The sequence below is a fragment of the Coregonus lavaretus genome (assembly GCF_964263955.1).
Source record: "Coregonus lavaretus genome assembly, chromosome: 18".
In the NCBI taxonomy this organism is placed as follows: Eukaryota; Metazoa; Chordata; class Actinopteri; order Salmoniformes; family Salmonidae; genus Coregonus; species Coregonus lavaretus.
In genome coordinates this window covers 25572286-25716464 of record NC_140005.1, presented here as the reverse complement: position 1 = coordinate 25716464, position 144179 = coordinate 25572286, and the positions used below count along the sequence as shown (strand labels likewise).

The following is a 144179-nucleotide window of genomic DNA, read 5'->3' as shown; positions in this document are numbered from 1 at the left end:
AGGGGTCTGAATACTTTCCGAATGCACTGTATTATATATACATACACTACCAGTCAAAAGTTTGGACACACCTACTCATTCAAAGGCTTTTCTTTATTTGTACTATTTTCTACATTGTAGAATTATAGTGAAGACATCAAAACGATTAAATAAAAGATACAGAATCATGTAGTAACCAAGAAAGTGGTAAAACAAATCAAAATAAATGTTATATTTGAGATTCTTCAAAGTAGCCACCCTTTGCCTTGATGACAGCTTTGCACACTCTTGGCATTCTCTCAACCAGAATGCCAAGGGGGGGGGGGGGGGGGGGGGTATACAGAATATGGCCCTATTTGGTAAAAGACCAAGTCCATATTATGGCAAGAACAGCTCAAATAAGCAAGGATAAACGACAGTCCATCATTACTTTAAGACACGAAGGTCAGTCAATACGGAACATTTCAAGAACTTTGAAAGTTTCTTCAAGTGCAGTCGCAAAAACCATCGAGCACTATGATGAAACGGGCTCTCATGAGGACCGCCACAGGAATGGAAGACCCAGATTTACCTCTGCTGCAGAGGATAAGTTCATTAGAGTTAACCAGCCTCAGAAATTGCAGCACAAATAAATGCTTCAGAGTTCAAGTCACAGACACATCTTAACATTAACTGTTCAGAGGAGACTGCGTGAATCAGGCCTTCATGGTCGAATTGCTGCAAAGAAACCACTACTAAAGGACACCAATAAGAAGAAGAGACCTGCTTGGGCTAAGAAACACGAGCAATGGACATTAGATCGGTGGAAATCTGTCCTTTGGTCTGGAGTCCAAATTGGAGATTTTTGGTTCCAACTGCCGTGTCTTTGTGAGACGCGGTGTGGGTGAACGGATGATCTCCTCATGTGTATTTCCCACCATAAAGCATGGAGGAGGAGGTGTTATGGTGTGAGGGTACTTTACTGGTGACACTGTCTGATTTTTTTTAGAATTTAAGGCACACTTAACCAGCATGGCTACCACAGCATTCTGCAGCGTTACGCCATCCCATCTGGTTTGGCTTAGTGGGACTATCATTTGTATTTCAACAGGACAATGACCCAACACACCTCCAGGCTGTGTAAGGGCTATTTTACCAAGAAGGAGAGTGATGGAGTGTTGCATCAGATGACCTGGCCTCCACAATCCCCCGACTTCAACACAATTGAGATGGTTTGGGATGAGTCGGACGGCAGAGTGAAGGAAAAGCAGCCAACAAGTGCTCAGCTTATGTGGGAACTCCTTCAAGACAGTTGGAAAAGAATTCCAGGTGAAGCTGGTGAAGAAAATGCCAAGAGTGTGCAAAGCTGTCATCAAGGCAAATGGTGGCTATTTGAAGAATCTCAAATATAAAATATATTTTGATTTGTTTAACACTTTTTTGGTTACTACATGATTCCATATGTGTTACTTCATAGTTTCGATGTCTTCACTATTATTCTACAATGTAGAAAACAGTCAAAATAAAGAAAAACCCTTGAATGAGTAGGTGTTCTAAAACCTTTGACTGGTACTGTACACACACACACACACATTTGAATACACTACCGTTCAAAAGTTTGGGGTCACATAGAAATGTCCTTGTTTTTGAAAGAAAATACATTTTTTGGTCCATTAAAATAACATAAAATTGATCAGAAACACAGTATAGACATTATTTATGTTGTAAATGGCTATTGTAGCTGTTTATTTTTTATTTTTATGGAATATCTACATAGGCGTACAGAGGCCCATTTTCAGCAACCATCAATCCTGTGTTCCAATGGCACGTTGTGTTTGCTAATCCAAGTTCTTCATTTTAAAAGGCTAACTAACCATTAGAAAACCCTTTTGCAATTATGTTAGCACAGCTGAAAACTGTTATGCTGATTAAAGAAGCAATACAACTGGCCTTCTTGAGACTATTTAAGTATCTGGGGCATCAGCAATTGTGGGTTCGATTACAGGCTCAAAATGGCCAGAAACAAATAACTTTCTTCTGAAACTCGTCAGTCTATTCTTGTTCTGAGAAATGAAGGCTATTCCATGCGAGAAATTGCCAAGAAACTGAAGATCTCGTACAACGCTGTGTACTACCGTGTGGTGCCAGGACAACAACCTCTCCCTCAACGTGACCAAGACAAAGGAGATGATTGTGGACTACAGGAAAAAAAAGAGGACTGAGCACGCCCCCATTCTCATCGACGGGGCTGTAGTGGAACAGGTTGAGAGCTTCAAGTTCCTTGGTGTCCACATCACCAACGAACTATCATGGTCCAAACACACCAAGACAGTCGTGAAGAGGGCACGACAAAGCCTATTCCCCCTCAGGAGACTAAAAAGATTTGGCATGGGTCCTCAGATCCTCAAAAAATTCTACAGCTGCACCATCGAGAGCATCCTGACTGGTTGCATCACCGCCTGGTATGGCAACTGCTTGGCCTCTGACCGCAAGGCACTACAGAGGGTAGTGCGTACGGCCCAGTACATCACTGGGGCAAAGCTCCCTGCCATCCAGGACCTCTATACCAGGCGGTGTCAGAGGAAGGCCCTCAAAATTGTCAAAGACTCCAGCCACCCTAGTCATAGACTGTTCTCTCTGCTACCGCACGGCAAGCGGTACCGGAGTGCCAAGTCTAGGTCCAAAAGACTTCTCAACAGCTTCTACCCCCAAGCCATAAGACTCCTGAACAGCTAATCATGGCTACCCGGACTATTTGCACTGCCCCCCCACCCCATCCTTTTTACGCTGCTGCTACTCTGTTAAGTATTTATGCATAGTCACTTTAACTCTACCCACATGTACATATTACCTCAACTACCTCAACTAGCCGGTGCCCCCGCACATTGACTATGCAACGGTACCCCCCTGTATATATAGCCTCCCTACTGTCACTTTATTTTACTGTATATATAGCCTCCCTACTGTCACTTTATTTTACTTCTGCTCTTTTTTTCTCAACACTTTTTTGTTGTTGTTTTATTCTTACTTTTTTGTTTAAAATAAATGCACTGTTGGTTAAGGGCTGTAAGTAAGCATTTCACTGTAATGTCTGCACCTGTTGTATTCGGCGCATGTGACCAATACAATTTGATTTGATTTGATTTGACTACTCCCTTCACAGAACAGCGCAAACTGGCTTTAATCAGAATAGAAAGAGTGGGAGGCCCCGATGGACAATTGAGCAAGAGGCCAAATACATTAGTTTGAGAAACAGATGCCTCACAGGTCCTCAACTCGCAGCTTCATTAAATAGTACCCGCAAAACACCAGTCTCAACGTCAACAGTGAAGAGGCGACTCCGGGATGCTGACCTTCTAGGCAGAGTTGCAAAGAAAAAGCCATATCTCAGACTGGCCAATAAAAATAAAATATTAAGATGGGCAGTCTGCGATATGGATTTTTTTTGCAACTCTGCCAAGAAGGTCAGCATCCCGGAGTCACCTCTTCACTGTTGACGTTGAGACTGGTGTTTTGCGGGTACTACTTAATGAAGCTGCCAGTATATACAGTGGGTAGAACAAGTATTTGATACACTGCCGATTTTGCAGGTTTTCCTACTTACAAAGCATGTAGAGCTCTGTAATTTTTTATCATAGGTACACTTCAACTGTGAGAGAAAAAAATCCTGAAAATCACATTGTCCAGAAAATCACATTGTATGATTTTTAAGTAATTCATTTGCATTTCATTGCATGACATACAGTGGGGAAAAAAAGTATTTAGTCAGCCACCAATTGTGCAAGTTCTCCCACTTAAAAAGATGAGAGGCCTGTAATTTTCATCTTCAATGCCCTTGCTGATGGAAGGAGGTTTTCACTCAAAATCTCACGATACATGGCCCCATTCATTCTTTCCTTTACACGGATCAGTCGTCCTGGTCCATTTGCAGAAAAACAGCCCCAAAGCATGATGTTTCCACCCCCCATGCTTCACAGTAGGTATGGTGTTCTTTGGATGCAACTCAGCATTCTTTGTCCTCCAAACACGACGAGTTGAGTTTTTACCAAAAAGTTCAATTTTGGTTTCATCTGACCATATGACATTCTCCCAATCCTCTTCTGGATCATCCAAATGCACTCTAGCAAACTTCAGACGGGCCTGGACATGTACTGGCTTAAGCAGGGGGACACGTCTGGCACTGCAGGATTTGAGTCCCTGGCGGCGTAGTGTGTTACTGATGGTAGGCTTTGTTACTTTGGTCCCAGCTCTCTGCAGGTCATTCACTAGGTCCCCCCGTGTGGTTCTGGGATTTTTGCTCACCGTTCTTGTTATCATTTTGACCCCACGGGGTGAGATCTTGCGTGGAGCCCCAGATCGAGGGAGATTATCAGTGGTCTTGTATGTCTTCCATTTCCTAATAATTGCTCCCACAGTTGATTTCTTCAAACCAAGCTGCTTACCTATTGCAGATTCAGTCTTCCCAGCCTGGTGCAGGTCTACAATTTTGTTTCTGGTGTCCTTTGACAGCTCTTTGGTCTTGGCCATAGTGGAGTTTGGAGTGTGACTGTTTGAGGTTGTGGACAGGTGCCTTTTATACTGATAACAAGTTCAAACAGGTGCCATTAATACAGGTAACGAGTGGAGGACAGAGGAGCCTCTTAAAGAAGAAGTTACAGGTCTGTGAGAGCCAGAAATCTTGCTTGTTTGTAGGTGACCAAATACTTATTTTCCACCATAATTTGCAAATAAATTCATTAAAAATCCTACAATATGATTTTCTGGAGAAAAAAAATCTCATTTTGTCTGTCATAGTTGACGTGTACCTATGATGAAAATTACAGGCCTCTCTCATCTTTTTAAGTGGGAGAACTTGCACAATTGGTGGCTGACTAAATACTTTTTCCCCCCACTGTACATATACACACAGAGACACAGACAGACAAACAGACAGACATGCATATATTATATACACACACACACACACACATATATGAATGACTTGGCTTTGCTGTACCGCAGCCAAAGCCTGCCAGCAGCCTACATACCATGTCCATTACAATGTAGAAAAACGCATATCAGCTATCTTTCAATACTCATCCATATTACCGGAGCTTCATCTTATTCTTTCTAACTATATCTATGGCGGATTTGCGGCTGCAATTTATTGAAGATGCCAAAACTTTTGAGATAACAATAGAAGTAAAAGATAGGCCAGTGGTTTCCATCTTTGGCAAAGTTTCCCCTAAATCAATACTTATGACAAATCCAGCTCCAGAACCAGCCATAATCTTTCAAATATGTTGTAGCGAAAAGGAACACAAAAAAACACCAACAACAGATAACATTAGCTAGCTAGATAAGGTTAGCAAGATAGCTTGCTAGATAAGGTTAGCATGCTAGCTAGCTACACTGACAGCTGTCAGTGCCCTATTTGTTGATGTTTATCAACTCCATGTGGAAATTCCCATACCCAATTTGTGAATATGTATACGTAGCCTTCGAGGTGGAACCTAAACGTGCATTTTCTCTCCAGGACAGGAAATTACATCGAAATAGTGGCGGCAACATCCTCTGGGGGGGTCCTTTAATGATAAGAATTGCCAGCAATTACAAAATACAGGGTTAAGGAGCACCAGAAAATGTATTTATAAGATTGAGATGTAGCCTACATTGAGCCTATATGAATCCTAGGTACTTTTGAAGCTTATCTCCTGAAGAAGCTCTCTATTTCCCTTTCTGTGCCACCAAATGTTTGCATACTACTGGTAGAGTTACCACAAAGATTTTGATAACGTTCATCTGTGGCTACCAGGTTATTAACTAGCTAGCTAATGCCGTAACATGACTGAACAAGGTTAGCGGCTGGTGAGTAGTTTTAGAACGGCCCGCAACATGGTTCATTAATGTAAAATGCTGTCCCGCCAATACAAAATAATAAATAAAAAAACGGTGCGCCGGTAATATGGGTCATAACGTTTGAACAGTTTGGGCTAGAAAAAAGCAATTTCCCCTGTAGTAATGGTGCAAGCATGACAGTCACGAATCTATGCCCAGTATGGCACCCAGAGGCAGCGGTACACCATTACAACAATTATTATCTGGGTGCTTTTTTTCTTCTAGGGGCACTGGTGCTCTCAAATTATAATTCTAGGTAGCACAGAAAAATATTTAGAAGACTAAAATGGTAGCACGGTAGAAACCTGGCTCTGTCAGTAGGCTTTGAGAAGGGCCCATTGACTTACTGTAGGCAGTACATAAATCACTACAGACATAACCCGAAGGCTCCAAAATAGACCACAACTGACTGCATTTTACTCTGGGATACCAAGATAAATGAGGCTGCAAAGGGGAAATGCTTTTTAATATAAATCAAATGTATTATTTAGCGTTTAATGTGCTTCAATAAGTGTGTTAACGTCCCAAAGCCACTCATTAACAGCACTGTTTTGTTTCCCTCAGCACAGGCCATAATTAGAATGGCAAAACTGATATCACGTTGTATCGCTCTGATTCTGGGGAACATGTGCGAGAGATTTGGGGCGAGGGAGCGCCTCTAATACAAAACAGCTGTAAGGGGAAGAGTCAGATGTTGACGGATTGGGCCGAGAGACCAGCCACAACTCTCGCTCAGCTCAGTGTGGCTGATAATAAAGTGATAGAAGTTACATTTTTGGCCTTGACTTCTCTGTGGGCTGTTTTCAGAGGGTAGGGAGGGGGAAGGGGTACACTTAAGCAGGCAACCAGGCCCAAATGAAGGACAGGACACTGGGTGCTGATTGGGTCTGATGAATGGTTCTCTCTCAGTCAGAGGTACATTTCCTCCACTGCTGCTCCACGTTATCCAACCCCACACTGAGGCTTTTCTCCAAGCCCTGCTAGCTAGTGTATCAGTGTATTGTGGTGTCGTGACGTGACTTTTATTAATACGCTGACTGTTATTTATCGAATCAACTAACTATGTTTAATTGTCACTCGATTAAATTCATCATGTAACAATTAACTCATTAGGAATTTGGGGCACCATGGAAGAAGTTGTTTAACGAGTTACCATCTCCCGAATTAAACTCTTAGAAGATATATATGTTATATATCGATAACAGTCACTTATCAAATAATTACCTCTTATCAGTCTCATTCTGAACGTTGTATAATCCTTGAACCTGCAATAACCCTAACCTTATTGATGAATCAGCAATACACAAATTGGCTTAATGATTTATTTACTAACTAACTAAATAATAACACAGAATACAAAACACACACTCATAGGTTATTGATTACTAACGTAATACAATGAGAACAGGTCCCTAGTGGACTGGACGAACAATAGCATGAATGCTTGGGTAGAAGGAGGGTCAGAGTGGAAGGGAGAGACAGATTCAAACTATCGTGGTTACTTTGGAAACTACGCTCACGTAAATACAAATGCTTAAAACCCCACTAAACGCTCATTTGGATTAGAAATGCAACATGTATTTACGTGTAGCTGTCCTCGATTGTTGAGTTGATGATGTAGGAATGTCCTTGGTAGAGTTTCTGGTCGTAGTGGTGGTTAGAATGGATACTTCAGTGTACCCTGTAGTTCGTAGAGTTGATTTGTTCGATAGATACTTCAGATGTACCAGCGGTTGTCTGAGAGGGATTGTCCTTCCCAACTAGTGTCTTTAGTGAAAGTTCTCTAGACGACTATACATGCCAGCTGCAGACTGAGATGATAAGGTCTAGTGCATTGTCTTCTTCTTCACCTCGTGTAGAGGTTGAGAGTTTCAGAGTTTCTCCATTTCAAACATGTGGACTAACATCTCATGTTTTGTGGTCTTTCTGGTCTAACCATTTTGTAACGTGTAGCTTCAGCTTTACGCTTCTTGGTCTTGTAGAAATTGAACCATTTGCAACACCCGGCTTATACCGTAGTATGCTTGGTCTTCCTTTAGTAATGGAGTTGTAGTTTTAAACCATTTTGTAACGTTTAGCTCACGCTTCACGTCTGCTAGTCTAATGTTAATTTGTTTTTCAAGGCTTTTTATGCACTCGGGGTAGAAGGGGCGATACATCATGTTTGTGCTCATCTGGGCGTGGCCACTGACTGAGAACAAATCAATATGGAAAACAATCATCTCATCTAGAATGCTAAAAATCACATTGTTATCTTCACAAAAGTATTATTATAATACTTAATCATTCATTTTATACAACAATTAGATGCAAACCTCATAACTGGGAAGTGTACACCCCCAGAGATTCAGTTATGTTGTTCCACTGTCTTTAATGACATCACAACATAGTAACGAATTTGACATGATTATTCTTTAAGTCCCCACTGACCATTTTTTAAGTAGGAATATTGTTTCATTATCCACTTTTGGATGTTGGAGTCTTGGCGGGAAGACTTCCTTTGTCTCACAGGGAAATTCCCTCTCCCAATACTGCATGGCACAGAAAATAACGTTTCTGCAAGGAATTTACGACCGGTCATAAAACTGGCCCCCAGGAAAGGGGATGTTCAAACCTTTGCCTAGCCACCATCTTTGATCCTCAGCCCATGAGGGCAAGTCATGACAGTGGTTTGGTGACATATTTCCTCCACATTCTTCATGTGATCTTAGCGTTATCTCTGATGGCTGGCTAGGTATGGGTAGTTGATTCCAGGTTTTGTAGCCTTGTGGTTAGAATTCTATTGATCTTATATCTGTTATTTGATCAAAATCTGCTCTAATGGCGTTGTACCTGTCAGTCAGATCATGTGATTAATGCACCATAGGGACAGAATGGCTTGATAACTAGGCTCTTATGTTTGTTTCAATAAAGGTCTACTTATTTGAATTGATAATGCTGGAACCGTATGCATACCTAGAGGTCTCTGGGCTCAGGAAGCTGGCAATGGCTGCAGGAAGCTCAGTTTTCAAGATGAACATGTATGACGACATGGCTGGAGAGGAATATCAACAGAGAAAATCATTAAAGAGCGTGAGTTACTGGAGTGCAAACACATTATTCACACACAAGAGCAAACACAGTCAAATATGCTGTTCAAACCACAGGTCAGACACAGACAGTCAGACACAGGTTTAGAATATTAGTCCTTGTCTCTCCCAAGCTGACAGAGGTGGGGCAGCAGACTCTGGGGATCACCCAGCTAAGCCTGCTGTGCTGAGTTGCAGACACTATGCAGATGTTCCCACTACATAAGCCCCGTCAGGGTGGCCAGAATGGAAAGGGAAGGAATGCTAACTATAATGATCCCTGACGCTAATCCAGGTATTTCTCCCCCTCACTTTCCCCCAAACTCTTCTGACAGCCAATCAGAGGCCCGGGCTTTAGGTCACTTCCTGTGGGTCAGATTGCCCACCCCTAATATGACAGAGCAGGAGAGAGAGGGGCAAAGGGACAGAGGGAGCAAATCAAGTGAGGGGAGAAGTGTTTGGATCAGGGTAAGTGAGAGAGAGAGTTAGTCAGTGGCTATGGTAAAGGGAAACAGTGTTAGGGGATTAGGTTGGGGAAAGAGGGAGGGTCAGGGCTAGCTGCCTGCGACCAGAACCAGACTGTCCTGGGGCTGGTTTTCCTGTCTCCTTTAAACTAACCTGGACCCTAATCCCTACTGATCCACTAATTGTTTTCTTTAGAAAATTATTCCAATAACACTACTTCCCACACAGACACACACACAGAGATACCCACTAGGCCCCTATCATGGACTCACACAGATACACATGAGGATAAAATGAAGACTGTGCTTTAAAAATGTGGTTTTTCTCACAAGATGTGTGAGAGAACCCCAGCATCACATGCCAACGAGTTGTTCAATGTCATTTCAGCAAGCTATGACACCTACCATCTCAGATTGTTCTGAAATTGTTTCTGTAGTTAGAAACAGATAAGATAAGCATTCCTGAAACATTTTTATTTTTTCATTTTTGAGAAATTAAGATAACTGATTGCACCCAAATTGCCCATTTTTAATTAATAGGATTCATATAATATTCAATAAATATAATACCCAACATCAGATTTGGATCAACCATCTTCATAACAATGATTAAGATGTGAGGAATCCAAATAAATGGTCAAAAGCCACCCAGGGACCACCCATACAGCCAGTATACACTATCAGTTCACTTTGTTAAACAATACTCCAAGCCACAGCTTCATACTATTTGTCAAACATAGAGAACTGATGTGTGCCATCAATTAGCTTAATTTCTCAGTGATCAAATTATATTTCAACAAAATAATGTTTTTTGTCCTCTTCACTGAGCTCTTTTGAGGTGGAACGACCCCAACTGCTGTCTCTGCCCTGGCCTTGATTAACTGCAGTTACAGTTTTGGCCCGCTTTATTTAGAGCAGTTACTATGGGGGTGCCAGTAATCTCCCTTCCTCAGATATAATAGCCCAGTGGTATGGCTACAGTGTGATATTCCTGGCTCACACATTCTCTTAGAGCTCAGTTCAGCTCACATACACTATGGTAAATACAGTACATGACAACACCTTTCCTGGAGTTTAATGTGAAGTCTGTCATGTGGACCAGAGACCAGGGGCTGTATCGACAAAGCGTCTCAGAAAAGGTTTTAGGAATCCTGTTCAAACTTGTTTAACACAAAAAAAGCTCCCAGCTCAGAGTAGGTTTAAGGATGATGTTAAAATACTGCTCAGACAAACTCTGAGCCAGCAGTAAAATCAACTCATAAAAGTTTCTCAGCTGGTAATCACGACAGACAGCTTGAGGTACCGCAAAGGAAAGATAGTCATGACCCTCATTGACATTGTTGCAAATGATGGGGAATTACCAATCGCGATGAGGCATCACCAGCTGTGAACTCAATAGCAAGCTTCAGACAACAGTGATGTTGCAATGTTGCAATGGTAAAACTTGACAGGATCACTTTGACAGGATCACTTTGCCTACTCTTAATTCTTGCCTAATACAGCCTAATACAGTGACAATTTTGTTGTTATTTTGGCTCTGTAATCCAGCACTTTGGATTTGAAATTATACAATAACTATGAGGTTAACGTGCAAACTGTCAGCTTTAAATTAAGGATATTTTCATCCATATCGGGTGAACTGTTTAAAATTACAGCACTTTTTGTACATACAGTGCCTTGCAAAAGTATTCATCCCCCTTGGCGTTTTTCCTATTTTGTTGCATTACAACCTGTCATTTAAATTGATTTTTATTTGGATTTCATGTAATGGACATACACAAAATAGTCCAAATTGGTGAAGTGAAATTAAAAAAAAAACTTGTTTCAACAAATTCAAAAAAATAAATAACAGAAAAGTGGTGCATGCATATGTATTCACCCCCTTTGCTATGAAGCCCCTAAATAAGATCTTGTGCAACCAAATACCTTCAGAAGTCACATAATTAGTTAAATAAACATGTTCTCAGTACATATACACACCTGTTCTGAAAGGCCCCAGAGTCTGCAACACCACTAAGCAAGGGGCACCACCAAGCAAGTGGCACCATGAAGACCAAGGAGCTCTCCAAACAGGTCAGGGTCAAAGTTGTGGAGAAGTACAGATCAGGGTTGGGATAAAAAAAGATCAGAAACTTTGAACATCCCACGGAGCACCATTAAATCCATTATAAAAAAATTGAAAGAATATGACACCACAACAAACCTGCCAAGAGAGGGCCGCCCACCAAAACTCACTGACCAGGCAAGGAGGGCATTAATCATAGAGGCAACAAAGAGACCAAAGATAACACTGAAGGAGCTGCAAAGCTCCACAGCGGAGATTGGAGTATCTGTCCATAGGACCACTTTAAGCCGTACACTCCACAGAGCTTGGCTTTACGGAAGAGTGGCCAAAAAAAAGCCATTGCTTAAAGAAGAAAATAAGCAAACACGTTTGAGGTTCGCCAAAAGGCATGTGGGAGACACCCCAAACATATGGAAGAAGGTACTCTGGTCAGATGAGACAAAAATTAAGCTTTTTGGCCATCAAGGAAAACGCTATGTCTGGTGCAATCCAAACACCTCTCATTACATTTTACATTTTAGTCATTTAGCAGACGCTCTTATCCAGAGCGACTTACAGTTAGTGAACACATATATATATATATATATATATATATATATTTTTCATACTGGTCCCCCGTGGGAATTGAACCCACAACCCTGGCGTTGCAAACGCCATGCTCTATCAACTGAGCTACATCCCTGCCGGCCATTCCCTCCCCTACCCTGGACAACGCTAGGCCAATTGTGCGCTGCCCATGAGTCTCCCGGTCGCGGCCGGCTGCGACAGAGCCTGGATATCACCCCGAGAACACCATCCCCACAGTGAAGCATGGGTGGCAGCATCATGCTGTGGGGAAGTTTTTCATCGGCGGGGACTGGGAAACTGGTCAGAATTGAAGGAATGATGGATAGCACTAAATACAGGGAAATTCTTGAGGGAAACCTGTTTCAGTCTTCCACCAGCGGAACCCATCCAATTTGAAGGAGCTGGAGCAGTTTTGCCTTGAAGAATGGGCAAAAAAAAGAGACTTGCAGCTGTAATAGCTGCAAAAGGTGGCTCTACAAAGTATTGACTTTGGGGGGGGGGGGGGGGGGGGGGGTGAATAGTTATGCACGCTCAAGTTTTCTGTTTTTTAGTCTTATTTCTTGTTTGTTTCACAAGATAAAATATTTTGCATCTTCAAAGTGGTAGGCATGTTGTGTAAATCAAATGATACAAACCCCCCAAAAAATCCATTTTAATTCCAGGTTGTAAGGCAACAAAATAGGAAAAATAATATAATATATAATAATATATGCCATTTAGCAGACGCTTTTATCCAAAGCGACTTACAGTCATGCGTGCATACATCTTTTTTGTTGTTGTGTATGGGTGGTCCCGGGGATCGAACCCACTACCTTGGCGTTACAAGCGCCGTGCTCTACCAGCTGAGCTACAGAGGACCACATGCCAAGGGGGGTGAATCCTTTCGCAAGCCACTGTAGTCCCCCCATTTTAGGGGACCAAAAGTATTGAGACAAATTCACTAGAAATGAATTACCCAATAGAAATGAATGGTAAATAATGTATTGTGTCATTTTGGAGTAACTTTTATTATAAATACAAATTATAATATGTTTCTAAACACTTCTAAATGAATGTGAATGCTACCATGATAACAGATAATCCTGAATGAATCATGAATGATGATGAGTGAGAAGGTTAGAGGCATAAATATAATAGCCCCCCAAAAATGCTAACCTCCCGTTATTGTAATGGTGAGAGGTTAGCATGTCTTGGGACGTATGATATAAAAAGCTAACCTCCCGTTATTGTAATGGTGAGAGGTTAGCATGTCTTGGGACGTATGATATTTTTTAACCAATTCTGATGGTTGTTAAAAGCAGAATTTTGATAATATTACATCAACACACTCATCACTACCGTTTAACAACTCTATCGCTTTGGTACAGTAGTCACTTTCCCATAATGTTGCATAAAACGTTTGAAAGGTCTATCATTTTCATTGAACACAATCAAATGCCTTAATTGCCCAATTCTTATAAGCATTCCCAATTTTGGCTTTTTTTTTTACATAGTGATATTGTGCTCCAAAGGGATAACTTCAAATAACATGTAGGTTAATTAAATAATTGAAAGAAAAATGTGATTATTTATTAGCCTAGTGGTTGTAATTATTTGAGATATCATGTGAAATAGGCCACATGTAAAATAAATTGTCAAAAGCGGAAGAGATACTGTTGCAGTTAGGGCTAAATTATTTATGGATTGATCAAATAGAAATATCAATAGATTATTTTAACAACTTTTAAAAAGCAATTGCGCAATAATTTTCTGCAGGAACCACTGACTCGTTGCCTTTTTCTATTATCAAGACATCTGCTGGTAACTCTTAACTGGATAGAACAGCTCATGTCTCCTAAATATCTGTCAACAAGGTGGGACTCATGACTAAAAGAGGCTTCGTGCATAGCTTTTATTTGTACCCATTAGAGTAGAAGTAAAATATTCTCAGCACGCAAGACCAATTTTCTACTCCGACGCTTTGTGGATACAGGCCCTGACCTGAGCCTACTTTTAGACCATGCATAAAATAGATTCACATGTCCATACAGACTTTGCCATGAGCCACATTATGAAACATGATGGAATCGCTTAGGTTGCGTTTACACAGGCAGCCCAATTCTGATCTTATGGGCAAAAGAGCTGATCTGACTGGTCAAAAGAACAATTAGTGGAAAAAATCAGAATTGGGCTGTCTGTGTAAAAGCAGCCTTTGAGTCATGCAGTCGTTTACTGTAAGTGTACAACATCTTCCACAAGCACCACAATGCAGACACATTGGTAGTGGGGAAATACTTACATTTCAAAACATAACGCCTTGAGCATAAAAATAAGATACAAATCAATCAAATCAAAAGTTGTTGAAATAAGGACATTATCAACAAAACAGGAGAATTGGTGTACTGTATATTGTGAATGTGTGTACCCTGTGGACACAGTGGGAGGGTGTATTTAACACAACACAGAGGCACTTTCATCTCATCAAGAGAGAGGGGGCCGGGGTCTGTGAGAGCCCTAGGCCATGCATTAATTAAGGTAAATTGGCCCATCAGCCTTTGGCAGGGTAGATAAGTGTTTACCCAGAGTCGGGCTAAATGCACCCCTTATAAAAGGGGGACAGGGGTGTGGACAGACGCAGGGGGGCATGGCAGTGCGTAGGCCCTCTCTCACACACTGCTCCATGCTGGGACAACCACAAACATTCCACAGGGCATGGCAATAATAATCCACTCAGCCCTGCTGCTAATGACTGGGCAAGAGAGATCACCTCGGCTCCCATCTGTGTGAGAAGTAGGGCTGAGGAATGGAGGGGGAGGGAGGGAGGGAAAGGGGAGGGAGTGAGGTTGGATGGGCACTCCCATTAGGTCTCTCATCACTGTGAGAGGTGGGACTGGGAGGGTCACCATCAGATCAATTAGTGTGTTCCAGTCCCATATGGAAGGAGCCAGAGGGGACAGTGGCTTGGGGTTAAAGGTTATCAGGGACTCAAGCCAATGGCCACACAGGGAAGCAGTAGTGGTGCAGGGCCCTTTGTTTTCCAGCAGGAGGCCCAGTATGACCGCAGTAAACACAAGTCAAACGAGCAGTTACAGGAAATGTGCCCAGGCTTAGCCCATCCCACTCCCCGCCCTAGACCCATCTGATACTCCGAGGCTGTGACATCACTGAGACTGTAAACAGGCACACCCACATCACAGTGATCTGAGGCATGTTACTTTTTAATGGTGCTACTTAATTTCAAATGTGACAGTGGATCTACAGCCAGGGATGCAACATTGAGAAAAAATTTACGAGCAAAGAAACAAAGCTGACCTTCCCTTCAAAGTTTTGGATGTGAATTTCGACACCAACAAGAATAAACAAATAATTGAAAGGGGTTTACTTGTATGATAGATTATTTCCTATGCAGATTCGAAATAGATTCCATACAATTCCATAACAGTGTTCTGTGTTGTACTGTACTAGGTATAAAAACAGATCCACAATTTTACTAATATTATCAAAATCAATAAATCATAGCATGTTTTTGGGCTCGTTCTTACCTGATTAAGTAGAAATTATGTAAAAAGTACTCTTATATTACTAAAACATAAGTTGAAAATGACACTTTTGCTGCTTCCTGTTGTCATGTATTTTGTATTATAGCTGAGTGTCAAAACACTGGTTTTAAATGTCAAAATTCATAATCAATATGCTGAAATAAATTGTGATATGTTGAAGACCTAGCTGAGGAACGCTCAACTCCGTTCTCGTATATCGAGGAGGAGTTGAGTTTTGATAACTGGTCATGGGATTTGCTAGCAACAACATTGAATCACCATCAGTTGATTATTGTAAAAAGGTCAATTCTGAAAACGCTTAACTGTACCTATGTTTGTCCTGTACAGCTGTGGTCGTTCCGCGGGGTGCTGAAATTCATAATTTAATAAAAACTTTTAGCGAATACAACCAACTTTTTCCTTGTTGCTCGTAAGCTGAGATTCAATTGGGCCCGTGCTATCCGGAATCCTTGGGACGTCCCTCAGCTATTGAAGACCAAGACATAAAAACATGTACTATGACATACAGTGAGGGAAAAAAGTTTTTGATCCCCTGCTGATTTTGTATGTTTGCCCACTGACAAAGAAATGATCAGTCTATAATTTTAATGGTAGGTTTATTTGAACAGTGAGAGACAGAATAACAACAAAAAAAATCCAGAAAAACGCATGTAAAAAATGTTATAAATTTATTTGCATTTTAATGAGGGAAATAAGTATTTGACTCCCTCTCAATCAGAAAGATTTCTGGCTCCCAGGTGTCTTTCATACAGGTAACGAGCTGAGATTAGGAGCACACTCTTAAAGGGAGTGCTCCTAATCTCATCTTGTTACCTGTATAAAAGACACCTGTCCACAGAAGCAATCAATCAATCAGATTCCAAACTCTCCACCATGGCCAAGACCAAAGAGCTCTCCAAGGATGCCAGGTACAAGATTGTAGACCTACACAAGGCTGGAATGGGCTACAAGACCATCGCCAAGCAGCTTGGTGAGAAGGTGACAACAGTTGGTGTGATTATTCACAAATGGAAGAAACACAAAATAACTGTCAATCTCCCTCGGCCTGGGGCTCCATGCAAGATCTCACTTCGTGGAGTTGCAATGATCATAAGAACGGTGAGGAATCAGCCCAGAACTACACGGGAGGATCTTGTCAATGATCTCAAGGCAGCTGGGACCATAGTCACCAAGAAAACAATTGGTAACACACTACGCCGTGAAGGACTGAAATCCTGCAGCGCCCGCAAGGTCCCCCTGCTCAAGAAAGCACATATACAGGCCCGTCTGAAGTTTGCCAATGAACATCTGAATGATTCAGAGGAGAACTGGGTGAAAGTGGTGGTCAGATGAGACCAAAATCAAGCTCTTTGGCATCAACTCAACTCGCTGTGTTTGGAGGAGGAGGAATGCTGCCTATGACCCAAAGAACACCATCCCCACCATCAAACATGGAGGTGGAAACAGTATGCTTTGGGGGTGTTTTTCTGCTAAGGGGACAGGACAACTTCACTGCATCAAAGGGACGATGGACGGGGCCATGTACCGTCAAATTTTGGGTGAGAACCTCCTTCCCTCAGCCAGGGCATTGAAAATGGGTCGTGGATGGGTATTCCAGCATGACAATGACCCAAAACACACTGCCAAGGCAACAAAGGAGTGGCTCAAGAAGAAGCACATTAAGGTCCTGGAGTGGCCTAGCCAGTCTCCAGACCTTAATCCCATAGAAAATCTGTGGAGGGAGATGAAGGTTCGAGTTGCCAAACGTCAGCCTCGAAACCTTAATGACTTGGAGAAGATCTGCAAAGAGGAGTGGAACAAAATCCCTCCTGAGATGTGTGCAAACCTGGTGGCCAACTACAAGAAACGTCTGACCTCTGTGATAAATAAAAAATAAAATTGCCAACAAGGGTTTTGCCACCAAGTACTAAGTCATGTTTTGCAGAGTGGTCAAATACTTATTTCCCTCATTAAAATGCAAATCAATTTATAACATTTTTGACATGTGTTTTTCTGGATTTTGTTGTTGTTATTCTGTCTCACTGTTCAAATAAACCTACCATTAAAATTATAGACTGATCATGTCTGTCAGTGGGCAAACGTACAAAATCAGCAGGGGATCAAATACTTTTTTCCCCTCACTGTATACTGTTTGCGCTCTTTTAAAAGACAAACCACTAAAATGGGAAACGCAACACTTTGACTGGATAATAGCAACGAATCATCTCTCCACAGGTTGTTCTAAATAGTGACTGGGGTTGGCTTTAGTTTGAGCCATACCTTGACTGTCAAATCCATGTATTATAATGTGGCCAGCTACTTTTATACAGAGAGCACCGCAAATTTTCCATTCCATTTGAGTTTGAAAATGACAACGGCGTTAAGTCCTGCGATAGACAGGTGCATATGACAAAATCAAAAGGTACCAAACCAAATATATTAATCTGATTCAGGCAATCGATTTAGTGAGAGTGATGACTATACACTTTCATAATAACATCTCCGATCTGAGGTAAAAAGGATGTATAATTCCACTAAATTTTATGTGGTTAAAATGTAAGCTTTTGTAATGTAGTAACATGTTTTGTCCACAAAAGGGGAAAATTGCTCCTCAAGTGCAAAGACGTACTTTGCTTAGTTTTTCTTGTTTTTTGTTAAATGTCTGCTCAGCCCACATGCTCTATATATGTAATGTATACAATCACTATGTATTTATACTATGATCCTCCCATTCTATGGAATGCCCACCACCCTCATTTAATGTCTGCTAAAATGTTTTAGTTGGTTCTTCAATGATAGACGGAAGAGATAAGGTTAACTTTGATTCTATACAAGTGAAGGCCAACAAAATCCAATTTATCACATGGAATGTGCACTGGCACCATGATGGGGAAAAAAGCATATGGTTATCGAACACTTAAAGAGATTGTCAGCAGATGTGGTTTTCTTGAAGAAACTGAACATTTAAAGAGGAGCAGGGTTGGAGAGGCCTATGCTGCCACCCACTGTAGTAACAGCAGAGGTGTAGGCATCCTGATAAATAAGAATACACCATTTTCCTTTATATCCCAGCACACGGACCAAGAAGGCCGTTTTCTAAATGTTGAATTGTACCTTACATGGTGATAAATACACACTGATTTCATTGTATATCCCACCAGGGGTAAATCTGGTGTTTTTAGACAGAATTCAAGCTATAGTAGATCAAATCCAGACAGGAACTATTATTTTAGCAGGAGACCTAAATCATACAATCGATAAGATTGACAGACGAAAGGCTAATTTAGGAGCCTGTAATCTCAAAAAAATAATTTACAGGACACTTGGGGATTACTATTCCCAACTACAAAATACTTCTTTTTTTCTCAAAGTAAGAAAAGCTATTCAAGAATTGACTACATTTCTATTTCCAAAAATGCACTCAACAATTTACTGGTTAAAAAAATTCATGATATAGTGATATTGGATCATTCTCCGGTATCATGCTTAATTACACAAATAGAAAATACTCTTAGTGACAGAACTTGGAGAACGAACAGAGTGCATCTTTTGGACACGAACTGTATTAAAATACATGAACTAAAAAATTAAAACCATTACAAAGGTAGACATAGAGGACAGAGAAAAGCCGACCCCCAAAATGCACCGGTCAAAAGTTTTAGAACACCTACTCATTCAAGGATTTTTCTTTATTTGTCCTATTTTCTACATTGTAGAATAATAGTGAAGACATCAAAACTATGAAATAACACATATGGAATCATGTAGTAACCAAAAAAGTGTTAAACAAATCAAAATATATTTATATTTGAGATCCTTCAAAATACCCACCCTTTGCCTAGATGACAGCTTTGCACACTCTTGGCATTCTCTCAACCAGCTTCACCTGGAATGCTTTTCCAACAGTCTTGAAGGAGTTCCCACATCTACTGAGCACTTGTTGGCTGCTTTTCCTTCACTCTGCCGTCCGACTTATCCAAACCATCTCAATTTGGTTGAGGTTGGGGGATTGTGGAGGCCAGGTCATCTGATGCAGCACTCCATCACTCTCCTTCTTGGTAAAATAGCCCTTACACAGCCTGAAGGTGTGTTGGGTCATTATCCTGTTGAAAAACAAATGATAGTCCCACTAAGCCAAACCAGATGGGATGGCGTAACGCTGCAGAATGCTGTGGTAGCCATGCTGGTTAAGTGTGCCTTAAATTCTAAATAAATCACAGACAGTGTCACCAGCAAAGTACCCCCACACCATAACACCTCCTCCTCCCTGCTTTACGGTGGGAAATACACATGAGGAGATCATCCGTTCACCCACACTGCGTCTCACAATGACGCGGCAGTTGGAACCAAAAATCTCAAATTTGGACTCCAGACCAAAGGACAAATTTCCACCGGTCTAATGTCCATTACTCGTGTTTCTTGGCCCAAGCAAGTCTCTTCTTATTATTGGTGTCCTTTAGTAGTGGTTTCTTTGCAGCAATTCGACCATGAAGGCCTGATTCACACAGTCTCCTCTGAACAGTTGATGTTGAGATGTGTCTGTGACTTGAACTCTGTGAAGCATTTATTTGGGCTGCAATTTCTGAGGCTGGTAACTTTAATGAACTTATCCTCTGCAGCAGAGGTAACTCTGGGTCTTCCTTTCCTGTGGCGGTCCTCATTAGAGCCAGTTTCATCATAGCCCTTGATGGTTTTTGCGACTGCACTTGAAGAAACTTTCAAAGTTCTTGACATTTTCCGGATTGACTGACTTTCATGTCTTAAAGTAATGATGGAGTGTCGTTTCTCTTTGCTTATTTGAGCTGTTCTTGCCATAATATGGACTTGGTCTTTTATCAGATAGGGCTATCTTCTGTATACCCCCGCCACCTTGTCACAACACAACTGATTGGCTCAAACGCATTAAGGAAGGAAATTCAACAAATTAACTTTTAAGAAGGCACACCTGTTAATTGAAATGCATTCCAGGTGACTACCTCATGAAGCTGGTTGAGATAATGCCAAGAGTGTGCAAAGCTGTCATCAAGGTAAAGGGTGGCTATTTGAAGAAACTCAAATATAACATATATTTTGATTTGTTTAACACTTTTTTGGTTACTACATGACTGCATATGTGTTATTTCATCATTATGACGTCGTCATGATTATTCTACAATGTAGAAAATAGTAAAAATAAAGAAAAACCCTTGAATGAGTAAGTGTTCTAAAACTTTTGACCGTTAGTGTAATTTGGGATGCTTTTAAGGCGTACATTATGGGAATGATAATCTCATACTCTGCAAAAGTTAAATCTGATTTAGAAATGTAAGACAAATCACTATCTTTGAAAATGCCCATAAAAAAATATTTACAAGGTAAAGAAGAAAATAAGATTTCTGAACCTAAGCAGCAATATGATATTTTACTTTTGAAGTGAGCCAACTACAGGTTAAACTCAAAGCATACTACTTAATGGCAAATAAATCAGGTAAATATCTCGCAGCTCTCTCAAAATGAATAAAGCAGTTATAATTTTAAAAGATACAAAAGCGGTAATTAGAAACAACAGCGCTTAATTACCATTTTAAAAGCTTCTATGATGTATATAAATCAGAATTAAAAAACAGTTGGACGGATCCTATAGCCTTCTTAGACTCAACAACTCTCAACAACTCTGAAGCAATTATCAGCAGACAAAAAATAAATCACTAAAAACAGAGATAACCCAAGAAGAAATATTAGATCACATTTAAACATTCGCACAGAGAAAATCACGAGAAATGGATGGCTTTCCCATATAATTCTATTCAACATTTTGGGACAAAGTAGACCCCCTATTTACAGAAATGACAACACTCATGTCACTCAATTCAGTACATCCTAATTCCATGTTTTAAACAGTTATTTCAGTTATATTAAAACCATAAAAATCTGTAGAGTCCCCTGCTGATTATAGTCCCATACGTTTAATAAATTGTGACAATAAAATAATAACAAAGCTTATAAGCAATAGCATGGCAAAATAATAAAATTGATTAAAATTGGGGGGGGATTCTCAATCTACACACAGTACCCCATAATGACAAAGCAAAAACAGGTTTTGAGAAATGTTTGCAAATAAAAAATAATACATTTACATAAGTATTCAGACCCTTTACGCAGTGCTTTGTTAAAGCACCTTTAGCAGCAATTACAGCCTTGTGTCTTCTTGGGTATGACGCTACAAGCTTGGTACACCTGTATTTGTGGAGTTTCTCCCATTCTTTTCTGCAGATCCTCTCAATCTCTGTCAGGTTGGATGGGGGGTGTCGCTGTACAGATATTTTCAGGTCTCTAGAGATGTTCGATCGGGTTCAAGTCCGGGCTCTGGCTGGGCCACTCAAGGACATTCAGAAACTTGTCCCAAAGCCATTCCTGCTTGTCTTGGCTGTGTGCTTATGGTTGTTGTCCTGTTGGAAGGTGAACCTTCGCCCCAGTCTGAGGTCCTGAGCACTCTGGAGCAGGTTTTAATCAAGGATCTCTCTACTTTGCTCCGTTCATCTTTCCCTCGATCCTGACCAGTCTCCCAGTCTCTGCCACTGAAAAATATCCCCACAGCATGATGCTGCCACCACCATGCTTCACCGTAGGGATGGTGCCAGGTTTCCTCCAGACGTGACGCTTGGCATTCAGGCCAAATAGTTCAATCTTGGTTTCATCAGACCAGAGAATCTTGTTTCTCATGGTCAGAGTCCTTTAGGTGCCTTTTGGCAAACTCCAAGCGGGCTGTCATGTGCCTTTTACTGAGGAGTGGCTTCTGTCTGGCCACCTATCATAAATGCCTGATTGGTGGAGTGCTGCAGAGATGGTTGTCCTTCTGGAAGGTTCTCCCATCTCCATAGAGGAACTCTGGAGCGCTGTCAGAGTGACCATCGGGTTCTTGGTCACCTCCCTGACCAAGGCCCTTCTCCCTCGATTGCTCAGTTTGGCCGGACGGCCAGCTCTAGGAAGTGTCTTGGTGGTTCCAAATTTCTTCCATTTAAGAATGATGGAGGCCACTGTGTTCTTGGGGACCTTTATTGCTGCAGAAATGTTTTGGTACCCTTCCCCAAATCTGTGCCTCGACACAATCCTGTCTCGGAGCTCTACGGACAATTCCTTCAACCTCATGACTTGGTTTTTGCTCTGACATGCACGGTCAACTCTGGGACCTTATATAGACAGGTGTGTGCCTTTCCAAATCATGTCCAATCAATAGAATTTACCACAGGTGGACTCCAATTAAGTTGCAGAAACAGGTCTGCCTTGCATTAAAGAACATAATTGGTTAAGGAAAACTGTGATAAATAAAAAAGTATATCAGTTTCATTTAAGGACCAAAGGATTGACAGCCGTCCCATATAGATTGAAAAATAGTTGGGAAGAGATTTTTGACGTACCGATCCCATGGCATAGTGTTTATGAACTGATACGCAAAACGACACCGGATTCAAAACTTAGAATCTTTCAATTTAAATTATTATATAAAATTCTTGCTACCAATATAATGTTATTTATATGGGGGATACAATCTTCCCAGCTCTGCAGATTTTGCTGCGAAGAGACAGAATCATTAGATCATTTGTTTTGGTACTGTCCATTTGTAGCTTGTTTTTGGACACAGGTCCAGGAATGGCTAAAGGATTGCAATATTTACCTGGAGCTAACCCTGCAGATAGCACTACTGGGTGATCTGAAATGTCATAGTCAATCGATCAATAACATAATAATACTATTAGCAAAAATGTTTATTTTCAATTCACAATCTGTAGAAACAATGAGAATAGAAAGTTTCAGAACTTTTGTAAGACATCACAGTACAGTTGAAATATATATGGCAAATAGAAATCCTATATGGATGGTGTTAAAATATAGATGGGAGGTGTTGAATGGAATTGAAGGATGGGACTAATAACAACGAACAACAAACAATAACAAGATAACTAATGTAAAGCATACTGTGTCCATAATAAGTGTATAGGTTATAGGTTGGGAGCTTTTGTGAAGGAGCACAGTTAGAAAGATATGGCATATAGAAGCAAACCGGATGGACATCATGAAAATGATCGGAGAGGTTGAGAGTAGAAGAAGTTCAGGAGAAAAAACAAACAAAATATAATTATTGTAAAATTGACTGTGTCCATAAAATGTAGATAGTAAGTATAAGATGGAAGTAGAGGCCTAAGCATTGTTGTTCACTAGTTTACTCCAAGTAGGGAAAGGGTGGCGGGGTTGGAAAGTAATAAAGGGGAATATATATTTTTAAAGGATATATATACAGTGAGGGAAAAAAGTATTTGATCCCCTGCTGATTTTGTACGTTTGCCCACTGACAAAGACATGATCAGTCTATAATTTTAATGGTAGGTTTATTTGAACAGTGAGAGACAGAATAACAACAACAAAATCCAGAAAAACGCATGTCAAAAATGTTATAAATTTATTTGCATTTTAATGAGGGAAATAAGTATTTGACCCCTCTGCAAAACATGACTTAGTACTTGGTGGCAAAACCCTTGTTGGCAATCACAGAGGTCAGACGTTTCTTGTAGTTGGCCACCAGGTTTGCACACATTTCAGGAGGGATTTTGTCCCACTCCTCTTTGCAGATCTTCTCCAAGTCATTAAGGTTTCGAGCCTGACGTTTGGCAACTCGAACCTTCATCTCCCTCCACATATTTTCTATGGGATTAAAGTCTGGAGACTGGCTAGGCCACTCCCGGACCTTAATGTGCTTCTTCTTGAGCCACTCCTTTGTTGCCTTGGCCGTGTGTTTTGGGTCATTGTCATGCTGGAATACCCATCTTCAATGCCCTGGCTGAGGGAAGGAGGTTCTCACCCAAGATTTGACAGTACATGGTGCCGTCCATCGTCCCTTTGATGCAGTGAAGTTGTCCTGTCCCCTTAGCAGAAAAACACCTCCAAAGCATAATGTTTCCACCTCCATGTTTGACGGTGGGGATGGTGTTCTTGGGGTCATAGGCAGCATTCCTCCTCCAAACACGGCGAGTTGAGTTGATGCCAAACAGCTCAATTCTGGTCTCATCTGACCACAACACTTTCACCCAGTTCTCCTCTGAATCATTCAGATGTTCATTGGCAAACTTCAGACGGGCCTGTATGTGCTTTCTTGAGCAGGGGGACCTTGCGGGCGCTGCAGGATTTCAGTCCTTCACGGCGTAGTGTGTTACCAATTGTTTTCTTGGTGACTATGGTCCCAGCTGCCTTGAGATCATTGACAAGATCCTCCCGTGTAGTTCTGGGCTGATTCCTCACCGTTCTCATGATCATTGCAACTCCACGAGGTGAGATCTTGCATGGAGCCCCAGGCCGAGGGATATTGACAGTGCTTTTGTGTTTCTTCCATTTGCGAATAATCGCACCAACTGTTGTCACCTTCTCCCCAAGCTGCTTGGCGATGGTCTTGTAGCTCATTCCAGCCTTGTGTAGGTCTACAATTTGTCCCTGACATCATTGGAGAGCTCTTTGGTCTTGGCCATGGTGGAGAGTTTGGAATCTGATTGATTGATTGCTTCTGTGGACAGGTGTCTTTTATACAGGTAACAAGCTGAGATTAGGAGCATTCCCTTTAAGAGTGTGCTCCTAATCTCAGCTCGTTACCTGTATAAAAGACACCTGGGAGCCAGAAATCTTTCTGATTGAGAGGGGGTCAAATACTTATTTCCCTCATTAAAATGCAAATCAATTTATAACATTTTTGACATGCGTTTTTCTCAATTTTGTTGTTGTTATTCTGTCTCTCACTGTTCAAATAAACCTACCATTAAAATAAGACTGATCATTTCTTTGTCAGTGGGCAAACGTACAAAATCAGCAGGGGATCAAATACTTTTTTCCCTCACTGTATATATAAATAAATAAAAACATGGGGGATTGGAAGTGATGCAGACAATTACATCGATGGAAGTTACAATCTGCAATATTAAGCTGATTTACCCCCCCCCCCCCCCAAAAAAAAAACTATGTTCAATGGAAACAGGATGCACCTGAGCTCAATTTTGAGTCTCATAACAAAGGGTCCATTTTTTTTTTTTTTTTTTTTTTCCAAAACTTTCTAAAAACCTGTTTTCGCTTTGTCATTATGGAGTATTGTGTGTAGATTGATGAGTGACATTTTTTTTATTTTAGAATAAGGCTGTAACGTAACAAAATGTGGAAAAAGTCAAGGGGTGTGAATACTTTCCGAATGCACTGTATCAAACAGGGTTTATTAAAAATAGACACTTACAAACAAATACAAGAACATGTTTCAGTTTAATACAATACGCAAAAAAACAAGAAATAGACTTATCAATAAAAGGCTGTAGATGCCGAAAAGGCTTTCGACCATCTTGAATGACCTTTTCTATTCAAAACTTTGGAAGCTTTAAAAACTTTCCAGCTGAAATAATACATTTTATAAAAATATTGTATAAATGTCCTAAACCAAAAATACACAAATAATATATTATCTAATTAAATTGCTTTAGAAAGGGGTACATCCCCTCTCCCCCTCCTGTTTGCACTGGCAATTGAACTGCTTGCAAAAATAATTAAACAGGACCCAAATGTAACAGGTATCAGTATTGGTAAAAATGAATATAAACCAAACTTATTTGCAGATGATCTCCTGATATACCTGACCAATATTGAAAACGTAATGCCCCCTTTGCTAAAAAATATTTTCATAATACAAAACAATCTCAGGATATAAAATTAACGTGAAAAAAACCAAAATAACGGCAATAAGAAAAATTATAACTCACGATTTACAGCAATCCTTTAAGTGGACCACAAAAAATAAATACTTAGGATGCTTAATAAGTGACAATAAACAACAAACTCTCACTGTCAACTGCGTTTGTTTTCAGCACACTTAACGTGTGTAAATATTTGTATGAACATAACAAGATTCAACAACAGACATAAACTGAACAAGTTCCACAGACATGTGACTAACAGAAATTGAATAATGTGTCCCTGAACAAAGGGGGGGTCAAAATCAAAAGTAACAGTCAGTGTCTGGTGTGGCCACCAGCTGCATTAAGTACTGCAGTGCATCTCCTCCTCATGGACTGCACCAGATTTGCCAGTTCTTGCTGTGAGATGTTACCCCACTCTTCCAGCAAGGCACCTGCAAGTTCCCGGACATTTCTGGGGGGGAATGGCCCTAGCCCTCACCCTCCGATCCAACAGGTCCAAGACGTGCTCAATGGGATTGAGATCCGGGCTCTTCGCTGGCCATGGCAGAACACTGACATTCCTGTCTTGCAGGAAATCACGCACAGAACGAGCAGTGTGGCTGGTGGCATTGTCATGCTGGAGGGTCATGTCAGGATGAGCCTGCAGGAAGGGTACCACATGAGGGAGGAGGATGTCTTCCCTGTAACGCACAGCGTTGAGATTGCCTGCAATGACAACAAGCTCAGTCCGATGATGCTGTGACACACCGCCCCAGACCATGACGGACCCTCCACCTCCAAATCGATTCCGCTCCAGAGTACAGGCCTCGGTGTAACGCTCATTCCTTCAACGATAAATGTGAATCCGACCATCACCCCTGGTGAGACAAAACCGCGACTCATCAGTGACGAGCACGTTTTGCCAGTCCTGTCTGGTCCAGCGACGGTGGGTTTGTGCCCATAGGCGACGTTGTTGCCAGTGATGTCTGGTGAGGACCTGCCTTACAACAGGCACACAAGCCCTCAGTCCAGCCTCTCTCAGCCTAGTGTGGACAGTCTGAGCACTGATGGAGGGATTGTGCGTTCCTGGTGTAACTCGGGCAGTTGTTCTTGCCATCCTGTACCTGTCCCGCAGGTCTGATGTTTGGATGTACCGATCCTGTGCAGGTGTTGTTACACGTGGTCTGCCACTGCGAGGACGATCAGCTGTCCGTCCTGTCTCCCTGTAGTGCTGTCTTAGGCGTCTCACAGTACGGACATTGCAATTAATTGCCACATCTGCAGTCCTCATGCTTCCTTGCAGCATGCCTAAGGCACGTTCACACAGATGAGCAGGGACCCTGGGCATCTTTCTTTTGGTGTTTTTCAGTCAGTAGAAAGGCCTCTTTAGTGTCCTAAGTTTTCATAACTGTGACCTTAATTGCCTACCGTCTGTAAGCTGTTAGTGTCTTAACGACCGTTCCACAGGTGCATGTTCATTAATTGTTTATGGTTCATTGAACAGCATTGGAAACAGTGTTTAAACCCTTTATAATGAAGATCTGTGAAGTTATTTGGATTTTTACAAATTATCTTTGAAAGACAGGGTCCTGAAAAAGGGACGTTTCTTTTTTTGCTGAGTTTATAAAGAACTTTATTCCATTACTCAACAATATGAAAGCAGATCTAATTAAATTGAAAAATCTTCACATAAATCTTACAGGAAGAACAAACCTCTTTAGAATGGCATGGTTTTTGTATTTATTTTCAGTAATACCAATTACCCCACCAAAGACATTCTTTAAAAAAGTATACTCGGTCATAACAGACTTTATATGGGCAAATCAAATTCATAGAATAAAAAGGAAAGTTTTACATCTTCCTAAGTCTGAGGGTGGTTTTAACCTTCCAGACTTGGAATTGTATCAACTCGCTACTAAAGGCTTTTACTTGCGACATATAGTTAAATGCACTAAATGGGAACATATTGAAGATCTGCATGCTCATCCCCAGAATCTGTTTACGTGTCTATTTTCAAAGGATAAAGCAAAAAACATTAACAACTTTATAGTTAAGAACACTAAGAATATGGAAGAAAATGACACGTATTCTACAAGAACCAATATCACTCCTAAAAACACAACCTTATGGAACAATCCTTAAATAGCTTTTCAGAATTCAACAATAAATTGGTCTACATGGAAAACTAAAGGCATAGAAACTGTAAATGACTTGGTAACAGGAAATACATTTATTTTGATGACAGAATTCAAAAGTAATTTTGGACTGACCAATGTAGATAGTTTCAAATACATGCAACTTAAAAAGTTACATTTCACGAAATTTCGATTTGAAATCTTTTGGACATCAAAGCAACCTTGATGGAATCTTATTTGAGTCCGAAAAGTATGTTCATATGATAGGGAAGACATACAAAATCTTGCAGAGAGCCTACCCAACTGACAATCTCTTAGAAAAAAATATAAACTATTGGAACCAAGACTTAAAAAGAACTGATTGGAGCATAACTAACGAAATGACAGTATAAACTAATGTATTGAATGCATTATACAAGAGACAAAACTCATAAATTCTACAGCACAACGGCAGAGTCATGTCCTAAGTGTAAAACGAAAAATGACTCAATAATCCATGCTTTTTAGGAATGCTATAAATTCCGGAAGTTGTGGGCAGAGCTAGAAAGTTGGGTGTCTTCTCATCACTCATCTTGAAAAAACGTATACTAAAAACCATCATTAACACAATGGAAAAATCTAATTATTTAGTATTGAAATAATGAAATAGCATGGGCGATCGAGAAAAACAAATTGGTACAATTTAAGGCCAAGTGGCAAACAATAATGCAGGCAATAGGGATGGAGTTGTGAGCATGCAGGTTTGGGCACATGAGATGTAGTCATTGTTTGTGTGCGTCTATAAGTTATTGTTCGTATATAGAGTTTTAAAAAAAGAAAGAAAAAAAAAGAAAGAAAGAGCTAAATTGACATTACACTGTGGCAGCCTAATCAAATTCAACTGATGTTTGAGTGGAGATCTGAATGGCAGCTCACACAGCATCAGTAAGAGGTGTATAGAGTAAGCTGCCAGACTGGACACTAGCAGCAGCTGCAGAGACCGAGTGGACAGGAGTCAGTATTCACCACATTCACATCAAAGTGACACACTGTGGTGAATACTGACTCCTGTCCACTCGGTCTCTGCAGCTCAAATGATTACATCTAGAACAATCTACAGTTATCATTTCACTGCTAAAGGAGATGGGTGTAGAGGCGTGGAGCTTCTAGAGAAAGAGCTGAGTAGTGAGCACAAAACCAAGGAGTTAGGGGGCAGCTCTAGATTTCAACTTTTAAATATGCTTGCATCTGTTCTACTCACCAGAAGTCCACTATACCGGTGTTGGCCATTGCGTAGGCAAGGTCCAGGATGCCACTGCCCATGATGGCATTCATCAGGTTGAAGACAGAGGAGGTGAAGGAGGCCACTTTAGTCCTTGCCTCCTCTGGAGAGATAAGAGAGTAAGAAAGAGAGACAGAAGAAAGAGAAAAGGGGGGGGGGGGGGAGTAAACATATGGAGAGCTCAGTCAATCACAAATCAAACAGCTCACTATAAATTAACATACTATTACTTGAAAGAACAATTTCAAATTCTTAACATAATCAAGGAAGTTAATCAACTTAGAGGAAAGCTTTCTGAGACCCACTGTGCTACTGTGATGAGAACACTGCAGTGGAATGTAGTGTAGGATCTGTGAATGGAATAGGAGATGAGGAGAGTGGATTTGAGCCCTAGCCTGCAGGACAGCTGCCAGAGCTGGGTATATTAAGGATGATGCCTGGCTCGGTTTGGCCTCTATAATAGGGGATATCCTGGAGAGATCCAGCCACAACCCTGGTGTCAATGTCACAGCAAACCGGAGTATGAGAGTCTGGATTAACCTATGAGTTGTTGGATCTGATATAGCCAGGGTTCCAGCAGTGGTGGATAGGAAGTGCACTATTATTACATCAAGAGGGCTAAATATACATCAGACTAATATGCAGGGGAAGTGTGGGGATATCAGAGCATGCAGTAGTGGACCTGTAGTGCTTTCTAAGAGTGATCTGCATTTTGACATAGGCCTTCACCACAGATCTTTATGACAGAGTTCCCTTAGCCTTGACTACAAGAGGAGATATGTGAACTAGCTAGAAAAGAGAGGCTCCCTCTGTGCTGCACTGAAATGTCTGAGGTGCTCCACTTCCCTTGTAGGCCTGTTTGTTTAGCTGTAATCAGTCATCATAACGAGTAACCATCAATCATTCTAAAGACTTGTGTTGCAATGCTTGACCTCATATTAGGGGTCATTATTTGTCTTGTCAATAACTCTAAGGTTCACTTTGGCGTCACTTTACAGCGGGATGCGTGAGAAAAAGTCTTTCTTTTTGGAAAATTAAGGCATAGATACATTTTTCAAACATTTTCCATCTTAAAAATTAGGCATAAGTAATGGCTTTGATTTCTGGTCAAACAGATGGAAAAGGAGCCGACAAAGAGTCTTAACAGTTTAAGAAACATTTCCTTGTAACAAAACCCAACATATCTTTAAAATATTTTCTTATTTCTCTACCTCATGAGGGAGGATAATGAAAGTTCACAGAAGTAACAAGTAAAAGGTAGACCTACAAATTAGTTCGTGTTTTACTAATATCCATTTTTGTTTATGAATTATTAAGTGATTGAAAACTTGTAATTCTGTTACCAAACTGGTAACAGAATTACTGGAAAATCAGTAACGGAATTACTACAATTGAATTGGCTACAATGGGAAATCATAGTAGTCACAAACCACAGTTTGGTCACCTGCTACTGTTCTCCCTTCCACTGGCATACTGTTATGTTCAGCTCACAACTGTTTTCTTTCTCTTTCCGTCGTCTAGCGGTCAAAGCGAGTGTGAAAACAGCATGGACAACCCTCTCTCTCTCCAGTTAATGTTACCTCTCCCGGCTCTTACTGACACCTACTCATGATACCCCCCTCTTTCCTTTTACTGCATCCGCACCCACAGAGCACCAACCGACACTGGACGTCCACAGACTTGAAAAGTATTTTAAATTTGGTCAGTCTGCCCTGGCCTTGATTTCAATGTCCACAGACATCGATTTTGGGCTGGTCCGGACCGGCCTTGATTTGGCCCAAATATAGACGTCCATGTTTGTTGACCGGACCAAATCTGAACCAATCATAGACGTCTATGTTTCACATGTTTGGACACCACAGTATAGTAAAGTGAAGAACAGTAGAGTACAGTTAAGAAAAGTAAAGTAGAGTACAGTATAATGTACTGTACTATACTGTGCTGAACTCTACTCTGATGTGCTGTACTCTAATATGCTGGACTGTGATGTCCAAACTTGTGATACATACAGTACCAGTCAAAAGTTTGGACACACCTACTCATTCCAGGGTTTTTCTTTATTTGTACCATTTTCTACATTGTAGAATAATAATGAAGACATCAAAACTATGAAATAACACATATGGAATAATATAGTAACCCAAAAAGTGTTAAACAAATCAAAATATATTTTATATTTGAGATTCTTCAAAGTAGCCACCCTTTGCCTTGATGACAGCTTTGCACACTCTTGGCATTCTCTAAACCAGCTTCATGAGGTAGTCACCTGGAATGCATTTCAATGTACAGGTGTGCCTTGTTAGATGTTAATTTGTGGTATTTCTTTCTTTCTTAATGCGTTTGAGCCAATCAGTTGTGTTGTGACAAGGTAGGGCTGGTATACAGAAGATAGCCCTATTTGGTAAAAGACCAAGTCCATATTATGGCAAGAACAGCTCAAATAAGCAAAGATAAACGACAGTTCATCATTACTTTAAGACATGAAGGTCAGTCAATACGGAACATTTCAAGAACAACCAAAATAAATGTTTTCAAACTCAAGGTGTCATGTCTTAGCCTCTTTTAGAATCCGATAAATAAATACTTACACTCTCGTCTCTAACATGTAGGCTTAGCATTCCCGAACAGACCCAATACAAGTCAGAATGTTGGACAAAAGTCATTTCAACTTATTGTCCGGCGGTAATCTGAGACAAAATAACCACTGTGAAGCGTTATCAACCCGACCTTCAGTACGCTGGTCTGTATATCGATTTGTATTTCCGGTTTTCTATTTTTAATACTGACACACGTGATAAACACTTGCACAATATAGATGAGCCTAACCGAACCACAGATCAAACACTTCCAGCTGATTGCGAGGAAACGTGTGTCGGTTCGACTACGTTCGGCTATTGTTTACATATTGTGTATCACGTGTAACGCGTCAGGAGATTGAAAATACAAACTGCAGAACCCATCGGCGCCACAAAATGTTGGGTAAACAACACTTTCCTGGGGATACCCTATCTCCACCTCCTACCATCAAAAAGACCAACAGCACGGACAACCGGTAAAGTAAGTGTAAATATAATTTTACTCAACATGCTGGCTTGTAGAGACTCTTGCGTCTTTTTTAGGCAGACTTCTTTTAAACGGAATATCCACGGGGTAACCTTGGTAACAGTCTGATGTTTAGGTAAGTCATAGCTGACACCCCATTCTTTCTGCAGACATCTTTGAATCTTAATTCAGATCAGATATTTAAGAGTTTTTGGAAAATATGGTCGCATAAAAAAAACTGTGGGAGATTTTACTGTAATTCTGTTACCAAACATTGCATCTGCACAGTTCTTTCAGTAAATGTGTTTTTGTAAGATTTTCTGTGTAAATTATTCAAAGTTGGTTTGTTAAACTTCGAAAGTCTCAGCCTAATTCCGTTATTGTGGAATTGCCCCACATCGAAAACGCCAAAGAAATATGTAGCCTAACAGTCTCAAGAATAAAGAAAAACATGAATTCTAGTGGGTTGTGTACTGTCCCTCCCTGGGGCCAAACCACTGTAAGATGTGGACTTGCAATGACAAACAGTCTGAGATGAGAATGTGCATGATTTCCAAAGTGCTGAAAGAGACAATGCAAGTGGAACTAAAGTTGTCATGTGAAATAGAATTGCACAGATTGAGCATGCGATTCATGTTCACTACCTGGGCCATTCCTCCTTTTTGACTATTTTACTTTACAGCTGGAGATCGAATTTCAATATTGAAACAACGTTACAAATGTCAGAGAGACAGACCGCAAGTTTTATATAAATCTACGCTATTGAAAACTAATTTCTAATAAAAAAATAATGGGAGATAGTAAAATAGTCATTTCAATGTCACAGCTTTAGCTAGTGGTAACTTGTGGAATAGACACCAGCTGGAATGCGGTTTTAACCAATCAGCGTCCAGGATTAGACCCACCTGTTGTATAATTAAGCAATAAGGCCAGAGGGGGTGAGGTATATGGCCAATATACCACGGCTAAGGGATGTTCTTATGCACGACGCAACGCGGAGTGGTATATTGGGCATATATCACAAATCCCTGAGGTGCCTTATTGCTATTATAAACTGGTTACCAACGCAATTAGAGCAGTGAAAATAAATGTTGTCACACCCGTGGTATACAGTATGATTTACCACGGCTTTCAACCAATCAGAATTCAGGGCTCGAACCACCCAGTTTATAATATAATATAGACCACATAGCTACTAGAGATCAATTGTTGTGGGCTAGATGTGAGAGTGGAACATACAAGGGATCCTAAACCTGTTGCAGAAAGTAACGTTAATGAAACCCTGGCTGCCAATGAGTGAGCACAAAGTTATTAAATTGATGCCTCTTAATTCCTGGCTAAAGGCTGAGTGCTCACTTACATTTCCCAGGAGAGGGTGGTTTCGTTGCCCATGTCCTCCTCAACCGCACCATGATCAGTGTGAACGGTTGCGCCTTCTACATTGATTCTTATGTCTCCGGGTGAGAGGTTAGTAGTATGTTACTTACAACAACCAATACAATAGCAACCTCATCTGTGCAGTTTGTGTTGCCTGGTGAAGGCAAAGTTTCCTTTAACCACTATGAGAACCTGTGTGTGCAACTTCTCACAGCTGATTTGAGGTGGTCATATGACTTCTTCTTCGGTGGGGTTTATCGGCGGTTGGCATCCAACGTTATGGTGCATTACCGCCACCTACCGTACTGGAGTGTGGGCCAGAGACAGGGATAAACTAAATTCTACCTGCCAACCCAGTTTCTCTTTAAAAAGACAACAAAATATGTGATACTATATCTAATGACGTTCTACTCAATATACTCTTTAAACTAATTTCCTGTATCTCCTTCTCGCTCATACTTAATCTCATCCTCTATCTTTCCCTCTGATACTGCCCACACTGTAGCAATACATGCTCCACAGTCTCTATTTCGTGCCAATAAACACATTTTCCTGATGGATGCTTTCCTATCACACTTAGTGTCTTATTCAACTGGCTGTGTCCTACCCTTAATATTGTAAATATAGCCTCCTCTCTTTTGTCCCTTCCTGCCGTCCTCCCCGACTTGCCTCTGTACTTGAAATAAATGCCTTCCCTTAATATTTATATTCCACTGCTCCTGCCATCTCTGCACCATCACTGTATATATCAGTCTTTTTGCCTCTGCCTTGCTCATTGACACTTCAACATCAACATCCCCACTACTAAGTGCTTGTTTAGCCAGTTCATCTACTGCCTCGTTCCCCTCCACCCCCACATGGGCTGGAACCCAAGTAAATCTTATCTGAATATCCATCTGTCTAATCCTGCCATGGGTTTGTCGCACCTCATAAAGTAGGTATTGTCTGCTACGTGAGCTAAAGGACTGGAGACTCATTAACACTGCACATGAGTCAGAGCAAATAACTACTCTGTCTGGCTTTACTTCCTCCATCCACTGCAAGGCCGACAGTATGGCCATCAGCTCTGCCGTATATACAGCCAGATGATCTGTAATACGTTTCCTGACTTCCACCCCACATTCCTGCACTACAAATGCTGACCCAGTACGTCCTGTCCTTGGATCTTTTGAACCATCTGTGTAAATGGCCACAAAATCCTGATACACAGTTTCCAGACGTCTCTTAAAGAAATCAGCTGGATCAACCCCCTCCCTATCTTTCTGTAGTCTCTCCAACACTTCTAGATCAACTACTGGAGGCGGGAGTAGCCATGGTGGATTTACAGGAATAACTCCCGTTGGACTAAACTCCCTTCCATACAGTCCCATCTCCTTCGCCTGGGTATTACCCACCCAAAGCTCGTGTTCTGTCTTCGCTCATGTTCCCAGCATGCCTGTAAAATCCCTTTCACAGGATGAGACACCCCATGTCCCTGTAGGTTGACCCAATAATTCATTGCCAGCTGCTGTCTCCTAATTTGCAATGGCATATCCCCCATCTCCACCTGTAATGCAGCCCCTGGGGACGTTCAAAACGCCCCACTACATATTCTGAGTCCTTGCCCCTGTATGACATCTAGCCTTTCCAGTGAGGTCCGGGCTGCCGAACCATACGCTATACTGCCATAGTCTATTACAGATCGGATCAATGCAACATACATGGTCTTCAATGAGGAACGCCCAGCCCCCCACTCCTTCCCCGTCAGACAGCGCATCACATTTAGCACCTTCTTACACTTTCCCACCACTCTCTCAATGTGTTCTGCCCAGGTCAGTCTAGTATCAAAGTATACCCTCTCCAGGTTTCTCCAATATAACCTCAAGGATACCTCATCTCCTACCTTCCTCCTGGTAAAGAACACTGTTTGAGTTCTCTCTACAGAGAACCTGAATCCCCACATTAATGCCCAGCGCTCTACCTCATCAATTGCTTCCTGCACCTTCCTGACTATGTATGGCACATTTCTTCCCATCTTCCATAAGACACCATCATCTGCAAATTACGACCTCCCTATATCCAGCTGTACCTGAGAGTAAACATCATTGATCATGATTGAGAACAACAGAGGACTAATCACGCTCCCCTGCGGTGTACCGTTATCCACCAAGTAGCTGCCTGATAAAGACCCACCCTCACATGGATAGACCTTCCAAACAGGAAATCCTTTATCCAGTTGTACATTCTTCCTCCTACCCCCATAATATTAAGCTTGATTAACAACCTCTCCTTCCACATCATATCATACGCCTTCTCCACATCAGAAAAGACAGCTACAACAGTCTCCTTGTTCACCTGAGCCTTCCTGACCTCTGCTTATAAGTAGAGCACTGGATCCATAGTTCCCCTACCCTTCCTGAACCCACTCTGATGTGGCGTTACTAGCCCTCTGATCTCCAGGAAGTAAGTCAGCCTCTCCGTAATCATACGTTCCATAATCTTACATACATGTGATGTTAAAGCTATTGGCCGATAGCTTGTTGGCTTTGTTGGATCCTTCCCTGGCTTCCGGATTGGTACCACTACTGCCTCCTTCCAACTGCCTGGTAGTTTCCCCTCCTCCCACACTCTGTTGTACAACACCAATACCTTATCCAGTGCCTCATCACTAAGATGGGCCAACATCACATAGCACACCTCATCTTTCCCAGGTGAAGTTAACCCTCCCTTACCTATTGCTCTTTTCACCTCTGCCCTGGTAAATGGTGCACTCAACGCATCATTTACATCCTCCCTCCTTTCCAGCACTCCAGGATGCTCCTCTCTCGTGTTCTCTCTCCCCCTCTGCCCCTCCTTTGACAGATTTGCTGAGCTATGCACTTGGACAAACGCTTTGGCCATCATCTCTGCTTTCTCCTCATCTGTTACTGCCATATCATCCCCACTCGTCAACACTGGATAATCCCACTCCCTTCTGACCCCACTCATCTTCTTAATCATCCCCCACACTTCTCCCACAGGTGTCGCCCTTCCAATGGTGTCACGGAACCGATGCCAACATGACCTCTTTGCCTGACGGATAGTTCTCCTCACCAGGGCCTGGACCTGCTTATATTGAATCAGATGTTGGAAATTATGCATCCTTTTCAGTACTCTAAATGCCCTGTTCCTAATCCTCACCATTTCCCCACACTCCTCCGTCCACCATGGAACTGCTTTCCTCCTCCCTGAACTCTTAGGTATAGCCTCAGTAGCTGCCCCCACTAACGCTGTTCTCACCCAGTTATTCATACTATCTACATCCCCTCTCATATCCACCCGAGCCATCACCTGCTCACTCTGCTCCTGAAACTGATCCCACTTTGCCCTTCCAAACACCCACCTGCCTACTCCATCCACTAACACCTCCTCCTCCCTCCGGCCTACTGTACATACAATGGGGTAATGATCACTCCCTACTTTCGACTCCTCCCATACCTCCCACTCACATATTCCTGCCATCACACTAGATACCAGAGTGAGGTCCAAGGCAGACTCTTTCCCTGTGGCTACATCAATCCTGGTCCCTCAGCCATCATTCAGGCACACCAGATCTTTCATTTCTATCAGATTTTCCATCACTTGGTCATTTCCATCCATCCGTTTCCCCCCCAGAGCGTGTTGTGGGTATTAAAATCCCCACACCACATTACTCTTTCCTGGCCCTCCACCCTCTCCAGCACTTCCAGGTCCAATATCTGACACAGATTATAATAGTTCACTACCACTAGCATCCCTCCTCTCAACCACACCTCCACCACCACATATTCCTGTTCAATACCTTTGCCTAGCATCCTGTAGGGAAGTCCTTGCTTTATGAAGGTGGCACATCCCCCCCCTCCCCCTATATCTCGGTCCCTATGAACCACTACATATCCCTGTATGATAAACTCCACATTCGGTTTGAGCCATGTTTCCTGCACACAAATCACATCCGGCTTAGCTAGCATATCAACAATGAACTGCTTGAATTCCTGCCCATTAGCCAACAGGCTTCGAGCATTCCTTTGTAGTACTACCACCTTAACTAAGATCCAGTAATACATGACTCCACCATTGGCTGATTGAGGTAATCTCGTACCTCTTCCCATGTCAACCCTGTCATATTCAAATGTCTCCCAGCAGCTTTCACTATTAGTTTAATCCTCTCCGTTTTAGACTCTACTTTATCGGTGCTATTGATAGCTCCTGCTATGAACGTCACCAGCTTTCTCTTTTCTATGTATACCATATCACTGCCCACCTGCCCCGTAATCCCCAGTCTAGATGCTCCTATCCTTCTCTCCCTTGAACCTATATCTCCCTGGACCTGGACCACCCTCACTGCCTCAGCATATGACACCCTTCTCTCCTGGACCACCCTCACTGCCTCAGCATACAACACCCTTCTCTCCTGGACCACCCTCACTGCCTCAGCATATGATACCCTTCTCTCCACTTTCACTTGTTGCACCTCCACTGCCTTCTTCATAGCCTCACACCCACTATATGCCACACTATGAGCACCCCCACAGTTGCAGCACTTTGGTTGTCCACCATCTCCACACTTCCCATACTCATGCTCCCCTCCACACCTGGCACACCTCTTTTTCTCTTTACAGACTGTTGCCACATGCCCAAACCTCTGGCATTTATAACATCTTAAAGGTTTCAGTACATAAGCCCTCACATAGTAACTCATATATCCTATTGTTACCTTATTTGGCATTACCGAGTCCTTAAAATTTAACAGAATAGACGCGCTGTCTACCCTATCTCCATCCCTTGTTGCTTGCAATCTTTGTGCATTCACTAAAACGCCCTGATCTCTTTAGTGCTAACACTCACATGCACTCCTGTTATCACCCCTTTACTCCACTGCTTCCCTGCCTGGTCAGACCAGCTGCCCGACACCACCTTACACTTCCCTATTTGCTTCACTCCGATAGCTTTTTCCCCTTGCGCCATGTCCTTACAGAACACCAACAAGCTCCCATCTCGTAACAGTTTAGCATTAACAACTTCCCCAATCAACTATTTTATCACAGCCGTCAACCTTATCGGACTCATCGCCCCAACTCCCCCTTCCTCCCTAAACTTCACAATCACTTTATGCTCCTCCTCACCTCCATGTTCCTCTCGTGTCTCATCTTGCCCTTCCTCTGCACTTTCTGCCTCCGAACTTCCACTATCGTTGGAATCTAGGTTGCTCTCCTCAAACTTCCTTTTCTGCCTCCTCTCTACCTCCATAGAACTCTCGCTCTCCTTCGTACCCCTACTCCCTTTCTCTCCCGCTTTCTTTTCCTCTTTCTTACTCCCTCCTTTATTTGTACCACTATGTTCCATACTTGCTTCCCTCTCCTCTCCTCTCCTCTCATCACTATCTCCTATCATCTCTGACCCATTCGCAGCACCGCAGTGAGCCTCCGCCGTGGTCATATGACATTAGAACGTTTCTGCTTTTATTCGTCGCGTTTTACACGAAGCACAGCATTTCTATCCAATCCGAGATCGATAGTTCCATCTGACGAATCAGGCTGCTGCAAACAAGTCCACTAATGATGACGTACAAACATGCGTGTGCTCTTCAGAGGCGATGTTGAGGTGAGGAATGAGTTTCAATGTTTATGTTTTTACTGAATAAAGTAATGATCTTTCCATGCAATAATATTAACAAAAAGTAAGCATTCCATTTTGTTTGCCAATCATTTGTTTTACATTTGTCATATTATCGATTAGTTTGTCATTTTTCTAAGGTTGATACTTAGGTAATATTTTAAGGAGACCTCTACGATTTGTCATTGCAGGATTGTTCCTAGAATCTTCTCACTACTACAAACTCAAAACTGCGTGAAATCTCGCTATCGATACCGGACCCTGTGTTCAGCGGTCCTGCAGCCGGATCGAGCATCAACTTGTCCTGTGAGTGTTTCGAAGCCGATGCTTGGGCAGCAACAACACAGCGGGATGGATCCCAGCCTATACACAGCTCCTCCTGAGGTCCGAGGTATGACCTGTTTGGATAAAGAAGTCTTCTCCCAGACAGTTATTGTCCCAGCCCTGCGTGTGCCAAAAGAAGTCCTGAATAAATTGGTAAAGAGCCTGAAAAAAGTAGCACTTCAGCGCCCGGGCATACGAAGAGTGGTGGAGGTCGAAGGCAGCGATGACGACAGGCTCTTGTTGCTGGACCCTGCCAGTGTCTCCTCACCCAGCTCATTCAGCGACGCAGAGGCCGAGGTGTTGCGGTCATTTGGAGTACCTCAAGAGCTCCAGCGGTACGAGCTGCGGCTGACCTACGACAACCTAAAGAGTGAGGAAGTTCTGCGTGCTGTGCTGCCAGAAGGACAGGACGTCACCTCTGGGTTTAGTCGAGTGGGTCACATTGCGCACATGAACCTGCGGGAGCACCAGCTGCCCTACAGAAACCTCATAGGTGAGAGCGCCACAAACATAATGTACTGTTCTGCATCACAATAAATGTAGTACAATTTGTCAGAAGACTGACACAGGCATGGGTAACAGTGATGCTGTTGACAGGTCATTATGTATTTTATGCTCTCTTGAATCCCTGACCACACTCCCAGGATTGTATTTCCTGAGTGGTCAATTAGCTACAGATGAAATACGTTAAGTGTGTGTGAGGAAAACGATAGTGCTGATTCATTTTGTTTTACTGACATGATGCAGTCTTGCTGTCTGCTGTTGCAAATCCATTTCCAGGCCAAGTCATAATGGATAAGAACCCTGGGGTGACCTGTGTGGTCAATAAGACCAACACCATCGACTCCGCCTACCGCAACTTCAAGATGGAGGTGATGGCTGGAGAGGAAAACATGGTGGCCAAAGTAAGTCCTATGAGATTGTGCTTTTGATTAAATATATTTTCTAATGAAATCAGAGGCGTGGGCATTGCATTCATCCCTTATATCCTCCCTCTCACTCGCTCTGTTGCAGGTGCGTGAGAACGGCTTGACGTACGAGTTTGATTTCTCCAGTGTGTATTGGAACCCTCGTCTTAGCACGGAGCATGAGCGTGTGGTGGCCCTTCTGAAACGCGGTGACACTGTGCTGGATGTGTTCGCTGGCGTGGGTCCCTTTGCCATCCCCGCTGCCCGCCGTGGCTGCACTGTGCTGGCCAACGACCTCAACCCTGAGTCTCACCGCTGGCTGCAGCACAACTGCAAACTGAACAAGGTGGAGCGTAAGGTCACCACCTTTAACCTGGACGGCAGGGCCTTCATCCACGGGCCACTTAAGCAGGAGCTGCCTGTCATGATGAAGGGGACAGCCAGTGTGCATGTGGTCATGAACCTGCCTGCCTTGGCCCTGGAGTTCCTGGATGCCTTCAGAGGCTTGCTGGACCAGGGACTTTCCTGTGATGTGAATCTGCCGCAGGTGCACTGCTATGGGTTCTCTAAGAAAGACGACCCCCAGAAAGACGTGGTGGAAAGGGCCTCAGCCAGCCTGGGGTTCTCCCTAGAGGGGCTGTGCTCTGTGCATCTAGTGAGGAACGTGGCCCCCAACAAGGAGATGATGTGTGTGAGCTTCACCATCCCCAAAGAGGTTCTCTTCAGCAGTGAGAGCACACAGACAGGTGAGCTTTCATTCACACAGCACCAGTGTTGGGGTTAATTCCACAAATTCAATTCAAATCCCTCTCCCTGTAAATTCCATGTAATTCAATTCAAACTCCAGGTCAGTCTTTGAATTAAATTCCTCTCGATTCCAATCTTCGATATTATCCAACAAATTCCAATTCAATTCCCTCAGGTTTATCATGTCACTGTTCTGACAGCCTAGCTATATTGGAAATATAGAAATACAAGTTGAAATGATTTAAAACAAATCCTGCAGTCTATTTCTGATACTAAGTGCATTAATTCCATTAACTGGGAAATGTAAAAATATTAAATTCCAAAGATTAAATGTTTTTACAATTCAAACAGTCTAATTCCAATACAATAACTTGAAGATTGAATTTAATGTACATTCTCCACTTCATGAGTGAATTCAATCATTGAAATTTCAAATTTAATTGGAATTGGCCCCAACCCTGCACAGTACTCAACACACATGCTTGATTCATTCACTCGCTGAAAGACTGTAGACTGATAATACTAATACCATTTGTCCTCTCCTCAGAAGCCATAGAAGAACCAGCCCCAAAGAGACAGAAGTGTGAGGAGACAGATTGAATATATTTGACCAAGGAGGTCATTCTGAGACATTGAATTGTACATTTTATTTTTGATCTTGAATTCTGTTCATGCTATTTTATAGTAAAGTGTCAATGAGGCTGACATGATCTAAATCATGGTTATGCTTTGACCTAAAAAGAACATCCAAATGAGTATGTGTTGACTGTATTTCAAATACTGGTACCATTATCCAGGTCCAACAATTAGGGATTGTTTCAATAGTTTTCTTATCCAACAACTGGCTTCGTTATTTTTATTTAAAAAACACATAAGATCATACAAAAATGGCAACATATACACTACCGTTCAAACATTTGGGGTCACTTAGAAATGTCCTTGTTTTCGAAAGAAAAGCAATTTTGTCGTCCATTAAAATAACAAAATTGATCAGAAATACAGTATAGACATAGTTAATGTTGCAAATGGCTATTGTAGCTGGAAACGGCTGGTTTTTAATGGAATATCTACATAGGCGTACAGAGGCCCATTATCAGCAACCATCAGTCCTGTGTTCCAATGGCATGTTGTGTTTGCTAATCCAAGTTGATCATTTTAAAAAGGCTAATTGATCATTAGAAAACCCTTTTGAAATTATGTTAGCACAGCTGAAAACTGTTGTGCTGATTAAAGAAGCAATACAACTGGCCTTCTTGAGACTAGTTGAGTATCTGGAGCATCAGCAATTGTGGGTTTGATTTTAGGCTCAAAATGGCCAGAAACAAATAACTTTCTTCTGAAACCCGTCAGTCTATTCTTGTTCTGAGAAATGAAGGCTATTCCATGCGAGAAATTGCCAAGAAACGGAAGATCTCATACAACGCTGTGTACTACTCCCTTCACAGAACAGCGCAAACCGGCTCTAACCAGAATAGAAAGAGGAGTGGGAGGCCCCGGTGCACAACTGAGCAAGAGGACAAATAAATTAGTGTCTAGTTTGAGAAACAGATGCCTCACAGGTCCTCAACTGGCAGCTTCATTAAATAGTACCTGCAAAACACCAGTCTCAACGTCAACAGTGAAGAGGCGACTCCGGGATGCTGACCTTCTAGGCAGAGTTGCAAAGAAAAAGCCATATCTCAGACTGGCCAATAAAAGATTAAGATGGACAGTCTGAGATATGGCTTTTTCTTTGCAACTCTGCCTAGAAGGTCAGCATCCCGGAGTCGCCTCTTCACTGTTGACGTTGAGACTGGTGTTTCGCATGGAATAGCCTTCATTTCTCAGAACAAGAATAGACTGATGAGTTTCAGAAGAAAGTTCTTTGTTTCTGGCCATTTTGAGCCTGTAATCAAACCCACAATTGCTGATACTCCAGATACTCAACTAGTCTCAAGAAGGCCAGTTGTATTGCTTCTTTAAATCAGCACAACAGTTTTCAGCTGTGCTAACATAATTGCAAAAGGGTTTTCTAATGATCAATTAGCCTTTTAAAATGATAAACTTGGATTAGCAAACACAACGTGCCATTGGAACACAGGACTGATGGTTGCTGCAGTTTCCAGCTACAATAGCCATTTACAACATTAACAATGTCTACACTGTATTTCTGATCAATTTTATGTTATTTTAATGGACAAAAACATTGCTTTTCTATCGAAATCAAGGACATTTAAGTGACCCCAAACTTTTGAACGGTAGTGTACATCCTGGTCTGACTTCAGACCATAGTCCACTGTCCACAACAGTCTATGGCTCCCTCCACAATGTAGAGCAGGAGGGTCATTTGAGTCCTGTGATAATTGACAGCCTCATATTTCTGAGCTTCTGTGTCAGCCCAGTGGAGGGAAGAGCCCACTGAAGGCATCCTGGATGGCTTGATGACACGCTAGTCCTGAGTTGTATTCTCCAGCTATGTCCTGGGGTTCAGATACCTGCCAACAGAAAGAGAAAAGAAAAATGTCAGTTAAAATATAATTTTGCTACTAAGTTTACAGTATCGTAATGTCAACACCTATATTAGTCTACTATCCCCTCTCCAACATCCCTATATTAGCATCACTGCTACTAACTACTACTGTATATGTGATGTTAAGATCAATCGACAGTCTTCATAGGTGGTGAGGCCTTTAAAAATCACCCAGGCTACACTGGACCCAATGGCATTGATGCAGTTGATGTGAAGCGTTTGAGCATGGGTTGATTTTTATCCAAACACCCAATGTTTTTCTAGCCCTCCAGAATCCCCTCAGCCCCATATGAAGGCAGGAGTTTTTTATTTATTTTACCCTTATTTTACCAGGCACATTGACTGAGAACATATTCTCATTTACAGTAACGACCTGAGGAATAGTTACAGGGGAGAGGAAGGTAGACACAGTGCACCCCCCCAACCTCTTTCTCAAAGCTAAGGATCTGGATCACGTTCTGCACATGTGTTATTTTACGCACACATTCGTTTTTATAACGTAGCTGCTGCTCACACTCCCCCTCCCTTCACGTTTCACTCTTTACTCACCCTCTTCTGAAACATGATGTAGCCTGTCTCTCTGCCTCATATTTCTGAACAACTGAAATAAAAACCCTGCAGGTTTTATAAAGCGTATAACCTTTTCTGTCAGTCTGTTGTAATGGACATTGCAGTTGCACAAGCAGGATGCATTCCTTACACTTTGGAGTCAATGTTTTGTGTGATGATGTAGGCTAATCTTTAGTTGCTGCCATATCGTAGTTTCTGAAAATAAATCACACTATCTGACTGCCTCCTGTGCAGCTTAGCCAATGTTTGCAATGATGATGAATTGCTAATTAGACTGCGTGGCTGTGTCTTACTGCATTCCACCTCTGGGCAGCCGAACATTCTAGGCAGCCGAGCGTGTATCCGGACCGGTAAAAAGAGTCTGACAATGGGCGAGTTCATTTTGTATCGCCCAGTGCCATAGTTAGCTGCATGTAACTCGAACATGAAATCGCTAGACTGTCTGTGTCTTGCTTATGTTCAATACTGACAAAGTTTGTACGAACATGTCGATAATATATTTGAGTAAAACATGTAAATAGCTGCATGTAGCCTACTACCCTCCTTAAAAAAATAAACATGAAATCGCACTTATGCTTACTGAGACATGGAATGCAATAGTTTGAACAGTTGTGTACAACATTAAGTTTGTAGGCTACACCAGTGACCAGACAAAGGCGATCAAGGAGGGGGGAGCGGCAGCAGAGCACTCAGCACAGCAGCTATGTAGGCAGCAGAGTGGGCACATGGCTAAGTAAAAAAAAGAAATCCTGCACATGTGTAGAAATATCCATATTTTTTGCCTGGGCAAAGTGGGATACAGAAACTCTGTATCCGTAGCCACTCCATAGAGCATTATAGGTGTATTTTATTTAAGTGCTTACAGATGTAGCCCTAGCCCACCAAGGCCCCCTTTCAGCTTTTAAGAAGATGGCGAGTCACTGTTTATTTACACTCTGAGCTGTAGATGGAAAAACAGCCGAGCTGTCGACTACAGACCCTGGTCCGTGGTGACGGGTGCTCTTCCACTAGGGAAGGGAGGTGGGGGGGGCAAGGATGACCTGTAGCCCCACCCTCTCTAATCCTTCCTCCTCACACACACTCAGTCCTGGGCTGTCTGTCAGCTCAGTGGGCACTAGGGGAACGACTCTCCTCCCCTCTCCCCCCCCCCTCTTGGCCTCCTTCACTGGGTTCTACAGTCTCTGGCTACTAAGCTAACATAGTCCTCAAGTGACTAAGGTCCAAAGAAACAAAGACAGCACACACTCACCCCCCTCCTTTCCCACACTCACAGACCCAGCAGAGAGGCTAAAGCCCCCACACGAGTCAGGCTTTGTGCCCCCTGTCCCTGAGAGCCACGGAAACTTCAAAGTGAAATAGGAAGCGAGAGCACAGACAGCCCTCTGTGATTTGTACTCCGGTTCGGTCTGCTTTACAGAGTAACCCAACACCTGTGGGGAGGCTCAGAGAGAGACTGGGACTGGGAGCGGGAGGGAGAAGGAGGTGTGTGTGTGGAATACGTGTGTTGGAGTATGTGTTTATGGAGCATTTATTTTTGGCAGTTTGCATGTGTACCTGTGTGTCTAACATTTTACATTGTTTTTCCTCAGATGAGTTTCCATGATATACAGTATATGGAAAATAGACTAATATCTAAAAATCAACTGCTAAGCATAATGTATACATGGTCATTAATATGGCATTTACTTATGTGCTTTGCATTTACATGAACAGAAAATGAATTCTAGCCATCAGTGGTTAAGTTCCAGACATAAGAAGAGAGGGCGGATTGGGTTTTGTACATAAAGACCACTCTTCACCCACTAGAGAAACAACACACAAGTCCAAAACAGGCGTCCCAGTGATTAATAATAACTTCATTAAGCACGAGCTCCTGTAGCCGGTCCTTCATGGCACACTTGAGGGAGGCCTTCTCCGATGGCTTCCTGCTCCTCTCCCCACAGCAGATGAGTGCAGTCTATTGATTATATTGTACTGGGCCTTTTTAACGGTGAAAAAGTGGTCTATTCCCAGTCCGGCTAAGTCTGCTCTTCCTGCTAATCTAATCCCCAAGCTACACATGTGGTCATTCCTTCCAAGAAAGCTGAGAGCTCTGTAACTTTATACCAGCCTGCCCCTAAGGAAGGAGAGGAGATGAAATAATGGGGGGAGAAGGAGAGAGAGATGGAGAGAGCAGGAGGATGTAGAGTGAAATCACCTTTGGGTATCATCACCAGCCAGTTCTACAGCCGTTAAACTAACAGTCTGTCTGCCCTCTGCTCCCCCCTAACGCCACCCGTTAGTTCAGTTCTGCTCCATTAACTCTGCTCCTGTAAGTGCATCTCCTCCCAAAGCTCTACTTTATACACACACCAGCAACGAATGCACACTAGTGCACACACACACACACTTCAGCAATCCATCACATTACCCTTCTCTTTAGCGAAAACAACACTGACTGTACTTGACACTGAACAAACAGACAGAGGAAGACTACAGACATACAATGAATAGACAAATATTTCACTCAGACTTTTTGTAGAACATTTGCATACAATTAAGTTTGGTACACACAGCGATAGACTGACTACTATACATACTGTGTGAATGAGACACTTAACAGTATAAACGGTGCACTGAACCAACTTTGACAAAGTTAGACTTACACCCCTCTCCCCCTACACCTCTCTCCACCCTCCTTCCCTCCCTCACCCCTCGTTCTTTTTCTCCCAGAGGACTGGCTGCCTTTTGTTCACAGGCCTCTGAAACCCAAGCCGTTTCGGCCGGCAACATCTTTCACTCTCCGGGCCCCACTGGAGCATTAGCTGCAACTCGATCTGGGCTTTTCAAAGCCTCCTGTTATTGGGTAAATATGGGTCACTTTGGACTGGTCCATTACGTCATTTAGGGGGGCGGGAATAGACTAATGCAGACGATAGAGATGACTGAATGACATTTGTCAGCATAGGTGATTTTAGTTGGTTCTTTAGTTCATACAAAAACCCATGATGACACATATGCCCCATGGATCCTATAGACTGCCAAGCTCTTTGTTATTGTACATTTATCTTTGTTATACTACATTATCCTACACTTTTGAATAAACTAAATCAGATGAGGCATGGAAACGGCAAACTGTAAGGAACCTACTGTTAAATCTAAAAACATGAGTGTCTTGGATGAGTGAATTACCACAATGAACAATATTCTTACTGATGGAGTAATCACAATATTATTCTAGAACCCCTGTTTCTCAGTATTCATGCTACCATCCACCCCTTTCTGAGAGCCAAATTACTCAAAACTGCTGGAGCTAACAGCATATTTCCTCTCTGGTTTGGAATGGTGAATACCTGGTTAATTTCTCCTGCTAACGCTAATAATAGTCTTGGATTTCCCGTCGGGACCCCGAAAGTATTCCATGCTCCTGTTGCCTGGAAAACTACATGGAGGCCCATCTCTAATTCAAAGTGAAAAGATAAGTGCCAAAATGTTCCGGAAGATTCCAGCTGAGTGTAACTTTGTGTTCGGTTTCAAGTTTTATTGTCACACATGAACAAATGCACAGGACAGGTTGTGTGAGTGTGTGTGTGGAAGGCAGGGAGGGTGAAAACAGCCTGGTTTGGAGCAGCTACATTATGTGAAGGACTAGCAGGCTGGGTGGATCAGGGCTCCTGTCTAGACTCTATGTGTTGGCTGTGGGGAAACCCAGCCATGATGGAAAGAAAAGGCCAGCTATAATGTTGCCACGCCTGCCTATAGATCATGGCCAACACTTGGTGGTGCCCTCACAAACCACATACAGACATAGCATTCATTTGGACCAGCCTTACACATTGCTGATTGAAACTGTGGGATATGACAGGTTGCATTCCCATATTTAAACATCCCTGTATACCTTAAGCAGGTCTGAGTGGGTTGTGCTCTTGAATACGATAGCATATCAGTATAAATGAACTGCACTGTGAGTGAGTGTATAATAGAGGCTCTTTCCTATCAGAAAAGCCATGAATCACTGAAGCATGGCGTCTAGTATCGATAGCCAGCTGCTGTTACAGTATGTCTCTGTCTCCCTCCCTCTGCTCCTGCACTTTACTTTCACAAAGGTCTGGTCACTGACCCCAGACCAGGCTGCAGCTCAGCACCTGTCTGCTCCCAGACCACACTCTGATCCTGGGACTGCAGTTGTTTTTTGCAGCACAAAGGATGATAGAGACGCGTTACTTCCCATGACTCATGGCAGAGACTGAGCATCATAACCCCTGTCACTACCGCACTATGGAAAAAAACTTGGAGAATTCTACTCTGTGCATGGTCTGAAAAACAATATTTAGCAATGTCGAAACTCAATCAATCAATCAACTTTCACCTATTGGAAACTCCATGGCCTCCTGGTTGAAGACGGTGGAGCTACTGTAAGATATTAGGGCTGAGGTGTAAGGTGAGAGTTAAGGTCAGTGGTTGGGAGGCCCTGGCTGGATCTATCCACAGAGGTCTGTTTCATACTTCTGAAAGGCCAGTCATGATCCACTTGGACAGCAGGCCTCATGTCCGGAAGTCTTCCTTTAGCGCTCCGATCCAGCAGAGGTTGGGAATCCTGGCCTGGGAATGAGGGGGTGGTGGTGCCACACACCTGTCGGATGATTTGTCATTATAGAGGGGTCAGCACTCAGCTGTCACCCCCTAATCACCCTCCTCACCCCGCCCTGCTCCTCCAAAAACACCCCCTGCATTCCTTAGCTAGCTCCAGTTACACACACTCACAGCTCCGCTACCCCTCCCCATCCCCTGCTACCCTAAGAGCAAGAGCACCGCTGTGCAGGACCGAGCCAGAGACTGTGTGTGTGTGTGTGTGTTACAGGGTACAGTGACCTGCGTATCTTTCCCAAAACCGTAATAACAATTCACTTCGTCTGCAAAACCAATACAGCAGAATTTCTAAAAGGTATGCAGGGCTAAAACCCTGGAACACATCCAGCCGGGCCAGGAACAAAAACCCTTGCAGTGGAGCCAAACATAGAGCACTCTCACAGGTATACTATATCTGTCAACAGCAGCCTTTCATCATCGGGGGCCAGAGGCCAGTCTCGTTTCCCTGGGATGGAGTTTCCTCCAGGACATGGTAGTGAGATTATATCCTCCACAACCATTAGGATGATACGACACGGCCCAAAACCCCCTGTTGTACACAGGACACTCAGTCTGAGTGACAAATCTACACACACTCAGTCACTACTAGGCTAGGCCATCGACTCCTTTTCCATTATCATGTATCTTATCGCTAGGGGGTCAACTCCACTGACCGAGAGGGTGTGTCTGTGTCTCTCAGAGAGCCATACGGGGTATCACTAACACTTAGTTAAGAGTGGACCACTTTTAGGGTGTTAACACAAGCATTGTATGACACTTGACATTAACACTTATAGAAATACATACTCATTTTGCAGGGATTGACAACTGGCAAGCAGAACTTGTAAAGCCAGTTTACATTAATCACAGCAAAGGGGTATGAATGATGCAGGTAGTTTTGTGTCTGTGATATGAAGGCATTATAAAAGAACAGAGGCTTACGCAGATGCCTAAAACATGATTTTACTTAGTTTCTTCACAAAGCGTCAACCGTCACTGCTCATCCAGGACTGTGTGTCACAGTCCTGTACTTCCCGTCTGGCCTGATGGGGGCGGCAGAGGCTGCCTGACAGGGCGACAGGACAGAGTTTAATCTCTCTACTACGTCAATGGCATGGAAACTCACCACAAACTAGCCACTTGATACAGAAACCCACATTTCTCCCAGTGAGATGCCTGGCAGGTACTGAGTATCTATCTATCCAGCCATCCCCTGGAGAGCAGGGAGAATACTGTGGGCTGGAGGCCGGGGGAAATTATATGACATCAGTGTCCTCGTTAACCAAATGGGTCCGTAAACAATGGAAGGGCATATGCTCTTCACGGAATGGCTGATAGCGCCAGACACACCCACAAACACACCACACGGGAGTATTGATTGTCATATGTAGCATATTGTAAATAGAACACCGGTACAATGTGGAAGAAAAGCCTTTTCCCAGGTGGGTTCCGAAACACTGGTATCAGTTTCCACAGCACCTCGAGGGAGAAGCAAGAGCATTTCAATTAGTGAAAGAGAGAGGGAGGGAGAGAGAAAGAAAAACACAAAGAGGTGGGGGGATTCATCCATCATACTGGGGAGGTACCTACTACAAGTCCCCACAGCGCAGTCCCAGATGACGGGAGTTTGTTTTCTTTCCCCAGCTCTTAAGAGGGGAAAATGAGCCAGCTAATCCCACTGTACATCACTGAGCCCTGAGGGGGGAGAGGAGACACAGGACTCCACTGTGCCAATATGGTGTGTGTGTGTATATAGCTAGGGTGAGAGTCACCCCATTCAGTTGACATCAAAGCCTACACCCCTGACTGACTGACAGTCCCAGTCCTGCCTACACCCCTGACTGACAGTCCCAGTCCTGCCTACACCCCTGACTGACTGTCCCAGTCCTGCCTTACACACCTCTGCACATATTGGGTTTATGTATAAATAGTTACGAGACGTCGCCTCTCGCTCTCTCTTCTGGGAGTTGACCTTGCAGCCTCCAGCCAGCGCCACAAATAAACAAAGGGGGGAGTAGGCAGGCAAATACCCACTCCTGGTTATCCCTGGCCTGCCCTGGTGGTGTCTCCTTCACTGGGGCTGGGCTTGCCTGTGCGTGTCCCTGTGTGGGAACACCACACGCCCGCTTGGGGAAGGGGCTGGCAAGGGGCCCTCATAAGAAGACTAAAACAGCCCTGTCTCCTTCAGAACCCAGAAAAACCCAGTGGAAGACTGGTGTGGCCATGGCGTCCCATCTCCATCTGCTGTTTTTATGTCCAGACAAACCCATGAAGCTAAAGAGCTTTCTACTGTCAGTCAGAGACGCCTCCTCCAATCCACTGGCCTAATGACTCACTCAAGAATCAATCAATATTTGCACAGATCGCATTAAGAGACAACAATAGATCCGGTTCATACAGAGCTATGCTGTTTTGCTCCTGTTTTCTAGGACAGAGAACATCATCCATGAGTGCAGGTCAGGATAAGGAGTGGATACTGTACTATACAACATTCACACAACACCCTGGTATTAGCCCAACTACCCCAGTAATGGAGAGAAGAACCACCCATACCCTACCCCCTATTTCCAGGCTTCCCAACAAGAGTAGTACAGTGTCTGGCCATGCAAGAGTAGCTATACTATAACATCAGAGATATATAATGAGAGCTGATCATGTGCTGAGAGTGATGCTGGGGAAAACACAGCTCATCCTGTGGGTTTGCAAGTCAAATAACCCTGCTTTAAAGATCTGGCTCCCACATAGCCAAAAGATACTGCAGGAACTATGCAAATGCCAAATCTGTGAGCTACAGCTGTCGTTCATGCTCACTGCTCTGAGAGGGTGTGGATAGAGCATTCAGAGAAGCAGTACCTTGCAATGGTAGGCTTCATCCAGCAAGCTGCTAGCACAACTAGGACACTGCCCAAGTCGACAGCCTGAGCTTTTGAGAAACATAAATATTTGTTACACACAATGATCCTACAGCATACATCTTTATGATTAATTACTGTTATGTTGGACATTTCAAATCACCTCAAAATCTAGAAAAAATTGAGATGGATTATGTAATTGTAGTAAAACCAGATCAAAGACCTTGGGTTCATCTGAGGTCATACTATATGGCGCCTTTCTCGCCTTCATCAAGCCCCATAACTCAACCATCAAAGCTACATATTGTCTGCGTGTGTCTGCGTGCGCACAGTATGTGAGATGCCTTCACTGTGAGGTGCCATCACTCAGCTCCCTCTGTCCCAGGACAGCCCTCCATTTCCCTGTGAAGACCTCTACCCCTCTCTCCCTCCTGCCCTCCCAGGTCCCAGGCCCATCAAATGGCCTTGCTCCCAGCTAGAATCAGACAGCCGGGGCCGTACGGAAAAGCCATTTTAGGCCGTTTTGTGTAGAAAGAGCAAACAGTCCATCTGGAGTGGTCCTCCTCAGCCCAGCACACGCCTGCTGCTCTCCACACACAGAGAGTGGGAGACGCACGGGAGCCACAGTGACTGAGATTTACTGTCTCCTACTACTAGAGAGAGGGAAGGAGAGAGGCGGGTGAGAGAGACATATGAGGACCATTAAGGAGTGAGGATATGACTTAAACCTTGTTTAATGTAGGGGAGAGGTTGGGAAGCCAGAGGTGAGAGGTCATAGCGGGTAGTGAGCCAGGTTTGGTTGACTTTGGAATTCCTACATCCTGCAGAGCAGGGCCAGAGCCGGGGCTAGTGGAAGTGATCAGGACTAGGAGTCAGACCTGGAGTCAAGCCAGCCTGGGACTGAGATCTAGGAGGGATGCCTGCCAGAAAGCCATGATTGTCACAGCTCCTCAGCCAACACTGCCTCTCACACACACATACTTTACTTATGTACACACACATCCATCCGCACATAAACACACACCTGTCTAAGCTAGACAGCTAGGTGGAGAACACAGGCAGGAGTACATCACTCAAAGACCCATCACTCCCTTTCTCCCAGCCAGACCAGGGAGCAGGCCTCAAGTCAGTATACCTTCAACACAGTGTGCGTGTGTGTGTGTGTGTGTGTGTGTGTATGTGTGTGCGTGCTTGTGTGTGTATTATGAAGCAGACAAGAGCTCTATGATCAAGGAAAGACTACGAATGCCACTGTGGTAGCTTGACAACAAAGCTCCTTTCTCTCGATATGTCCCAATCAATCCCCTCCATCCATCCCTCAGAGAGAGCTTGAACCCTTCAGCCAGACTCCAGTGAGTCTGACGAGCCTCCATGGCTGAGGAGCACTACTTCCTGGTCTGCAGCTCAGCTCAGGGTCCCCTGGAGAAGAGCTCCAGACTAAACACCCCGCCCACCCTCCCCGTTCCATCGCTCAGCTGCTCCCCTTCACCCCGACCGCCTGATAACCAACAACCACCCGCCCCCGACAGAAACCTCACTTTTTCCACCAATTAAGGAGAGCTGGGAGAGGAGGAGAAGAGGATGAGGGGGTAAAACTTCAAAATATTATCCACATTGGCATTTAGCGTAGCACATTGAGAAACCCCTGTCACAGTGATGGACTAATTTCAGGGTGACCTGTGCCAATACAAACAACTGCTCTCTCTAGCTTTCATTGTCAGCACTTGAGGTTTTAGTAGAATTTGAGTACGGCGCTGCCAATTTCTCCTTCTCCCTCTTTCCCCACACAGGATTAGTCCTTGTCCAAGATTTACTCCCCCTTCCCTTCTCTCTGGAGCGGCAGAGAACTTGGGTCTTTCATCGCCTACACAGTCAGGACTTAGGAAGTGCACCAGAAAACAAACCCACACAGTAGACATGTGTAAGCACACAAAATGTACTCCATCTTTTCCTCAAAGACTCACGAACGCATGTGCGCATGCTCACACTCACGCACCCGCGAACACACACACGTTACCGGCCTCAGTCTGAGGTGGCCTGTAATAGTAAAAAGAACGGACACAAGTTTAAGTCTGCACAGTTCTGGCACTTTCTATATTCTGAATCATGTTTTAATTTTTTTTCCTCTTGTTCAATTGTCTATTTTCTTGTTCGTACTTTTAAAACATACACATCAAACAAGTGCACACTTTAAATTACACAACATACAGTGGGGAAAAAAAGTATTTAGTCAGCCACCAATTGTGCATGTTCTCCCACTTAAAAAGATGAGAGGCCTGTAATTTTCATCATAGGTACACGTCAACTATGACAGACAAATTGAGGAAAAAAAATCCAGAAAATCACATTGTAGGATTTTTTAATTAATTTAATTAATTAATTAATTATGGTGGAAAATAAGTATTTGGTCACCTACAAACAAGCAAGATTTCTGGCTCTCACAGACCTGTAACTTCTTCTTTAAGAGGCTCCTCTGTCCTCCACTCGTTACCTGTATTAATGGCACCTGTTTGAACTTGTTATCAGTATAAAAGACACCTGTCCACAACCTCAAACAACACTATGGCCAAGACCAAAGAGCTGTCAAAGGACACCAGAAACAAAATTGTAGACCTGCACCAGGCTGGGAAGACTGAATCTGCAATAGGTAAGCAGCTTGGTTTGAAGAAATCAACTGTGGGAGCAATATTTAGGAAATGGAAGACATACAAGACCACTGATAATCTCCCTCGATCTGGGGCTCCACGCAAGATCTCACCCCGTGGGGTCAAAATGATCACAAGAACGGTGAGCAAAAATCCCAGAACCACACGGGGGGACCTAGTGAATGACCTGCAGAGAGCTGGGACCAAAGTAACAAAGCCTACCATCAGTAACACACTACGCCGCCAGGGACTCAAATCCTGCAGTGCAAAACGTGTCTCCCTGCTTAAGCCAGTACATGTCCAGGCCCGTCTGAAGTTTGCTAGAGTGCATTTGGATGATCCAGAAGAGGATTGGGAGAATGTCATATGGTCAGATGAAACCAAAATAGAACTTTTTGGTAAAAACTCAACTCGTCGTGTTTGGAGGACAAAGAATGCTGAGTTGCATCCAAAGAACACCATACCTACTGTGAAGCATGGGGGTGGAAACATCATGCTTTGGGGCTGTTTTTCTGCAAAGGGACCAGGACGACTGATCCGTGTAAAGGAAAGAATGAATGGGGCCATGTATCGTAAGATTTTGAGTGAAAACCTCCTTCCATCAGCAAGGGCATTGAAGATGAAACGTGGCTGGGTCTTTCAGCATGACAATGATCCCAAACACACCGCCCGGGCAACGAAGGAGTGGCTTCGTAAGAAGCATTTCAAGGTCCTGGAGTGGCATAGCCAGTCTCCAGATCTCAACCCCATAGAAAATCTTTGGAGGGAGTTGAAAGTCTGTGTTGCCCAGCGACAGCCCCAAAACATCACTGCTCTAGAGGAGATCTGCATGGAGGAATGGGCCAAAATACCAGCAACAGTGTGTGAAAACCTTGTGAAGACTTACAGAAAACGTTTGACCTGTGTCATTGCCAACAAAGGGTATATAAAAAAGTATTGAGAAGCTTTTGTTATTGACCAAATACTTATTTTCCACCATAATTTGCAAATCAATTCATTAAAAATCCTACAATGTGATTTTCTGGAGAAAAAAAATCTCAATTTGTCTGTCATAGTTGACGTGTACCTATGATGAAAATTACAGGCCTCTCTCATCTTTTTAAGTGGGAGAACTTGCACAATTGGTGGCTGACTAAATACTTTTTTCCCCCCACTGTAAATGCACTTTACCTAAAGCAGAATTCAAAAAAATAATCCACAAATACCGTCTTACTGTATGATTTCACATGAAAACCAAAATGTATTTCACATTCATACAATAGAAACACATATGAAGACAAAAGTAACAATGTTTTTCTATATACCGCTACCAATATAGAAAACTGACAATACATTCAGCTTTAAGATAGTAGCACCTCCGTAAAATCGTCTCTCTCTCATGCATCCGCACTGTCTGTCTGCACTAAAAGTTCATGCTCCAGACTGAGCGTGCGCGGCCAGTTTACCAGCTCGTGAGCACAATTTTACACAAAACCAATAACATGTAAAACGAACTCAGAATCCCTAACAAATGGATTCTTTATAAAATCTCCTAGACAAAATCCAGCACAAGTAAGCTGTTCAGTAAACATAGTCTCTGTGACTTGTAAAAGGTTATTACCTCAGCTAGCATCAAGCTAACATATACTCTCACTCATTGTAAATCACGTTCTTCTCACTCAGTTCGACACAAAACCTTTCCTAACGTGATAATACCTTGACAAAGTTGTTAACTAGCATGTTAATACATATTCTTTCAATATTAGAAAGTTAAGAAGTTCTGTTACATACATGTAATAGTAAAAAGAACGGACACAAGTTTACGTTTGCAAAGTTCTGGCGCTTTCTTTATTCTGAAGAATGGTGTGCGCGCTTGTCCAGAACTTGCTGTTTCTCCTACAGTGCAACACCGTCATCTATTTCCCTGATGGACTACTAATGCTAAAGCATGTAGAATATACAATTTAGATTAATTAAGACAAATACATAAACACATTTTTTGTCTGTCTATAGTCAAGTCAATGTCTAGTCAGTGTCTAGCATGTCCAGACAAGTGGTGTTCCTTCGTGCCAGTAACCTCCTTGTAAAACTGGATAAGTCATCATGTTTCCAGGCGCCATGTAAGAATTGAGCACAACTGCGTTTGCTCCTTGTCTCAATGACTGGTATGACGGTTGTCCCAGACTCTTATAGCTAAACATTGCTCTGGGCCTTCCAGTGCACGTGGACCTTCTCACAGGTAAGTCTTCCTTTCCATTGACCTCTTGCCGCTGTACTAGCACATAATCTTGGAGTTCCTCCTGCACTTCATCCTCCACTCCATGCTGTTGCTGGATCTGTTCTATTTCCTGTGCCACTGTAGGTCTGAACTCCTGAGCAGTAACTTGCAGTCTGGTACGCCACTCTGGTTGACTTGGTTGTGGTCTGACATCGCTCTGATGGACCCGAGGACTGTGCTGGTAAGTATAGTAGCTTTCCTCTTCATCTGAACTGTCAGATTCTTGGTCAATCATGTTACTGTTTGTAGTCTGTTTTTGTCTTGGGGGTGTTCTTTTCACAGGTTTGGTTGGAGTGTCTTGATGCACTGGCAAGTCATTTACAGGTAACAGGAGGTTCTGGTGCAGCACACGAAGAGCTTTGTCTCCACTCTGACTGGATCTTATACACTGGACCCTCTCTAATTCTCTCCACAACTCTGTGTACCATCTTCTCCCAGTAAGCACAGAATTTCCCAGGGCCACCTCTTTCTGATAGGTTCCTAACAAGGACTTGATCATCTGGCTGTAGAGTTGCATCTTTGACACCTTTGTCGTAGTACTTCTTCCCTTTCGCTGAGGACTTTTGACTGTTCTCAGAAGCGATTTTGTATGCGTCTTGCATCTTTGTTGCCCACTTCTCTGTGAATGTTTGTTGGGTTCTTGTCACTGTTTCTGGTTCGAGGTTGAACAGTAGGTCGATAGGAAGGTGTGGGGCTCTGCCATACAGGAGAAAAAATGGTGAGTATCCCGTTGCCTCATGCCTTGTACAGTTATAGGCATGGACAATGTTTGGTAGATGGTCTTTCCACTCTGTCTTCTCTTCTTGCAGAGTGCAGAGCATCTGCAGGAGTGTTCTACTCATCCTTTCCACAGGGTTGCCTTGTGGATGGTATGGGGTAGTTCCCTGCACGCTGCTGGAGTCTCTGGAACAGGTTGTTCTCAAACTCCCCCTTGGTCGTGGTGAAGCGTACTAGGATAGCCAAACCGAGGAATGAAGTCTTGAAATGTATTCTCGGCTGAAGTTTTTCCTGACTTGTTCTTCGTTGGGTAGGCCTGTGCAAAGTGTGTGAAATTATTGACCAGTTCAATAATATATTCATAGCCTCCTTTGCTTGGCTCAAGGTGCATGTAGTCGACGGAGAGAAGCTCAAAGGGTGCACTGGTGGTGATAGAACCCATAGGTGCTTTCTCTGGAACACAGGGAAGTTTCTGCTTGATACATGCACACCGTCTGATCACAATATTCTACTTCACGCTGCATGAATGGCCAGTAAAATCTTTCCCTGACTAGATGGATCACTTTGTCTGCACCGACGTGGCCCATGTCTTCATGTTAGTTCTTCAGCACCACTGATTTCAGCTTGCTGGGTAGTACAAGTTGCTTTCGTTGTCTGTACAGGATTCCATTTTCCATGACCAGCTTGTTCCACTCATGGACTAGTCTCCTTATTTCTGGTCCCATGAGCTTTTTCTTTTTCTCCTTCTCATTTGGATTCCATCTTTTGTTTTTCAGCGAGATGATTTCTCTGATTGCAGCATCCTCATGCTGTGCAGCCTTGATATCCTCTGGTGTGATGGCAGGCATGCCTACAGGTGACACACCACCCTCTCTAGAGTTGACCTGCAGCGCAGCCACCCATGGAACATCCTCATTTTTCACTGCTCTGCTTCCTTGCCATACCGCTGAGATGACTTCTGGTGGCATAGATTCTGGGTATTCACCCACGTGGTTGTGGAGAACGACAGGACAATGAGACAGTGTGTCAGTGTCTGCATTCATTTCCCCAGGCCTGTATTTCAGGTTGAAGTGGAATTCGGCCAATGCCCCGACCCAGCGGTGACCTACTGCGTTGAGTCTAGCTGTGCTCAGAACATAGGTCAAAGGGTTGTTGTCTGTGTATACGGTAAAGGTGGGTGCATAGTATAGATAGTCTCTAAATTTGTCACAGATCGCCCATTTAAGTGCTAAAAACTCAAGTTTGCCATTGTGGAGGTGGTAGTTTTTCTTTGCTGGAGTTAGCGTTCTGGACCCACACCCAATTACACGTAGTCTCCCGTTCTGATGTTGGTAAAGGACAGCCCCTAGACCCTCATTGGAAGCGTCAGTGTGTTGCACAAATGGTAAGTCACAGTTTGGGTATGCTATTATGGGTAGATTTGTTAGCATGTCCGCCAACTTGGCCACGATGGCTCCGTGTACAGCCGTCCACTGGACTGGTGTCTTGGGATGCTGTTGTCCATTGCTAACCTTTTTGGCCTGGGTTTTTCCTCTGGTTGATTTGGGCTTGGCAGTTTTCCCTTTTTCTTCTGATGGACTTTGTAGCAGCTCAAATAGGGGGTTGGCCATCCTGGGGAAATCTTGGATGAATGACCTGTAGTAGCCGAAGAATCCCAGTAGTGTTCTGACCTCTCCAACTGTCTGTGGCTCCCTCTCCTTTAGCTGCAAAACAGCCTCCAAGTCTTTTGGGTCGATTTGTTTTCCCTCACTGGATACGATCCGACCTATGTGCCTCACTTGGCGTCTGAAGACTTCACACTTTTTCGGCCGCAGTTTGATACCGTGCTTCCTCATCCGACTAAGCACTCTTTTTAGGTCTTCCACATGTTCACTGAACGTCTTGGAATAGCAGATAACATCGTCCAGATATGGAGAACAGCAGTCGTCTCTCATGCCCTCTAGAACTCCTTTCATACACCTCTGGAAAGTGGATGGGGCGTTGGTCAAACCAAAGGGGATGCGGACCCACTCATATAGGCCCCAGGGGGTGCTGAACGTGGTGGCTTGTCTTGAGCTTTTATCCACGAAGCCTTGATGGTAAGCGCTGCCTTGGTCGAGTATCGAGAACCCTGTGTATCCCCCTAGGTTATCCAGCAGGTCTTGTATCCGTGGCAACGGATGACAGTCGGGGATGGTTTTGCGATTCAGCTCCCTGAGGTCGACACATAACCGCAGGCTGCTGTCCTTCTTGCACACACAGACCACTGGCGATGTGGATTTCTTGATCCAGCCTCTCTCCAGTAGGTTTTGGTCATATTCTTTCACCTCTTTGTATAGAGGTTTCGGAATGGAGTTGCAACTTTTCTGGACAGGCGTGTGATCCTTCAAGTTGAGTTTCAGCTTAAGGTTCGGAATGCAGCCGATATCTCCATCTTCCTGTGAGAACATATCAGATTCTTCATACAGCATTCTTCTGACTATTTTCTGTTCCTCTTCCTGTAGATGTTCTAAGTCAACAGGTGGGTGCCATTTTTCTCTGGACCCAACTGGTGTGTGACTCTCGTCAGGTAAATGTCATGTGTGGAGTTCTGAATTGGAATCTTTACCACCTTCGAGGCTCCACAGGGCACATCCACGAGGCATGGAAACAGCTCCAAACCTTCCGGGCAATGGCTGTCCATGGCTGGCTCGAACATCATTGTTCCTCCCTCTGGCCAGGCTCTGATTTTACATTTCACCTCAGCTATTTGACCTGTAGGAATGGTAAATCCTTTCTTTCCCACTTTTACCAAACAGCTCAGTGACATTTTTTCATGGGTCATCACTTTAATGGCAGAGACCATGGTTTCAACAGCTTTTTCTTTTACATTCATCACCTCACTCAGCAGTGCACTGAGAGTGACACCATCAGTCTGTTCACTGTTTTCTCTTATGATATCCTGTATTACATTAAAGCCTAGTAGTGGACAGTCTACACAGCTCTGACTAACTAGCATAGGCACATGTTTTGCCATTTTCCCATGTTTACTACTCAGAAGCTCCAGGGACACTTCAAAGGGGACAGTAGTGCAGTTTGATGCAATCACGTGGAGCTGGCCTTCAGTTAACAAAGGGGTTGGATCTCAACACTTGGCAAAGCGTTCTCTACCCAGGCCCTCCCTACAATGCTAACCTGTGCCACAGTGTCTAACAACATCTCAACTTTGACTCCATTACATAGGCATGAGACCATACATCTATTGGCAATAAGCTGTGCACCTTGGGTGTCTTAGGCGGAGTGTGTGTTGATGTTCCTGTGTGTGGACGTGTAGCTGGTTTCTCTGTCTTCACACAGTTGATTTGGAGTAGGGACGTTTTGTTTCCAGCGGTCACCGTCTGTCCCTCGCCAGCGACCTGAATCCTTTTGTCACACCCTGGCTCTGGGACTCTATATGTTGAGCCAGGGTGTGTTCATTCTATGTGTTCTGTTTCTTTGTTTGGGTGTTCTAGGTTGTCAGTTTCGATGTTTGCCTGTGTGACTCCCTATCAGAGGCAACGAGTGTCAGCTGTCGGCTGGTTGTCTCTGATTGGGAGCCATATTTAATCTGTATGTTTTCCCTTGGGTGTTGTGGGTTTTTGTTCCGTGTCGGTATTGTTAACCGTGGACTTCACGAGTCGTGTTTTGTTAGTACTTTAATTAAATAAAGTCATGTTTGTTTCACACGCTGCGCCTTGGTCTACTCACTCCTATGACGATCGTGACAGAAAAACCCACCATAAAAGGACCAAGCAGCGTGTCCAGGAGCAGGCAGACTGGACATGGGAGGAAGCGCCAGGAAAGGAGATGGAGAGGCTGGCGATGGCCCAGGTGGGCAAATCGTGGTCCTGGGAGGACATGCTCGGGGGCAAGGGACCTTGGGGTAGGATTAAGGCCCTGGCGAGAGAGGAGCAGCGGCGTCAGCAGTGCCATCGTCGGACGGACGAGAGGCACCCCCAAGAATTTTTTAGGGGGGGGCACACGGCATGGGCGACTGGGCAGCAGGAGGCTGCCACAGGGCGAAATGGGAGACGAGGAGAGAAGGCCACCGGGTTACGGGAGCCATTGGCGAGAGGAGGGAAGGAAGTTGTAGAGGCACGGCGAGAGGTACTGAGGTGTATTGCCAGTCCGGTCCGGCCCGTTCCTGATCCCCGTTTAAGGCCAGTGGTGTGTGTTCCCAGTACGGTTCGGCCTGTTCCTGCTCCACGCACCAAGCCTACGGTGTGCGTCGCCAGCCCAGCCCGGCCTGTCCCTGCTCCACGCACCAAGCCTACGGTGTGCGTCGCCAGCCCGGTCCGGCCTGTTCCTGCCACCCGCACCAAGTCTACGGTGCGCGTCGCCAGCCCGACCCGGCCTGTTCCTGCCACTCGCACCAAACCTACGGTGCGCGTCGACAGCCCAGCCCGGCCTGTTCCCGCTCCACGCACCAAGCCTACGGTGTGCGTCGACAGCCCAGCCCGGCCTGTTCCTGCTCCACGCACCAAACCTACGGTGTGCGTCGCCAGCCCTGTCCGGCCTGTTCCTGCTCCACGCACCAAGTCTACGGTGCGCGTCGCCAGCCCTGCCCGGCCTGTCCCTGCTTCACGCACCAAACCTACGGTGCGCGTCGACAGCCCAGCCCGGCCTGTTCCCGCTCCACGCACCAAGCCTACGGTGTGCGTCGACAGCCCAGCCCGGCCTGTTCCTGCTCCACGCACCAAACCTACGGTGTGCGTCGCCAGCCCTGTCCGGCCTGTTCCTGCTCCACGCACCAAGTCTACGGTGCGCGTCGCCAGCCCTGCCCGGCCTGTTCCTGCTCCACGCACCAAGCCTACGGTGTGCGTCGCCAGACCTGCCCGGCCTGTCCCTGCTCCACGCACCAAGCCTACGGTGTGCGTCGCCAGCCCTGTCCGGCCTGTTCCTGCTCCACGCACCAAGTCTACGGTGCGCGTCGCCAGCCCTGCCCGGCCTGTCCCTGCTTCACGCACCAAACCTACGGTGCGCGTCGACAGCCCAGCCCGGCCTGTTCCCGCTCCACGCACCAAGCCTACGGTGTGCGTCGACAGCCCAGCCCGGCCTGTTCCTGCTCCACGCACCAAACCTACGGTGTGCGTCGCCAGCCCGGCCCGGCCTGTCCCTGCTCCACGCACCAAGTCTACGGTGCGCGTCGCCAGCCCGGTCCGGCCTGTTCCTGCCACTCGCACCAAGTCTACGGTGCGCGTCGCCAGCCCGGCCCGGCTCGTTCCTGCCACTCGCACCAAGCCAGGGGTGCGAGTCGTCAGTCCGGCACAACCCGTGCCTGGGTCATCGGTGCCAGATCAGGTACCGCTTTATTGCTCCCCAACGGAGCTGAAGCTAGCCGCTCCTGCTACGTCCAGGTCAGCTCCAGCCAGCGGAGCCAGACTGGACCAGGGGCGCTATGGGGGGTTCATTGGAGGGTGGGGGTCAAGGCCGGAGGCAGAACCGCCGCCGAGGAGGAATGCCCGCCCAGCCCTCCCCTGTTTTGCTTTAGTTGAGGCGCGGTCGCAGTCCGCGCCTTTAGGGGGGGGTACTGTCACACCCTGGCTCTGGGACTCTATATGTTGAGCCAGGGTGTGTTCATTCTATGTGTTCTGTTTCTTTGTTTGGGTGTTCTAGGTTGTCTGTTTCGATGTTTGCCTGTGTGACTCCCAATCAGAGGCAACGAGTGTCAGCTGTCGGCTGGTTGTCTCTGATTGGGAGCCATATTTAATCTGTATGTTTTCCCTTGGGTGTTGTGGGTTTTTGTTCCGTGTCGGTATTGTTAACCGTGGACTTCACGAGTCGTGTTTTGTTAGTACTTTAATTAAATAAAGTCATGTTTGTTTCACACGCTGCGCCTTGGTCTACTCACTCCTACGACGATCGTGACACCTTTTCCCGACATCTGTCTCGTTAGGCAGTCGACAGCAGCTCTGTGTCCTTATTGTCCACAACGGAAGCAGTGAGGGCAGCTATCAATTCCCTGCTGGACACAGTCTTGACATTTACCCTTAGTGTGGGCCCTGTCTGTCGTCGTTGCTCTGGATGGGGGTGAAGAGGCATATCTCGGTGCCTCTCGTCGGTGCTCTGGAGGATAGGTGATGGGCATATCCCTGGGCCTCACCTCTTGTCTGACCTCCGGAGGGTGGGGGATGTGTGTACCCCTGGGCCTCACCTGCAGCAGGTTTCATCATTTTCTCCAGGTTTTTAGCCAGTGCAGACACTGTTGCGGTCAGCTCCTGGATGGCTGTGCGATTGGCCTTCACTTCACCATCAACCTGAGAGGGGGAAGACTGGTCACAATATTTACTGTCCCCTTGTTGCTGTGCTGAGTTGACATTTACTGGTCTGTGTCTAGCACTGCGACCTAGATGTTTCTGTCTATCTGCTTCCTCACTGGTTGATTGTGTTATCTGCTCGAGGATTAAGTTGTCAGTCACACTACAATCAGAGGTATATTTCTTGAGGTCATCTCTGATTTTAGTGTATTTTTCACTGAGCCCTTGGTAAAGTGTGTGAAGGAACACACCCTCTACCAGCTTCTTGTCATAGACAAACTCATCACCACTCTGCTGTGATGCGAACAGTACACGCTGTTTGAGCCCCATTAACCTATATGCAAACTGCTGAGGCATTTCCTTGTCCGGCTGTATAGCGTTACTCAGCTCCTGAAAGAGCTCTGTGCTACTTTTATCTCTGAGATGAGACCTAAAGAAGCGTTTCAGCTCTGCTACAGTAAGACCCTCTTTGTTTGTCAACATGTCCCTGAAAGTACCTGGCTTGATTACTCTTAGAACATTTCTGACTAACTCCGACTCAGGATATTTCTCTCGGAGACCCTCATCAATTTGTTTACATATACTACTGCAAGTAAAATCAGAAACAGAATCAGAGATTTGGCCACCATGTATCTTAAATTCTCTACGAGGAAACAGTGCTGCTACATCAGTAACACTCATCAACCCAGATACCTGTTCTGCAACCAGGGGAGCTGCATGTGCTGACCCATTTCTCACAGTGTCTTTGGTTGTTGATATGTTGTTGGTCTCGGTCGGTCATTGTCTGTGACTGATAATAGTTCATCAAGTTGATCACGCAGGTGAAGTAGGCAGGACAAGCCCTTGTCCTCCAGCTTCAGTCTCTCCTCACCCTTGATGTAGTCAAAAAGTTCTGGTTCGTTGGACTCAGATGCCTCTGGAATGTCTCTTTCGTTCTCGTTGTCTAGTGCCACTGCTAGTGAGTGCAGCTGGCTTCCATTCATTGATGATAACTGTTTCTGAAGATCCAAAATAATCTTGCAACGCGTCGCCATTGTTACTGGATGTCTCAATCCGCTCTCTGGTGACTCTCGAAGTCGTCCCTGTAGCCTCAGCTCTCTGAATAACTCTCGCAGCCTTCTCCACAGCTCTGACGTCTGTATCACCCAGTTGTAGGATCAGCAACTCACCAGATGGTGGCGCTATCCCGGACGAGCCCCCAAAATGTTACCGGCCTCAGTCTGTAGCTGAGGTGGCCTGTAATAGTAAAAAGAACTGACAAGTTTACGTCTGCAAAGTTATGGCGCTTTCTTTATTCTGAAGAATGGTGTGCGCGCTTGTCCAGAACTTGCTGTTTCTCCTACTACCACAGTGCAACAGCGCCATCTTTGGCCTGATGGACTACTAATGCTAAAGCATGTAGAATATACAATTTAGATTAATTAAAACAAAATACATAAATTGGTTTAAAAATAAAATTAACAAATAAAAGGGGTGTCTGTTTTTAGTGACTTTGTTTTCAACCCATTACACACACTTACAGAGAAAAAATGTTCTGACATCAAAGACAACCACACAAACATGCTCCCTCTTTCCATTTATCAAAGATACACACACTCAAGACCAAAACAAACCTTCTCTAACACACAAATCGACATGACTTCCAAAACTGTAACATGTTCATATACCATCATTCAGGTTCTCTTTTTATCCACAGGCAGCAGATGCACCGATACTAAAATGGTGTCCCTCTGCAGTTTGTGGTTGTTGTGTGGAGTCAAGTGGTGAAAGTTTCAAGATTCAGGTCCCAGTCATGTCACTAGGAGTGAACCAGGGCTGAGGTGAGGTAGCGTACCAGAAGGGGACAGTATTGACCCAGCCACAGCTGTCCTGAACACACCTGGACAGTTCACAGTCAGTACTCAGACTACAGTAAACCACACCTTCAGGGGTCAAGGTGACAGCGGAGGAAAAGGCCTCATCCTCTGGCCTATGAAAATTCACATTCTAATCTGTTATGGTAATGCACAGCAACAGGTATTTTCAGTGCATATTAATGCATGGACATGTGTATGTGCCAATCAGTGAGACAGAGTGAGTGACACTTCCTATTCATAAAATGTCTTCACACTATAGGGAGCCTCCTCCGTTCTGTGGTTTCTCGCGCACACACAAACAGACGCATTCAGACATGCACGTACACATCAGGGGAAGTGTGTTTCTGAGATTGTATGTGTGGGTGGGGTGGAAGCTGAATGGACACTTCCAAAGGCCCCCAGTGCCTGAACATGCAGCCTTTTCTCTTTCCCCCAGTATTGAAGCAGCTGTCTTTAATAAGAGCTCAGCCCATATTTATTCAGGTACAGCAGAGAGAGGGAAAGACAGCGAGAGAGAGAGAGAGAGAGAGAGAGAGAGAGAGGCGTGGCCCTTCTTTTTCCTGGCAGCCGCGCAGCGCTCCTGCGGTTTTTTGGGGGCAAAGGGACAAGGCGAAAGAGACGGAGAGAGAGAGGGAAACAGACACACAGAGAGTGAGTGAAGGGAGAGAGGCCCTAGCATAAAAAGCAAGACTCCGCTCACATCCTGTACAAAGCTGGGCCCCAGAGGCCTCAGGGCCACAGGGGGGGGTGTGTGCGGCTATGCGCTCAACTCTCCCGTCCCTCCAGACTCTCCTGTCCAAGACAAATTACCAGCGGTGCTGCTGTCACCATGGGCCCTGACCAAGACAAACAGCCCTGTTTAAAATAAGACCATAGCCCCCCCGACAGCCCCTCCTTCCTTAACCATAACCCCTTCACACACACATCCCCCAACCATATCCCCTTCATAGGTCAGAAGACTGAGACTCTGGCCCAACCCTGCACTGGAGAACTCCCTTTCAACCTCTCCATAACCTCCCTCTATTCTCCACATGCCGTTCAACTCTCTCCACATCACAGCACTCCTGTTGTGGGCAAAAATGCGGAGTGGGACATGTGAGTGTGTATGACACTGTGCATGTTTTTGGTGTGTGTCTGAGACTGTGTGTGTGTGTGTGTGTGTGTGTGTGTGTGTGTGTGTGCACACGCACCAGCGCATGTGTGCATAAACTCTGAACTTTGCAGTTTTGTGATTCAGCTAACAATGCAGAAGTGTCAGCAGAATTCCAGCTCCTGCTAACAGAGCATACTGCATCATGGGAGTTGTGGTTTATTTGTCAGACTGGGCTACAGTAGTCTGTGTCGCTGCCTGCGCCAGAGGGACTGGTGTTTGTCATTGAGAGGAGCCTAATTTATCTCAGTGGCAGAGCCATTCCCCTCCAGCCCTGGTCCTGCAGGACCCCTGAACTGCTGACACCAGACGCCCCCGTGTCCCCCCTCCTCTTCCCCCTTTCATCCCCCTATCATTGGCCAGCTCCAGCATGCGGCAAAACATTTTGAGATGTGTTTCATCTGCATATTGATCAGCCTAGCCAAAAGAACCAAAACCTCAGCATTGCACTGCATACATAATGTAAAAGAAGTACCAGTTATTCTACTAAACCCTCCTGCAATCCATTAAGAAGGAAGGCTTCACTTCAATTAGGTGGTTCAGGAGTTCATTAGGAAAATCAAAAGGGCATTTTTAATTACATATTAAAAAACAAAACTCAATGGAAACTCTTGCAAAATCATCATCCCTCACAAGGGTTTGAAAATCTTCCTTGCAAATTGCAATATGATCAACTGGAAGCCACAGAAAATCTAATCTCTGCTGAATGACGGTTACTATGATGTGGAAATGACAAAGGCTCATCTCTTTTCACCAATGAGAACGCCCTTATTTGTCTGCTTATGCCCCTCTAAGCTAATTGGAGCTGAGCTCTCCTGGCCGGTGGGAGGGCCTTAGTGCCAGCCTGTCCCCTTGCCGACAGACGGCTGGGCGCTGTCTGATGGATGGGCTGTGTTGTGAGGAGTGGGCCGACGGCGTCGAGGAGTGATTGGCCCAGGGGGCCCGGCTTTGTGGAAGGCACTTCCTGTGCGTGCTGAAGGACGATGAGGTCCAGGAGAGGCAGAGGGAAGGCTGGTACAGGGGAACGCTGGCTGTTCCCCCCCTTAAACACCCCCCTCCTCTCACAGCTAATCAAGGGGAACTCCAGAGAAAAGACCCAGACTTCCAGGTGAGCCTATACCCTCTGTTCCCCTCTCATACCCCCTCTACCCCCTGTATTCCCCTCCTGTCCCCAAAAAGTCTACTGTGCCACCCAGACTGTCTGTACAATTATGTATATTTGATGGTGTACACTACTGTGCTGTGCCTATGGACATATCATATCACTGGGCATCTCTAGATCCTTCTGTACCCTTTAGGTGTGTAAGTGTGTTCTTACCCAAGTCGTCCCAGCTGCTCCAGCTCAGGCACGGTGGGTCCGTAGGTGTGGATAATGATGGGCTGGTAGCGGTACAGAACCTCCTCTATACGGGCCACCGGCTGCAACGACACAGTCTGACTCTGCAGCACAGGAGAGGAGACACATTACAGTCAAAAAATTTTTGGGGTGTGAACATCACCAATAATCACCAAGACATTTAGCAGTTTAAAACATGTAGAGCAAATATGCTGCTCGATTCCTGTAGAAACAACCTGTGGTCATTGATAGAGTATGTCAATTGAGTTTTGTTTGACAACTGCATGTCTCAGTTCCATTGAGAGCTGTTGATTTTGGAAGACACATATTCAGGCCAGTAATTCAGAGGTAAGCAGGAATGCTATATCAAACCGTATTAACCAAGTCCAATCCTGCCCCCAAAGTGGACATCTTATGCAGACAGCTAGAGCTAAGCTACGAACAAAGCTATTCTTCTGAATACTGTAAGTAGCCTACCCTTAGTAATAGCCTCTGGTGGGGATTAGGATGGGGACAGGGCCGGTTTACCGACCGGGCACGCACGGCACGTGCCCTGGGGGCCCCCCCACCCCCCACATAAAAAAAAATATATACACTGCTCAAAAAAATAAAGGGAACACTTAAACAACACAATGTAACTCCAAATCAATCACACTTCTGTGAAATCAAACTGTCCACTTAGGAAGCAACACTGATTGACAATACATTTCACATGCTGTTGTGCAAATGGAATAGACAACAGGTGGAAATTATAGGCAATTAGCAAGACACCCCCAATAAAGAAGTGGTTCTGCAGGTGGTGACCACAGACCACTTCTCAGTTCCTATGCTTCCTGGCTGATGTTTTGGTCACTTTTGAATGCTGGCGGTGCTTTCACTCTAGTGGTAGCATGAGACGGAGTCTACAAACCACACAAGTGGCTCAGGTAGTGCAGCTCATCCAGGATGGCACATCAATGCGAGCTGTGGCAAGAAGGTTTGCTGTGTCTGTCAGCGTAGTGTCCAGAGCATGGAGGCGCTACCAGGAGACAGGCCAGTACATCAGGAGATGTGGAGGAGGCCGTAGGAGGGCAACAACCCAGCAGCAGGACCGCTACCTCCGCCTTTGTGCAAGGAGGAGCAGGAGGAGCACTGCCAGAGCCCTGCAAAATGACCTCCAGCAGGCCACAAATGTGCATGTGTCTGCTCAAACGGTCAGAAACAGACTCCATGAGGGTGGTATGAGGGCCCGACGTCCACAGGTGGGGGTTGTGCTTACAGCCCAACACCGTGCAGGACGTTTGGCATTTGCCAGAGAACACCAAGATTGGCAAATTCGCCACTGGCGCCCTGTGCTCTTCACAGATGAAAGCAGGTTCACACTGAGCACATGTGACAGATGTGACAGAGTCTGGAGACGCCGTGGAGAACGTTCTGCTGCCTGCAACATCCTCCAGCATGACCGGTTTGGCGGTGGGTCAGTCATGGTGTGGGGTGGCATTTTTGGGGGGCCGCACAGCCCTCCATGTGCTCGCCAGAGGTAGCCTGACTGCCATTAGGTACCGAGATGAGATCCTCAGACCATATGCTGGTGCGGTTGGCCCTGGGTTCCTCCTAATGCAAGACAATGCTAGACCTCATGTGGCTGGAGTGTGTCAGCAGTTCCTGCAAGAGAAAGGCATTGATGCTATGGACTGGCCCGCCCGTTCCCCAGACCTGAATCCAATTGAGCACATCATGTCTCGCTCCATCCATCAATGCACGTTGCACCACAGACTGCCCAGGAGTTGGCGGATGCTTTAGTCCAGGTCTGGGAGGAGATCCCTCAGGAGACCATCCGCCACCTCATCAGGAGCATGCCCAGGCGTTGTAGGGAGGTCATACAGGCACGTGGAGGCCACACACACACTACTGAGCCTCATTTTGACTTGTTTTAAGGACATTACATCAAAGTTGGATCAGCCTGTAGTGTGGTTTTCCACTTTAATTTTGAGGGTGACTCCAAATCCAGACCTCCATGGGTTGATAAATTTGATTTCCATTGATAATTTTTGTGTGATTTTGTTGTCAGCACATTCAACTATGTAAAGAAAAAAGTATTTAATAAGATTATTTCATTCATTCAGATCTAGGATGTGTTGTTTAAGTGTTCCCTTTATTTTTTTGAGCAGTGTATATACAGTGAAGGAAAAAAAGTATTTGATCCCCTGCTGATTTTGTAAGTTTTCCCACTGACAAAGACATGATCAGTCTATCATTTTAATGGTAGGTTTATTTGAACAGTTGGAGACAGAATAACAACAAAAAAATCCAGAAAAACGCATGTCAAAAATATTATAAATTGATTTGCATTTTAATGAGGGAAATAAGTATTTGACCCCTCTGCAAAACATGACTTAGTACTTGGTGGCAAAACCCTTGTTGGCAATCACAGAGGTCAGACGTTTCTTGTAGTTGGCCACCAGGATTGCATACATCTCAGGAGGGATTTTGTTCCACTCCTCTTTGCAGATCTTCTCCAAGTCATTCATCCAAGGTTTCGAGGCTGACGTTTGGCAACTCGAACCTTCAGCTCCCTCCACAGATTTTCTATGGGATTAAGGTCTGGAGACTGGCTAGGCCACTCCAGGACCTTAATGTGCTTCTTCTTGAGCCACTCCTTTGTTGCCTTGGCCGTGTGTTTTGGGTCATTGTCATGCTGGAATACCCATCCACGACCCATTATCAATGCCCTGGCTGAGGGAAGGAGGTTCTCACCCAAGATTTGACGGTACATGGCCCCATCCATCGTCCCTTTGATGCGGTGAAGTTGTCCTGTCCCCTTAGCAGAAAAACACCCCCAAAGCATACTGTTTCCACCTCCATGTTTGACGGTGGGGATGGTGCTCTTGGTGTCATAGGCAGCATTCCTCCTCCTCCAAACACGGCGAGTTGAGTTGATGCCAAAGAGCTCAATTTTGGTCTCATCTGACCACAACACTTTCACCCAGTTCTCCCCTGAATCATTCAGATGTTTATTGGCAAACTTCAGACGGCCCTGTATATGTGCTTTCTTGAGCAGGGGGACCTTGCGGGCGCTGCAGGATTTCAGTCCTTCACGGCGTAGTGTGTTACCAATTGTTTTTTTGGTGACTATGGTCCCAGCTGCCTTGAGATCATTGACAAGATCCTCCCGTGTAGTTCTGGGCTGATTCCGTTCTCATGATCATTGCAACTCCACGAGGTGAGATCTTGCATGGAGCCCCAGGCCGAGGGAGATTGACAGTACTTTTGTGTTTCTTCCATTTGTCAATAATCGCACCAACTGTTTTCACCTTCTCACCAAGCTGCTTGGCGATGGTCTTGTAGCCCATTCCAGCCTTGTGTAGGTCTACAATCTTGGACCTGGCATCCTTGGAGAGCTCTTTGGTCTTGGCCATGGTGGAGAGTTTGGAATCTGATTGATTGATTGCTTCTGTGGACAGGTGTCTTTTATACAGGTAACAAGCTGAGATTAGGAGCACTCCCTTTAAGAGTGCTCCTAATCTCAGCTCGTTACCTGTATAAAAGACACCTGGGAGCCAGAAATCTTTCTGATTGAGAGGGGGTCAAATACTTATTTTCCTCATGAAAATGCAAATCAATTTATAACATTTTTGACATGCGTTTTTCTGGATTTTTTTGTTGTTATTCTGTCTCTCACTGTTCAAATAAACCTACCATTAAAATTATAGACTGATCATTTCTTTGTCAGTGGGCAAACGTACAAAATCAGCAGGGGATCAAATACTTTTTTCCCTCACTGTATATACAGTTGAAGTCTGAAGTTTACATACACTTAGGTTGGAGTCATTAAAACTCGTTTTTCAACCACTCCACAAATGTCTTGTTATCAAACTATAGTTTTGGCAAGTCGGTTAGGACATCTACTTTGTGCATGACACAAGTAATATTTCCAACAATTGTTTACAGACAGATTATTTCACTTATAATGCACTGTATCCCAATTCCAGTGGGTCAGAAGTTTACATACACTAAATTGACTGTGCCTTTAAACAGCTTGGAAAATTCCAGAAAATGATGTCATGACTTTAGAAGCTTCTGATAGGCTAATTGACATAATTTGAGTCAATTGGAGGTGTACCTGTGGATGTATTTCGAGGCCTACCTTCAAACTCAGTGCCTCTTTGCTTGACATCATGGGAAAATCAAAAGAAATCAGCCAAGACCTCAGAGAAATAATTGTAGACCTCCACAAGTCTGGTTCATCTTTGGGAGCAATTTCCAAACGCCTGAAGGTACCACGTTCATCTGTACAAACAATAGTATGCAAGTATAAACACTATGGGACCACGCAGCCATCATACCGCTCAGGAAGGAGACGCGTTCTGTCTCCTAGAGATGAATGTACTTTGGTGTGAAAAGTGCAAATCAATCCCAGAACAACAGGAGCTTCTGAAGATGCTGTAGGAAACAGGTACAAAATTATCTATATTCACAGTAAAACGAGTCCTATATCGACATAACCTGAAAGGCCGCTCAGCAAGGAAGAAGCCACTGCTCCAAAACCGCCATAAAAAGCCAGACTACGGTTTGCAACTGCACATGGGCACAAAGATCGTACTTTTTGGAGAAATGTCCTCTGGTCTGATGAAACAAAAATAGAACCGTTTGGCCATAATGACCATCGTTATGTTTGGAGGAAAAAGGGGGGACTTGAAAGCTGAAGAACACCATTCCAACCGTGAAGCACGGGGGTGGCAGCATTTTGCTGTGGGGGTGCTTTGCTGCAGGAGGGCTGGTGCACTTCACAAAATAGATGGCATCATGAGGAAGGAAAATGTTGTGGATATATTGAAGCAACATCTCAAGACATCAGTCAAGAAGTTAAAGCTTGGTCGCAAATGGGTCTTCCAAATGGACAATGACCCCAAGCATACTTCCAAAGTTGTGGCAAAATGGCTTAAGGACAACAAAGTCAAGGTATTGGAGTGGCCAATACAAAGCCCTGACCTCAATCCTATAGAAAATGTGTGGGCAGAACTGAAAAGGCGTGTGTGAGCAAGGAGGCCTACAAACCTGACTCAGTTACACCAGCTCTGTCAGGAGGAATGGGCCAAAATTCACCCAACTTATTGTGGGAAGCTTGTGGAAGGCTACCCGGAACATTTGACCCAAGTTAAACAATTTAAAAGGCAATGCTACCAAATACTAATTGAGTGTATGTAAACTTCTGACCCACTGGGAATGTGATGAAATAAATTAAAACTTAAATAAATGATTCTCTCTACTATTATTCTGACATTTCACATTCTTAAAATAAAGTGGTGATCCTAACTGACATAAGACAGGGAATTTTTACTAGGATTAAATGTCAGGAATTGTGAAAAACTGAGTTTAAATGTATTTGGCTAAGGTGTATGTAAACTTCTGACTTCAACTGTATATATATATATATATATATATATATATATATATATATATATATATATATAGTACCAGTCAACATTTTGGACACACCTACTCATTCAAGGGTTTTTCTTTATTTTTACTATTTTCTACATTGTAGAATAATAGTGAAGACATCAAAACTGTGAAATAACACATATGGAATCATGTAGTAACCAAAAAAGTGTTAAACAAATCGAAATATATTTTATATTTATATATTTTAAGTAGCCACCCTTTGCCTTGATGACAGTTATGCACACTCTTGGCATTCTCTCAACCAGCTTCATGAGGTAGTCACTTGGAATGCATTTCAATTAACAGGTGTGCCTTGTTAAAAGTTAATTTGCGGAATTTCTTACCTTCTTAATGCGTTTGAGACAATCAGTTGTGTTGTGACAAGGTAGGGGTGGTATACAATAGCCCTATTTGGTAAAAGACCAAGACCATATTATGGCAAGAACAGCTCAAATAAGCAAAGAGAAACGACAGTCCATCATTACTTTAAGACATGAAGGTCAGTCAATATGGAACATTTCAAGAACTTTGAAAGTTTCTTCAAGTGCAGTCGCAAAAACAATGAAACGCTATGATGAAACTGGCTCTCATGAGGACCGCCATTGGAAAGGAAGAACCAGAGTTACCTCTGCTTCAGAGGATAAGTTCATTAGAGTTACAGCCCAAATAAATGCTTCACAGAGTTCAAGTAACAGACACATCTCAACATCAACTGTTCAGAGGAGACTGCATGAAATCAGGCCTTCATGGTCGAATTGCTGCAAAGAAACCACTACTAAAGGACACCAATAAGAAGAAGAGACTTGCTTGGGCCAAGAAACACGAGCAATGGACATTAGACTGGTGGAAATCTGAGCTTTTTGGTTCCAACCGCTGTGTTTTTGTGAAACCCAGAGTAGGTGAACGGATGATCTCCACATGTGTGGCTCCTACCGTGAAGCATGGAGGTGGTGGTGTGATGGTGCTTTGCTGGTGACACTGATTTATTTAGAATTCAAGGCACACCAGCAATTCAACCAGCATGGCTACCACAGCATTCTGCAGCGATACGCCATCCCATCTGGTTAGCACTTAGTGGGACTATCATTTGTTTTTCAACAGGACAAAAACCCAACACACCTCCAGGCTGTGTAAGGGCTATTTGACCAAGAAGGAGAGTGATGGAGTGCTGCATCAGATGACCTGGCCTCCACAATCACCCGACCTCAACCCAATTGAGATGTTTGGGATGAGTTGGACCGCAGAGTGAAGGAAAAGCAGCCAATAAGTGCTCAGCATGTGGGAACTCCTTAAAGACTGTTGGAAAATCATTCCTCATGAAGCTGGTTGAGAGAATGCCAAGAGTGTGCAAAGCTGTCATCAAGGCAAAAGGTGGCTACTTTGAAGAATCTCAGATATAAAATATATTTTGATTTGTTTAACACTTTTTTGGCTACTACATGATTCCATATGTGTTATTTCATAGTTTTGATGTCTTCACTATTATTCTACAATGTAGAAAATAGTACAAATAAAGAAAAACCCTTGAATGAACTTGTACTGTATATTTACTATTTTTAGGGGGGTGGTGGGCCCCTTGGAGGTCAGGTCCCCCCCAGATAGCATATGTCATTGAACATATCAGTGGAGGGCCTGCTGGAGGTCAGGGACCCCCAGATAGCATATGAACACATCATAAAACATGGAAAGATGTGTAGAATTGTAGGAAATTAGCTTTAAAACTGCAACATTTTCTCAGCCTGATGGCAAAATGTGTAGAATAGCTTGAGATTAGCAATAAAACTGCATGGCCTGGAGGTAGGTGGCCCGGGGCCCCAGATGTGGTAATCCGACCCTGGATGGGAAAACCCTGAACCAAAATTACTAATATAAATACCCAGAATCCATCCTGTGGAGGACAAGGTAAGTAATGATGCATAATACATAACAAAAACCACCAATAAGGACCCAGTGATTCATGACATAGATTAACTTTACAGGAGGGAGGCAAAGTTATAAATTATAAAAAGATGTTCTGCGTATTTGGCACGAAGATCAACTGTACTATTTGTTCAGGCTCTGATCTTGTCCCATCTTGATTACGGTCCCGTAATATGGTCAGGTGCAGCAAAGAAAGACCTAACAAAGTTGCAGCTGGCTCAAAACAAAGCAGCACGCTTTGCTCTTAACTGCACACATGGAACAAACAACAACATGCATGATAGTCTTTCTTGGTTGAGGAGAAATTGACTACTTCTCTTCTTTTTAAGAAACATTTGTGTTGAAAATGGCTAACCACTTGTATAATCTATTTGCATACACTTCAGACAGGCATACATATATACATACCCCACCACATATGCCACTATGGGTTTCTTCACTTTACCCAAACCAAAAACAGATTTTATGTGTTGCTCAGTTATGTAAAGACCCATGTCATCGTGGAATGATCTGCCACCAAAGTTAAGCTTTCTAAATATCCAATTTAACTGTATATAAGAATATATACAGTGCCTTCGGAAAGTATTCAGATGCCTTGGCTTTATCCACTTTGTTACATTACGGCTTATTCTAAAATGGTTTACAGAAAAAAAATCCTTAGCAATCTACACACAATACCCCATAATGACAAAGCGAAAACAGGTTTTTATAAATTTTAGCAAATGTATTAAACTAAAAAACAGAAATACCTTCTTTACATAAGTATTCAGACCCTTTGCTATGAGACTCGAAATTGAGCTCAGTGGCATTCTGTTTCCATTGATCATCCTTGAGATGTTTCTACAACTTGATTGGAGTCCACCTGTGGTAAATTCAATTGATTGGACATGATTTGGAAAGGCGCACAAACTGTCTATGAAAAGGTCCCACAGTTGACAATGAATGTAACCACAAAAACCAAGCCATGAGGTCAAAGGAATTGTCCGTAGAGCTCCGACACACGATTGTGTCGAGGCACAGATCTGGGGAAGGGTACCAAAATATTTCTGCAGCATTGAAGGTTCCCAAGAACACAGTGCCCTCCATCATTCTTAAAATGGAAGAAGTTTGGAACCACCAAGACTCTTCCTAGAGCTGGCCACCCGGCCAAACTGAGCAATCAGGGGAGAAGGGCCTTAGTCAGGGAGGTGACCAAGAACCCAATGGTCACTCTGACAGAGCTCTAGAGTTCCTCTGTGGAGATGGGAGAACCTTCCAGAAGGACAACCATTTCTGCAGCACTCCACCAATCAGGCCTTTATGGTAGAGTGGCCAGACGGAAGCCACTCCTCAGCAAAAGGCACGACAGCCCACTTGGAGTTTGCCAAAAGGCACCTAAAGACTCTCAGACCATGAGAAACAAGATTATCTGGTCTGATGAAACCAAGATTGAACTCATTGGTCTGAATGCCAAGCGTCACGTCTGGAGGAAACCTGGCACCATCCCTATGGTGAAGCATGGTGGCAGCATCATTCTGTTGGGATGTTTTTCAGCGGCAGGGACTGGGAGACTAGTTAGGATCGAGGGAAAGATGAACAGAGCAAAGTACAGAGAGATCCTTGATGAAAACCTGCTCCAGAGCGCACAGGACCTCAGACTGGGGCAAAGGTTCACCTTTCAACAGGACAACGACCCTAAGCACACAGCCAAGACAACACAGGAGTGGCTTCGGGACAAGTCTCTGAATGTCCTTGAGTGGCCCAGCCAGAGCCCGGACTTGAACCCGATCTAACATCTCTGGAGAGACCTGAAAATAGCTGTGCAGCAATGCTCCCCATCCAACCTGACAGACCTTGAGAGGATCTGCAAAGAAGAATGGGAGAAACACCCCAAATAAGACGAGGCTGTAGTCGCTGCCAAAGGTGCTTCAACAAAGTACTGAGTAAAGGGTCTGAATACTTTTTTATTATAAATTTGCAAAAATGTATAAAACCGTTTTTTTGCTTTGTCATTATGGGGGTATTGTGTATAGATTGATTAGGGGGGGAAAAACAATTTAATCAATTTTAGAATAAGGCTGTAACGTAACAAAATGTGGAAAAAGTCAAGGGGTCCGAATACTTTCCGAAGGCACTGTATATATGAATAGTGTGTAAATAGTATTTTTGATGTCTCTTGGTGTCTTTCCAATATACCATTTTCTTATGGATAAAAAAAAAAAAGAACATTCTTTTTATTTAACGTCCTCTTCTATAACTGTTCTGTACTTTGTAATGTATTTGTACGTTTTATGTGGACCCCAGGAAGAGTAGCTGCTGCATGTGCAGTAGCTAATGGGGATCCTAATAAACTAAACCAGTGTATGTGTGTGTGTGTGTGTGTGTGTGTGTGTGTGTGTGTGTGTGTGTGTGTGTGTGTGTCTCTCCAATCATTTACCAATCAATGGGAGCTTTAAGTGGATTCATCCAGAAACACCAGCGTGGCACAGTGGGTGGCCAACCAAATTACTGCCGTTTGGTAAACTCGCAGGCCAGCCAAACGACCCACATTAATCTATAGACTCTCCTCTAATCAGAAAATATGCTGTGCCAGCCACTTAGCATCACCTGCAATTTCTCTTCCAATCAAGTGGAAAGCTTCAACCTCAGCAAACAGATCTGATATCTACATATTATCTTCCAATCCATAAAGGTTGAAAGGGGTTTCAAATGTCTGTCTTGCCTCGCAGTCGAAAGACCGACTTCAGTTTCTCACGCCCTTGACCATGGCCATTGAGCGAGAAACGTGATCCTTCTTCAGGACGTTTGCAGCATTGTTCGATCTGGGCCGGTGCCATTAGCCGCCATAAAGGGACTTTCCACACAGCCGGGTGGCCATGTTCTCTACTGAGTTGCAGTCTGGCTTTAAAGCATTTAGACTGGAAGGAAAGTAATGACAGTCTGGATGACAATGAAACAAACAGAGAATTATAGGAACAGAGATCATGTCTAAACAAAAACAGACTGGAGAGGAGACAGACGAGAAAGAGAGCGAGAGACAGAGAGAGCGAGACACAGAGAGAAAGAGAACATTACTGTGAGAGTGGAGCTGATGAAAACCAACTAAACTAGTAACATGTGCCCCCTGGCATCAGACTGCTGCTCTAACACATGCTGCTGGCCAGGCAAGCATACACAATGAAATAGAATGACCAAAGTTGGGTCTGAAACAACCAACACACAGCCCTGTGTGAAACACAGCTCAAAACAATGAATCAGTGGTATGGGGTTCCCTAACATACCACTATATTATGTGATAATAAAATCAAGACATTTCCACTTTCAGTGGAAATCCAAACAAACAAATATTCTCACAAATCGTCAAATATTTCCTACACAAAAACACTCTCCCTCACACACACACACAAGTTTCTCTGCTGCTGCCTTTAACCCTGTAGTGCCAGTGACCCGGGCGGCCTCTCCCCTCCCATTCATCCCTACAACAATGCAGCCCCACCACAAGCTAATCAAACCCAGACCAGCCACTCCCGCCCCACCTCCATCCATCTTCTTTCAGTCTTTATTTCAGCACTATATTACTCACCCAGACAGACTAGAATAGAGGGATGGTTTTGAGAAAGAGAGAGAGAGCGAGAGATACAGATGGTGAAAGGGCAGTAAATCCCATTTTTTACAGACAGACAGACCAGAGCCAACCCTTCAGTCCAGAGAAGTTTGTTGCATTCCTGTCTAAAGGCACCTTGAAAACTGGCAGACAGACATACACACACCCGTATACATACAGTGGGGGAAAAAAGTATTTAGTCAGCCACCAATTGTGCAAGTTCTCCCACTTAGAAAGATGAGAGGCCTGTAATTTTAATCATAGGTACACGTCAACTATGACAGACAAATTGAGAAAAAAAATTCCAGAAAATCACATTGTAGGATTTTTAATGAATTTATTTGCAAATTATCGTGGAAAATAAGTATTTGGTCACCTACAAACAAGCAAGATATCTGGCTCTCACAGACCTGTAACTTCTTCTTTAAGAGGCTCCTCTGTCCTCCACTCGTTACCTGTATTAATGGCACCTGTTTGAACTTGTTATCAGTATAAAAGACACCTGTCCACAACCTCAAACAGTCACACTCCAAACTCCACTATGGCCAAGACCAAAGAGCTGTCAATGGACACCAGAAACAAAATTGTAGACCTGCACCAGGCTGGGAAGACTGAATCTGCAATAGGTAAGCAGCTTGGTTTGAAGAAATCAACTGTGGGAGCAATTATTAGGAAATGGAAGACATACAAGACCACTGATAATCTCTCTCGATCTGGGGCTTCACGCAAGATCTCACCCCGTGGGGTCAAAATGATCACAAGAACGGTGAGCAAAAATCCCAGAACCACACGGGGGGACCTAGTGAATGACCTGCAGAGAGCTGGGACCAAAGTAACAAAGCCTACCATCAGTAACACACTACGCCGCCAGGGACTCAAATCCTGCAGTGCCAGACGTGTCCCCCTGCTTAAGCCAGTACATGTCCAGGCCCGTCTGAAGTTTGCTAGAGTGCATTTGGATGATCCAGAAGAGGATTGGGAGAATGTCATATGGTCAGATGAAACCAAAATAGAACTTTTTGGTAAAAACTCAACTCGTCGTGTTTGGAGGACAAAGAATGCTGAGTTGCATCCAAAGAACACCATACCTACTGTGAAGCATGGGGGTGGAAACATCATGCTTTGGGGCTGTTTTTCTGCAAAGGGACCAGGACGACTGATCCGTGTAAAGGAAAGAATGAATGGGGCCATGTATCGTGAGATTTTTAGTGAAAACCTCCTTCCATCAGCAAGGGCATTGAAGATGAAACGTGGCTGGGTCTTTCAGCATGACAATGATCCCAAACACACCGCCCGGGCAACGAAGGAGTGGCTTCGTAAGAAGCATTTCAAGGTCCTGGAGTGGCCTAGCCAGTCTCCAGATCTCAACCCCATAGAAAATCTTTGGAGGGAGTTGAAAGTCCGTGTTGCCCAGCGACAGCCCCAAAACATCACTGCTCTAGAGGAGATCTGCATGGCCAAGACCAGAAAGACGTGGTCGGGAGAGGTTGTGTTTTCTCTAGCAGGAGGTAAGCTTGAGGTAAGCTTGGCTTCTTATATGGTGTTGAGTAAAGCTTAAACCATGCATTTGATCGTAGGTAGGTAGTTGTAGTTAGGTATTGTAGGTAGTTTATTTAGGTAGTTATTGTAGGTTTCCGTAGGTAATTATTGTAGGTAAGTATTGTTTACGGCGGAGCCCGGAGAAAGCACGAGGCTAGCTAGCTAGCGGGTAGCTACTGGTAATGTTTAACAACGGTGGAGAGTTGTTTCCAATGTTAATGTGCTAGCTAGCCAACGTTTAATTTTTGCTGCGTTATGAAAGGAACTAGACACGGACACGAATTATCTGTTTAGTGTGTTAACACACTATTGGTAGTTTGTTGTAACCAAGTATTGGTGCTAAACTGTGTGTTATTGGATGCTAGCATGCTAGTTAGCTATGGCGTCATAGTTAGGCATCGTGGGCTGTTGTGGGTAGTTACTGTAGGTTGGCATTGTCTTCGGTGTAGCACGAAGCTAGCTAGCTAGCCGTTTTTCGAACAGAGTCAACACAGTAGCCATTGAGTGCTGTACTGTGGCAGCTAAATACAATATATTTGTGCTAAGCTAGCCAACGTTTAATTATTGCTGCGTTATGAAAGGAACTAGACACGGACACGAATTATCTGCTTAGTGTGTTAACACACTATTGGTGGTTTGTTGTGACCAAGTGTTGGTGCTAAACTGTGTGTTATTGGATGCTAGCATGCTAGTTAGCTATGGTGTCATAGTTAGCTAGCTGAATAAAGTGGGTTGAGTCTACTCCTTTAAACATTGAACCGCTGTGGTTCACAACAATTCTGATTTCTAAAGGTGGAAGTTGGGAGAGTTTTTGTTCGGGTGGTTCAGTGAAACAATTATAGTTTCTGAGGTGGAAGTTTTGGTGAGGGAGGCCCTGCTCTCTCTTCTTCCAGATGTTTAGTTCATTTCATTCCGATCTCCTCTGCATTATTGTAGCCATTTGCTACAGCCTGTCAACTATGCCTCTGCCTATCCCTGTTCTCTCCTCTCTGCACAGGCTACACAAACGCCTCACACCGCGTGGCTGCTGCCTCTCTAACCTGGTGGTCCCTGCACGCACCCCACACCTGGAGTTCCAGGTCTCAGGCAGCCTCTGGAACTGCCGTTCTGCTGCCAACAAAGCTGACTTCATCCCAGCCTATGCTAACCTCCAGTCCCTCGACTTCCTGGCGCTGACGGAAACATGGATTACCACTGAAAACACTGCTACTCCTACTGCTCTCTCCTCGTCTGACCATGTGTTCTCGCATACCCCGAGAGCATCTGGTCAGAGGGGTGGTGGCACAGGAATCCTCATCTCTCCCAAGTGGACATTCTCAATTTTTCCCCTAACCCACCTGTCTATCTCCTCATTTGAATTCCATGCTGTCACAGTCACTAGCCCATTTAAGCTTAATATCCTTGTCATCTATCGCCCTCCAGGTTCCCTTGGAGAGTTCATCAATGAGCTTGACGCCTTGATAAGTTCCTTTCCTGAGGATGGCTCACCCCTCACAGTTTTGGGGGATTTCAACCTCCCTATGTCCACATTTGACTCATTTCTCTCTGCCTCCTTCTTTCCACTCCTCTCCTCTTTTGACCTCACCCTCTCACCGTCCCCCCCTACTCACAAGGCAGGCAATACGCTTGACCTCATCTTTACTAGATGCTGCTCTTCTACTAATCTCACTGCAACTCCCCTCCATGTCTCCGACCACTACTTTGTTTCCTTTTCTCTCTCGCTCTCCTCCAACACTACTCACTCTGCCCCTACACAGATGGTAATGCGCCGCCGCAACCTTCGCTCTCTCTCTCCCACTACTCTCTCCTCTTCCATCCTATCATCTCTTCCCTCTGCTCAATCCTTCTCCCTCCAATCTCCTGATTCTGCCTCCTCAACCCTCCTCTCCTCCCTTTCTGCATCCTTTGACTCTCTGTGTCCCCTATCCTCCCGGCCGGCTCGGTCCTCCCCTCCAGCTCCGTGGCTTGATGACTCATTGCGAGCTCACAGAACAGAGCTCCGGGCAGCGGAGCGGAAATGGAAGAAAACTAAACTCCCTGCCGACCTGGCATCTTTTCACTCCCTCCTCTCTACATTTTCTTCATCTGTTTCTGCTGCTAAGGCCACTTTCTACCACTCTAAATTCCAAGCATCTGCCTCTAACCCTAGGAAGCTCTTTGCCACATTTTCCTCCCTCCTGAATCCTCCCCCCCTCCTCCTCTCTCTCTGTGGATGACTTCGTCAACCACTTTGAAAAGAAGGTTGACGACATCCGATCCTCGTTTGTTAAGTCTAATGACACTGCTGGTCCTACTCACACTGCCCTACCCTATGCTTTGACTTCTTTCTCCCCTCTCTCTCCAGATAAAATCCTGCGACTTGTGACTGCAGGCCACCCAACAACCTGCCCGCTTGACCCAATCCCCTCCTCTCTTCTCCAGACCATCTCCGGTGACCTTCTCCCCTACCTCACCTCGCTGATCAACTCATCCTTGACCGCTGGCCATGTCCCTTCCGTCTTCAAGAGAGCGAGAGTTGCTCCCCTTCTCAAAAAACCAACACTCGATCCCACTGATGTCAACAACTACAGACCAGTATCCCTTCTTTCTTTTCTTTCCAAAACTATTGAGCGTGCCGTCTTTAGCCAACTCTCTTGCTATCTCTCTCAGAATGACCTTCTTGATCCAAACCAGTCAGGTTTCAGGACTGGTCATTCAACTGAGACTGCTCTTCTCTGTGTCACGGAGGCTCTCCGCACTGCTAAAGCTAACTCTCTCTCCTCTGCTCTTGTCCTTCTAGACCTGTCTGCTGCCTTTGATACTGTGAACCATCAGATCCTCCTCTCCACCCTCTCCGAGCTGGGCATCTCCGGCGCGGCTCACTCCTGGATTGCGTCCTACCTGACCGGTCGCTCCTACCAAGTGGCGTGGCGAGAAGCTGTCTACGCACCACGTGCTCTCACCACTGGTGTCCCCCAGGGCTCAGTTCTAGGCCCTCTCCTTTTCTCCCTATACACCAAGTCACTTGGCTCTGTCATATCCTCTCCTATCATTGCTACGCTGACGATACACAACTAATCTTCTCCTTTCCCCCTTCTGATAACCAGGTGGCGAATCGCATCTCTGCATGTCTGGCAGACATATCAGTATGGATGACGGATCACCACCTCAAGCTGAACCCTGGCAAGACGGAGCTGCTCTTCCTCCCGGGGAAGGACTGCCCGTTCCATGATCTCGCCATCACGGTTGACAACTCCATTGTGTCCTCCTCCCAGAGTGCGAAGAGCCTTGGCGTGACCCTGGACAACACCCTGTCGTTCTCCGCTAACATCAAGGCGGTGACCCGCTCCTGCAGGTTCATGCTCTAAACATTCGGAGAGTACGACCCTGCCTTACACAGGAAGCGGCACAGGTCCTAATCCAGGCACTTGTCATCTCCCGTCTGGATTACTGCAACTCGCTGTTGGCTGGCCTCCCTGCCTGTGCCATTAAACCCCTACAACTCATCCAGAACGCCGCAGCCCGTCTGGTGTTCAACCTTCCCAAGTTCTCTCACGTCACCCCCCTCCTCCGCACACTCCACTGGCTTCCAGTTGAAGCTCGCATCCGTTACAAGACCATGGTGCTTGCCTATGGAGCAGTGAGGGGAATGGCACCTCTGTACCTTCGGGCTCTGATCAGTCCCTACACCCAAACGAGGGCATTGCGTTCATCCACCTCTGGCCTGCTGGCTCCCCTTCCTCTGCGGAAGCATAGTTCCCGCTCAGCCCAGTCAAAACTGTTCGCTGCTCTGGCACCCCAATGGTGGAACAAGCTCCCTCACGACGCCAGGACAGCGGAGTCACTCACCACCTTCCGGAGACATTTGAAACCCCACCTCTTTAAGGAATACCTGGGATAGGATAAAGTAATCCTTCTACCCCCCCAAAAAAAATTGTAAAGTGGTTATCCCACTGGCTATAGGGTGAATGCACCAATTTGTGAGTCGCTCTGGATAAGAGCGTCTGCTAAATGACTAAAATGTAAATGTAAAAATGGAATGGGCCAAAATACCAGCAACAGTGTGTGAAAACCTTGTGAAGTTTACAGAAAACATTTGACCTGTGTCATTGCCAACAAAGGGTATATAACAAAGTATTGAGAAACTTTTGTTATTGACCAAATACTTATTTTCCACCATAATTTGCAAATAAATCCTACAATGTGATTTTCTGGATATTTTTTTCTCATTTTGTCTGTCATAGTTGACGTGTACCTATGATGAAAATTACAGGCCTCTCATCTTTTTAAGTGGGAGAACTTGCACATTTGGTGGCTGACTAAATACTTTTTTTTCCCCACTGTACTGTACATCTCTGATCTCTACACCACACACACTGAGCTCCCCTGTTAAATGGAGTGTCTGCATCACTGTAGCATACCCAACAATGTGAATCTGATTCTTGGTTGCCAACCGGGCCAAAAGTAACTCTACAGTATGACTAATGAGTCAGATGCAGTCACCTTTGAGACAGGACCAGGAAGTTGAATTATCCCCACATAGAGGAGCCCGGGCAAGACAAGAGTAAGTCCAGCTGAAACTCAACCTACAGAAGCATACCAGCCCCCTATGCTGACACCCAAAGCTCCACCCTAGCTCATCCCACCCAGCCCCAGTCTAGTGTAGTTTAGAGCAGTGGCTCCCAAACTGTGGGGCACGCCCCCGGGTCGGCAGGGGGTGCGCAGGGGTCCCCCCCTTCCACTCCTCTTTGCAGATCTTCTCCAAGTCATTAAGGTTTGGAGGCTGACGTTTGGCAACTCGAAACTTCAGCTCCCTCCACAGATTTTCTATGGGATTAAGGTCTGGAGACTGGCTAGGCCACTCCAGGACCTTAATGTGCTTCTTCTTGAGCCACTCCTTTGTTGCCTTGGCCGTGTGTTTTGGGTCATTGTCATGCTGGAATACCCATCCACGACCCATTTTCAATGCCCTGGCTGAGGGAAGGAGGTTCTCACCCAAGATTTGATGGTACATGGCCCCGTCCATCGTCCCTTTTATGCGGTGAAGTTGTCCTGTCCCCTTAGACAGAAAAACACCCCAAAGCATAATGTTTCCACCTCCATGTTTGACGGTGGGGATGGTGTTCTTGGGGTCATAGGCAGCATTCCTCCTCCTCCAAACACGGCGAGTTGAGTTGATGCCAAAGAGCTCGATTTTGGTCTCATCTGAAAACAACACTTTCACCCAGTTCTCCTCTGAATCATTCAGATGTTCATTGGCAAACTTCAGACGGCCCCGTTTATGTGCTTTCTTGAGCAGGGGGAACTTGCGGGCGCTGCAGGATTTCAGTCCTTCACGGCGTAATGTGTTACCAATTGTTTTCTTGGTGACTATGGTCCCAGCTGCCTTGAGATCATTGACAAGATCCTCCCATGTAGTTCTGGGCTGATTCCTCACCGTTCTCTTGATCATTGCAACTCCACGAGGTGAGATCTTGCATGGAGCCCCAGGCCGAGGGAGATTGACAGTCCTTTTGTGTTTCTTCCATTTGCGAATAATCGCACCAACTGTTGTCACCTTCTCACCAAGCTGCTTGGCGATGGTCTTGTAGCCCATTCCAGCCTTGTGTAGGTCTACAATCTTGTCCCTGACATCCTTGGATAGATCTTTGGTCTTGGCCATGGTGGAGAGTTTGGAATCTGATTGATTGATTTCTTCTGTGGACAGGTGTCTTTTATACAGGTAACAAGCTGAGATTAGGAGCACTCCCTTTAAGAGTGTGCTCCTAATCTCTGCTCGTTACCTGTATAAAATACACCTGGGAGCCAGAAATCTTTCTGATTGAGAGGGGGTCAAATACTTATTTCCCTCATTAAAATGCAAATCAATTTATAACATTTTTGACATGCGTTTTTCTGGATTTTTGTTGTTGGTATTCTGTCTCTCACTGTTCAAATAAACCTACCATTAAAATGATAGACTGATCATTTCTTTGTCAGTGGGCAAACGTACAAAATCAGCAGGGGATCAAATACTTTTTTCCCCCCTCACTGTATGTGTGTGTGTGTACACACACACACACACACACACACACACACACACACACACACACACACACACACACACACACACACACACACACACACACAACCATTCCAAAGCTTGGGGTCACTTAGAAATGTCCTTGTTTTCCATGAAAACATACATGAAATGAGTTTGAATAGGAAATATAGCAAAATGAATAGGAAATGTAGTCATTGACATGGTTAGAAATAATGATTATTAATTTAAATTATAATTGTGTCCTTCAAACTTTGCTTTCGTCAAAGAATCCTCCATTTGCACAAATTACAGCCTTGCAGACCTTTGGCATTCTAGTTGTAAATTTGTTGAGGTAATCTTCACCCCATGCTTCCTGAAGCACCTCCCACAAGTTGGATTGGCTTGATGGGCACTTCTTACGTACCATACGGTCAAGCTGCTCCCACAACAGCTCAATAGGGTTGAGATCCGGTGACTGTGCTGGCCACTCCATTATAGACAGAATACCAGCTGACTGCTTCTTCCCTAAATAGTTATTGCATAGTTTGGAGCTGTGCTTAGGTCATTGTCCTGTTGTAGGAGGAAATTGGCTCCAATCAAGCGTTGTCCACAGGGTATGGCATGGCGTTGCAAAATGGAGTGATAGCCTTCCTTCTTCAATATCCCTTTTACCACCAGCAAAGCACCCCCACACCATCACATTGCCTCCACCATGCTTGAAAAATGGCATCAAGCACTGCTCCAGCATCTTTTCATTTGGTCTGCGTCTCACAAATGTTCTTCTTTGTGATCCGAACACCTCAAACTTCGATTCGTCTGTCTATCACACTTTTTTCCAATCTTCCTCTGTCCAGTGTCTGTTCTTTTGCCCATCTTAATCTTTTCTTTTTATTGGCCAGTCTGAGATATGGCTTTTTCTTTGCAACTCTGCCTAGAAGGTCAGCATCCCGGAGTCTCCTCTTCACTGTTGATGTTGAGACTGGTGTTTTGCGGGTACTATTTAATGAAGCTGCCAGTTGAAGACCTGTGAGGCGCCTGTTTCTCAAACCAGACACTAATGTATTTGTCCTCTTGCTCAGTTGTGCACCGGGGCCTCCCATTCCTCTTTCGATTCTGGTTAGAGCCAGTTTGCGCTGTTCTGTGAAGGGAGTAGTAAAAAAAGTGTTTTTCTTTCGAAAACAAGGACATTTCTAAGTGACCCCAAACGTTTGAACGGTAGTTTATATATATTTATATACATGCATACATACATATACTTTAAAAATATATTTCCATTTATTACTTTCCATCCCCACCACCCCTCCCCTAATTGGAGTAAACTAGTGAACAACAACGCTTAGGCCTCTACTTCCAGCTTATACATACTATATACATTTTATGGACACAGTCATTTTACATTAATTCTATTTTGTTTGTTTTTACTCCTGAACTTCCTCTACCCTCAACCTCTCCGATCATTTTCATGATATACATCCGGTTTGCTTCTATATGCCATATATTTCTAACTGTGCTCTTTCACAAAAGCTCTCAACCTATATACTTATTATGGACACAGTACGCTTTACATTAGTTATCTTGTTGTTATTAGTCCCAACCTTCAGCTCCATTCAACACCTCCCATCTATCTCTTAACACCATCCATATTGGATTTCTATTTGCCATATATTTTTCAACTGTTCTGTGATGTTTCACAAAAGTTCTGAACCCTTCTATTCTCATTGTTTCTACAGATTGTAAATAAACATTTTTGCTAAAAGTATTACATTACATTACATTACTGATTGATTGACTATGACTTTTCTTCAGATCACCCAGTAGTGCTATCTGCAGGGTTAGCTCCAGGTAAATATTGCAATCCTTCAGCCATTCCTGGACCTGTGACCAAAAACAAGCTACAAATGGACAGTACCAAAACAAAATGATCTAATGATTCTGTCTCTTCGCAGCAAAATCTGCAGAGCTGGGAAGATTGTATCCCCCATATAAATAACATTCTATTGGTAGCAAGAATTTTGTATAATAATTGAAATTGAAAAATTCTAAGTTTTGAATCCGGCGTCGTTTTGCGTGTCAGTTCATAAACACTATGCTATGGAATCGGTACGTCAAAAATCTCTTCAACTATTTTGCAATCTATATGGGATGGCTGTCAATCATTTGGTCCTTAAATGAAACTGGTATACTTTTTTATTTAGCACAATTTTCTTTAACCAATTACGGTCTTAAATGCAGGGCCGACAGACAAGTTCCTTCCTTTTTCCCCCGTCCACTTTCCTCTTCCATTTTTGCGATAATGCTGCAATTATTTGGTTGTAATTTTGGGTAGAACAGACATTTCCAAATGTTTTTGTTAGCTGCATGTGTGACATAACTCCACCAGTCCTACCTATGATATAATTTATGAAGATTATAAATTTTTTAAACATTTTCTCTAAAAATAATGTTTTTTTAATCAATTAGAATATTTGAGTTTAACCACAATATTTGTTGCATTATTTGTTCTGTCATTTCTGGAGGATTAAATAGAAATTGCAACCAACATTCTATAGCTTGTTTTAGAAAGTGATATTTGGGAGATGATTTCCTTTTCAAATAACTGAAAGTGAGAGGTTGTAATCTAAATAAAGGGAAAAAGGCCGTTCTTGAACATGGGGTGAGACAATCTTACTAATTTGCTAGAGAACCAGTTCAGATTTAAGTATAACTTTTGTATGACTGAAGCTTTTAGTGATAGGTCTAATGCTTTAATATTTAATCATTTCTGTCCTCCGAATTCATATTCATTATATAATAGGCCCGTTTACTTTTGTCTGGCTTGCCGTTCCAAATAAAATGGAATATTATTTTCTCATATAATATTTAAAAAACTGTTTGCTAGGCGTATGCAAGACCATAAGCAAATCGGCAAACTGGGATAATACTAAAGTGTTAGTCAGGGTGATTTTTCCACAAATAGACAGGTATTTACCTTTCCATGGTAGCAAGATCTTATCTATTTTTGATAACTTTCTATTAAAATGTATTGGAGTGAGATCATTTATTTCATTTGGGGTATGTATTCCGAGTATATCCACATCACCATCAGACCATTTTATTGGTAAACTATATGGTAATGTAAAATTTTTTTTTTTTAGTGATCCAATACTTAATATAGTACACTTATCATAATTTGGTTGTAATCCAGAGAGGTTAGAAAATGTATCTAGATCCTCTATGAGGCTGTGGAGGGATTCAAGTTGTAGATTTAAAAGAAAAAATGAGTCATCAGCTTACAATGACACCTTTGTTTTTAAGCCCTGGATTTCTAATCCCTTGATATTATTGTTGGATCCGATTTTAATAGCTAACATGACAATGGCCATAATAAATAGATATGCCGATAGTGGACAACCTTGTTTTACTCCTATTGACAGTTTAAAACTTTCTGAGAAGTAGCCATTATTTACTATTTTACACCTAGGGTTACTATACATGATTTTAACCCGTCTTTAAACTTACTCTTGAAAGTTGTAATAGTAGAATTTCAAAATTCGGTAGTGCATCATCAGTTCCTCTTGTCATGTTAGTCATTGCATACCTTAGAGAGCTATTTACAGTTGAAGTCAGAAGTTTACATACACTTAGGTTGAAATCATTAAAACTCGTTTTTCCAACCACTCCACAAATTTCTTGTTAACAAACTATAGTTTTGGCAAGTCGGTTAGGATATCTACTTTGTTTATGACAAGTAATTTTTCCAACAATTGTTTATAGACAGATTATTTCACTGTATCACAATTCTAGTGGGTCAGAAGTTTACATACACTAAGTTGACTGTGCCTTTAAACAGCTTGGAAAATTCCAGAAAATGATGTCATGGCTTTAGAAGCTTCTGACAGGCTAATTGACATAATTTGAGTCAATTGGAGGTGTACCTGTGGATGTATTTCAAGGCCTACCTTCAAACACAGTGCCTCTTTGCTTGACACCATGGGAAAATCAAAATAAATCAGCCAAGACCTCAGAATTTTTTTTTGTAGACCTCCACAAGTCTGGTTCATCCTTGGGAGCAATTTCCAAACGCATGAAGGTACCACGTTCATCTGTACAAACAATAGTACGCAAGTATAAACACCATGGGACCACGCAGCCGTCATACCACTCAGGAAGGAGACGCGTTCTGTCTCCTAGAAATGAACGTACTTTGGTGCGAAAAGTGCAAATCAATCCCAGAACAACAGCAAAGGACCTTGTGAAGATGCTGGAGGAAACAGGTACAAAAGTATCTATATCCACAGTAAAACAAGTCCTATATTGACATAACCTGAAAGGCCGCTCAGCAAGGAAGAAGCCACTGCTCCAAAACCGCCATTAAAAAGCCAGACTACAGTTTGCAACGGCACATGGGCACAAAGATCGTACTTTTTGGAGAAATGTCCTCTGGTCTGATGAAACAAAAATAGAACTGTTTGGCCATAATGACCATCGTTATGTTTGGAGGAAAAAGGGGGGACTTGCAAGCCGAACAACACCATCCCAACCGTAAAGCACGAGGGTGGCAGCATCATGCTGTGGGGGTGCTTTGCTGCAGGAGGGACTGGTGCACTTCACAAAATAGATGGCATCATGAGGAAGGAAAAGTATGTGGATATATTGAAGCAACATCTCAAGACATCAGTCAGGAAGTTAAAGCTTGGTCGCAAATGGGTCTTCCAAATGGACAATGACCCCAAGCATACTTCCAAAGTTGTGGCAAAATGGCTTAAGGACAACAAAGTCAAGGTATTGGAGTGGCCATCACAAAGCCCTGACCTCAATCCTATAGAAAATTTGTGGGCAGAACTGAAAAAGCGTGTGTGAGCAAGGAGGCCTTCAAACCTGACTCAGTTACACCAGCTCTGTCAGGAGGAATGGGCCAAAATTCACCCAACTTATTGTGGGAAGCTTGTGGCTACCCGAAACGTTTGACCCAAGTTAAACAATTTAAAGGCAATGCTACCAAATACTAATTGAGTGTATGTAAACTTCTGACCCACTGGGAATATGATGAAATAAATAAAAGCTGAAATAAATAATTCTCTACTATTATTCTGACATTACACATTCTTAAAATAAAGTGGTGATCCTAACTTACTTTAAACAGGGAATTTATACTATGATTAAATGTCAGGAATTGTGAAAAACTGAGTTTAAATGTATTTGGCTAAGGTGTATGTAAACTTCTGACTTCAACTGTATAATTTGTCAGAAATGTCCAGATCAACTAGCCCATGTCAACTAACATTTTTTTTATTTTGGTTTTTTAGCCCATAGATATTGTTGTAATGTTTCAGTCACTCAAATACTGTACCATATGAATACACATTAGACATGGTAAAATGTATAGAATTGCAAGAAAATTTGGTTCAAAACAGCAACATTTTATTTGCACAAAACGTGTAGAATTGCAGGAAATAAGCTTTAAACCTGCAAAATTCACTCCACCAACAAGACAGGTGTGAACAGTTTTTTTCATGAACAGTGCTTGTGCCCATAGAATTAGATGTGGCACGCACGCGGGGCGGGGGTGGGGTGTGGCGACAACAGGATGTTCCCCAATGCTGGAAGGGGGGCCTCGAGTGAAAAGGTTTGGGAACCCCTGGTCTACAGCAGTGTGTCAGTACTGGCAGTATCCAGTTCATTCACTAACGGCAGCCTGCAGACAGTACAATGGGATTGAAAAACAATACCTAACAACTGTTAGTGCTGGATGACAAGGGGTAAGCTAACTGGTTTACAACTGCCACACATTAAGCTGCCTTGGTGCAGGCCAGACAAGACCAGAGAGAATGATGACCACATACATGACAGGTCGCAGGTAGCATCATATCTGCATCCAAATCTTAAAATGAGTCAAAGAAACATCAACAGTTAATAAGTCTCAATGCTCGTGTCTCTCCTGCACGTGTGAAAGGAGTCCCCCGTGCACCCAACATTCAATCATGAACTCATCACGTTCTATTAAAAGCGGTGTGGATAAGTGAATATGCTTGTTTTCTGAGCTCTCTGGCAATTACTCTGTCAGCACAGCGGAACAACCCAGAGAGCCAGGCTCCTGTGGCCAATGTGAGAGAGGTAGAGAGAGAGAGAGGAGGCAGAGAGAAAGAGGAGGCAGAGAGAGAGAGCGAGAGAGAGCGAGAGAGAGCGAGAGAGAGCGAGAGAGAGCGAGAGCGAGGACCCCAGCTAAGTCCAATGGAGCAGAGAAGGACTATGGGTCTCTACAGCACCACTACCACAGGGCCAACACAAACATTTGCTTTCAACATTAAAAAGAGGCCCATCTTACAACACAAGGAAAAAGTGTGTATATTTGTGAGCGTGTGTAAATGTGTCTGTGTTTAAGATTCCCCGAAAGTCCCCTGTGACACTAAAGTAAAACTCTTGGGAACATCCATCTTAATAAAATCGCAGGGGAAGATAACTTGAGGAAATCATAGCATACCACACTACTCCCTTCCAGTTCTCCCTACTCCGGTACAGTCCACGTCAGGCCTACATCAGGTTTAAGAACACACCATCTTAATTCACCTCTCAAGATATAGAAATAACTAGCCACTGTAGCCAGCATATGGTTGTAGAAAAGCAGAACACATTCAAACATAGGAGATACTTAGTCAGTGTTCAAGGCAAAGCCTAATTAACAGCTGGGCACGAGACCTGATCAAACACGCACTCTACCCCCAGGGAGCCGTAGCACTACCAGACACACACTCTGTACCCCCAGGGAGCCGTAGCACTACCAGACACACACTCTGCTGGCTCTCCCTCTCCCTTTGACTGACTCTGCAGGACGTCCCAAGGTCGCTGGAGATAAACCCCTCCATCAGCACCTCCGCTCAAACACCCCCCAACACACACACACACACACACACACCTTGTTCATGGTTAACTTCAGCTGAGCTCCATGTAACCCAGGCAGAGCCATAGGGGGCTCCATTCACTAAAGGCCCAGTGATAATTGCTGCAATCAAAACAGAGCGAGGCGGCGGGAGGAAGACAGCCACAGTGTGGAATTGTATTAGGGACTCTAATGACCAGAGTTAGGATCACCTGAGCGAGTGAGAGGGTCAAATCCTCCCCTGTGCGATCCTCCTACCCCCTCACCGCCACCCCTACCCGGGTACGGACACTGCTTCTGTGTAGATAAAGAGCTTTGTGCCCCCCTCTGGCCCTCTGGCCCACTGAGCACAAGTAGCAAGTGTAAACACCCGTGCCTCCCCTTCCCTCGCAGGGTTAAATATAAGCGTCCTGCAGGCAGCAGCTGCCCCCTCGCAAAGCCCTTAAAGCTGACAACTCCTTTTTCCCCTGGGCTGGGCCAGCATGCCCGTGGGGTGCTAGGGCCAAACAAAACAGGGCCAAACCAGGGGAACAAGTGTAAATGAATGCCCACAGATGCTGGTGCCAATCATGGACTGGGGGGACAGGGACTCTCCTTTACCCCCAGAGTCACCCCCTCCAACCCCCCCAGCCCACACCTCTCTGCCCCACAGCCATGAGTCTACGTGCCAACACTGTAATATAAGAGCAAAGGGCAAAGGTGAAGGGTCGAGCCCTCTCCCACATAAGACAGGACGGCCTTTCAGCTCTGAATGACACGGCAGTCAAAATGAATGTCAATCACTTTGGTGGGGTATAAATGGAAGCATACATGCATCATGCATGCCAACCAACATATATAATCACAAGTTTAAAGACCCCTGCACACACTTGGGAGCAAAGACTTAGGCGAGTGTATGAAAGCGAAATAATACATCTGAGCAATGGTTAAGTGAAGCAGCAAGAGGAAAAATTAGAGGAATGAGAGAAGAAAAACAAAATGAGAGAAGAAAAAAAAATAATCTGTGTGAGCTGTGTGGTGCATCTGTAGCCTAGTACATCCCCAGTAGAACAGGTTGAGCCAGTCTGCCAGACAGAGCTTGGCCTGCAATGAGGAGCATGACTACCTAACAGAGGTCATTGTAGAGGACAGCATACTACCAAGGAAAACAAGCCTGCGCAAACATGCACCGAATGTGTGTGTGTGTACATGCACACTAAGGCCTTTGGATTCCATTCCCTGAGAGTAGAGTGGAGTCAAGCCAAAGAGGACCCTGGGTATTTTAGTAAGGTACACATCTGTGTTTAGGGATAAACTTTCCACCCTCAATTGCCTGAGAGTGAGTGCGTGTGTGTGTGTATTGGGTTTGTGTGTGTGTGTTTGTGTCGCTCTTGCTCCCTCTCTTGCTCTCTCATTAGGAGCACGTCAGCCTCGTCAGGTATGTCAGCTGCTCTGCGGGCCGTATTTCACCCGTGGCGGTGGGACGTTTTATTTCAGATGCCGCTGAAAGCTGGACCAAGGTGGAGAGATTCTCTAACGGTCAACCGCAAGCAAACATGGCAGATTGTGGCAGCTGTGGCCAACCCCCCCCCCCCCCCCCACCCCACCCCACACACACACAGACAAAAAAAAGGTACAACGCTCAACAGACATCTACTTCCATGAACCATTGGATAATTGAAGTCTAAAGTCATTCAACTCAACCAATGTTCAAAGTTTTGTAAACAAGCTTGGCTATGACATAATGTTGTGTTAGACTATAACTATCAGTTAGACTACAACACAAAGAGGAGAGAGACATCACCAATAGCTAGTTTTAGCATGGAAGGGTTACCTCCCCCACATCCAATTCCTTTTGAGTGGATGTCTACTTTAAAAAAGAGAACATGCTTCACTTTGGTCTTCAAAGGATGTTTGCCAAGGCTGGGCAATATGTGTGTGTGCAACCTACATGGATATGTGTGTTTGAGAGATAAAGGCAGGCTGGGAGAGTGTCTCTTTATTTAGTGGAGTGCTACAAAGTGTGGGATTACCCAGACTGATTCTGGACCATTCCTGGGACAAGACCAGACCCATCCCCACTGCCTCGCAGCAGAAGCCCAGTCGCACCTGGACCCAGAGTGAGTACGTTATCTAACCATCCCTTAACCTTCGACTAATCATTATTTTTTAGGACCCCTTAAGGTATCCAAAAAAAATTAAAAAGTATTTTGCCTTACTGCTATTAGCCCATAGAAATGCATTGAATAACAGCTTCATACATGGTTAAACAGAGTAAAAAATATATATCAAAAGGAAGTTTGTTCTGAAGTGCTATATTTGAGAGATAAGTAAGATCAGGAAACAATTATTATTATATCTTTTTTGCAAAATTCTCTCCACCAACAAGAGGGGTTTGAACAGTTTGTGTCATGAACAGTGCTTGTGCCCATAGAAATAGACATGGCACGCGGGGGGGGACAGGATGTTCCCCAATGCTGGAAGGGGGGCCTCGAATGAAAAAGTTTGTGAACCCCTGGTCTACAGCAGTGTGTCAGTACTGGCAGTATCCAGTTCATTCACTAACGGCATGTACGAGTTCGTGAGACTCACCTTTCCATAGAGGGGTCATATTAGTGTGTAGCCCAAACTGTTCGGACACTATAGACAGAAGTTGGCTGTACCGACTTCAGATCAGTCCCATTACACTTGTGGGAGTCGTAGGACAAAATGGAAAACAACATTCGTGAGAGTCTCATCTTTCCATAGAGTGGTCAATAGTTTGTAGGCCTAACCGTTTGGATGTTACAGACTTTTTCGTGAGAAAACAGATTTTTGGGATGTATCATGGTCTGACTAACACCGCTCTAACTCTGCCACCTTTCACCGATAATGCGGAAGGGCGACATCAGCGGATGCGGTGAATTGAGACGCAGCCCATGCAATGTTTTTTTTTCTCAACCTTAAACTGACAGATTTCTATGGGGATTTTTTTATTATGCTAATTAGACTACCGCGGGGGCATGGATATCGACTCCAGGGTGTTAACAGTTCCACATACACTTTCAGAAGCATCCTATTGAAACTGAAGACACTCACTCTCCGTCTTACACACACCTCCAGGATTATCAGGGCATCCAGGTTGGAGGCTACCTCTCCACTGCTGCTAAATCACAGGCGAGCAGCATGGCTCAGATGTCTCCCCAGTACAGACCGTAAACACCATGACAGAAGTACACACACCGCGTTAGCTCGCCATGCTTTAAATAAAGACAAAGCACCAGGAGGTGGAGGGTGGTATCCTCACAGGCTTCAGGCTGTTCACGTTCCACAGCCCAAAACAGATAGATGTCATCCCCCACTGACAGATCACCTTAAATACTGTTGAAGTAATATGGCTATAGGTTCATCTGCCTCACATAAAGCCCATTCTTGTGGGAAGCTGCTATAGTCCAACAAGTGGGATGGAGGCAAAAGGAATGGCAAATCAGTCTGGCTGCACAACCGATTGGCAAACATACTGCAAATTGAGAAATCATGTGACTAAACAAAGATAAATGATATAAAGAATTATAGTAAAAAGCTTTGGAGCACCTTAAATAAAATTTTGGGCAAAAAGGCAAACTCAGCTCCATCATTCATTGAATCAGATGGCTCATTCATCACAAAACCCACTGATATTGCCAATTACTTCAATTATATTTTCATTGGCAAGATTAGCAAACTTAGGCATGACATGCCAGCAACAAACGCTGACATCCAAGTATAACTGATAAAATTATGAAAGACAAGCATTGTAATTTTGCATTACGTAAAGTGAGTGTGGAAGAGGTGAAAATATTATTGTTGTCTATCAACAATGACCAGCCACCGGGATCTGACAACTTGGATGGAAAATTACTGAGGATAATAGTGGACGGTATTGCCACTCCTATTTGCCAGATCTTCAATCTAAGCCTACTAGAAAGTGTGTTCCCTCAGGCCTGGAAGGAAGCTAAAGTAATTCCGCTACCCAAGAATAGTAAAGCCCCCTTTACTGGCTCAAATGGCCGACCAATCAGCCTGTTACCAACCCTTAGTAAATCAAAATATATTTGAGATTTGAGATTCTTCAAATAGCCACTCTTTGCCTTGATGACAGCTTTGCACACTCTTGGCTTTCTCTCAACCAGCTTCATGAGGTAGTCACCTGGAATGCATTTCAATTAACAGGTGTGCCTTCTTTATGCATTTGAGCCAATCAGTTGTGTTTTGACAAGGTATACAGAATATAGCCCTATTTGGTAAAAGACCAAGTCCATATTATGGCAAGAACAGCTCAAATACCCAAAGAGAAACGACAGTCCATCATTGCTTTAAGACATGAAGGTCAGTCAATCCGGAACATTTCAAGAACTTTGAAAGTTTCTTCAAATAAAGTCGCAAAAACCATCAAGCGCTATGAGGAAACTGGCTCTCATGAGGACCGCCACAGGAATGGAAGACCCAGAGTTACCTCTGCTGCAGAGGATAAGTTCATTAGAGTTACCAGCCTCAGAAATTGCAGCCCAAATAAATGCTTCACAGAGTTCAAGTAACAGACATCGCAACATCAACTGTTCAGAGGGGACTGTGTGAATCAGGCATTCATGGTCGAATTGCTGCAAAGAAACCACTAAAGGACATCAATAATAAGAAGAGATTTGCTTGGGCCAAGAAACACGAGCAATGGACATTAGACTGGTGGAAATGTGTCCTTTGGTCTGGAGTCCAAATTGGAGATTTTTGGTTCAAACTGCCGTGTCTTTGTGAGACGCGTGTGTATTTCCCACCGTAAAGCATGGAGGAGGTGTTATGGTGTGGGGGTGCTTTGCTGGTGACACTGTCAGTGATTTATTTTGAATTCAAGGCACACTTAACCAGCATGGCTACCACAGCATTCTGCAGCGATACGCCATCTCATCTGGTTTGGGCTTAGTGGGACTATAATTTGTTTTCAACAGGACAATGACCCAACACACTACCCAACTCCTTCAAGACTGTTAGAAAAGCAATCCACTTTTTTGGTTACTACATGATTCCATATGTGTTATTTCATAGTTTTGATGTCTTCACTATTATTCTACAATGTAGAAAATAGTAAAAAAAATAAAAATAAAAAAAAGATTTGAATGAGTAGGTGTTCTAAAGCTTTTGACCGGTAGTGTATGTGTAATGGCTTTACACCCCCTGCTATGTTGTGGATAAAGAGTTACCTGTCTAACAGAACACAGAGGGTGTTCTTTAATGGAAGCCTCTACAACATAATCAGGAATTCCCCAGGGCAGCTGTCTAGGCCCCTTACTTTTTTCAATCTTTACTAATGGCATGCCACTGGCTTTGAGTAAAGCCTAAATATTTCTAAAACTAAAACCATTGTATTTGGGACAAATCATTCACTAAACCCCAATTAAACCTTGTAGAAAATAATGTGGAAATTCAGCAAGTTGAGGTGACTAAACTGCTTGGAGTAACCCTGGATTGTAAACTGTCATGGTCAAAAGATGTTGATACAACAGTAGCTAAGATGGGGAGAAGTCTGTACGTAATAAAACGCTGCTCTGCCTGAAAATTACAATTGGCTCATAACAGGGCAGCATAGCTGGCCCTTAAATGTACACAGAGAGCTAACATGAATAATATGCACATAAATCTCCCATGGCTCAAAGTGGAGGAGAGATTGACTTCATCACTACTTGTTTTTCTAAGAAGTGTTGACATGCTGAATGCACCGAGGTGTCTGTTTAAACTACTAGCACACAGCTCGGACACCCATGCATACCCCACAAGACATGCCACAAGAGGTTTCTTCACAATTCCCAAGTCAAGAACCGACTTTGGGAGGCGCACAGTACTACGTAGAGCCATGGCTACATGGAACTCCATTCCACATCAGGTAACTGATGCAAGCAGTAGAATCAGATTTAAATAACAGATACAAATATGGAACAGCTGGGAGTGTGAAGAGACACACACAGGCACACGCATACACGTACTTTGTATTGTAGATATGTGGTAGTAGAGTAGTGACCTGAGGGAACACACTTAATGTGATATGAAAAGTCTTATGAAATTATATTTTATGTAATATTTTAAAATTGTATATAACTGCCTTAATGTTGCTGGACCCCAGGAAGAGTAGCTGCTGCCTTGGCAGAAGCTAATGGGGTTCCTTAATAAATGCAAATACCTCGGCCTGCCTGCGGAGTCTTCTGTGGGGCCAAACCCCGAGCTTCCAAACCCCCAGAGGAGACGAGACATGACCATGGAGGCGCTGCAGTCGTTTCACCTTTCACCTCCTTCATTCTCTCCATCTTTCTCTAAGTCTGCTTCCATGTCCAGGACATGACAGTTAAGAGGAGAGAGAAGCACCCTTGATACAACCCTTCATACAGCCTATTATTGATTAATGGAAAGATTATTCTCAGATGGGAAAATTAATGTTTTTCTCTCCCTTTCGCTCTCTGAAATGACAGCAACACGACTCCATCTTCTCTCATTTGAATCGTACCTCAACAGGACACCACAAACAAAATAAATAAAACTAAATAACTGAACTAAATAAGCCGGCGTTCTGCAGGAATCAACCGCGCCATCTTGAAACGCCACCAAGTCAAACAGAAGTTAGTCTTCTGGACTCTGAGGTGAGGGGAAAGAAAAACCACACTGAAGCCCAACTGAAGCCTTGCGGTGTCCAGACACGCCTGGCAACTGCTCTACCCCACCCGAGCCAGAGGGAGGAGGAGAAAAGTGAGGAAAAACAGCCAGAGTCAGAGCCAAGAGCAACAGCATCCTACAACCCTTTCTCCATCAGCAAGTTCGACTTCATGCTGCATATCCAGTCAGTTACAGAGAACCACATCCTCCTCCATGTGAAGCCAGCCATAGTGGAGCAGCTCTTTCCCCCATTGGTGGATGAAGAATGGGTGGTGGTCGTGTCTTTGGGTTTAAATGGATATCAAATACACTCATGGTACAACTACATTGACCAGAGGATCACCCATGCCAGCTAGGCTGATGAGATGGAATAAAAGGTTTTTCACCAATGTAATGTATAGGAATGAGTGAGTGTGTGGAGAAAGACCACTGGAGAGAGAGACTTCTCCACTGTCATGGAGTTGAGACTAGGTGAGCACTGAGCAGAGATTTCTTCCCACGCACCGTTGCACCCTGGGAAGACCGCCACGCTTCTCATAGGGGCTGGAGGAGAAGAAGGCAGGGGATGGGACGGTGATGGAATCGCTTTATCTCATCACGGTAAAATGAAAATAAACGACTGCGGAGGAAAACGAAGCAGTTGCCAAATGGAAGAAGTCCTTAACAGACACCCTGAATAACACAAAGCTGACAGCTCAACAAAACGCAGAGCCAGAGCCCTCATTCGGTCTCTCTGAGGGCTGCAGGTAGGAATGTGATGACATTACAGAGGAGTTGAGGGCTTGTTCTCACACCAGGCAGAGAACCTCGATAAGGGAATGGACACAATACACTGCAGCAACAACCTCCTTTAGGGGCTCCCCAACCATTAGCATCAAGCTAATCTAAACTGACCACCACTGTAATATGCCAACAATGAATTAGCATTGACCTAAAGGGCATAGTGTGTGCCCCATTAAGCTAACCTGCATTGGGCTCTGTGTAAGGAAGTTAACCATGCGTTACCATTGAGTGAAGTCACGTAGGCAGAGTATTCGTATGAGCTCATCGTGCTTTAACGTTAAGCTAGACTAGGCCGACTCAGGGTGCATGCTGGACATTCACTAGCATGTCTGTGTGAGCTAGCCTGTTTGGATGTTGTTTGCATGCCAACTATGTGGTAGGCTTAATCCGGCCTGCACAGTCAGGACAGTCAGTGTGTTTGTATGTGGCGTGCAGTACTCACTATAGGGATGCCGGTGGAGAAGATGGTGGTTTTGACCACCTGTTTCTGCTTCTCAATCTGGGTCTCCAGCTGGGCGGCCCGGTCCTTGTGTTCGGCCAGCAGGATGGTGGCAGGGACATGAGAGCGCTCCTGGAGGGGAACATCCAAATACAGGTATGAGGTAAGTAATCATATTTCCGTGTGTGTGTGTGTGTGTGTGTGTGTGTGTGTGTGTGTGTGTGTGTGTGTGTGTGTGTGTGTGTGTGTGTGTATATATATATATATATATATATATATATATATATATATATATATATATATATATATATATATATATATATATATATATATATATATATATATATATATATATATATATATATATATATATATATATATATATATATATAGTGCATTCGGGAAAGTATTCAGAACCGTTGACCTTTTCCACATTTTGTTACGTTACAGCCTTATTCTAAAATTGATTAAATTAATGTTTTCCCTCAATCTACACACAATACCCCATAATGACAAAGCGAAAACATGTTTTTAAAAATGTTTGCAAAAATAATATGTAAATAAGGTATTTCTTATTTATTTGTAAGTATTCAGACCCTTTGCTATGAGACTTGAAATTGAGCTCAAGTGCATCCTCTTTCCATTGATCATCCTTGAGATGTTTCTACAACTTCATTTGAGTCCACCTGTGGTAAATTCAATTGATTGGACATGATTTGGAAAGGCACACACAACTGTCTATATAAGGTCCCACAGTTGACAGTGCATGTCAGATCAAAAACCAAGCCGAGGTCGAAGGAATTGTCCGTAGAGCTCCGAGACACGATTGTGTCGAGGCACAGATATGGGGAAGTGTACCAAAGAATTCCTGCAGCATTGAAGCTCCCCAAGAACACAGTGGCCTTGATCATTCTTAAAATAGAAGAAGTTTGGAACCTCCAAGACTCTTCCTAGAGCTGGCCTTCCGGCCAAACTGAGCAATCGGGGGAGAAGGGCCTTGGTCAGGAAGGTGACCAAGAACATGATGGTCAATCTGACAGAGCTCCAGAGTTTCTCTGTGGAGATGGGAGAACCTTCCAGAAGGACAACCATCTCTGCAGCACTCAACCAATCAGACCTTTATGATAGAGTGGCCAGACAGAAGCCACTCAGTAAAAGGCACATGACAGCCCACTAAAGGACTCGGACCATGAGAAACAAGATTCTCTGGTCTGATGAAACCAAGATTGAACTCCTTGGCCTGAATGCCAAGCGTCACGTCTGGAGGAAACCTGGCACCATGCCTACGGTGAAGCATGGCGGTGGCAGCATCATGCTGTGGGGATGTTTTTCAGCGGCAGGGACTGGGAGACTAGTCAGGATCGAGGGGAAGATGAACGGAGCAAAGTTCAGAGAGATCCATGATGAAAACCTGCTCCAGAGTGCTCAGGACCTCAGACTGGGAGTGAAGGTTCACCTTCCAACAGGACAACGACCCTAAGAACACAGTCAAGACAACGCAGTGGCTTCGGGACAAGTCTCGGAATGTCCTTGAGTGGCACAGCCAGAGCCCGGACTTGAACCTGATCAAACATCTCTGGAGAGACCTGAAAATAGCTGTGCAGCGACGCTCCCCGATGCTGCCAAAGGTGCTTCAACAAAGTACTGAGTAAAGGGTCTGAATACTTATGTAAACGTGATATTTCAGTTTTTTATTTTTAATACATTTGCTAAAATTTCTGAAAACCTGTTTTTGCTTTGTCATTATGGGGTATTGTGTGTAGATTGATGGGGGGGGGGGACTATTTAATCCATTTTAGAATAAGGCTGTAACGTAACAGAATGTGGAAAAAGTCAAGGGGTCTGAATACTTTCCGAATGCACTGTATGTTCAACAACCACTGAATTATGATAAAGCAAAAAACGGATTTACGCCAAGTAAAAGATGGGGAGGTGCTTCGAAGACTGGTACATGTAATGAGATGTGGAACTTGGGAACCTCAGAGTTCAAAATATCAATCACACACTCATCCCTATAACTGCACAAATAACAAATCAAGGTGGTTCAAGGCTAGTCATCAGATTATTGATGCAAGCCATGTTAAAAACCCTGGTGGTATGATGTTTTATCAAGTACACTGCACCGTCTTCCCCTCCATTAAGCGAAGGTTGAAAATTGCAATTTCTCCAGTGGAGTGTTGCCAAGCTTATAGGTCTGAAATGCACGCCATCCATGGAGGGAGCAGGACGTTATTGTCGGGGTGGACGGGCAGTGGGCACAGAGCTGGGAGTGTTTTCATCACCAGGCAGAAAGGAAGGTGTGGAGCAGAACAATGTACAGCTGGAGGTGATCTGCTGATGGCTCCTTATCAGGATCTATTGCAAACACTATCAGTCTATTTGATCATTGATACACTATATATACACACACAAGGGAATGTGGACACCCCTTCAAATTAGTGGATTCGGCTATTTCAGCCACATCCGTTGCTGACAGGTGTATAAAAATCGAGCACACCGCCATGCAATCTCCATAGACAAACACTGGCAGTGGAATAGCCTTACTGAAGAGCTCAGTGACTTTCAACGTGGCACCGTCATAGGATGCCACCTTTCCAACAAGTTAGTTGCCCTGCTAGAGCTGCCCCGGTCAAATGTAAGTGCTGTTATTGTGAAGTGGAAACGTCTAGAAGCAACAACGGCTCAGCTGCGAAGTGGTAGGCCACACAAGCTCACAGAACGGGATCGCCGAGTGCTGAAGCGCGTAAAAATTGTCTGTCCTCGGTTGCAACGCTCACTACCGAGTTCCAAACTGCCTGCGGAAGCAACATCAGCACAATAACTATTAGTCGGAAGCTTCATGAAATGGGTTTCCATGGCCGAGCAGCCGCACACAAGCCTAAGATCACCATGCCCAATGCCAAGCGTCGGCTGGAGTGGTGTAAAGCTCGCCACCATTGGACTCTGGAGCAGTGGAAACGCGTTCCCTGAAGTGATGATTCAAGCTTCACCATCTGGCAGTCTGACAAACGAATCTGGGTTTGGCGGATGCCAGGAAAACGCTACCTCGCCGAATGCATAGTGCCAACAGTAAAGTTTGGTGGAGGAGGAATAATGGTCTGGGGCTGTTTTTCATGGTTCGGGCTAAGTCCCTTAGTTCCAGTGATGGGAAATCTTAACGCTACAGCATCCAATGACATTCTAGAAGATTCTGTGCTTCCAACTTTGTGGCAACAATGTGGGGAAGGCCCATTCCTGTTTCAGCATGACAATGCCCCCGTGCACAAAGCGAGGTCCATCCAGAAATGGTTTGTCGAGATCGGTGTGGAAGAACTTGACTGGCCTGCACATAGCCTTGACCTCAACCCTATAGAACACCTTTGGGATGAATTGGAATGCCAACTGCTAGCCAGGCCTAATCGCCCAAAATCAGTGCCCAACCTCATTAATGCTCTTGTGGCTGAATGGAAGCAAGTCCATTCAGCAAGTCCAAGGCCTCCTGTAGCTCAGTTGGTAGAGCATGGCGCTTGCAACACCAGGGTTGTGGGTTCGATTCCCATGGGGGGCCAGTATGAAAAATGTATGCACTCACTAACTGTAAGTCGCTCTGGATAAGAGCGTCTGCTAAAAATGACTAAAAAATTAAAAAGTCCCTGCAGCAATGTTCCAACATCTAGTGTAATGCCTTCCCAGAAGAGTGGAGGCTGTTATAGCAGCAAAGGAGGGACAAACTCCATATTAATGCCTATGATTTTGGAATGAGATGTTCGACGAGCAGGTGTCCACATACTTTTGGTCAAGTAGTGTATATCTCTTTGTGTGTGTGTGTGTGTGTGTGAGGCCGAAGAGATTTCTACTGTAAATGCCAAAGCACAGGAGCGTGTCCCTGGGGTCTTACTGCTCATCTCCCAACAGACAACAGAGGCCCAGTGTTTAAACAAACAAACAGCTCAACCTGCTATCTGTGACAGCTCTTTACCAGGCTGCTCTACAGGGACAATGACTTCTAAAGCCTGCAGCTAAACACAATGCCAGGAGCCAGGAGACTTGCCAGGAGTTGTAATAAGCTCTTAATGAGCCTAGTCATTGGCTCATCTTATATATCCTGGTTGTTCTTCCTCTACGTGTGTCACCAGATTGTTCTATAACTTACCATTTGTTCCCGTTGGCCTATGTGGCAATGTGTGTTTATTAGTGTGACTGTATGTGGTGTGTGTCTGTGTACATGTCTAGGTGTCTCACCAGTTTATCTAGTAGAGCCCGTTTGCTCTTCCTCTTGGCCTGTACAGTGACGGAAAAAAAGTATTTGATCCCCTGCTGATTTTGTACGTTTGCCCACTGACAAAGACATGATCAGTCTATCATTTTAATGGTAGGTTTATTTGAACAGTGAGAGACAGAATAACAACAAAAAAATCCAGAAAAACGCATGGCAAAAATGTTATAAATTGATTTGCATTTTAATGAGGGAAATAAGTATTTGACCCCTCTGCAAAACATGACTTAGTACTTGGTGGCAAAACCCTTGTTGGCAATCACAGAGGTCAGACGTTTCTTGTAGTTGGCCACCAGGTTTGCACACATCTCAGGAGGGATTTTGTCCCTCCTCTTTGCAGATCTTCTCCAAGTCATTAAGGTTTCGAGGCTGACATTTGGCAACTCGAACCTTCAGCTCCCTCCACAGATTTTCTATGGGATTAAGGTCTGGAGACTGGCTAGGCCACTCCAGGACCTTAATGTGCTTCTTCTTGAGCCACTCCTTTGTTGCCTTGGCTGTGTGTTTTGGGTCATTGTCATGCTGGAATACCCATCCACGACCCATTTTCAATGCCCTGGCTGAGGGAAGGAGGTTCTCACCCAAGATTTGACGGTACATGGCCCCGTCCATCGTCCCTTTGATGCGGTGAAGTTGTCCTGTCCCCTTAGCAGAAAAACACCCCCAAAGCATAATGTTTCCACCTCCATGTTTGACGGTGGGGATGGTGTTCTTGGGGTCAAAGGCAGCATTCCTCCTCCTCCAAACACGGCGAGTTGAGTTGATGCCAAAGAGCTCGATTTTGGTCTCATCTGAAAACAACACTTTCACCCAGTTCTCCTCTGAATCATTCAGATGTTCATTGGCAAACTTCAGACGCCATGTATATGTGCTTTCTTGAGCAGGGGGACCTTGCGGGCGCTGCAGGATTTCAGTCCTTCACGACGTAGTGGGTATCCAATTGTTTTCTTGGTGACTATGGTCCCAGCTGCCTTGAGATCATTGACAAGATCCTCCCGTGTAGTTCTGGGCTGATTCCTCACCGTTCTCATGATCATTGCAACTCCACGAGGTGAGATCTTGCATGGAGCTCCAGGCCGAGGGAGATTGACAGTTATTTTGTGTTTCTTCCATTTGTGAATAATCGCACCAACTGTTGTCACCTTCTCACCAAGCTGCTTGGCGATGGTCTTGTAGCCCATTCCAGCTTTGTGTAGGTCTACAATCTTGTCCCTGACATCCTTGGAGAGCTCTTTGGTCTTGGCCATGGTGGAGAGTTTGGAATCTGATTGATTGATTGCTTCTGTGGACAGGTGTCTTTTATACAGGTAACAAACTGAGATTAGGAGCACTCCCTTTAAGAGTGTGCTCCTAATCTCAGCTCGTTACCTGTATAAAAAGACACCTGGGAGCCAGAAATCTTTCTGATTGAGAGGGGGTGAAATACTTATTTCCCTCATTAAAATGCAAATCAATTTATAACATTTTTGACATGCGTTTTTCTGGATTTTTGTTGTTGTTATTCTGTCTCTCACTGTTCAAATAAACCTACCATTAAAATTATAGACTGATCATTTCTATGTCAGTGGGCAAACGTACAAAATCAGCAGGGGATCAAATACTTTTTTCCCTCACTGTAGCGGTCTCTGTGCCTCTTGCAGTCTCCAGCCTGCGATGCTTATTTCCCTAATGCTCCAACAACAGCAGCTCCTCCAACTCCTCCTGCTCTCGCGTCTGCTGGAGAGAGAGAGAGAGAGAGAGAGAGAATAATCCATATAATAATAATAAAGAATATGCCATTTAGCAGACGCTTTTATCTAAAGCGACTTACAGTCATGTGTGCATACATTTTTGTATGGGTGGTCCCGGGAATTGAACCCACTACCCTGGCGTTACAAGCGCCGTGCTCTACCAATTGAGCTACAGAGGACCACATATCCATATCCTAGTAGACAGAGTATTGCAGGAGGAGACAGATGGTGAGAGAGGGAGCTAGACCATGTAATACAACAGAATAATGCATAAGCGATGAGTTTCATCAGGCAAAGCAGAGTGAGTCCGTGTGGGGTTACAGGTACCCACCAGCTTGCCCTTGTTCTTCTGGATGATGTCTCTATTCGCTCTCTGGTACGCCTCCATGATCTGTTTGGTGCCCTCCACCTCTAGGTTGATGGTCAGGTTATAGACTGGAGAGGAGAGAGCAGGGCAGCCCTCCATCAACACACTAGCATGGACTTCACTTCAAATCTAGGGCTGATACTTGAAATCGGAACAACCTAAAGTATGATGTTGCAAAGCATCGGACTCTAGATAATTCATTGTGTTTTACATGTATAAGTAAGGTTGAATGTTTCAATTCAAGGGCTTGCCATTGTATCGCTCTAAAAGTAATAAGCCATGTTTCTGATGATGTAAGCATAGGTGACCATAGGAGAGGTCTAACCCATTGTCACAGTGCAAACACAATCTGACAGAAATCTCTGAGAGCTGGCACAGAGACTGGTGGGTCTCTGACCCTGGCTGGCACTGACGCCTGTAAAACTTCAACATCCAGAGCCAAGGCCAGAGACAGTTCAATGCACTAAGACCAGGCTGCATCTCCCCCTCTATCTCGCCATCTCTCCTGAGTCCACAGCCTCCTCTCACCGATCTCCTCCACTTGTTCCAAGTAGTCATTGTATTCTCTCAGGCTGGAGAAGTCAAAGTCTCTCTTGTTGTAACTGATAATTTTTTTTAGAAAAAAATAGTTTATATACTGTAATTATCAGGCCTAATACTTGTTTGCACACATTACATTGAAATAGCAGGGCTAAAGAAAGAAAGATGAGGGATGGACAGAACGGGAGGGGCTGAGGCAGATGTAAGGCAGGAAAAGAGCCTTCCTATTGGAGCAACCCCTGGGGGGTCATTGTCTACAAAACAAACAGCATAATGACAAAAGCAGCTTAAGGAGAGGGAGGAGTGGGCTGAACACAAACACAGAGACACACCCTTCTCCCCTGTGCCCCTCACTCACACCTTGAGCACCTTCTTGCGGATCTCCACCTCCTTGTCGACGGCTGGGTCTTCGAAGAGCTGCATGTGGAAGTTACTCTTCCTCAGGGGCGTGCCACACTGCACACAGGTCCCCGAGCCACGCACAAACAGCATATCCACACAGCTCTCACATCTGAGGAGACCGACACACGAATGTGTCAAACACACACAGCTTTACAGAAGAAAAAACTTTTTCTATGGAGCAAGCATGTCAAAATCTATTACCTTTGTGCATGTCTAATGCACTTTCCCTTAGCAATGGCCTGGTGGTATATTTCCATTTTACATAATATGTATGCGAGTTATCAGCCCCACAACAGGTGATAATGGCCATCTTATATTACCTTAATGTAATAGTTCAGACGGTAGGAATCATGAATGGAATGTTGATTAACCCTCAACCTTCACACAGACAATGAATCTGACACTCCTGCCAAAGAGTGTCTGTCTGCACTGGAAATGTATTTTTTCTAATATCATTTCAAAAGGAACTCAAACAGTCAGCGTGCCACGCTGCACACAATAGAAAAATCCAGTTCAGCAAAGTACTCACAGCTTCTCATCACTAAACTATTTCAAATTCCACTGATGCTGAAGTTCTCCGAGAGGCTCTGGCTTCTTTCAACATTGTCAGGATCGTAATAATTTGTTATGACCTTGAAAGTGCTCTAACAATTGGCCTAATATTAATGAGATCCCCAAAAAGACAAAACAGTTACGGTAAATTAGAGATAAATATTTCATTATAAACTGCATCGATTAAGGAAGGCTAACCACAGGACTACATTAGACATCTCATCATGTCTCAGTGTTCCTTTATTGGTCTGGTTTAATAACTCTTACTGCATAGAGGTGTTCCCTTCCCTCATTGGCCAACACAGAGCTGTTCTAGGAAATTGTTGCATGACACACAAATCCCATCATCAAATGTCAATTTCCACCAATAGGAAAACATTCCAATGCAGAGGGTCCTTCCTCAAGCCATCCCAACAACACGGCCATAACAACCACCAGAGCCACCTTCGGGCCGAGCAACATTTACTCATCAATCACACCTTTAAGCAGGTAGGCGTTTACCCATCAATCACACTCAAGTGAGGAGTGGACCCTAAAGACAATGGAAAAGGCCTTAAATCTTCCCTAAATAGGCAGCAGGAGGGGCGGGCAGGGGGGAGGCTGGATAAACGTTTGCACAGACACTTTTAATTAAGTCTCTGTGGAGCTTTATTCCACTGGAATTCACCTTCTGTAGGCGTCCTGCTCTTAGCTGGCCACCTTCAGAAGCAAGCCCCAACATCTGGTTTCCAAATGGCCACATCTGGGGTGACTACAACCATTTTAACCCCAAAACATAGCCAAAATGTAGTTGTTTTTTCAATGTGATAATATTTTTGTAGAAAATGTTATGTTTCCAAAGTCGCATTTCTTTCAAACCCTTTTCAGAACTTGAGTCCTTTAGGCCTAAGGCAGTAAACCTTTATCACCTCATCAGCAGGATTCTAAAGGAAAAAGCAGTTATGGGAGAAACTGCAGAGCTACTGGACTTTACCTGTTTACATATCAGATATGCGTAAAACAAAGCAAACCTGCCAAAAGATCATTAATACCAACACACCCTCTAGTATAGAAAAAAGCTCACAAAACATTAGCAAATTGGCCTAGTGTTCAACAATTGCTGGATTTAGCACAAAACAACATAAATTAAACAAAACGATCCTGTACGTGGTTGGTCCCCAGGACCATGAGAGAGCCCCCTGTTCAAGTGCAGCCCAGTAGGGGCAGATGTTCACTGTGGCCCCAGGCTACAGGAGATGTATATGCCTAGCCATATGGAGGTAAAAGGGGGGTTTGCTGCTTGTTTCCACAGACCCACAAAGAGCCCATTCATCAGGTAGGGCCAGGAGTGGGGCGTAGCTTGCCCCCTGTTCCATAAATGGACCACACAACAGACCCACTACAGGGGAAATCCTGTGTAATTCTAGGGCAAAGAGATTAAGCTATGAGAAGATTGGAGGGAGAAGACTGTCAAAGTGAACTTGCCATCTTCAGGCTAGCTCCTCTCAGAAGAGCCATTTGTTTAGGACCCTTTCTCTTATTGTCAAATCAAATCCATTTTTATTGTCACATGCTTCGTAAACAACAGGTGTAGACCAACAGTGAAATGCTTACTTATGGGCCGTTCCCAACAATGCAGAGAGAAAAATACATAGAAAACACAAGGAATAAATACACAATGTTTAACGATAGATTTTTTGACAGGGGGTGCAGGATATTTTTTTGCCTAATTTAGATACGTTTCTGCTTATAATTTCCGACATTTTGTTCGGCTATTTGTTAGTCAACTTATCTATAATTAGTAGCTTCTCTTCTGTCATTATGTTACCCTAGAAGACTAAATAAACTCTTGCTCTCCAGAATAACGCCTTAAATCGATAGAATGAATGCTTCAATCTTGTTGACATCGGAAAAGTTCTCCGTCATCTCTGCTTCTTTTGCAGAGCGAAGACATTTAGGGACCGGGGAGAAAATGCAATAAGTCAACAACAAAAAAATGGGAACGATTTTCTGTGCTAAATTTCCAAAGGACATCCGTTTGACTGGTTGTAATGAAATAGAAAGCTGTGAAAACGACCCAACATGTTTCTGATAAGATTTCAGTTTGGCTTGGATGTATATTTTATGTGGTTGAAATAGTATTAGCTTTTATGATGCTGATAAAGATAGCATTCGCATTCTCTTAAGATGCTGTTCCTGAGTCAAAATGTACATTTGGTGTATAATTTTACTGCAAGAAATGCTTAATTCTGCAGGAGTTAATATAAAGACTATGTGAGAGGTTATACACCTACAGTCAGTGTCCATATTTCAGTTTCCATTTAACCCATCTGAACAGTAGGCTACAGTTCCCTTGACGTGCCATTGGCCTATTTGAAGTCCCCGTCTTGTGACTGTTGAATTTGTATAGCGTCTCACAATCATCACACATAACATAGGCACTCCAATCATCCTCTTTTACCACTACACCAAATCTTTCCCAAACATTACTTTTCTATCTGGCCCTCCCTTCTCTGAAATTGTTCTTTTTGCCTCAGTGGATCGATGTTAACTTTTTCTGCCCATTCCCAAAAGCATTTGGCAATTGGCGTGTAGGCTATTTGGCGAGTGTAAAGTTAGGCCCTAAAGCTTAGACTTACGCACTAATGCCAGATAGCCTAAAAATAATTAAAGAAAAACCTCAATGTAGCCTATAGATATACACTGAGTGTACAAAACATTAGGAACACCTTCCTAATATTGAGTTGCACCCCCTTTTGCCCTCAGAACAGCCTCAATTCATCGGGGCATGGACTCTACAAGGTGTTGAAAGCATTGCACAGGGATGCTGGCCCATGTTGACGTCAATGCTTCCCACAGTTGTGTCAAGTTTGTTGGATATCCTTTGGGTGGTGGACCATTCTTGATACACACGGGAAACTGTTGAGCATAATAAATAAAAATAAACTGTTCACTCAGCATAAATTGCACAAGAATGATACATTATGGATTTATTAATGTATTGTTTTCCCTTTATTCAACCCGACTGCCGCCCACCTGCCCTTCATCCACACAATATTTTGTGGATATAAGCGCGGGGACTGCAGGTTATGAGTCAACCCATATATCACTAATACACAGGGTGACAGAATTGGTCAAGAGCCCGTAAAACAGCTGCTATCCACTGCAGCACCATCTTTCAGATTGTGCCTTTCTCCTGCTGCTGGGCATATGGGCCTCATAGACTATACGGTAATATGTCCAGCATCATCCACATGATTTCTCTAGCATACGCCATCTTTCCCTCAGTCTCTTCCTCTCTCCCAGGGTTGTTCTCACTGCAGCAGAATGGTGAGCGAGCCCTGCACCCCCCAATCCTCCCTCTCACCTGTCCTGCTCAGAGCTCATATCTCTCCCATCTGCAGCTGTCAGCAAGTCAGGAGGGAGGTAAACAGGGGCCTGGCACAGCAAAAACAACCCCCTCCCCCTCAGCAACCCCAAGGGCCAGTGACATTGCCTCCCTCCCTCCTCCTCCTCTCCCTCCCTCCCTCCTATACACTAGTGAAGGTAGGAGCAATGCAGCCACATAGGGGCTGGTTCACCCGTTTCTCCCATGAAGCCCTCTCCATGCTCTAGACTCCATGCTCTAGACTCCATGCTCTAGACTCCATGCTCTAGACTCCATGCTCTAGACTCCCACACAAGCAGCTGTGGTGCCTGGGCCCAGACAGGAGATCCCTTTGTGTAGTAATCACCTGGCCATCGAACACTGCTAACCTGCTGTGATGCCCCATTCCTGCTTGTGACACCTAAAAAACGTGCAGAGCCACAGCCAGAAAACACTGGGACACTTGATTGGCTCTTTAACTAATGGGAAGAGGAATGTCATAAATTACAAGGTACATCATCAAGCATGGGAAAGAGTAAAATTTCCAAAATGAGTTTTTTCGGATAAACTACATCGCTCTGCCCTCTAAAGGGTAGGTGACTGACAAGACACACAAGAACCTAGCCTCCACCTGCAGAGGTGTCCCTGTCACTCCTTCCTTGATCTGTACCTACCCAACCTAATATCCCTGGCCCACCGGCATCTGTGCTGTGCACTGTGCCCGTCACCAAATGCCAAAGGACACAGGCCCTGCGCCATCGTGCGTAGGTAATAAATAACAGAAGGCCACTGGCCACGGGGACAGTAAATGTGCCACTGTGGGGTTTAAATTTAGATGCAGGGTGGAGTGGTTCCATATCGCGCGCGGGACGGCCTAGACTGGATGGCTTCACAGCGTTGACAGCTGTCAGCAAGAGTCTCTCCCCATTGCAGATAAGACCTTGCCACAGCTTGACCAACTGACAGTCAGACCAACGGACAGGCAGGAAGGCAGATAGACAGACAGGTTAGGTAAACAGGTGGGCAGGATATTTTTGTTTCTAGAATTCCATTCAAATAAGCCTATAGACAGTGTGTTGACTATGATAAAATCAAATCTCACTTTTGTCAAGTTTAGGCTTATCTCTGGTGACAGATCGGATTGGTTCTGGGTTCCGAGATTGTGGAAATATTCTGCATGAACATCATCACACCAAACCTTGAAATCAAAAAGTAGTCAAATAACCAGCAGTCGGGACAGTCAAAAGACAATGTCCCAATATGTGTGGTTGCAGTTTCCTAGCAGCACCCTGATGATCTGGTAAACAGCTCTGAAGAGCACCAGCAAGGTGACCGGAGCTAGGGAAGGGCGATCCTCTAAATTGCTTTATTGCAAAGTTATTTAAATTTTCTCCCAGTGTGACCCTGCGTCCAGACAGAACAGAAGCTCTGAGTTATGAGTGGGCTGACCTGATGACGAAGCACAGCCACATCCTGATGGTACGGTCAATAAACATACAGGGTCGAACATATGCTCCAGCAGACACCAGCATTTTCCTCAAGCTTCACTGTCACTGCATAACAACACCCATAAAATCAACCTGTCTCCTCTCCATCACGGAGACTGGGCAGATGTCTGGGCTTACAAAACAGGGGGAATTTTGGGAACAGCTTTATTGCAATCTTTTTTTCTGTTACTTCCAAAGAGACTGAGGCACTACATCAACCAGAATTGATATATGGGCACAGTTTCCGTATCACATTTTCTTGTAATCAAAATAAACAACAAGCCAGCGTTGTTTATTAAAAAATAAACGTGTGCATACTGTACAGCTTGTAAACAAGACACGCTGAGACAAAGGGACGTGTTTATGTTGCAGATAGAAAGAAAAGAAAACAAGCAAACATGAATGTTGACATCACGCACCAAAAGGTAATAGCTCCTCACTTTCAGCTTAACTAACGTTACAGAAGTACTAGCTAACATTACAGTTTATTTTCTATTTCTTGTTGTAGTTGTCTGGCTAAATAATATATATGTATTCATCTAACGGTTTGAAAACATGCAGCTAATAGCTAGGAAGGCTAGCTAGTCATCATGAATGGATACTCACAGCGTGTGGCCACAAACATTCACCATTAGTTTCAGGGACAGATTCCTGTATTGTGTTGTCTTGCATCTCAGACACCATTGGTCGTCTAGCTCTACAAAGCACAGAAAATGAATGTCAACAATGAACTAGCAAGTTATTCATCCTTCTTAACAGTTCACGCAAGTGGTAAAATGTGTCACATTTAAATAGTCCCGATGAGAACGTCGGTGGTAAGATTGGTTCCTAGTTAATGGTCCCTCTAAGCGCAACGCACTAAGTGGACAAATGCGCAATAGTGATAAATCTTGTTATTGTCAAATGTAAGATTACGAAAACAAGAATAAACATACACACACACGAACTTTTCAGCGTTCCACAATGCTTAGGCTTATTTCGTTTTTTTAAACTGAAATTATGCATTTTCATTTGATAGCCTGTTAGATAATTTATTCGAAAACATGAGACACTCACTACAATAATCAGCAAAAAACATTGTTAATAATAATAGCCTAATGATAATAGGTATTTGCATCATCTATATATTATTGTTGCATTATGATAATCAAATAGCCTATCAGTTCATTACCATTAACTGAGCTAACGCATAAGGAACTTTCATCAGTTTGCTTTTTTATATTAATCGAAGTTGGAGTTGAATGCATAATGTAGGCCATACAGAGTAGGCTACTGTACGCTATTTCATCTCACCAAGTATTTATTTTAGCTAAAAGGGCAGTTCATTATCGCAGAGCTCAGTTGGTACAATCAAAAAATAACATGCCATAATGCAGACAATATGGATAGTATTTTCTGCTGCCATATCAAAATCCCAAACACATTCACCTTGTACAGGTAAGCCTCTGAAATACTGTACGTCATGTTTGAGGGACAGCTGCAAACCAAACATTCCTCTCTGGGTCGAGGTCGCTCCTCCCTGGCGGAGCCCTTCGTAGCCAATCGGGTGGCTATCCTGCAGACAGACCCCAATGCCCCTTTCTTGCTACAGTTCCCGCAGAGTAAAAGTCACGTTGGAACGAAAGGGGAGCGCTATCCCCTTACAGCTGCTGCCAGATATTCGATCGCGTTCGCATGGCGAGAGGGTAACCTGATCGGCTGAAGGCTTGCCGGAACCAGGGAGGAGTGACTTACCAGGAAAGGCTTGAAAAATGTCTTCTTCTTCAGGAGAAGTCACAATTTCAAATGACATCCAGAAGGAAAATGTGAAGACAGACAGGCGAGAGTGTATCAAGCTTCTTGCGCTGGATACCGCGGAGTTGTCTATGGAGCGCGCAACTTCGAACACTGATGCGGTCCACAGTGAACTTCTGGTGAGCGCGACTTCTTCGCTGGCATTCTCCCCGGAGCAAGTGGCGTGCGTCTGCGAGGCTCTGCAGCAGGGAGGCAATGTGGACCGGTTGGCCAGGTTTTTATGGTCCTTACCACAGAGTGATTTGCTACGCGGTAACGAAAGCATCCTGAAAGCCCAAGCTCTTGTCGCTTTTCATCAGGCTCGGTACCAGGAGCTCTACAGTATTTTGGAGAACCACAGCTTCAGTCCGTCCAACCACTCCTCGCTGCAAGACCTATGGTACAAGGCACGGTACACCGAGGCAGAGAAAGCGCGTGGGAGACCCCTGGGCGCCGTGGATAAATATCGCCTGCGGAGAAAGTACCCACTCCCCCGGACTATCTGGGACGGGGAAGAGACAGTATACTGCTTCAAAGAGAGGTCCCGCAACGCGCTGAAGGATCTATACAAGCAGAATAGATACCCCTCTCCAGCCGAGAAAAGAAACCTCGCTAAAATCACGGGACTCTCCTTGACACAGGTCAGCAACTGGTTCAAAAACAGGAGACAGAGGGACAGAAACCCGTCCGAAGCACAATCAAAAAGGTGAGAAATAACAAATAAATGATCAGTTGATTGCTTGATTTTACGCAAATGGAACAGTGTGCGTAATGGGACATTTAAATTGTAAATTCATTACCAGGAATAATTTTTGAGATTATTGCTGGCAAGGTCGAGCTGGCTTTCCTTGTATCATACACATGACTGCCTCTGGCTATTGCATGGAAATCGCCCATATAGCTTGGTGTGTGAGTTAACAACGTAAATAATTAACATTAGATAGAGTAATTCCGAAACAAAAAAAGTGTGCCAAGTAGCATACACGCCGCTAATGTTTTGAAATATGAGGCTGTTGCCATCCAGATCGGGTTTCATTTGCGTGTTCAGGCACTAAGAGCATGGATACCAGTCCAACATTAGCCTGCTCTATTCCGAACATAACTTTTATAGTCTAAATGGTGTTATAATGGTGTTATAAATAAGTTGTTTTATAGACTTAGCCTATAAGTATGAAATTATTAAATAGTCTCCTGACAGAGAGAGAGAGAGAGAGTGTGTGTGTGTGTGTGTGTGTTCAAAACCAACTGAATACCTCACCTGTGTGTGTTCAAAACCAACTGAATACCTCACCACATAAATCACTTTGGCTATTTCCTTTTCCTTTTAAGCCGAGAGGAATCAGAAAACCTCCCTTCAGCGTTTCGTTTGAAAATCCCCCACCCCCAGGCAGGCAGATATATTCCCTTCTTTTTATGTTTTCTTCTCTGTGAACAAAGCTCGCGCGCACCTGGTGGAGGCGACTTCTTTCTTTCTATCTCTCGCTCTTTCTCTCTCTCTCTCTTTCTCTCTCTCTCTCTCTCTCCATCTCTCTCTCTCTCTCTGTCGCACACACACATACACATACGCATACGCAAATGCACGCACACACTTCCCGAAAGATGATCTCATAGGCATTTTTGCTTGAAGGACGTGTTTTGTGTTTGTAATCCAGTTCATTCGAATATGTGGAGGCCAATAATTATATTGCCAATGACTGAAAATGATTGTCCTTTCAGTGACAAAATAAGTGATTATAAGCCAGTTATTACGTTAATTTATGCAGAAGAGGAATAAGCTACCCTTCTTCAATAACTGGCTTGCAGGCCTCAGGACGATGAAGCAGAAGTTTCTCAGAGTCAATGAGGCTCTTTATTTCAGAGAGCGAGTCTTTTTTTGTAGGGAGGGAAATGCAGCTGTTTCAGTCACTCACTCATGATGAAAAATACAATTGGAAATGGCATTGTTCGATTTCTTAATATTTTCCTGACATTGTAAAACTTAAAAAGTGAAGTTATGCAAACAAAAAAAAATCAACAAAACCATATGCCAATCACCACCAAATTACAAATAAAGGTATTTGACCATTTGTGTTGTCACGCTGCGACCGCTGACATTTGTCACCCTGGAATGTAATTGCACCAAATGGTAGGCCCACTGTTGGTCGTATTGTCGTATAAGCCTACTATAGGTCCTGAAGCAGTATAAATAAAGGAGGGCTATAATCCAATTTATTCTCCATGGGATAAAACTTTTGGTAGTCACGACAGCTCTTTGAAGCCATGTTTGTGAGATCTCCATGGATCACCTCTGTAGTTGTGCCCACAAAGATCCTATAAAATTATATTTGTACTTTTGTGGTTGTATCACTATTTCTATAGGCTAAGACAGTTGATGTATGGATTAAGTTGCATTGACAAGTCAGCCATATTTCTTAGTATGCAAATAATAACGTGTTTTCCAATATGTTCAAATCAAAATCAAATCAATTTTTATTTGTCACATGCTTCGTAAACATCAGGTGTAGACTAACAGTGAAATGCTTACTTATGGCCTTTCCCAACAATGTAGAGAGAAAAATAGAAAAATAATAGAAAAATAATAACACAAGGAATAAATACACAATGAGTAACTTGGCTATATACACGGGGTACCAGTACTGAGTTGATGTATAGGGGTACGAGGTAATTGCGGTAGACATGTACATATATGTAGGGGTAAAGTGACTAGGCAACAGGCTAGATAATAAGCAGTAGCAGCAGCATATGTGATGAGTCAAAAGAGTTAGTGCAAAAGGGGATCAATGCAGATAGTCCACGTAGCTATTTGGTTAACTACACTGAACAAAAATATAAGCACAACATGTAAATTGTTGGTCCCATGTTTCATGAGCTGAAATAAAAGATCCCAGAAACCTTCCATACACAAAGGAAGCTAATTTCTCTCAAATTTTGTGCACAAATTTGTTTACATCCCTGTTAGTGAGGAGTATTTATGTGTGTAATAAAGCCCTTTTGTGGGGAAAAACTCATTCTGATTGGCTGGGCCTGGCTCCGCAATGGGTCGGCCTGGCTCCCAAGGCTGCACCCCTGCCCAGTCATGTGAAATCCATAGATTAGGGCCTAATTAATTTATTTCAATTGACTGATTTACTTATATGAACTGTAACTCAGTAAAATCTTTGAAATTGTTGCATGTTGCGTTTATATTTTTGTTCAGTATATTTAGCAGTCTTATGGCTTGTGGGTAGAAGCTGTTCAGGGTCCTATTGGTTCCAGACTTGGTGCATCGGTACTGCTTGCCGTGCGGTAGCAGAGAGAATAGTCTATGACTTGGGTGGCTGGAGTCCTTGACCATTTTTAGGGCCTTCCTCTGACACCGCCTAGTATAGAGGTCCTAGATGGCAGGGAGCTTGGCCCCAGTGATGTACTGGGCCGCACGCACTACCCTCTGTAGCCTTCTGTTTACAGGCAATGACAGTTTATTCCTTGGTAGTGAGTGATGCAATATTTGATTAATTTATGCAATGTTTACCTCCCAACATACACACACACGCACATACTACCACTGAGTGAGAAACACACACGCACACACACTTTCTCAACATTCTCACAGGTCTGTCTATGATTATTTCGGTTTCAAAATGTGTCTTTCTCACTCACTCACTCTGTCAGTAGTAAGACTCCACCTCTGCGCTCACAAATGACAGCAACATACTGTAAGTCAAACTAGTAGGACAACTTACTTCTCTGACCTCTATTCTGCCTCACACAATTCTATCATTAAAGTCTACCAAAAGTGTAGAGGAGGACATATTTCATTCAGACAGTCCCTGAGCTCCTTTCTATATCTCACTTTCCCTTCTCTCTGGCTTTTTTTCCACAGTGAATCTGATGGCAACCACAGCACAGAGGATGAGTCTAGTAAAGGACAGGAGGAGCTCTCTCCATGCCCCATCTCCAATTCATCTGACGGGACGATGACCCATGGGGCCCTCCCCCTGCAGACAGGGTCTCTGGACAGTGGGTTGGTCATTCAACAGATTGGGGACATCAAGATGCCCCCTGGATCCAGCAGTGGGGTGCTCTTCAACGGGAACCTAGTGACCAGTAACCCCTCCACTGTCTTCCATAACGGTGGCTCGTCTTACCTCCAGGCCCCCAGCAACATCCTGTTCAACGGGCTCAACCTGGGCGTCCAGCCCCTGGCCTTCAACTCCCTGCGGCCCTCTGGGGGGGTCTTGATGGGGGGCTCTGGTATGGACATACAGATGCAGGCAGGCCAGGAGAAGGGGTTGGGTGGCTCCAGTGTGGACTACTCCTCCTACTCTGGCTGTGTGAACGGGGCAGAGGTGAAACTGGAGGGGGTTAACAGCATGGCAGCTCAAAATGGCGGCTCGTCCGTCCTCACGTTCAGCTCATCCTCAGGGGCGCTCCAGCTGGGCGGTTACAGTCAGGTCCATGTGCACAGCAGCATATCCGACGGCAATGGGGCATCTCTGCTCAACAGCAATGTGGGTCTTCCTCCTCTGCAGCTCCCCTCTGGCTCCTCCTCCTCAGCACTCTCACAAGGTGGGTTGACTTTAACTGGTTGTCAGTTCTGTGTCAGCTACATTGAAAACTGAAAATCCACATTGAAGTTTTGTCGATAACAGTTTCAGAGGTATTGGTGAGAAATAATGATTGTTTCGAGTATTTTAGGATTTAATGTCTTCTTCATTGCTAATGAAAGAGAAATTATCTGTGCATTTACAAGAATATGGTGGTAGTTGACCCTAACCTTTCAAATATACCAAATATTGCAACCAAACTCCTTTCTTCTTCAATAAAATGAATGAATCCTGGATTGAAATAGCAATGGGTGTAGTCATCAGCTCTGTTATGCGTTCAATATGTCTAAGCTACCTTAGCATTTGGCCTTCCTGACTTTGGGTCTGAGCCCAGAGGCTTGTTACTGCACTGCAGTGAGTTGGGGCTAGATGCAAAGGCCAGACACACATACACACACACACACTCCATTATCTTGTGTGGCGATATATGGTGGTCCTGGAAAATTATAGAGATGAATAGAACACAGGTTCTGAGTCATCATCACTGCACACTCCTGACCTCAGGGGGAGAGAGGAGGAGAATCTGTTTCAGACAATCACAGGGCTGAAAAACGTACTAACGAGGAGAGAGTCATTACAGCACTTACTTTGACAAAAAGCAGAGACCTCATACCAGGACAACAGAAAAGTCAAATGGAAAGAAAAAAAGCCTTTTCGTTGGCCCATAGCAGGCTTTTACATCAATACAACTCTCCTGGGTTCCACAGGGTCAGCTTCAAAAACCAGAAGGTGTGAGAGAGACACAGCAGAGATTTCAGATGGATTTCTGCTGTAAGTTAAGAACATACAGCAACAGTACAGTAAGAGTGAAGCCAGAGATTTGGAGGACTATGTTAGTTGAGTCGAGCAGGAGTGGGTTATAGTGGTTCAGAGATAAGGGTATAAAGTACTGTTTGTAAGGTGTATAAGATGTATAATGACCTGTCATTTGATTATCCCAGGTACAATCCAAGTGAACAATGTAGCAGTCAGTTCTTCCAGTGAGGACTCCTACCACCACCAGCACCATCAGGACAAGCTGGCCATGGCCTCCATGCATCCCAGCACGGTTCTCTACAGCATGGGCAATGCTGGACAGACTTCCATCAAGAAGGAGCCCCTGGAGGGAGGTGGCGGCGGTGGGGTGTACTCTTACCACCATGGCCTTCACCTGGACCCCAGTGGTCAGCTCAGCTACTCCTCAGCCCCCCTAAACTCAGAGGAGGTCCCCTCCAGCCAGGGCCCCCCCCCCTCCTCTGACGTAACCACGGTCAGCTCCTCCAGTCCAGAGCCTGAGGTCTACACCACCCTCACCGTCAGCACCCCTCTGATGGCCCAAACAGACCCGAACGGCCACCTCCTCCAGTCTGGGGAGTACCTCAGAGGCCACAACCCACAGCCTGTCCCCTCCTCACACCTCCTGGGCCCTGGCATGAACAACAACTACATGTCTGTGTCTGAGAATAAGGTGGACGCTAGTGGCGATGGGGTGAATGAGATGGTGCGTGTCATGTGTGGGGAGATGGAGCCGGGGGAGGAGAAGGAGCTGGCCAAATTACAGACAGTGCAGATGGACGAGGATATGGCTGACCTTTAACCTGTAACCTATGACCTTTCATAAGCACTCATATCTGCCCAAGCAGTGATGTGGTGAATCTTTTTACATTTTTGTGTGTTTTTTTACCATTCATTTTCTCTAAGTGTTAAATTATTTGCTAATGTTGTGTTCATTTTACCTTACAATGCACTCTATTCAGATACAAACCCCTTGGATTGGCACCATGAAGTCATCCTAATTCATTATTTTAAAAGCCCCGATCTTTCCTCTCTGCCTCACAGAAAGTCATAACTAGCTGTTATTTGTCCCTTGCACTGCAAAAGTCCCTTGCATGCATTTGAACCACATTTTAAGTGTGCATTTTTTATATACAGCACCTGCTACTTCCCGTTGAGTGGACTTGATCCGCAGAAGCAGGTGTTGGAATGGCCCTGGTCATGTGACCAGGATGTTCCTCCAAACTAAATGCGTCATCTGGGTCAACCCAAAAAGGTCATTTAGTAGGGGGAGGGAAGCGTCTCTGTGAAAATGTTCACTAAACCACTACAACTGCTGCACTAAAAACCACATATAAAACCACATACGAATAACAGGACCATCACTGTGCACAGCAGTTGCTGATTTATGCAATTTAGTCCTCTTCAAATTCTCAGAAAGTCATTCAAGTCTACCATCCTCCATAGTACATTCATAATTTGTTACATATCATGTGGGCTGAGGATGATTCATCATATTTATGGCATGGTTTCTGTTCGAGGGACATAAGAAGAAATGAATGTGCCTTTATGCCCCGTAGAATGTCAGGCTGCACTGACCTCTCCTAATTTGCACTAGCATCAAAACACTATAACAGAAGATTGTAGCTTCAAAGAACCTACCTTTCTCTCTGGACTGATCAAACCATATCAAATCTATACTGTGAAAACATATTTCAAGCTTCAACCATTATTGGAGACAGGGAGAGGTTATAAAGGGGTTGTGACACAGTCTGTATCTATTTGAACATAGTAAGACCACTACATGCTGTTTGGCAACAGTATGTCCCATCATTCATTTTGAAATGTCTCTCAAACTGTCTCTGTGAAAATATACATCAGTTATATTTGTCTACACAGTAAGATGCAAGCACATATGTATATTATTGACTGGTGTGCCTGTTTGTGTGTTTGTATGAGAAACCGGAAGGGGAGCATTGTGTTTGAGGGAGGAGAACTACATGCAGTCCGAAGTGTTTTATATGGAGAGGGATTTCTATTGTGTCCCTTTGCATGGCAAACTGAGTTAAGAATATTACAATGTCCTGGTTACTAGTGCCTGTTATTTTCTAAATACGATTGAGTGTGGCTAACAAGTTCTCTACACTCTATGATTGATGTATAGGTGCAGAGTGAGACACATGCAAAACTTCCATGGTTTTCAGATAAAGCTATTCCAATTTGGGTCATTTCCTGGTTTTATCAGATAGGCGCATAAGCCAGACATCTCCTGTGATGTTGAGGTAGGGAGTGAGTGGGCCTCATAAGTCAACAAATGTATGTGGAGCACTTCACAACAGAAGACTTGAACTCCACACAGACACACAACACAAACCATAATACCCCATCTCAACCACATGACCAGCAGATGTAATTTACACATAACAGTAAGACATTAAGTATACATCCATACATCCATGTACATAGAGTGGCCAGTACATTTTCCTTTGTCAGGTTCCATCACCTAAACCCCCACTCAGAGTAGAGCTATGAACAGACTGCAAACTGACGTAAAGATTACATTACAAAACAACTTTGTCTACATGCTCTGATGTCATGTACCAAAAATAAGCCATAGGCATATGGTAAAACAGATAGTTTTTTATTTTAGCTTGAACTGTATGTTTGTAATCTGAAATGATGTGAATGTATTTTTCTAAATCTCCATACTACATTAAAAGTTTTATATTTATAAAAACATAAAACTGTTACTAGTTTTTGTCATGAAAAAAGTGTTAATTTGGCTCCTTTACCATGACTAAATAATTTCTAGATTATTTCTTAATTAAACATGTGAGTTGGGTTTGTGTTTAATGTTATGTCTACAATGGACCTAAATTCTCGAGACAGGAAGCATACGTCTTCTATATATTTAAAAGGCTTAAAAAGCCAAACTCTGTGAGGATGGGGGTATAACAGGCGTGCCCTGATCCAACAAGCCTAGAACTGCGCTCTGCAAACCTGCAGTGATCATTTGCACATGCCTGGCAACCTGGAGTTCATTAGCCCTCCTTTTCTCATCTCAGCCGCCGTAATTCAAATAAACAGCAATGAGATTTCCAGAGGTACTGCTCTTAGGGGTGGGGGGTCCACAGCTCCACACAGCCCTGTCCATGGGCCCTCTCCCTGGGCTAACCCAGAGCAAGCTCTCCCTGGCTCACTCAGCTGATCCACATGTGGATGAATGAATCTGAAGTGCTGTCACTCACAGGCACTGTGTGTCTGTACAGAGAAATCCTGAACTACTCACATGGCTTTGGGGGATTTTTTTATGATCTTACACCCAATTCTGATTCACTCCGCCGGCTCCCAAGTAAGGCTAGGTAAGATAAAGCGGGGAGAGGGGGCGGGGGAATGGTTGCATGGATGGATACGTAGATGGAGAATTTATAATGGTTTTGAGACTGGACTTCAGGTCTTATCCTCTTCGTAGATACTTTTTATGGGTTCTATTCGGATGACCCAAATAAACAGAAGGTGTTTGTCTCCGCTCACTCAATGGTGAGAGAGGGGGAGAGTGGGGGAGAAAAGGAGAGGGAGAGACAGGTAACTGGTGTATGGTTACCTGTGCACTGGTGACTTCGTCGCCATGGGCATTGGATTAGCTGATTGTTAGGTATCAGGTGATGCCTCCTGTAATATTGAAGAGGGTGAAAACGGCTTTGTTGAAGCCCTGAACAATGTCCCATTGGCAAAGGGAGCCCATGTTCTCTTGGTCTCATGGGGTGTGGGCCCCAGAAAGCTTCAAATTAGATTAGAAGAAAATGAACAGCACAGTCAGTCCTTTTAAAGGAAGACTAAACATTATTTTGAAGAACATCTGTTTGTAATATTAGTATTTTATTTTTATTACAGTATAGCCTACAAGGCAAACTTGATAGATGGATGTATTGCATATTTTGAAAAAAAAGTTTAAAAAGTAACCAATAGATATGTCACTTTTAAAACAACACACTTTTTTATATGAGATGCGTCCAGCGGCTATCGTTCACCATCAAATACACTCCAATCCAACCACATAATAATGTTACCAAATAGTAGAACAAGTAAGATGTATAATTTTGTCCGCAATTTAAAACGTGCACTGTAAAACATGCGCGGGCGAGCAGTAAAAGAAGCGAACGCACCAGAACCGAGGCCTTATTAAAAACGTTGACCTCTGATCTTTTGGATGGTTTCAAAGCTGACATTTAATGCGGCGCAGCAGACTGCAAGCCATATGTAACATGACCTGGGGAGTGCGGTACTCCGCTGCTCCACGTCCCACTAATGAGAGGCCAGGGGTCGTAGGGTGCTGCGCCGCTCCAAAAGACCCACCACCAATACTTAACCCACGGAGATGCATTTGTGCGGTTCCGAAAGAGAAAGGAAAAATAAATTAAACTAAAGCTAGCAAATATAAGTACAATTATAAATTGTTGTTGAAAACGGGCACTCACGATGTGAGATGTGTGTGTGACTAAAATCCATTGGGAACGACTGAGGATAGCTTATAGGCCTAGTAGTTTTCACCATCAGATACCACAGTGCAATATTTGACTTCGACTTCAGATAATTGAGTTGTTATCAGGCGTGAGAAAATATCTGCACATGCTCAGTCCATCGTCCACAACGAAAAATAAAAGGAAAGGTGCGACCTGGGGCAATTTAATGGTCTGTTCTGCACCATAACGGCAACGTATAACATATGCGTAAAAACGATCCAAACGTGCACTACACATGCCCGTGTGTTTCCATCCATCTCTATCCCCCCCCCCTCCCCCCCTCACACATACACGCGCACCGGCGCACGCACACATGTTGGGGTGTAGTTCTACACTTAAATGGGATAAATTGAGAGAGAGGCAACAGCTGGGAGTCCGCATCATCACCACACCGGTGAAATTGTATTTCCCATAGAAACACACCACTCTGTAACAGGAGCGACGCAAATAAGACTCATATGACTATTGAGGAGTTTGACTTTGTCTGAAAGCCATAAGAACATGATAGCTCCTTTCCCCATGCCAAATGTCACCTGCCCAATCAATGTTTACTATAGATGTTTTATTAGTAGTGTTACTGTGCCACTAGATCCTGGTTCGAATCCAGGCTCTGTCGCAGCCGGCCGCGACCGGGAGACTCATGGGCGGCGCACAATTGGCCCAGCGTCGTCCAGGGTAGGGGAGGGAATGGCCGGCAGGGATGTAGCTCAGTTGATAGAGCATGGCGTTTGCAACGCCAGGGTTGTGGGTTCGATTCCCACGGGGGGCCAGTATAAAACAAATATGTATTCACTAACTGTAAGTCGCTCTGGATAAGAGCGTCTGCTAAATGACTAAAATGTAAAATGTAATGTAAAATGTTACCAACACTCATAAGCATTTAAAGATAATGGTAAACTTAATTTAGCACATAAAAACATTAACACTGAATATGCTCTCCAAGTAGCCTAATTAATTGGAGGGTCCGTTTTACGCATTGTGAATATCAAATCTCGATCTGTGCATAACGTCATGGGTTGTTGTTTATAAACTAGCGCCCCCTTCCTACCAGTAACCTACACATTGTTTGAAACCAATGGTCAAGTGGTTTAGAAAATGGGGACAACACATTTCAAAACATTGTGGTTATTTTATTACATAGAACGCTACGGTAAAGCCTCTTAATCGAATTATCGTTTAACAACATCAGGACCAAAGCTTGTTTACTGACCTGCTGTATAGCCCTTTGTAGCCTATGAGGTGGCCCTGCGAGGAAAGGGAGCCGTAATGATTTTGATGGGAGGTGACCGCAGTGCTCTTATACAAGGCCTAATTTTCTAACATGACAGGAAACTCTGTTAAGCTGATAATTGCGGCTCCAATTTCATTTAACTCACTCATGTCAACAGTTGTGTTTTGTGAAAGCAACCAATTCGGAGTATTGCACTTAAAGTGATGAATAGGCGTGTATGTTTTACAACAAAAATGTAGGTCTGGGCAGGGCCTATTGGCCAATTCAAACTAATAGAAAAGGAAAAAAGTATTTTTGTGGTAATTAAGAATCACATAGGCCTATCCTATACTTCGTCTCAAGTGAGTGAGTTAAATATTCAGAAGATTCTGCAAAAAATGCAAAAATGTATATTTACACAGACACAACAACATTAGGGTTATAAAAAATATAGGCATCTAAACCAGACTTGATGTTGCCTAACCGCACACATTTTTGTTTAATTAAGAATGTTTGCTGCATACTTTGCATAGTTTGAAGATATACAGCCCTATGCAACGAATTATACGGGGTGTCAAATATTATAGGCCCACCTTTTAATTTAAAAAAGTTTTACAGCAATGAATTATTAGGCTTGGGCTATGTCCCAAATTATTTAGATTTATCCAAGTAGGCTAGATATATTAAGGAAAGCCATGGACTACATAGGCTACATTCCAAATGTTTCAGCCAATTTGAACAGTATCAGCATTGTTCCAGTCAACAGCTGAAATAGCAGTTTTGATTAAGCGAAAACCATCTGCTTGCTTGTGTGATCCCGGCCTTGCTGGACTTTCATAATTTTACTCTCTCCTCATTTTTAGAAAGAAAAAAGCTTCACTCACAAAACGCAACATATAGACGGTTTGATATGAGATATGGTGACGTTTTTATGAAATGCTTTCTCGGTTTGTATTTGTGGATTGTTTTCTTTCTCCCTCTCATTTTCCATCCACCGACGTTGTGTGCAGTAGCAGAGACGTCGCCAATCGTCATCGTTGCCCGGGGGCAGTGGAGGGGAGTCCACATCTTGAAATAATCACGACCTGAACTAAGATTGGGCACGTCCCCCTGGCTTCTCGGGTTAAAGGAGGAGGCGCGGTGCAATGTGGTAGAGATATTAGAGAAACCTGAGAGCGGCCCATAAGACAGCTCATTTGCTGGAGCGCTTGGGTTTAGAGAATTGAGCGGAGCGAACCCCATAGGCCTAGGCCTAATGTCGAGGACCGACAGGCCAACCGCACAATATGCACCTTTTATTCACTGAATGATGGGGCCTTCGTTTTCGATAGCCTACCCCGACTTCATTCATAACTTCTTGTACGGTCTAATTTGCATGGCAGCATGCACATCTCTCAGCCAACTTTAGGCTACTTGGGATGCTCGTTTGATGTTGTTTTCCATTATAATCAACACAACTGGGAATAGGTCGAGCAATTGTACATTATTGGCCATAAGTTAATCAGGAGGTAGTTATGTTGAGATCACAATGATCTCAGCAAAGCGTTGGGTCTTAAACTTAATGTATTGCATACCCTCGTTCATTTGCTTTTATGATGGAAGGTCCATTTACAAAAGTGCACCTAAATCAACATTTTAATCTTAATGGTATAGGCCATTATTTCCAGACAGATGAAGCTGGATATTCTAGATCCGCCTCTCTTCCAAGCACGAGGGTTGTTCTTACACGTGTCTAAAACCACAGAAATTGATTAAACCAAGCTCGATTAAACCCTTATAACTGGTAGGCCTAGTGGTGTGTAGATAATATGTTAACAGTAAATGAGATAGGCCTATATTTCATATGTAAAATCACATATTGGTTAAAGATGTAGGCCTAATGGACAGAATAAATAATACTGAAAATAATATTGGCTGCCCTAGAAATGCTCCTTTCCGGTGTCTACTTCTCAACGTGTTGCCCGAGAGTCAAGTTGCAACTCCTGGGAAAGATAAAGAAATTTGATCTATCCTTCAAAACAACGACTCAACGACCAAGAGCCCGTGACTCACAGAACTCATTTACTAATGGATAGGTTTTATGTTTCACGCCACAACATTGAGGACAGCAGTGGAGAGACGATTTATCTCTAGGGAAATAACCTTGGGGAGGCGGGAATATAAATGTACATCATTTCGTAGAAATATAAAGATTTCACACCATAATAAATGAACAATTAATGCAGTACTAAGAGTATCCTAAAATGTACTGACGCAAATTGAAACGAAAAAAAAATCGGGAAAAAACATATATGACAGAACATCAAAATTATTAAATGTAAGACTAATGGTTTAGGCGAGGATTTTAGAAAATGAAAGAATTAAACAAGCTGCAAAAAAATTACAATTAAAATTAAAACATAATAACAATAATAATGATAATAATAATATCAATGAAATGTCCATCGATGTGTTAACACATCAGGTAGGCAGGCCTCTGATGCACATGCGTAAAGAGGAGTCACACCAATCAAATATAATGCAATACGTTATTACTGATGCACAAACTGTATATCATAACTGTGGGTTCATTAGAGCTATTATTTGGACATAAAGTTAGAGGAAATATATTCCATCAGATTCCAGGTTCTATACCACACGATGCTTTTTGCAAATCTCAGTTGTAAACTCAGTGAAATAGCCTACATTTGATGCATGTTTAAAGTCTTAGGCGACCATTCTACAATATAAGGCCTAGGCATATATCTTTCATCAATAGATCATCTTGCAATATTGACATACAGAAGCCTTACAAAGAACTATCCTAAGTTATTTTTGGAATAAGATGTTCATTCACACTATCAATACCTGCACGTTTCTTAACTTTTCTTTCCTGTCTAAAAGCCCCAACCTTTTTTTGTCAGGCACTCATACGTAATGGCACGTATAACTATCATAGGAAGTTATTAAATTATATCACCTCATAAAATAAACTACTTGGTAATTAATAGACTATGAAAAATAGGAGAGAAATACACAATCTGCGTGCTATTAACGCGGTGGCAAGATGAGGGGGGTTAACGATGACAATAATTAATAATGCATGGTGATGCAATAAATTACTTCAACTATATTCATCGATCTTATACTTCACTTCAAGCCTTGTCTGAAACTTTCCAAAAACATGGGAGGTTCTGCATGGAGAGAATGTTAAAAATGCTCTTTAAGAAGTCTGTAATAATTGATTAGCATGTAGGTACCTCTGCTCCCTCAGCTAAAGCTGGAGAGGAGTATGGGGTGGGGGTCTCCAATTTCAGCCCCTGACGTACTCCCTCCAGGGAGGAAACGGAGCTGCAAACCCAGTTCTGCTCGGCTGCCAGGGTATAGGGCAGTGGGAGAGCCAATCAACGAATCGCGCAGCGCTCTCTTTAAGCCTGACATATCTCCAACAGGAACAAATTGTCCCAACAATCAACATCCGAATCTCCCGTGCGCATCAGGGGTGGAGTGGATATTGTCCGGACGCCGGATTGCACTGGGTTCTGGAACACAATAACAAACCAGTGAAGAATATTTAGACAGAAAAACAGCATCCTTCTGGATACCGGCGTTGGGCTGGGGAGTGAGACCCGACATCATGTCAATACTACCTTCGTTTGGGTTTACCCAGGAGCAAGTCGCCTGCGTCTGCGAGGTCCTGCAACAAGGAGGTAACCTGGAGAGGCTCGGTCGTTTTCTCTGGTCTCTCCCAGCTTGTGACCACCTCCACAAGAATGAAAGTGTACTGAAAGCAAAGGCGGTGGTCGCCTTCCACCGAGGGAACTTCAGAGAGCTCTATAAGATCCTGGAGAGCCACCAGTTTTCCCCACACAACCATCCCAAGCTGCAGCAGCTGTGGCTGAAAGCGCATTACGTGGAGGCGGAGAAATTGCGCGGCCGACCGCTTGGAGCCGTGGGGAAGTACAGGGTACGAAGGAAATTCCCTCTGCCCCGCACGATCTGGGACGGCGAGGAGACCAGCTATTGCTTTAAGGAGAAGTCCAGGGGTGTTCTTAGAGAGTGGTACACGCATAACCCTTATCCCTCCCCGCGAGAGAAAAGGGAGCTGGCCGAGGCCACGGGACTGACCACTACGCAGGTCAGCAACTGGTTCAAAAACAGACGCCAGAGAGACAGAGCCGCAGAAGCTAAAGAAAGGTATGTTTTGACCAAAAAAGTACAATAAAATGTTGCCATAGTAGGATTAATAGTAGGATTGAATAAACTAAACATATTCACATGCGTCATTTACGCAAGTGATTATGTTTAGTTTATTTTGTTGAATAAATTCCCAACTAATTGATTTAAAGTGACATGCCCTTATGCAGATTTTTCGAAGGCCCAACTAATATTAAAATATATTTATACTAAAGGTTTTATCCATTTTAAATGACAATTTATCCACTGTAAATTAAATTTCAAACATTTAGTGTGATACCCCAAAACAAAAACCTATGGCCTACATACATTTGAAATGGAACCAATGACAGACTATTGACTGTATCCTTATAATTTCGATAGTGTTCTAAATATTTATGGCATCAGAATAAGTTATAGCTACTTAGACAGTGTTACATGTACAATTGGAGCTACAGGTCACGGGTTTCAGTGGTCAAGATATGGAATCAGTATGATACAAGATATTATTCTAATGCAATAATTAAAAGTATTGCGTGTGACCAAAAGTTTCAATTTTGCAATTGAAATGTCAAAATAATAAAAACGGATTGAATATATTATTTATTGCATTATCCTAAAGTTTAAATCAATTTTGGATTGGCTTGTTCTTGGCTTATTATTGAAATGTCTAGCTTGTATTTGGCCTATATCGATTATGTAAACCTGGGTCCAAAATAGTTTATTCACAACCTAAAATCACCAACACGAAATCATGCAACAAACCAATGATGACAGTACTCAACTTTTGTATAGTTCAAATAATTACAAGACAATACGAGTGTTAGGAATTGGTTGGGCTATATGCTGACTTGTTTCTTTTTGTGTTAAAAGCTTTATAATCCTCAAAGTGGTATGATAGTATGCTATAAACATTTATATTTGTCAATTTTTTAAATATCTTCCCTTCTCAGAGAAAACAGCGAAAACAACAACTCCGGCAACAACAAACAGAACCAGCTGTCTCCCCTCGATGGCGGCAAGTCGCTCATGTCCAGCTCGGAAGATGAGTTCTCTCCACCACAAAGCCCTGATCAGAACTCTGTGCTTTTGCTCCAGGGAAATATGAGTCACCCCGGCGTCTCCTCTTACCATATGACGGGCCTCGGTGGCGCACAGCCGGTGCATGGAATGCACGGACACCCGCACCAACTCCAAGACTCGTTGCTGGGACCTCTAACATCGAGCCTTGTGGATCTAGGCTCCTAAAGGCAAACTGATACTATCTTTGAAAAGACTGATAACTACCAGCTTGAGTACATATATGAAATTACACTATGGTACCTTATAACTAGACTGACCTCTGTCTGTCGTTAAATTTGGTTAGAACTATAACGCAATTATTTTATGCGCTTATCCTGACTTAGGAGGTACCCTCCTTCCCGTGAAAATACAATCATACCCCCTTTTATGAACTCTTAAGTCAACGAGACACTTAAACTGGACTGCCCTTTTGCTTAATTTATGATATTTTTTCTTCAGATTAAATTTATAGCAACTTCCTGCTATGGAAACTAAGAAGCGACGTTTTAATTAAAATCCTAATTAGTTTCCAATAAAACAAAAAGAGACGTCAATTCTGTTTCATGTGTATTATTTGTATGTCCACTCAATAAAATAAATAGCATTATATCATAGCCTATATCCATCCCTCAAAGATATGTAGGGCATGCAGAAAAAATATGTCCTATAATAAACCGAAACATTTTGGTCAGTTTTTCTTCCTTGGTATGGCATTGAGTCATCTGCATTTTACGCACGTCCATGGCAGCAAACAATACAAAATATCTGTTCAACTTTTGGGCAGGGTGTATTCGAAAAGCACATTTTGTTTTTTAGGCCTCTATGTCACTATTTGGATGGATAGAAACCACGGTCAAAGTTCTCTGTTTAACTCTACAGACAAAATTGACATATTTTCATCTTTCGTTGAAATTGTTGCATTAAATTTCACCCAACGTGGGATTTCAGATATGTTAAAGGAGATGAAACTCAAAACATGATAAGTTCAGAATAACAACAAAACATCCGGATTGGGAACTGTAAAATGTGGGCCCAAAAATATTTTAATTAGATTAAAAAAGGGCCATGAGGTATGCACAACAGATCAGTTTTGTCGATGATATTTAAAGCCATGTTTTGCCCAAGGCGAAGAAGCCTGGTTCTCGACCGTGCTCCATGAGCGCTGCGGATCATTACGTCTGTGTTGCGGTGTTTACTTTGCTCTCTCCAAGTGTTTGTTCTGTCGGTTCTGGGCCACGGAAAAGCAACACCATCTGCCCAAGGCGCGCTCACACAGTGATTTTACATTAATCTGTAGCCTACTACGAATAACAAATAAGTCTAGAAATGGATCTATGTTTTTTAAATACTTCCTCCTTCATCCTTGTTCAACATCATGCACAACTTTTAGAATTACAATACAATTAGTATTGAACCCTGTTATCACTCATGTTATAGGCTAAATATCCTATAATAATGATGGGAATTGAAAGCTCAATGATAAAACCACCATCACCAACAACAATAATAAAAACAGTAGCCTAATCTGCGGCTTATTGTTATTAGTTATTAGCATATTACTATAATTGTCTTATAATAATACTAATAATATATTAATAATAACACTACTATAATACTATTAATAATTATTGTTGCAATCATTGTCATTCGAATATATCGAATATGAAAATGTAAGGCTGATTTGTATAGGACATTAGGGTCTACAGCCGCGTTAGGCTGTAAAGCGATCCTCAATGGACAATAACATTTATAGCGGACAATAACATTTATAGCGGACAATAACATTTATAGCCTACTCCAATGGCCAAATATCTGCGTCATATTTTGAAAAATGTCTCACTTGCACTCCAAAAGTTTCTGGTAACAGAGGACAACTCCTCTGCCCCCCAACCCCTACCCATTCGGCTCATGTCAGGGTAAATTGTTTTGAACAGAGAGCACGGAGGATTTCCTGGGCCTAATCTGAACCAGTTGCTGCTAGCATTAGAGCCTGATTGCCAAGATTGCAGGGCTATAGCATGAGGAACCGTGGCCTGGGGCAGTCTGCATCCCAGAGGCAGTTGTAATTTGGGACTGTTTCTTAACCTATCATGACCCCCAACCTACCATGACTCCCAAATACAGTGGAGTGAATATTTACCATTTACAGCCATGCATTTCATATTTTGAAGTGATGCGGTTGTTACATTTAGAATAGTTTTCCAATAATATGTTATACCAGCCCTACAGCTACCATCCTACTAAAATAAACTTGAAACTAGTTATCCCTGTTTATAAATGAATCCTTTGAATCTAATAAGGAGGAACATTTGGACCTCATATGAACTCTAAATAAAGCAGGAACCTGTTATTTTATCAACCCCACTGTCTTTGATTCACAGGAGACACATAAACAAGTCTGTCTCAAAAAAGTGCCAGGGACTCAAATGTAGGTTAGGAATATTCTGCACTCTGCCTCCCACTCACAAGCAATGTGCAGAACACCTTTGATTTACAAAATATACATTTTAGACCAAATATACAAGAAATCTCCCATGTGACTGCACGCAGAGAAAAAATATGGTCTGATTGGCTAACAGGCAATAACAAAGGCACCAAAGTGAATGTGCCAGTTCATCTAGGGACAATATGTTTGGTAAAGGATGGACACACAGGAGATTACTATGTGCCATACAGGAATGAAGCCATCAATGTCACCTCTACAGGGGGTGTAAGTAGAATATTAATTCAATCCCTTGCGGAAACTCCAACAAGGCTTTTAATCACGCCTAAATCCCGCACTTCGGATCCCAACCGAACACTGCGCGTTCACACTGGACAGTTAACATGGATACACACATAAACTGTTTCTACTGTATCTGGCACATAGATCATTCCTCCTTTCAGTTCCACAAGTGGAGCACTGGTGCAGCAGTGCAGCATGTGTGGGAGGAATGGGCCTAAGCCTCAGGCGCTGGGCTCCTTCACTAGAGCTGAATGTGATGTGCCATCAGGTCCACTGTGAGCTGACCGGTGCCAGTAACAGCAGCTGCTAATGGACAGCAGAGTCGTCAGAAGGGCATTGTTTTTTTCATGGATATGACTTGCAGTGGCATTAAATCAATGTCCGGAAAGGCCTTGTCGGGTGTAAATAAACATGAAGAGAGTAAATTAAAGCCCACAGTCTGTTCTAAAGCGTGGGAGAGGGCTCTGGTATGTCGATTTTGGTAAGCACTCAGAGTGAGTAAAATGATCCATCTACAATGAGGACAAAAGCCAAAGGTAAGGAACTTGGTCTCGGGCTGGCTTTCTCAGGTCTAGTGCCTGCAGGTAGCCTTACCCCCACATGGGAGCATTGTGTGAGACAATCCCAGGTATCCATAACCACAGGCTGTATGAGGGCTGTGGGCATGGGGAGGTGGAGGTAGAAGAGGGGTGATGATGGACAAAAGGATCTTTTCAGGTCTGCCGCAGGGAGAGGTGGGGGTGGCGGGCTTGTGGGGAGATTTCCTTAGCAATGATGCATGGATCTGACAACGCTCCAGCCTGGCTTGCCCCAGAGGCAGACTGTGTGTGTGTGTGTGTGCAAGTGAGAGAGAGAGAGAGAGAGAGAGAGAGAGTGCTATAATACAGGGCTATACACCTTTGAACAGCTGTTCTCCGTAGTGTGTCTAGGTAAATATTGGGTGTGTCTCCACTCAGACAAGTGGTCAAGCAGGAAGCCTCTGGTACAACAGGAAGCTCCAAGTAGCGTTGGCGAAAGAAATATTTATCTCTATCTCCCACTATGCTGAGTGATGGATGACCCAGAGTTCAAAGACAAGGAGGAGCACAGACTCCTGATGATCCCAAGCTATTAGGGTGTAAGATAACATGTGTGTCAAATGAAGGGCATCATGTAGAGCAGACAATGAATGGGAATTTTTATATCTTTACCAATATATAAGGTGATGGACAAGATGAAACTCGATTCGGATGCCTTTGAAAGAGGCTTGTAAAGAGAAATATGCCTGGAAGGCCCGGGCTCATGTAACCGACCCTTACAAAGACAAAGCTTGACCTGGTTTCAGAAAATCAGATATCAGTATTTTGGGAACTTAGCAGGAAAAGCGATATCTAGATTTATTTTCTAATATTGAATTTTGAACACAGGTGACTTCAGTCTTGGATGTTGGAACTGAATATTTCCCCAGATTGTCAGCTCTTGTTATCCTTTGCCAATTCTAGTCTGAGCACACTACTGTGATATGCCTTAGAGAGGGCTGATTGAGCTAATGTTACCTGGCTGTATGCAGTGGTCCCAGGGGCGTTGGGGCACAGGCAGACACAACAGGAGGAAGTGGTATGGGATATGGGATAATGAAATATACCCCACTGTCCCATGGGCCATCACCTCACCTACCCCAGTGGTTCATAAACAGCTCAAGTGACTCAGCCCCAAACCACACCGCTTCCTCCCTCCAGATCCCGGGGCTAAATGTAGTTTGTGTTTGTTTGGTGACGTGAGAGTGACAGGTCCCAGAAATCGAGCTTCCATCCCACTCCCTGCTCCCCTCGCCTCTCATCTCCATACTCCAGTACAGGATAAAATACCCTTGTTTGGTTCTCAAAAAAATATTTCAGGAAATGAAAGTTGTAACACGATCCTCTGTGTGCCAAACGTCTCCCTGATCAGGGACAAAAGGCACAGAGAAATCTGCTCAGGCTATTTTAGCCTGCAGATGATAGAGGGAGCGAGGTAGCATGAGGGAGAAATTGAGAGAGAGAGAGAGAGAGAGAGAGAGAGAGAGAGAGAGAGAGAGAGAGAGAGAGAGAGAGAGAGAGAGAGAGAGAGAGAGAGAGAGAGAGAGAGAGAGAGAATGAGGGACAGAAACAGAGCGCAAAAACAGAGGAAAAGGTAGAGAGTGAGAGGAACTGCAAGATAAAGAAAGATTCAGAAAAAGTAGCAAATAAGGAGAAACAGGAGAGAAAATAATATCAAATGGGAGAGGGAAGGAAAAGGATAAAGAGGGGGATGGGAACTGCTATAAACTCTTTGCTGAAACAAAACTAACAGCACTTTGGACACAGGACCCCTATGCCACAGATACGCGTGCACTAAGGAAAATAAACATCCCATTCCTGCCCTATCCTATATTTCCAGCAAGCCTCTCTTGTGGGAATGCCTCTGTGGCTCGTCATTCAGAAGAGGTTCATGGTTATGCTCTAGTTACAGTTTTTTTCAATCATTTTCACAATGCTTGGTACAAAACTCAAACCAAATCATCAAAAAGGCAGTTCTTTCAAAACTCTAAGCACATTTTCAATTGACTAAGTACAACACACAATCATAAAGACTATTTTTCTTCAAACTTAATCAGTGTTTCATCTAGAAATGCATGTTTCATATTGCAATGCATGTTCATATAAAGTGATTACGTTTTACAATGCAATGCTCACATTACTTTTGATATGATTGTCTTCTCATTTGTTAAAATACATTTTACTATTATTTAATCAGACTGCTCTTAATTGATAATAACTTAACCGTTTAGTAAACCCATGTATTTTAAACTGGTTTATCTACTACAGATTTTGAGAAATACATAATGAAAATGTATGTTTGTAAAGTATAAACATATAAAGTATGATATACAGTGCTTTCAGAAACTATTCACACCCCTTTACTTTTTCCACATTTAGTTGTGTTACAAAGTGGAATTAAAATTGATTTAATTGTCATTTTTTGTCAACGATCTACACAAAATACTCTGTAATGTCAAAGTGGAAGAACAATTCGAACATTTGTAATAAATAAATAAATAAAAAATAAAACACTAGTGCTTTCAGAAATACAGAAATATCTAATTTACATAAGTATTCACACCCCTGAGTCAATACTTTGTAGAAGCACCTTTGGCAGCGATTACAGCTGTGAGTCTTTCTGGGTAAGTCTCTAAGCGCTTTCCAAACTATCTTGTGCAACATTTGCCCATTTATATATTTCAAAATCCTTCAAGCTCTGTCAAATTGGTTGTTGATCATTGCTAGACAACCATTTTCAGGTCTTGCCATTGATTTTCAAGTAGATTTAAGTCAGAACTGTAACTCGGCCACTCAGGAACATTCACTGTATTCTTGGTAAGCAGCTCCAGTGTAGATTTGGCCTTGTTTTAGGTTATTGTCCTGCTGAAAGGTGAATTCATCTCCCAGCATGTGGTGGAAAGCAGACTGAACCAGGCTTTCCTCTAGGATTTTGTCTGTGCTTAGCTCCATTCCGTTCCTTTTTTATCCTGAAAACTCCCCATTCCTTAACAATTACAAGCATACCCATAACATGATGCAGCCACCACTATGCTTGAAAATATGAAGAGTGGTACTCAGTAATGTGTTGTATTGGATTAGCCCCAAACATAACACTTAGTATTGAGGACAAAAAAAGTGAATTGCTTTGCCACATTTTTAGCAGTATTACACTGAACAAAAATATAAACGCAACATGCAAAGTGTTTCATGAGCTGAAATAAAAGATGCCAGAAATTTTCCATATGCACAAAAAGCGTATTTATCTCATTTTGTGCACAAATTTGTTTACATCCCTGTTAGTGAGCATATCTCAAAAATAATTCATCCACTAAACAGCATGATGATTACACAGGTGCACCTTGTGCTGGGGACAATAAAAGGCCACTGTAAAATGTGCAGTTTTGTCACACAACGCAATGCCACAGATGTATCATGTTTTGAGGGAGTGTGCAATTGGCATAGTGACTGCAGGAATGTCTACCAGAGCTGTGAGCCTCAACGCTCACCCCATCTGAGCTATGGAAGCTGCCCTGCTTCCGAGTCCTCACCCATGGAGGTGGGCAGCCCCCCCTACACCACCACGGACCACAGATCTCCTGACGGCTCCCTATCTAGGCGGTATGACTCCCGTCATCACCTGTCACAAAACCATTGTTTTTAGTTCCCATAACGGTGACTGGTTATTCCTTCTCTTCCATTTCTATGGCAATGATAGATTCCGGATCAGTGGGGAACCTTATAGATAGGGAGCTGGTCTCTGAATGGGGGTTGCCCACCGTGCCACTGCCATCTCCGCTATACGTCACCTCACTGGACAATAAACCCCTTGGATCAGGCACCATTACGCACGTCACTCTCCCCATCACCATCCCCATTCCCACCCTACCGGAGCACCACGAGGAGCTGTCATTCCACATCGTCACGTCACCCCTTCACCGGATCGTCTTGGGATTGCCCTGGCTCAGACTACACAACCCCACCATCAATTGGATCACCAAGAGGATCACAGCCTGGTCCACCTCATGCCGGAAGACCTGCCTGCCGGTGGTTTGTTGTTCCATGTCAGTGGAGAGTCCGGAGTCCGCCCTCCAGCCCAACATTCCACGCGAGTACGCAGATCTCTCCGATGTCTTCTCTTCATTAAAGGCTACGTATCTCCCTCCTCACAGGCCCTGGGACTGCGCCATTGACCTGCTGGAGGGACAACACCCCCCGAAGAGTCACATTTACACCCTTTCCATGGCGGAGACTGAGGCCATGGAAAAGTATGTGGCGGAGACCCTGAAACAGGGGTTCATCAGACGCTCTACCTCTCCTGCCTCCGCCAGCTTCTTCTTCGTGGCCAACAAAGACGGAGGACTGAGACCATGCATTGACTACAGGGGGCTGAACGCAGTCACCACCAAGTACCGGTACCCCCTCCCTCTGGTTCTGTCGGCCATCGAGCAGCTATGAGGGGCCCGGTACTTTACCAAGTTGGACCTGAGGAGTGCCTACAACCTGATCCGAATCCGGGAAGGAGACGAGTGGAAGACGGCATTCAGCACTACCTCAGGCCACTATGAATACTGCGTCATGCCCTACGGCCTCGCCAACGCACCTACTGTGTTCCAGTCCTTCGTCAATGACGTGTTCCGGGACATGCTGAGTAGACAGGTGGTGGTGTACATCGACGATATCCTGATCTACTCGGCTACGTTCGAGGAGCACGTCAGGGACGTCCGAGCTGGCCTACCAACAGGCCTCCTTCCTGGGATACAGGATCAGTCCTCAGGGGGTGTTCATGGAAGGAGTGAAGACGGACGCCGTCAGGTCATGGCCAGTTCCCACCACCATCAAGGGCCTACAGAGCTTCCTGGGCTTCGCCAATTTCTACAGGCGTTTCATCAGGTCCTTCAGCTCCATAGCCGCCCCGCTCACCTCTCTCCTTAAGGGTGGGCCTCAGAAGCTGGCCTGGAACCCTGAGACTGACGCTGCCTTCAAGAGGCTGAAGGAGAGGTTCATCACAGCGCCCATCCTAAAACACCCAGATCCATCTTGTCCTTTCATCCTGGAGGTGGACGCATCGGAGGAGGGCGTGGGTGCAGTCCTCTCCCAGCGGCACGGTAAGCCAGAAAAAATGTATCCCTGTGCCTTTTTCTCTAAAAAGCTTACCCCTGCAGAGAGGAACTATGGAGTTGGAGACAGGGAGCTGTTGGCGGTGGTCCTCGCTCTGAAGGAATGGAGACACTGGCTGGAGGGCGCAGTTCATCCATTCTGGATTCTTACTGACCACCGGAATTTGGAGCACAAATGGGCAGCGAAACGGATGAACTCTCGTCAAGCCAGGTGGGTTTAATTTTTTACTTGCTTTTAATTCATTCTGTCCTACTGCCCAGGATCCCAGAATGTGAAAGCCGACGCACTCTCCAGGATGCACCATACCGGAGAAAGGAAGGATCTGGGGGGTCCTATCCTGCCCTCGTCTCTCATCGTTGCACCTGTCGTTTGGGATGTGGACGAAGACATCCGCCTGGCGGCTCAGGAGGACCCAGCGCCTGCCAATGCCCCTCCGGGGCGCGTCTATATACCCACCAGTGTCCGTGACCGCCTGCTGATCTGGGCGCACACCACCCTTACGGCAGGGCACTCTGGTATTACGCACACCCTGCATTCTCTAGCCCAAAAATACTGGTGGCCCACCTTGGCTTCTGATGTCTCCCGCTATGTCAACTCCTGTTCCGTATGTGCCCAAACGAAGACACCCCGGAATGCCCCGGCAGGCAAACTAGTTCCTCTCCCAGTGCCTCGGCGACCTTGGTCACACCTGTCCATAGACTTTGTCACTGACCTTCCATGTTCTGACGGCTTCACCACAGTCCCGGAGGTCGTAGATTGGTTCTCCAAATCATGCAGTTTTTTGCCACTAACTGGTCTTCCTTCTGCTCTCCAGGTCACTGAGGTCCTGTTCCAACAGGTCTTTTGGCATTATGGACTTCCGGAAGACATCGTCTCGGACCATGGCCCCCAATTCACCTCCTGAGTGTGGAAGGCTTTCCTGGAGAAGATCAGGGCCACGGCCAGCCTCACTTCCGGGTATAGGCCTCAGTCGAATGGGCAGGTGGAGCGCATGAACCAGGAGCTGGAGAGGTTTCTTCGTTGCCACTGTCAGGACCGGCAGGGTGAGTGGGCGAGGTTTCTTCCCATGGCAGAATATGCCCAGAACTCCCCCGTTCACTCCTCCACGGGGCTCACTCCCTTCCAGTGCATCCAAGGGGTCCTTCACCGCCTGCCCTGCAAGAAAACTGAGCCCCCGGTTTGTGGGGCCGTTTAAGGTCCAACGGTGGATAAATGAGGTATCATACCAGCTGCTCCTTCCCCCTCACTACCGTGTCTCACCCACTTTTCATGTGTCTCTCCTCAGGCCGGTGGTTCCTGGTCCTCTGGCGGATGCCGTCCCCCGGGGTATGCCTCCTCCGCCCCTGGACATTGACGGGAGTCCGGTGTATGCGGTGAGGGACCTGCTGGACTCCAGGTTCCGTGGGGGACGGCTCCATTACCTGGTGGACTGGGAGGGGTATGGTCCTGAGGAGAGGAGCTGGGTTCCGGCTGGGGACGTTCTGGACCCCAACCTAATTCGGGACTTCCACCGTCGCCGCCCTGACCGGCCCGCTCCTCGTCCTCAGGGTCGTCCTCCTGGCCGGCGAAGTCCTGCGGCTGGAGCCGCGCGTCTGGAGCCGCGCGTCTGGGGGGGATACTGTCACGTCTCCTCCCGTTGCTCCCCTTTGGCGCTCTGATTCGCCGGTCTACTGAGCCACCAGTCTGAGTGCACCACCTCAGCAACACCGGAATGGAAACCCAATGCACCCTAATCACCTCCAGCGGACCTGCACCTCATCATCTCACAAGGCTGGAATGGGCTACAAGACCATTGCCAAGCAGCTTGGTGAGAAGGTGACAACAGTTGGTGCGATTATTCGCAAATGGAAGAAACACAAAATAACTGTCAATCTCCCTCGGCCTGGGGCTCCATGCAAGATCTCACCTCGTGGAGTTGCAATGATCATGAGAACGGTGAGGAATCAGCCCAGAACTACACGGGAGGATCTTGTCAATGATCTCAAGGCAGCTGGGACCATGGTCACCAAGAAAACAATTGGTAACACACTACGCCGTGAAGGACTGAAATCCTGCAGCGCCCGCAAGGTCCCCCTGCTCAAGAAAGCACATATACAGGCCCGTCTGAAGTTTGCCAATGAACATCTGAATGATTCAAAGGAGGACTGGGTGAAATTGTTGTTTTCAGATGAGACCAAAATCGAGCTCTTTGGCATCAACTCAACTCGCCGTGTTTGGAGGAGGAGGAATGCTGCCTATGACCCCAAGAACACCATCCCCACCGTCAAACATGGAGGTGGAAACATTATGCTTTGGGGGTGTTTTTTTTGTTGTTGACAGGACAACTTCACCGCATCAAAGGGACGATGGACGGGGCCATGTACCGTCAAATCTTGGGTGAGAACCTCCTTCCCTCAGTCAGGCCATTGAAAATGGGTCGTGGATGGGTATTCCAGCATGACAATGACCCAAAACACACGGCCAAGGCCACAAAGGAGTGGCTCAAGAAGAAGCACATTAAGGTCCTGGAGTGGCCTAGCCAGTCTCCAGACCTTAATCCCATAGAAAATCTGTGGAGGGAGCTGAAGGTTCGAGTTGCCAAACATCAGCCTCGAAACCTTAATGACTTGGAGAAGATCTGCAAAGAGGAGTGGGACAAAATCCCTCCTGAGATGTGTGCAAACCTGGTTGCCAACTACAAGAAACGTCTGACCTCTGTGATTGCCAACAAGGGTTTGCAGAGGGGTCAAGTACTTATTTCCCTAATTAAAATGCAAATCTATTTATAACATTTTTGACATGGGTTTTTTCTGGATTTTTTTGTTGTTATTCTGTCTCTCACTGTTCAAATAAACCTACCATAAAAATTATAGACTGATCATTTCTTTGTCAGTGGGCAAACGTACAAAATCAGCAGGGGATCAAATACTTTTTTCCCTCACTGTATCAGTACTCGTCACAGTTGTAAACAGGATGCGTGTTTTGGAATATTTTTATTCTGTACAGGCTTCCTTCTTTTCACTCTGTCAATTAGGGAAATATTGTGGAGTAACTACAATGTTGTTGCTCCATCCTCAGTTTTCTCCTATCACAGCCATTAAACTCTGTAACTGTTTTAAAGTCACCATTGGCCTCATGGTGAAATCCCTGAGCGATTTCCTTCCTCTCCGGCAACTGAGTTAGGAAGGACGCCTGTGTCTTTGTAGTGACTGGGTGTATTGATACACCATCAAAAGTGTAATTAATAACTTCACCATGCTCAAAAGGATATTCAGTGTCGGCTTTTTATGTGTACCCATCTACCAATAATTGCCCTTCTTTGCAAAGCATTGGAAAACCTCAGTGGTCTTTGTGGTTGAATCTGTGTTTGAAATTCACTGCTCGACTGAGGGGCCTTACACATACTTGTATGTGTGGGGTACAGAGATGAGGTAGTCATTCAAAAATCATGTTAAACACTATTATTGCATACAGAGTTATTTAGGCTTGCCATAACAAAGGGTTTGAATACTTACTGACTCAAGACATTTCAGCTTTTCATT

The 144179-nt window shown here is 44.1% G+C and overlaps 4 protein-coding genes across 5 annotated transcripts; 3 read left to right on the top strand and 1 right to left on the bottom strand.

The window, feature by feature from the left end:
- Window positions 1–39594: 39594 nt before the first annotated feature.
- trmt5 (tRNA methyltransferase 5) lies at window positions 39595–45073 on the top strand. Of its 2 annotated transcripts, XR_014614643.1 has the most exons (6): window positions 39595–39612; window positions 39816–40441; window positions 40729–40853; window positions 40963–41602; window positions 42151–42604; window positions 43709–45073. XR_014614643.1 is itself a non-coding variant. In XM_084182262.1 (5 exons), the coding sequence occupies exons 1-5, from the start codon at window positions 39605–39607 to the stop codon at window positions 42201–42203; spliced, it is 1452 nt and encodes a 483-aa protein (XP_084038388.1). In that variant the 5' UTR covers window positions 39595–39604; the 3' UTR covers window positions 42204–42743. The 2 variants fall into 2 exon arrangements, 1 of the variants encoding a protein (XP_084038388.1); XM_084182262.1 differs by lacking the exon at window positions 43709–45073 and having other exon boundaries at window positions 42151–42743.
- Window positions 43991–114967, bottom strand: LOC311145895 (CDK-activating kinase assembly factor MAT1-like). Its single transcript, XM_084182263.1, has 4 exons — window positions 114821–114967; window positions 101539–101667; window positions 68340–68461; window positions 43991–44077 (listed from the first exon to the last, which is right to left on the bottom strand). Exons 1-4 carry the CDS (start codon window positions 114896–114898, stop codon window positions 44056–44058), a joined length of 351 nt encoding a protein of 116 aa, XP_084038389.1. The 5' UTR covers window positions 114899–114967; the 3' UTR covers window positions 43991–44055.
- Window positions 114968–115965: 998 nt separating this feature from the next.
- Window positions 115966–122149, top strand: LOC311145403 (homeobox protein SIX4-like; the record flags this gene model as incomplete). The annotated part of the gene is made up of 3 exons (XM_084181631.1): window positions 115966–116693; window positions 119850–120535; window positions 121515–122149. 3 exons carry the CDS (start codon window positions 115966–115968, stop codon window positions 122147–122149), a joined length of 2049 nt encoding a protein of 682 aa, XP_084037757.1.
- An 8526-nt stretch (window positions 122150–130675) lies between these two features.
- Window positions 130676–132462, top strand: LOC311145944 (homeobox protein six1b; the record flags this gene model as incomplete). The annotated part of the gene is made up of 2 exons (XM_084182348.1): window positions 130676–131235; window positions 132168–132462. 2 exons carry the CDS (start codon window positions 130676–130678, stop codon window positions 132460–132462), a joined length of 855 nt encoding a protein of 284 aa, XP_084038474.1.
- Window positions 132463–144179: the final 11717 nt, after the last annotated feature.

What these genes read in the sequence shown, in the direction of transcription:
- trmt5 (XM_084182262.1), top strand. An exon ending in GCCCTACAGAAACCTCATAG is followed by an intron (nt 40,442 to 40,728) that starts GTGAGAGCGCCA and finishes ATCCATTTCCAG; the next exon opens with GCCAAGTCATAATGGATAAG. An exon ending in AGGAAAACATGGTGGCCAAA is followed by an intron (nt 40,854 to 40,962) that starts GTAAGTCCTATG and finishes GCTCTGTTGCAG; the next exon opens with GTGCGTGAGAACGGCTTGAC.
- LOC311145895 (XM_084182263.1), bottom strand. Translation starts at nt 114,898, where the DNA reads ATGGTGTCTGAGATGCAAGACAACACAATACAGGAATCTGTCCCTGAA. An exon ending in AATGTTTGTGGCCACACGCT is followed by an intron (nt 101,668 to 114,820) that starts GTGAGTATCCAT and finishes GTTCCCCTCCAG; the next exon opens with GAGCGCTCTCATGTCCCTGC. An exon ending in TCTCCACCGGCATCCCTATA is followed by an intron (nt 68,462 to 101,538) that starts GTGAGTACTGCA and finishes CCTGTGCTGCAG; the next exon opens with AGTCAGACTGTGTCGTTGCA.